Below are 144179 nucleotides of genomic sequence, written 5' to 3'. Positions count from 1 at the left end.
GATTCAGGTTGCTTATCCTCTCCCGGCAGAGGACAGGAAAAGATGGGAGTCACCTCTCGTATTAGACAGTGCCCTGTCAAGGTTAACTGAAAAGTTGATTCTCCCTGCACCTAGGACGGCTTCACTGAAGGAGCCGGCAGACCGCAAGTTGGAGACTACGTTAAAATCTATTTATGTGGCCAATGGTACGCTGCTCAGGCCCACCATCGCTTGCGCGTGGGTGAGTAGGGCTATCGAAAAATGGTCAGATAACTTGTCTTTAGAAATTGACTCGATAGATAGAGACGAGATACTCCTAACGTTAGGTCATATCAAAGACGCTATTGCATACATGCTAGAAGCCAAGAAAGATATTGGACTCTTGGGTTCAAAAGCCGCTACCATGGCAGTATCAGCTCGGAGGGTGTTGTGGATTCTCCAGTGGAATGCTGATGCAGATTCCAAAAGAAATATGGAGGCTCTCCCATATAAAGGTGAGGCCTTGTTTGGAGATGGGCTGGATGCGTTAGTCTCTGCGGCTACCGCAGGTAAGTCGACATTCTTGCCTTATGCTCCTGCACCGGCAAAAAAGACACAGCACTCTCACATGCAGTCCTTTCGGCCCAACAAATACAAAAAGGTCAAAGGTTCCCCCTTCTTAGCAGGTAGAGGAAGGGGAAGAAGAAAGAAATCCGCAGCGTCTCCAGGATCGCAGGAGCAGAAATCAACCCCTGCTGGGGCTCCACTGCGGGAGTCCGCTCGGGTGGGAGCACGTCTGAAACTTTTCAGTCAGATCTGGCTTCAATCTGGCCTGGACCCATGGGTCTTACAAATAGTGTCCCATGGATACAAACTGGAGTTTCAAGACTCCCACCATGCTGATTTTTCAAATCGACCTTGCCAGCTTCTCTTCCAGAGAAGTCGTAACAGCTGCAATTCAAAAATTGTGTCAGGATCAAGTCATTGTCCTGGTACCCTTGTCACAGCAAGGAGAAGGTTTTTATTCAAGCCTTTTCGTAGTTCCGAAGCCGGAAGGCTCGGTCAGACCAAATTTAAACCTGAAAAATCTGAATCTCTACCTCAAAAGGTTCAAGTTCAAGATGGTATCTCTGAGGGCAGTGATTTCCAGTCTGGAGGAAGGGGAATTCATGGTGTCAGTAGACATAAAAGATGCTTACTTGCATGTTCCCATTTATCCTCCTCACCAAGCTTATCTGAGATTCGCAGTACAGGATTGCCATTACCAGTTCCAGACGTTGCCGTTCGGGCTCTCCACGGCACCGAGGGTATTCACCAAGGTGATGGCAGAGATGATGGTCCTCCTTCGACAACATGTATGGCCTCATAGGCCGCCACCATTTTCCCCAACAGCCGAATGCATTGATGTATTGACACTCTTGTTTGTTTCAAAATTTGTTTGACCATTCTCTGGATTTCCAGAGCCTTTTCTACTGGAAGAAATACTTTCTGTACTTCTGTGTCCAGTATCATCCCCAGAAAGGTCAATATAATGCCTTACCTGGACGATCTCCTGATAAAAGCGAGATACAGGGAACGGTTGGTGCAGAACATTGCACTCTCCCTGTCAGTACTCCAATAACACGGTTGGATCATGAATTTTCCGAAGTCACAATTGGAACCGACGACATGATTGTCCTTTCTGGGGATGATACTGGACACAGAAGTACAGAGAGTATTTCTTCCAGTAGAAAAGGCTCTGGAAATCCAGAGAATGGTCAAACAAATTTTGAAACCAACAAGAGTGTCAATACATCAATGCATTCGGTTGTTGGGGAAAATGGTGTCGGCCTACGAGGCCATACAGTTTGGCAGATTCCATGCCAGAGTATTCCAGTGGGACCTGTTGGACAAGTGGTCCGGATCCCACCTACACATGCACCGGAAGATAATCCTGTCTTCCAAAGCCAGGATTTCGCTCCTGTGGTAGCTACACAGTTCTCACCTACTAGAGGGACGCAGGTTCGGGATTCAAGACTGGGTCCTAGTAACCACGGATGCAAGTCTCCGAGGCTGGGGAGCAGTCACACAGGGGGAAAGCTTCCAAGGAAAATGGTCAAGTCAAGAAACCTGCCTTCACATAAACGTTCTGGAATTGAGAGCCATTTACAACGGCCTTCTACAAGCGGTACATCTTCTTCAAGATCAACCTGTGCAGATCCAGTCGGACAATGTAACAGCAGTCGCGTACAGAAACCATCAAGGCGGAACGAAAAGCAGAGCGGCAATGGCAGAGGTGACAAAGATCTTCCTCTGGGCAGAAAGGCATGCAAGAGCTCTGTCAGCAATTTTCATTCCGGGAGTGGACAACTGGGAAGCAGACATCCTAAGCAGACACGATCTCCATCCAGGAGAATGGGGCCTCCACCAAGAAGTCTTCACAGAGGTGACAAGTCTTTGGGGAGTTCCTCAAGTAGACATGATGGCATCTCGTCTCAACAAGAAGCTTCAGAGATATTGTTCCAGGTCGAGAGACCCTCAAGCAATAGCAGTGGATGCACTGGTGACCCAGTGGGTGTTTCGGTCGGTATATGTCTTCCCTCCACTTCCACTGATACCGAAAGTTCTAAAAATCATAAGAAGAACAAGGGTTCGAGCAATCCTCATTGCCCCAGACTAGCCAAGGAGGGCTTGGTATCCAGATCTTCAGGAGTTGCTTATAGAAGATCCTCGGCCTCTTCCTCCTCGCGAGGACCTGCTGCAGCAGGGGCCGTGTGTGTATCAGGACTTACCGCGGCTACGTTTGACGGCATGGCTGTTGAGCGCTGGATCCTAGCCCGAAAGGGTATTTCCAAAGAAGTCATCCCCACTCTTATTCAGGCCAGGAAAGGCGTAACGTCTAAACATTACCACCGTATTTGGAGACAATATGTGTCTTGGTGTGAATCCAAGAAGGCTCCTATGGAGGAGTTTCAGTTGGGATGTTTTCTCTATTTTCTGCAGGCTGGTGTGGATGCGGGCCTAAGATTGGGTTCAATCAAGGTCCAGATTTCGGCCTTGTCAGTTTTCTTTCAAAAACAATTGGCTGCCCTTCCAGAAGTTCAGACGTTCGTGAAAGGGGTGCTGCACATCCAGCCTCCATTTGTGCCTCCGGTGGCACCATGGGACCTTAATGTGGTGTTGCAGTTCCTTCAATTAGATTGGTTTGAACCTCTACAGGAGATAGAATTGAAGTTTCTCACTTGGAAAGTGGTGATGTTTTTGGCCTTGGCATCCGCAAGGCGGGTGTCTAAGTTGGGGGCCTTGTCTCACAAGAGCCCGTACCTGATCTTCCATGAAGATAGGGCAGAGTTGAGAACTCGCCAACAATTTCTTCCAAAGGTGGTTTCGTCTTTCCATATGAACCAACCTATTGTGGTGCCAGTGGCTACTGACACTTTCACTGAGTCAAAGTCTCTTGATGTGGTCAGAGCTTTGAAAATGTATGTCGCAAGAACAGCTCGGATAAGGAAAACAGAGGCTCTGTTTGTCCTGTATGCTCCCAATAAGATTGGGTGTCCTGCTTCTAAGCAGACTATTGCGCGCTGGATCAGAGGGACGATTCAGCATGCTCATTCCACGGCGGGATTGCTGATACCGAAGTCGGTAAATGCCCATTCTACTAGAAAGGTGGGCTCATCCTGGGCGGCTTCCCGGGGGGTCTCGGCATTACAACTTTGTCGAGCAGCTACTTGGTCAGGGTCAAACACGTTTGCAAAGTTCTACAAGTTTGACACCTTGGCCGATGAGGACCTCAAGTTTGGTCAATCGGTGCTGCAGGGTCATCCGCACTCTCCCGCCCGTACTATAGCTTTGGTATAACCCCATGGTACTGAAGTGGACCCCAGCGTCCTCTAGGACGTATGAGAAAATAGGATTTTAATACCTACCGGTAAATCCTTTTCTCCTAGTCCGTAGAGGATGCTGGGCACCCGACCCAGTGCGTACTTTACCTGCAGTAGTTACTTTTTTGCAGTTACACAAGTGTTGTGTTACAATTATTTTCAGCATGTTGCTGCAAATGGTTCATGCCTGTTGGCGTGTGTTATGTTGAATGCCATGTTGTGCGGCATGGTTGAGGTGTGAGCTGGTATGAATCTCACCGTTAAATTAAAAGTAAATCCTTTCCTCAAAATGTCCGTCTCCCTGGTTCCTATACTGAGGTCTGGATGAGGGGCATAGAGGGAGGAGCCAGTTCACACCCTTGAAAAGTCTTAAAGTGCCCATGGCTCCTGCAGAACCATCTATACCCCTGGGGTGATTGTGTTATGTTACCTAGAAGGCTAATGTTGTTTTTACATTACTTTTCAATAAATGTGTGATTATAAGGCACCTTCTCCTTATCTGTGTGAATGCTGTGTTTAAGGGGGTTTGAGAATAAATGCGGGGGTTTTGTCCCAAACCCAGTACCTTCACAGTATTAATTACAGCACTGTGTATCAACTAACGTTTTTACTATTTGTACTGGTTAAATACAAAGTACCAGCTCACATTACAGGTATACCTGCAAGACATTTTATACATTTTGTGCTATTATTGCTTGGAACGTAATTTATATTGATGCACTACTGATGCTATTTGATATTTCATTGGTCACTTTATGGGTTCTGCACTATACGTATAGTTTATGGGGTATATTCAATTGAAGTCGGATCCATTCCGACATTCATTTGTCGGAATGAATCCGATAAGGGCTATTCAATGCCATTTCAATCCGACTTTAAAAAAAGTCGAATTGAGATGCGGGAGTCGAGATGGGGGAGAGCCGTGGGCAGACGGGAGAGAGCAGCGTTACAGCCGCAGCTATAGCAGCGTAGCTGGAGGATGTGTCATAGCTGCCGCTCATGGCAGTGTCCACCCGGCTCCAGCAAGCGAGGTCTCGCTAGCTGGAGCCGGGTGGACGCTGTTGTGAGCGGTGGCTGTGACACATCCTCTGGCTACGCTGCTGTAGCGCTGCTCTTCCCTGTCTCCTCGTGGCTCTCCCCCATCTCCCCGCTGGTCTCCCCCCTCTCCTCCTCTCGGCTCCCTCATCTCAATCCGACTGTTTTTATAGTCGGATTGAGATGGTCGGAAAGGGGGCCAAAACTTGTCGGATTTGGCCCCGTTTCCGTCAGAGGCATGCGGATCTGCAGCTATTCCGCCGATCCACGTGCTTTCCGACAAGTCGAATTCCGCGACTTGTCGGATAATTTTGGGTTATATTGAATAGGTCGGAAACCCTTCTGACCCAAAAAAGTCGAAAACTGCCATCTTTTCGACAGATGGCAGCTTTCAACTTCCATTGAATATACCCCCAAGTCATTCTATAAGGACACCATTCTATTGTGTTCTGATACAAACTATTTTTATTTAGTATGATATATGCAAACACATATTACATGAGCATATATCAATCTATATAATTTTAATGTATCCAAACTCTAGGTCGACCACACTTAGGTCGACAGTCATTAAGTCAACCATTATTGGTCGACATGCATTCAGTCGACATGGTCTATAGGTTGACTTGGTAAAAGGTCAACAAGAGTTTTTCACATTTTTTTTTTCATTTTTTTAACTTTTTCATACTTTACGATCCACGTGGACTACGATTGGAAATAGTAATAGCGAAGCGAGCCATGTGAGGGTGCACTAATTGGGGTTCCCGGTTGCTTTACGAAGAAAGCTACACCAAATTTTTTTTTTAAAAACTCATGTCAACCTTTTCCATGTTGACCTGGTTCATGTCTACCTAATGACTGTGTCGACCTATTTCAGGTGTCGACCTAGTCACTGTTGACCAATAGGGTCGATCTAATGACTGTCGACCTAAGTGTTGTTGACCCTACGATGCACACCCATTTTAGTATATATAACAAATTACATTTTAGTTTGTTTCTTTTTTTTGTCCATTTAGGAGTAGGCACAGCCATTTCTTTTTTCTAAGCTCAGGACCAAACAGAAATTTCCCTTTAAAATGTACGGCTTCCAAAGTACACTTAGACTCTGGATCAGCATCCCAAGATCTGAGCCAAATCACCCTTCTAGAAGAAACTGCTAAAGCTGAGATACGTGATTGTAGGAGAGCCACATCAAGCTCTGAATCTCCAACGTAAGATAGTGGCATCTTGCATCTGATCCACTAAGCAAGAAGTTCGGAAACCTCTCATTCTGCCTGTAGACCAGACACAAGCTGTTCTGTATAGAATTTAAATTGCCTGGTTGACCCAGGCAATAGCCAAACTGGGATGAAGTGCTGTGCCTGCAAAAGAAAATATGGGCCTAAAAAGGCTCAAAATTTTTTCTGTCTGATCCTTCAATGTGACTGACTGCACTGTAGGAATGACCATAGCCTTTGTTAACTCTGCTATTGGAGCACCAGGATATAGTTAATATCCCAGCTGTCGGGATCCTGGCATTCAGGATCCTGACGCCGCAATCCTGACAGCTGAGAATGCAGAGCCTCGTCAGAGCTATTCCCACTTGCGGGTGTCCACGACACCCATAAAGTGGGAACAGAACCTGTGGCGAGCGTAGCGAGCCACCATACCCGCAGCATGGTGAGCTCACAAGAGGCCTCAATGCGCTTACCCTGCTGCCGGCATTCTGGTGGGCAGGATGCTGCTGTCGGGATAATGACAGCCAGCATCCCGTCCACTGGCATTTCATATCCAAGCCGAAGCATCCATTCTAGGCAGGATCAGGGCCGGATCCAGGGGGGGCGAACGGTGCGAACGCCACCCTAACAGTCATAGCCACACCCACTTACATGATGGTGATGGCGGCCACATTGCCAGCCACAGCCACCAGGTCCAGCAGCGGCATGAGGAAGATCCCAAGGTAGTGGGGCAAGCTGTTTTCTGCGCACAGTGGAGCTGGATGAGCAGTTCCCGCCGCTGCTGGTGCTGTTCAGACAGGGGCTGTGCGCTGGCAGCTCCTCCATTATGGGCCCGGTCACTGCGGGAGATGGAGGTAAGCCGCTCTGGGTGGCAGCGGTCCAGTGCAGTAGCGATCTCCCTCTGCTGGCATCGCTTATCTTCCTCCCCTGAGTCCCCCGCCGTCAGCGCCTGCAGCAGCCAGCACAGCCTGAGATCTCTCACCTGAAGGTGGATCCTTCATAGCAGCAGCATCCCCCTCCCCAGCATCTGGCTACCCATACCAATACATGGTGCGCTGCAGCAACGCCAGCCCCACAGGCATGGACGGGGTTTGTGCTGGCTCCCTGTGCTGCTGGGGCCGCCAGAGGTGGGGGCTGCTGCCAGGTGATGGTATGTGGCTGCACTGACATCCCTCCTCATCCTCCATGTCCCCGGGACCCCTAGACCCATATGCCATCATCACATGCTGTCACCCCTGTGATGTTAGTGTATTAGAATGCTTAATGTTTGTAGACACTCCCTTACTAATCTGTGTAAGCCTGAATCTTCAGTGATGGTCCCTGGGACCAGGGGGATGCTGGGAAGTGGGTGGTCCAGTGTGCAGTGTGCCTGGAGTTGGTGATGGAATAAATAGCACAGCAGTGAACTCACATGTCTCTGTGTCCTGATGACTGGATTTACAAACATATGAACAAAACATGGGTGTATATTTACAAAGATTCGTGTTTTTGCCATTTTTAAGGGTGTTTGATCTCGAATGGTATCGGGTGCATTTTACTGCAACTTTTTAAATCCTGATACGGTCATTCACTAAGCTGCCGACTTTTCCAAATTCGTATTTTCCGATGTCGATGTGATTCGTAATGTCAGGCAGTGTTTTACGGGAGTGATGAGTAAAACACTGTCTGACAAAACACAAGGAATCCCAGCCGGATCTGTGAGATCCGTGCAGGGCTTCATTGTGTACCTTAAAAAGGTGTTTAAATTGTTTTAAAATCTGAAAAAAATTGCGTGGGGTCCCCCCTCCTAAGCATAACCAGCCTCGGGCTCTTTGAGCCGGTCCTGGTTGAAAAAATATGGGGGGGGAAATGACAGGGGTTCCCCCATATTTGATCAACCAGCACCGGGCTCTGCGCCTGGTCCTGGTGCCAAAAATATGGGGGACAAAAAGCATATTTTGTCCCCGTATTTTTGGAACCAGCACCGGGCTCCACTAGTCAGAGAGATAATGCCACAGCCGGGGGACACTTTTATCTTGGTCTCTGCGGCCCTGGCATTAAATCACTAACTAGTCCCCCCTGGCCGGGGTACCCTGGAGGAGTGGGAACCCCTTAAATCAAGGCCACCCAAGGGCCAGGCATCCATTTTCCTCCATGTGATAGGAGAGGATGTGCTGGACATTTATAATAGTTTTCAGTTTGATGAGGGGCAGAATATGGTGTTATCTTCTATAATGCAAAAGTTTGAAGATTACTTTGTGCCAAGGAAAAATGTGACATATGAAAGATATGTTTTTCACATGTGATCAGAAGTCTGTAGATGGATTTGATCACTATGTTACAGAGCTGAATTCACTCAGTAAAACCTGTGAGTTTGGTGATTTAAATGATTCACTGATTAGAGATCGTATTGTATGTGGAATACCTGATAATGGACTCAGAGAGAGATTGCTGAGAGAGCAAGACCTAACATTAGAAAAGGCAGTGACTATGTGCAGATCTGCAGAAATAACTAGATTTCAAGCCAAACAGTTACACAAGGAAGTTGATGCTGCTGTCCATGTAGCCACAGTCTAATAAGGAAATGTGTAGTAGATGTGGAAATGCTCAAATCCTAAAATGTGCCCGGCTTATGGTAAAACCTGCATGAAATGTGGTAGACTTAATCACTTTGCCAAATGCTGTAAAATGAAAGGTAAAGCAACCAATGTGCATGCTGTTAAACAAACAGAGGAATTCTTTGTGGATTGCATTGAACTTTGCAGTGCAGATAAGAAAGAATGGATTGTCCCTTTAACTGTGAACGAGATTGTCATTCCCTTTAAGCTTGATACTGGCGCGCAGGTGAATTTAATATCGTTTCAAGACTATAAGACTTTTAGAGTAAAACCTAAAATTCATCTAGCCAAAGTGAAAGTTACAGGGTACACTGGGGAGGAAAATCCTGTGAAAGGTACATGCTTAGTGACACTGAAATATAAGGGACAACAGTTTAAAACATCTCTACTGATTGTGGATAAAAATGTGCAACCGATTCTAGGATTAAGTTCCTGTGAGAAACTAAGCTTGCTAAAGAAAGTTTTTATGGTGACATCACAAGTAAAAGATGACTGCAAATCGATGTTTACAGAATACAGAGACTTGTTTGAAGGTCTAGGTTGTTTGTCTGGAGAGCATACAATAAATATAGACACACAAGTTTCTTCAGTGATACACCCCTGTAGAAAAGTGCAGTTTGCGCTGAGAGAAAAACTGAAACAAGAGTTAAATCGCATGGAAGCCTTGGGTGTGATACAGAAAGTTGATGAGCCTACTGAATGGGTAAGCTCCTTAGAAATTGTTGAAAAGAAAAATGTACAACTCAGAATATGTCTAGACCCCAGAGATTTAAACAAAGCTATTAAACGAGAACATTTCAAACTACCAACCAGAGATGAAATCATGTCGCAATTTGTGGGAGCAAAATGGTTCAGTAAATTGGACGCATCTTCAGGACTCTGGCAAATGAAGCTAGATGAGGCCAGCTCAAAGCTTTGTACATTTAATACACCAGAAGGTCGATACAGATTTCTTCGACTACCATATGGAATATTGTCTGCTCCAGAAGTATATCACAAAAAGATACACATGATTTTTGAACATATTCCAGGTGTTGAAACAATGATGGATGACATTATTGTCTGGGGATCTACAAAGGATGAACATGATTCTAGATTGAGACAAGTAATGGAACTTGTCAAGAAAGTGAATCTAAAGCTAAACAAGAACAAATGTGAATTTGGCGTGAATACACTTACCTTTATGGGCGACGTGGTCTCGGATCAAGGTGAAAAACCAGACCCAAGGAAAATATCAGCCATAGTGAACATGGAACGTCCTAACAACAAAGACGACGTCAGAAGATTCCTAGGAATGATTACTTACTTAGGAAAGTTTATTTCTCAACTCTCTGAACGAACAGCCTCTCTTAGATGGTTGTTGGACAAAGATAACGAGTGGATGTGGTCACATGAACAAGAAGAAAGTTGGCAAAACTTGAAACAGATCATTACAGAGCACCCAGTACTAAAATTCTTTGATCCTGCGAAAAGAATAAGAATTTCAGCAGATGCTTCACAATTGGGCCTAGGCTCAGTGCTGTTACAAGAACATGAGGATACATGGCAACCAGTAATCTATGCATCAAGAGCACTGACAAGTGCTGAAACAAGGTATGCTCAGATAGAAAAAGAACTTCTAGCGATCACATATGCATGTGAGCGATTTCATCAGATTGTGTATGGTCAAACATTTACAGTGGAAACTGACCACAAGCCATTGGTAGCTATCATGACTAAATCATTACATGACTGTCCCATGAGAATTCAGCGAATGCTTATCAGACTACAGAAATATGATGTACACTTGCTGTACTGTCCCAGCAAATACATGTACATTGCTGATACACTTTCTCGTGCTGTGGACAAAAGTGAAGGTTCCAAAAGTCTGATGGATGAAGAGATAGAAGCCTATGTTAATTTGATCGTAGCTTCTCTACCAGTGTCTCTTGCAAGACAAGAACAGATTAGGAAAGAAACTGAGACAGATGACACAATGAAAGTGTTGAAAGATATCATTCTGAAAGGTTGGCCAGCAGAAAAACATGCGTGCCCGCTGTCTATCCATGATTATTGGATATACTGCAGTGACCTTACAGTTGTCGATGGTATTATTTACAAAGGCAATAGGTTTGTAATACCTGCACGACTAAGAAACACTATGCTGTGCAAGATACATGAAGGCCACTTAGTAGAAGAAAAATGTAAGCGGAGAGCGCGTGAAGTTATGTATTGGCCAAGAATGAACCAAGACATAGCACAGACAAACAGCTACATGTGAATTATGTCTTACGTATAGATCGAACAAGTCGAGCCACTGAGTCCACACGCAGTGCCAGAGAGACCGTACCAGAAAGTTGGCGCAGATTTGTTTGATTGTAATGGGAAAACGTACATTGTCGTGACTGATTATTACTCTAACTACCCTGAGGTGAAGACACTACATACAACTACTAGTAAAGCCGTGATCAATTGCATGAAGTCAATCTTTGCAAGGCATAGTATTCCTATGGAAGTGTTCACTGACAATGGTCCTCAGTTTTCCAATGCTGAATTTAGACAATTTGCTGATGAGTGGGAATTTGTCCATACTACGTCAAGTCCCCACTATCCATGCTCAAATGGGTTGGTGGAAAGTTCAGTAAAAACTGTAAAGAGTCTCATGAAAAAAGCTCAAGAAGGTAAAGAAGATTTCTACAAAAGTCTTTTAATCTGCCGCAGTACACCTTTACAGAATGGACTTTCTCCTGCACAAATGCTGATGGGAAGGAGGATTAGAGCAAATCTCCCGATACATGATGAACTGCTTAATACACATAACTCAGCGTTGATCAGACTGAGTAAAGAACGTCAACAGGCGAAACAGAAACTGTTCCATGACAGGCGAGCAAAAAGCTTATCTTATCTAAAATCGGGTGACCAAGTCCGTCTCAGAGATCACGAGAAAGGTATTTGGGTGCAGAAAGGTATTGTGCAAGCACAAGTAGCACCAAGATCTTATACTATACGTACAGAGCATGGAACGGAAGCAAGAAGAAATCGGGTGGATTTAAGATCTCAACCTAACCATAATGAAGACGACATGACTGAAGAATACCCTTCATCTGACATGTATGATGATCCTTATAATGGTGAACAAACCACAATTCTAGAAAGGTCTAACATGGTAGATGAAACATAGACTGTGTATGAAAGACCCAAAAGGGAAATATGCAGACCTGAGAGACTCATTGAAACGTGTTAGATGATGTTCTTAATATGATGTTGTTAATTGTTGCATTGAAGCGTACAGGGCTTATCTTTAAAGAAAAGAGGATGTGATGTTAGTGTATTAGAATGCTTAATATTTGTAGACACTCCCTCTGTGTAAGCCTGAATCTTCAGTGATGGTCCCTGGGACCAGGGGGATGCTGGGAAGTGGGTGGTCCAGTGTGCAGTGTGCCTGGAGTTGGTGATGGAATAAAAAGCACAGCAGTGAACTCACATGTCTCTGTGTCCTGATGACTGGATTTACAAACATATGAACAAAACAACCCCCACCTTGGGCAGTGTGTGCCGCCCATTTGTGTGTAAGTAGTTAACTGTGCCCAGTGTGTGTGTGCTACATAAGAAGTACATGTGCAGCCTGGCAATGCTTTATATGCTCTTTAGAGCATTAATGAACAGTTGGGTAGGGAAGTGGGAGGAGTAATGAGTGTAGGGGAGGAGTCAGGAATAAATAAACTGCCCCCCCACCCCTCAAAGAAAAGTCTAAATCCGTCCCTGGGCAGGATATAGGAGTAAGACACTAGTTAGCTCTATAGATTGTAAGCTTGCGAGCAGGGCCTTCCTACCTCTGTCTGTCTGTCTTTGCCCAGTTTTGTTCTATAACTGTTGTTCTAATTGTAAAGCGCAACGGAATATGCTGAGCTATATAAGAAACTGCTAATAAATAAATAAATAAATAAATAGCTCTAGATTATGTTTGGAAGTAGACGTTATATGGGCTGGAGGGGGCAGAGTTAGTTTTTTAACACTTCAGTGCCTATACTACAATGCCACCCACTAACCCATAGTCAAGACTATAGTATGGATGTAAGAGGAAAGGGCTTTTAACAATTTCTTAAATGGACACCACAATAAGTGTTAACACATGTAGATGTTTCGAACATAGCGATTGTATTCATATTTGGAAACAGGTGAGCACATTAATTTCACTCACTTATTTCCACCTCCCACAAAAATAAATGCACTAGTGGGCACTCTGCTCCTTTCAAATCTTTACATTTCAGCAACGTCGCCCACTGAGCTGCACTGCACTGAAACAGATCACAATAGGAACACGGCCACAAAAGAAAACAACAAAATATTAGACAACACAGTTTCAAAAATATATATTATATTCCGTTACATTTTCATCAGTGCAGTTTCCTTGTTGTAACAAGACAGATGTACCTAGCGCTATTTTTTTACAAAACTTGTCTTCAAAAACACTTCTGACCTTTATGCCATGATATGAGGAAAAAGCGTGTTAAGTGATTTTTCTTCCCCTTTTGGGGATGAAGGGTTAAAAAATAAAAATCCATTAGTGAGTGATGTCTGCAGCAAAATGACTCCCATTTGCCTTTCTATTCAGCCTCCTCTGACTAAAGGGTTAGATGAGCAGTGACCTCAATGGCTGCAGTCACTTAATGTGACAGCAGCAGATAACAGCCTCCTGCCCCTCCCAGTCTGCCCTTATCCTGCCCTCTATAAACCCACCAATTCATATGAGCTCCAGCTGTCTGTTCAAGCAGCATAATTTTCTGTGCACTGGGAACTTGTACAGCAGAAGTACTATAGGCAACCCATAGCACTTCAACTACTATAGAACTACAAATCTGAATATGCCCTGCTTGCTAAAGGGCGGTACACACGGAGAGATCTAATTTCTAAGCAATTTTACTAAATTGCTTAGAAATTAAGCACAGCTCTCCCGTCTGTATGCCCCCCAGCGATGCACGGCCCCGTGCGCCGCTATCGCTGGTACTAGATTGGCCTAGTTAGATCGCTCATTTCACCGCTGGGTGAAATGAGCGTTGTCCCCCTCGCTCAGCGCACATTGCGCTGTGTGCTGAGTGGGGAAGAGATGTGTGCTGAGCGTTCTGTGCTAGATCGCTCAGCACACATCTCTAGGAGATACAACCAGTGTGTACAGCCCTTAAATGCCAGTATTGACGGGAGAGATGTGTGCTGAGCGATCTTAACACAGACCGCTCAGCACACATCTCTCCCCCGGTCAGCACAGCGCGATGTGCTTAGCGAGGGGGGACGACAACGGGGGGGCTGCTCACTTCACACAGTGCTGAAGTGAGCGACCCGCTAAATTGAGTCGGCATGCAGGCTCAATCTAGCACCGGCGATAGCGACGCGTGGCTATCGCTGGGGGCATACGCACAACAGATCCGTGCTTAAAATCTAAGCAATTTAGTCAGATTGCTTAGATTTTAAACACGGATCTCTCCGTGTGTAACCCCCTTAAGAGTTATAGGGGTCTATTTACTAAGACTTGAATAGAGATAAAGTACCAGCCAATGAGCTTCTAGCTGTCATTTTTCAAACACAGCCTGTAACATGGCAGTTAGGAGCTGATTGGCTGGTACTTTTATCTCCATGCACTTTATCTCCATCCAAGGCTTAGTAAATAGACTCCATAGTTCCACAACATCTAGGTATGATAGATCTGTTGTTCAGTAACATTTCCGCTATTTGCTGCTCTATGGACACATAGGGGTATATTCAACTGAAGTCGAAAGCTGCAGTCTGTCGAAAAGCACGTGGATCGGTGGAATAGCTGCCGATCCACGTGCTTGTGTCGAAAACAGTTTTGGCCCCCTTTTCGACCATCTCAGCCCAACATAAAAAAATGTCAGACTGAGATGTGGGACCCAGAGCAGGAGAGGGGGGAGAGCCGCAGGGAGATGGGGGACAGCCGCGAGCATATAGGGGAGATCAGCGCTACAGCACAGCGCTGCAGCAGGATGTCACACAGCCGCGCCGCTCACGGCAGCTTCCACCCGGCTCCAGCAAGTGAGATCACGCTTGCTGGAGATGGGTGGACACTGCTGTGAGGTCGGGCGGCTGTGTGACATCCTCCTGCAGCGCTACTGTAGCGCTGATCTCCTCCGTCTGCCGGCGGCTGTCCCCGCTGGTCTCCCCGCGGCTTCCTACCCCTCTCCTCCTATAGGTCCCTCATCTCGATTCGACTTGAAAAAGTCGAATTGAGATGAGATTTGAATAGGGGTTGTCAGATCCATTCCGACAAATGCATGTCGGAATGGATCTGACGCTAATTGAATATACCCCATATGGTGTTAGTACTACATGAACAATAAATCTTTTTCTGGATAATATGTATTTTACAGATTGACTAAAGTCTGTCACATGACCATATCATCCTGCTTTGAACAAGATCCCCCCACCTAATTCCCACAATTTCTTGAATCCAGCTTTGTGTTCAACCGCACAGACAGCTTGCAAAGAATAGTGTGACTGGCAGGAGATACAGTAGGCCATAAATGAGCAGGCTTCGGGTTGCACTGTATAGTTGCATCTATCTATGAGACACTGGAGCCAATGTTACAGTTTGCAGGATTGCAGACGCAGGGTTGTTGTGACGCCTGCTTTTGTGCTGCCTCTCCCCTGTTACCTCTTAAACGGTCCATATCAATCACTTTCCTCTCTGCAACCTCCATCTCAAGACCATTGCGGCACATGTGCAGTGCAACTAGAGCAATAATTGCTCAACTGCAAAACCATAGATCCCTAGGCCCCCAATCCCCTTCTCAAGCAAAGACAGCAGTTTTCTCAGGACTCAAGGTGCATACACACGGAGAGATTTTGACTATGAGACATTTTGACTGAGCGATTTCCCTTGAACTGGCAGTAGGAGATTTTGACTAACTTTACCAGAGATTTTGACTAACTTTTCCAGCGATTTTGGCTATGGGCGATTTTGGCTAACTCATTCAAGCAAAGGGATGCTTTGTATTTTCCAGCGACATAGCCAAAATTGACTTGCCTTCACAGTCTATTTTTAGCAGCGATAGCGACCTGGCGGGGACGCGCATCGCTATCGCTGGCTGTGTACACATGGAGAGATATGCACTAACTTTCTGAGCGATTTTGACTATATAGTCAAAATCTCTCAGTTATATCTCTCCGTGTGTATGCACCTTTAGGGCTTCTCTTTATTTAAAAAGCCACCCAGTATAGCAAGTATTGCTGATGCCCTATCACTATTGCCATCTTAGTAAGGTGTTGATATAGGATTGTTGCTGGTAAATAAAGCTTTATTATTAATAGAAAAGAAAAAAATCCAAATTGAAATACACTATCATTATTATTATTATTAAATCTGGTTATATGTCCACAGAGAGAACCAGTACTAGCCAGCGAAGCAGTAAGACTCCCCTCACTGCAGCAAGGCAGTATTGCCCGAGTGCTGAGCATCAATCAGCTACCCCACTAATATTTTAATGGTAACTTGGATGAAAAATGATTTTCTATCGCTACAATAATAAGCAATAGAAAATCATTCTTATCACCCAGTCTTGATAAATAGGCCTGATATTATAGATTGCACAATTAGGATTAGCATTGAGGAGGGAAGCAAGGATAAAGGCTTTAAATTCAGGCCTCCTGCTGGGAAGCGGTCATCACGCCAGAATTCCGACTAGTGGTGAAATACTTGTTGCATACAGTATATTACGCATCTTTACACAACTACTGTACTTGGACAGGTTGAGTCCACCACAACTAATTGCACAGGAAGCCAAAAGCAGGTGCCTGAGGTCAGGACCCTCAGCAAAAGAATAAGTGGGGAGGGTGGGAATTATGTGAACAGCAGAGGGTTTTTAAAGGTGCACTTATGTATTGTCACCTATTGATTCTGTACATAATTCCATTATGCTACTAGAATATAAGTAAGCGGTATGTTTTCTGGAATAAAACTGACCACTTGTAAGATATGACCCTATTCTGCCTGTCACTATATAACAAGCTACTGTACATACTTAATATTACCATAAAAGGAATTTTTGCTTCCATAATGTTGTTTCTGCGGGTATGGGACTCAGGGTCGACACCCATTAGGTCTACACTAGAAATAGGTCGACACGGTCATTAGATCGACTTGAACAAGGATGACATGTAAAAAGGTCGACATGAGTTTTTCGTGTTTTTTTGTGTCGTTTTCTTCATAAAGTGACCGGGAACCCCAATTAGTGCACGTATACCCTCGCATGGCTTGCTGTGCTACCGTTCCCAATCGTAGTCCACATGGATCGTAAAGTATGAAAAAATAGGATTTTAATTACCTACCGGTAAATCCTTTTCTCGTAGTCCGTAGAGGATGCTGGGGTCAACATTAGTAACATGGGGTATAGACGGGTCCACTAGCAGCCACTGGCACTTTAAGAGTTTGAGAGTGTAGGCTGGCTCCTCCCTCTATGCCCCTCCTACCAGACTCAGTCTAGAAACTGTGCCCGAGGAGACGGACAACTTCGAGAGAAGGATATTACACAGATAGTGGCGAGATTCATACCAGCTCACACATAAGGCAAACCAAGCTAACAAGCTTGAAACATCAGCAACGGCTGAGCAATATTACTTACCAACTAACAAAAACAGTACTTAACAAAGAACTAAGCAGTACTGAACTAAGTAACCACTGCAGGATCACGAATAGCTGGGCAGGCGCCCAGCATCCACTACGGACTACGAGAAAAGGATTTACCGGTAGGTAATTAAAATCCTATTTTCTCTTATGTCCTAGAGGATGCTGGGGCCCACATTAGTACCATGTGGATGTACCAAAGCTCCCAGAATGGGAAGGAGACCGCGGAGGCTCCTGCTGAACTGACTGACCAAACAGAAGGTTCTCAGAGGCCAAAGTATCGAACTTGTAGAACTTAGCGAACGTGTTCGACCCTGACCAAGTAGCCGCTCGGCAAAGCTGTAAAGCCGAGACACCCCGAGCAGCCGCCCATGAAGAACCCACCTTACGAGTAGGATGGGCCTTAACAGACGTAGGACACAGCAATCCTGCCGTAGAATACGCATGCTGGATAGTGAACCTGATCCAGCGAGAGATTGTCTGCTTAGAAGCAGGACACCCAAGTTTCTTGGGATCATACAGGACAAACAGAGAGTCCGATTTTCTGTGACGAGCAGTCCTCTTCACATAGATTTTCAGAGCCCTTACAACATCCAAGGACTTTGAGGAAATTGAGGAGTCAATAGCCACTGGCACCACAATAGGTTGGTTGATATGAAATGCCGACACAACCTTCGGAAGGAACTGCTGATGTGTCCGGAGCTCAGCTCTATCTTCATGGAAGATCAAGTAGGGGCTCTTACAAGATAAAGCCCCCAACTCCGACACATGTTTAACAGAAGCTAAGGCCAACAAAGAGACAGCCTTCCACATGAGAAACTTGACCTCAACCTCCGGTAGAGGCTCGAACCAATCCGATTAACACCACTTTAAGATCCCAGGGCGCCGTAGGTGGCAGAAAGGGAGGCTGGATGTGCAGAACCCTTTTCAGAAAAGTCTGAACCTCAGGGAGGGAAGCCAACTGTTTCTGGAAGAAAATGGATAGTGCCGAAATCTGGACCATTACGGATCCCAACCTCAGGCCCATATCCACACCTGCTTGCAGGAAGAGGAGAAACTCCATCGTAGGAAACTTCTTGGATTCACAACAAGAGACATATTTTTTCCAAATACGATGGTAATGTTTAGAGTAGACGTTACTCCTTTCCTAGTCTGTATCAGAGTAGGAATAACCTTGTTCGGAATGCCCTTCCGAGCTAATATCTGGCGTTCAGCCTCCATGTCGTCAAACGTAGCCACGGTAAGTCTTGATAAGCGAATGGCCCCTGCTGTAGCAGGCCCTCCCGAAGAGGGAGAGGCCTTGGCTCTTCCAGCAGTAGATCCAGAAGATCCGCGTATCAAGCCATTCTTGGCCAGTCTGGAGCAATGAGGATTGCCTGAACTTTTGTACTCCTTATGACTTTTTAGAATTCTTGGAATGAGTGGAAGTGGAGGAAACACATATACACCGACTGGAACACCCACGGAGTTACTAGGGCATCCACCGCCACGGCTTGCGGGTCCCTCGACCTGGAACAATACCGCCAAAGCTTCTTGTTGAGACGAGAGGCCATCATGTCTATTTGAGATACTCCCCAAAGGCCTGTTACCTCCGTGAACACCTCCGGAAGGAGTCCCCACTCCCCTGGATGGAGATTGTGTCTGCTGAGGAAGTCCGCTTCTTAGCTGTCTACTCCCGAAATGAAGATTGCTGACGCCAACGCGTGTTTTTCTGCCCAGAGGATAATTCTTGCTACCTCTGACATTGCCGTTCTGCTCTTTGTTCCGCCCTGTCGGTTTATGTAAGCTACTGTCGTTACATTGTCCGACTGCACTTGAATGACCGATCTAGCAGAAGATGGGCCGCTTGGAGAAGACCGTTGTAGACGGCTCTTAGTTCCAGAATGTTTATTGGTAGGCCGGCTTCCGGACTTGAACACCTTCCTTGGAAGGACTCCCCTTGAGTTACTGCACCCCAGCCCCGGAGACTTGCTTCCGTGGTTAGAAGGATCCAGTCCTGAATCCCGAACCTGCGGCCCTCCAGAAGGTGAGATAATTGTAGCCACCAGAGGAGTGAAACTCTGGACTTTGGCGACAGACGTATTCTCTGGTGCATGTGTAGATGAGATCCCGACCACTTGTCCAGGAGATCCAGTTGGAAGGGTCGAGCATGAAACCTCCCATACTGCAGAGCCTCGTAAGAGGCCACCATCTTCCCCAGAAGGCGAATGCACTGATGAATCGACACCTGGGCTGGCTTCAGGACATCCCGGACCATTGTTTGTATCACCAATGCTTTCTCCTCCGGAAGAAACACCCTCTGCACTTCCGTGTCAAGGATCATTCCCAAAAAGGACAACCTCCTGGTCGGCTCCAAATGTGATTTTGGAAGATTCAGGATCCAACCTTGTTCCCTGAGTAGATGGGTTGTGAGAACAATGGACTGTAACAGCTTCTCCTTGGACGATGCCTTTATCAGCAGATCGTCCAGATACGGAATCATGTTCACCCCCTGTCTGCAGAGAACCATAATTTCCGCCATCACCTTGGTGAATACCCTCGGTGCTGTGGAGAGGCCGAATGGCAGGGCCTGGAACTGAAAATGACTAGCTTGATGCGGCGGCCAAATTTGGAATGTGGAGGTACGCATCCTTGATATCCAGGATTACCAGGAATTCCCCCTACTCCACACCTGATATCACCGTCCTCAGAGACTCCATTTTGAACTTGAACTCCCTCAGAAAGGGGTTTTGCGATTTTAAGTTCAAAATGGGCCTGACCGAACCATCCGGTTTCGGTACCATGACAAGGTTCGAATAGTAACCTTTGTTTTGCAAATGGGGTGGAACTGGCACAATGACCTGTGACTCCACCAACTTCTGGATGGCTTCCTGTAGGATAGCGCTGTCTGCCAGCGAAGCTGGCAAGCCTGATTTGAAGAATCGGTGAGGAGGGAGATCTTGAAACTCCAGCCTGTACCCCTGGGACACAATATCTTGCACCCAGGGATCCAGGCCGGACGACACCCAGACGTGGCTGAAATGCCTGAGTCTCGCCCCCACGGGCCCCACCTCCAGGCCGCGCGGTCCACCGTCATGCTGAGGACTTTGGCGTACCTGAAGCAGGCTTCTGTTCCTGGGAACCCACAGCAGCAGGTTTCTTGGATTTTGGCTGACCTCCTCTAAAGAAGGTGTTGGACGGCTTGGTCTTTCTTGTTTTAGCAGCCCGAAAGGACTGTGATGCAGCTGAAGAAAAGTTTCTTCGTAGCAGGTGCAGTTGAGGGTAGAAAAGGTGACTTACCCACTGTAGCCGTAGAAATCCACGCATCCAACGCTTCCCCAAAGAGAGCATGACCTGTGTAGGGTAGGGTCTCCACACCTCTCCTGGATTCCGTGTCGGCAGACGACTGGCGCAGCTTTACGAGCCGAGACAGACATGGAAGATATCCCTGCAGCCATCGAACCCAGGTCTTTCATGGATTCCACCATAAATACTGCAAAATCCTGAATGTTATGTAAAAACAATTCAATGTCACTTTTATCCATTGTATCCAAATCCTCAAGTAACGTGCCTAACCACTTTACTATAGCTTTGGAAATCCATGCACAGGCAATAGTAGGACATAGTATCGCCCCTGAAGCCGTGTATATGGATTTGAGCGTAGTGTCAATTTTGCGATCAGCCGGTTCTTTTAACGCTGTAGATCTGGGGACAGGTAAAACCACCTTTTTTGAGAGTCTGGATACAGATGCGTCAACTATTGGTGGGTTTTCCCATTTTTTCCTATCCTCCTCAGGGAAAGGGAAAGCAACCAGAACCTTTCTAGGGATCTGAAATTTTTTCTCCGGGTTTTCCCAGGCTTTCTCAAATATAGCATTTAATTCCTTAGATGCAGGGAAGATTAGCGAGGGTTTCTTATTGTCAGTGAAGCATAGTTGCCAACCCTCCCTCATTCTGCAGGAGACTCCCTGAAATAGCAGCAATCTCCCTGACTCCCTGAATAGACCAGCAATCTCCCTGATTACACCTTATCCCTATTATGTAGCTTTTACATTCTTGGGGAAAAAATAAGATTTTACTTACCGGTAAATCTATTTCTCGTAGTCCGTAGTGGATGCTGGGGACTCCGTAAGGACCATGGGGATAGACGGGCTCCGCAGGAGACATGGGCACTTTAAGAAAGAAATTAGTTCCTGGTGTGCACTGGCTCCTCCCTCTATGCCCCTCCTCCAGACCTCAGTTAGAGAAACTGTGCCCAGAGGAGATGGACAGTACAAGGAAAGGATTTTGTTAATCCAAGGGCAAGATTCATACCAGCCACACCAATCACACCGTATAACTTGTGATAACTACCCAGTTAACAGTATGAAAACAACATATCATCAGTGCAAGACCGATGCAACTATAGCGTAACCCTTATTGAAGCAATAACTATATACAAGTATTGCAGAAGAAGTCCGCACTTGGGACGGGCACCCAGCATCCTCTACGGACTACGAGAAAATAGGATTTTGGTACTTACCAGGTAAATCCTTTTCTTTGAATCCATAGGGGGCACTGGAGTACTCTTGGGATATGGACGGCTTCCGCAGGAACAGGGCACTGAATATTCAAATTCAGTAACACTCCTCCCCTCCATACTCCCAGAGTACCTCAGTGTTTTTTACTGAGCCGAACAGGAGCGATAGAGAGGTTGACAATGGAGAATTACCTATAACATCACGGACAACCATAAAGTTGACACATAACGTAACTGACAACGAAACAGTTGACACCATAACCGATAGAACTAGAAAATTTGAACCAGTCGGTGAAAATGTGTTACCATAAGATCCCCTGAGCTTACCACAAACCAGGTAAAACTGCTCTGGGTGGGCGTCCAGTGCCCCCTATGGATTCAAAGAAAAGGATTTACCTGGTAAGTACCAAAATCCTATTTTCTTTTTCATCCACTAGGGGTCACTGGAGTACTCTTGAGATGTACCAAAGCTTCCCCCGTGGGCGGGAGAGCTGTTTGACACCTGTAACACTAGGCGGCCAAAGCTAGATGCTGATGCCGCAAAACGTATCAAACTTGTAAAAGCGCACAAACGTGTGCACTGAAGACCATGTAGCCGCACGGCAAAGCTGCGTCGTATAAGCTCCACGACCAGCTGCCCATGAAGTTCCCACAGAACGTGTGGAATGAGCTGTTACTGATGTATGCGGCTGTAACCTAGCATTAAGGTAAGCCTGACGTATAGTCAGTTTTATCCATCTGGATAAGGTCTGCTTAGAAACTGGCCAACCCATCTTGGCAGCATCATAGAAAACAAACAACGTATCCGTCTTACGAACTGTAGACGTTCGGGATACATAAACGCGTAATGCGCGTACCACATCCAGAGTTCCAGAATGTGCTGTTAGCACAGGAACTACTATTGGTTGATTGATGTGAAAAGATGACACTACCTTTGGTAAGAAAGCGAGATTTGTCCGAAGTTCCGCTCTGTCATCATGAAACACCAAATACGGTGGCTTGCATGACAAGGAACCCAAATCTGAAACACGCCTTGCCGAAACTAAGGCTAGAAGAAAAATTGTTTTCCAAGTGAGAAACTTAATATCCACTTGCTGTAAGGGTTCAAAATATGAAGACTGTAAGAAATCTAAAACCAGATTCAAGTCCCATGGCGCTGTAGGTGGAATGAATGGAGGCTGTACTCTGAGGACACCTTGTAGAAAAGTGTGTACCGACGGCAATAGAGCCAATCGTCTTTGAAAATAAATTGATAACGCAGATACCTGCACCTTTAGTGTAGATAAACGCAGTCCTCCATCTAACCCCGTCTGTAGAAATAACAAAAGACGGGATAACTTGAAAGATGATGTCGGAAACTTCCGAGCTTCACCCCAACCTATATAGGCACGCCAAATTCTGTAATAATGAGCTGCCGTAACCGGCTTCCTAGCTTGCAACATGGTTGGTATAACTGATACTGTAATGCCCTCTCTTCTTAAGAGGGCGGTCTCAACAGCCACCCCGTCAAACGTAGCCGCGCTAAATCGGGGTAAAAGAACGGACCCTGTTGTAACAGATCTGGACGTAGTAGGAGCGGCCAAGGATCGTCTGCGAGTAGTCCGCGGAGATCCGAGAACCAAGCTCTCCGAGACCAATGAGGCACCACTAGTATGACTGTGACGGACTCTCTTTTGATCCGTTTTAGCAACCGAGAGAGCAGCCGAAACGGTAAAAACAGATACACGAGGCTGTACGGCCACGCGATTGTGAGAGCATCCACCGCCACTGCCCTTGGATCTCTCGTTCTGGACACATACTGGGGCGTTTGGTAATTGTGGCGAGATGCCATCAGGTCCACCTGAGGGTAACCCCACCTGTGGACCAACATTTGAAACGCCTCTGGATTTAATGCCCATTCTCCTGGATGAAAATCCCGACGGCTGAGATAATCCGCCTCCCAGTTGTCCACTCCCGGAATGAACCCTGCCGACAATATCACCTGGTGGTATTCTGGCCAATTGAGGATTCGAGCTACTTCCCGCATTGCCATGCGGCTTCTCGTACCTCCTTGGTTGTTGATGTATGCGACTGCCGTCGCGTTGTCTGACTGCAGTTGGACAGTCAGAGAGGGAAGCATGTGTACTGCTTGTCGTAGTGCATTGTAAATTGCGCGGAGTTCCAGGACATTTATAAACAGCAATCTGTCGTGATCTGCCCAGAGACCCTGTCGCTGACAATTTTGAACTACAGCTCCCCAACCTCTGAGACTCACGTTCGCCGTTAGAATTATTCAATTCCAGCCGCCGCCTGCGGTTAAATTGTGTACCTTGAGCCCCAGAGTAGAGACACCCTCGCCCTTGCCGACAACCTCACCCTGTGGGGAATCTGCAGATGCGAGGCCGACCACTGTGCGAGCACATGCTGTTGAAATGGACGCGAGTGAAATATTCCGAACTGAAGCGCTTCGAAAGCCACCACCATTGTTCCTAATAGGCGAATACACAAATGTACCGAGAGTGTGCGTGGCTTGAGCACTAATTGTACCAGATGGCGAATAATCTGTACTTTCTGTTGTAGTAGGTAAATTCTTTGATTTACCGTATCGAGAATCATACCTAGGAATTGAAGTCGTTGAGACGGAATTAGATGCGATTTCTTGAAGTTGACACTCCAACCGTGGTGTACGTTAGCAGCGCAAGTTGGAGGAGCATCTGTTGAGATGGAGCTTTTATGAGCAGATCGTCTAAGTACGGAACGATTGTCACTGCCAGGGATCTGAGATGAGCTATCATCACAGACATCACTTTGGTGAATACCCGAGGCGCTGACGAGAGGCCAAACGGTAGAGCCTGTTAATGGTTGTGGCGTATTGCAAAACGCAAGAACCTCTGATGAGGTGACCAAATCGGAATGTGTAAGTATGCATCCTTGAGATCAAGCGCAATCATGCAATCTTGTGGCTCCAAATCTGCAATTACTGACCGCAGAAATTCCATCTGCAATCTGTAGTAAGTGACTTACTGATTGAGACTGTGACGGAGCCCTCCGGCTTCGGTACCACAAACAGACGGGAATAATAACCCTGACCTTGTTGGTGTACCAGGGCTGGAATTAAAAACTGCTGAATTCAGCAGAGACTGAATGGCAATCTGCCAAAACACCTTCTTGTCGTCCGACAGAGGCAGTCCTGTCTTGAAAAAGCGCAGTGGCGGGAGACAGCTTTCTTTTAACACTAAATAGCGGATACATCCATCAGTGGATGTCTGGAATCCCGGCAAATGTAACGTCTGAAGGCGCGCTCCCACAATTGGAAATCCGAGATGGCCTGGGAGCCCGTCAAGCCACTGGCTTGTTGGTGACTTTAGCGCCCTGGCGTTACAAGGCGTGGCTGTTTGTCTACCACAGCCTTGAAAGGATTGAAGCCTAAAGGCTTTGAACGCCGGACCAGAGTATTTCCGTCTTGGTACCGGTGGAGGCAATGGCAGGAAACGAGACTTTCCCCCTCCCGCCTTGGCCTGAGAAATGCATTTGTCCAATTTAGGACCAAACAACTTCTGGCCACCGTTCTTTTGACCTCTGACTCCGCTTGCCAAGAACGCAGCCAGAGTACTTGTCGTGCTGTAACTAGCGACGATGAAAAGCGAGAAGCGAGCTAACAGCCGGCAGCAGATGCTGTACATAGATACCCAGCAGCTTCTCAGATTTGATTAACGATAAGTATAACGTGATCGTCATTGTTCCCATACAAAGAGCGCCTTAGTGACCCAAATCTATCTTACGTCTGAAGGGTCTTTATAAGGTTTGACACAGACGAATCCACCAATGGGGGATTCTCCAATGTAGATGTCACTGTGTGGAAACGGGTAAGTAGAAGGTATAGAACCGGTTATTCGGTTATTTTGTGTTTCTACTAACATCTTATTAAGAACCCCATTGGAGATCTCTGTCGTTTTGTTAGAGGTTCCTTAGTCTCTGTAAACTTCAGAGACTGACGCACTGGTCATTATCAATGTCTGCCAAAGTGAAGTTGGACCTTTGCAACGGCTGAGACTCCTCCGTTAGATTTGGCGGTCTCATCCGAGACTCCGATCTTGCCGCTCGTGTCGAGCGGCGGCCAATTCTAATTGCAAACCAGCTAATACATTTGCGTAACATAGGAATGAAACCGGGTTCCGGAGTGGAAACCTACAAAACATACTGAACTTGTGGTAGTTTCATGTACAGACATTGCAGTAAAACTTATTTTTTAGTCTTTGCTGGTGCCGTACTCATTATGCAGACAGACAACACAATAGACAAAGACAGACACATGCACGACTCAGTAAAATTGTTACTAAGGTGTGTAATATATATATATATATATATATATATATATATATATGGCCGCAGTGCAGTGCACGTGGCCAGTACTATATGAAACCTGATAGGAAATTCCCCCTTGCGCCTCCGGTGGAGTAGAGATGTAGTACAGGAACGTTCTGGAATCATAGGAAGACACAGGAAACATGTTAAAAAAGGCCCACATTGCATGCTTACAGTTAGAATCACAGGGCAGGTTACAATACATGACTCTATATCCTGTACCTGACATTGCCTTTAATATAGGCTTAACAGCCTATTAATATAACCCATGCAGCATATTATAACCCATGCAGCATATTATAACCCATGCAGCATAATATACCCCATGCAGCATAATATACCCCATGCAGCATATTATACCCCATGCAGCACACTATACCCCATGCAGCATAGTATTATGTAATATGCCAGGCAGCAATGCAGCCTATGCTTTTCCCTCCTTGAAGCTGCGCTGCCTGTGTGCAGACCTCTCCCCCCTCCCCCTGTGCTCCGTGTAGCGCTGTGTCTCAGCAGGGAGCGGTAGCCGGACCTGTCCGGAGTAAGTGCAGGGAGGCGGGGAGCGCGCTATAAGGAGAGCGGCCGTGATGGAAGTGTGGCCGGCGGGTGTGCATGGAGTGCGGCGGGCCGGAGCGGCGTGGAGCGGCTCTTGGCGGCGGGCGCTGAGCCCCGGACAGCGCGCACGGAGCGGCTGGGGCGGGCGGCCGGGATTAGCGGCGGGTGCGGGCGGCGGTTACCACACGGACCCCACACAGCGGAGCGGCAGCGTGCACTGACCGCCCCTTCCCCCCAGCATACCTTGTCTCCTGTAGGGAGGGCTGTGACGGGGCCTCTATCTGTAAGCTCCGTCCAGCTCTTGCAGCAGTCAGTGAGTGAGCTGTGTGTGGCTGTGAGGGTGCTCTTTGTGAGGACCGACACGCTATGCGCTGCTCCATGCAGCGGCACCATCCCGGACCCATGTTTTTAGTAGAAACTGGGAAGGGATGTGTCTGAAGTTGTAAAAATAAAATATTCACTAAGTGTGGGAGCCTCCACACCAGCCCTGTTGCTCCGACGAGCACAAAAAAAACACTGAGGTACTCTGGGAGTATGGAGGGGAGGAGTGTTACTGAATTTGAATACTCAGTGCCCTGTTCCTGCGGAAGCCGTCCATATCCCAAGAGTACTCCAGTGACCCCTAGTGGATGAAAAAGAAATAGATTTACCGGTAAGTAAAATCTTATTTTCTCTAACGCAAACATGAGGTCCTCCTCAGCCAGGGTATCAAACCTATATAATTTTGCAAAAGTGTTTGAACCCGACCAAGTAGCAGCTCGACACAGCTGTAGTGCCGAGACCCTCCAGGCAGCCGCCCAAGAAGAGCCCACCTTCCTAGTGGAATGGGCCTTGACCGATTTTGGTAACGGCAATCCAGCCATAGAATGCGCTTGCTGAATCGTGTTACAAATCCAGCGAGCAATAGTTTGCTTTGAAGCAGGGGCACCAATCTTGTTGGATGCATACAGGACAAACAGCGCTTCAGTTTTCCTGACTCTAGTCATTCTGGCCACGTAAATTTTCAAAGCCCTGACCACATCAAGTAACTCGGAATCCTCCAAGTCACGTGTAGCCACAGGCACCACAATAGGTTGGTTCATATGAAAAGATGATACCCCTTTCGGCAGAAAATGTGAACGGGTCCGCAATTCTGCTCTATCCATATGGAAAACCAGATAGGGGCTTTTATGTGACAAAGCCGCTAATTCTGACACACGTCTAGCCGAAGCCAAGGCTAATAACATGACCACCTTCCACGTGAGATATTTTAACTCCGCCGTTTTAAGTGGTTCAAACCAGTGTGACTTTAGGAAACTTAACACCACGTTAAGATCCCAAGGTGCCACCGGAGGCACAAAAGGAGGCTGAATACGCAGCACTCCTTATACAAACGTCTGAACTTCTGGTAGAGAAGCCAACTCCTTTTTGAAAGAAAATGGATAGGGCCGAAATCTGAACCTTAAGTTTTAGGCCCAAATTCACTCCAGTTTGTAGGAAGTGAAGGAAACGGCCCAGATGGAATTCTTCCGTAGGAGCATTCCTGGCCTCACACCCAGAAACATATTTTCGCCATATACGGTGATAATGTTAAGATGTCACGTCCTTCCTAGCCTTTATCAGCCTAGGAATGACCTCATCCGGAATGCCTTTTTCCGCTAGGATCCTGTGTTCAACCGCCATGCCGTCAAACGCAGCCGCGGTAAGTCTTGGAACAGACATGGGCCCTGTTGCAACAGGTCCTGCCTTAGAGGAAGAGGCCACGGATTTTCTGTAAGCATTTCCTGCAGATCCGGATACCAGATCCTTCGTGGCCAATCTGGAACAATGAGGATTGTTCTCACTCCTCCTTTTTCTTATTATTCTCAACCCTTGGGTATGAGAGGAAGAGGAGGAAATACATAGATTGACTGGAACACCCACGGTGTCACTAGGGCGTCTACCGCTACTGCCTGAGGGTCTCTTGACCAGGCGCAATAACTCTGCAGCTTTTTGTTGAGGCGGGACGCTATCCTGTCTATCTGTGGCAGTCCCCACCAAACTGCAATCTGTGCGAAGACTTCCTGATGAAGTCTCCACTCTCCAGGACGTACGTCTGGTGAGGAAGTCTGCTTCCCAGTTGTTCACTTCCGGAATGAACACTGTTGACAGTGCTCTTACATGATTCTCCGCCCAGCGAAGAATTCTGGTGGCTTTCGCCATCGCTACTCTGCTCCTTGTGCCGCCTTGGCGGTTTACATGAGCTACTGCGGTGACGTTGTCTGACTGGATCAGAACCGGTTGGTCGCGAAGAAAGGTCTCCGCTGGACGTAGGGCATTGTATATGGCCCTTAGTTCCAATATGTTGATGTGAAGACAAGTCTCTTGACTTGACCAAAGACCTTGGAAATTTCTTCCCTGTGTGACTGCTCGCCAGCCTCGGAGGCTCGCGTCTGTGGTCACCAGGATCTAGTCCTGAATGCTGAATCTGCGGCCCTCTAGAAGGTGAGCACTCTGCAGCCACCACAGGAGAGATACCCTGGCCCAGGGGGATAGGGTGATCAACTGATGAATCTGTAGATGTGACCCGGACCACTTGTCCAGTAGGTCCCATTGGAAAGTCCTCGCATGGAGCCTGCTGAAGGGAATGTTTTTCCCAGGACTCGAGTGCAGTGATGCACTGACACCTGTCTTGGTTTCAATAGGTCCCTGACTAGAGTCATGAGTTCCTGGGCCTTCTCTATCTGAAGGTAAACCCATTTCTGGTCTGTAGGGCAGACGAGTTATAGGAACCAACTGTGACCTCGGGAAATTGAGAATCCAGCCGTGTTGCTGTGACACCTTCAGCGAAAGTGACACGCTGTTCAACAACTGCTCTTTTGATCTCGCCCTTATTAGGAGATCGTCCAAGTATGGGACAACTGTGACTCCTTGCTTGCGTAGGAGCACCATTATTTCCGCCAATTACCCTGAAATTGGTCATGACAATCCTGTACCGCAATTGTCAGGTACGCCTGATGGGGTGGATAAATGGGAACATGAAGGTATGCAGCCTTTATGTTTAGATACACCATCAAATCCCCCCCTTCCAGGCTGGCGATGATCGCTCTGGGCGATTCCACTTTAAATTTGAACCTTTTCCCGTATATGTTCAGAGATTTTAATTTTAAAAATAGGTCTGACCGAACCGTACGGTTTCGGGACTACAGCCAAGGTTGAGTCATATCGCCTTCCTTGTTGCAGGAGGGGAACCTTGAGCACCACCTGTTGGAGATACAATGTGTGAATTGTATTTAATATTATCTCCCTTCCTGGGGGAGAAGCCGGTAGGTCCGATAAGGAAAAACCGGCGAGGAGGCACCTTTCGAATTCCAGCTTGTAACCCTGAGAAACAATTTTTTATTGCCCCGGGAACCACCTGTGAGTGAACTCAGATGTGGCTGAAGAGTCGAAGACATGCTCCCACTGGGGCGGACTCCCTTAGCGGAGCTCCAGCGTCATGCGTTGGATGTAGTAGAGGCCGGGAGGACTTCTGTTCCTGGGAACTAGCTGTGCCCTGTACCCTTACCTCTGGTAAGAAAGGACGCTCCTCGTACTTTCTTGTTATTCTGCGACCGAAAGGACTGCATTTGATAATGTCGTGCTTTCTTAGGCTGTGAGGGAATATAAGGCAAAAGATCAGAATTACCAGCTATAGCTGTGGAGACCAGGTCCGAGAGCCCTTCTCCACACAATTCCTCAGCCTTGTAAGGTAAACCTTCCATATGCCTCTTTTAGTCGGCATCACCTGTCCATTGCATGTTCCACAGGACACTTCTAGTAGAAATCGACATAGCGTTGACTCTAGAACCCAGTAGACTAATGTCTCTTTGGGCATGTTTTATATATATATATATATATATATATATATTCACAAACGTGGAGCGGCACTCGAAGGACTTCAGTCAGATAACAAAGGACACAGCGGTCACTAGTTTGTTAGAATCGACGTTTCGATAATTTAATATCGTCTTCAGGATACATACAGTGCATACAAGACAACATTTATATACCTACTCACCAACCCTGTAGTCACCACGCCACTGCTGCGGGCGCCGGGTCCTCGGACGACAGTGTGAATCCGTCGCGCACTTCCTGTGCGCCCGGCCGCTCGAGCGGTTGCCTGGAGACCAAACAATAACATGTGATGTCAACAAAAAACGAGTGTCACTGGGCAATGCTGGATTACATGTATCTAACATAGATGTACATACAGGGACAAAAACTAATGATTATACAAGTGCATGCTAACAACACATCATCTGAGTACCATCTAAAAACGTATATTATATACGACTTTATATGCTAGCATCCATAGACTAAATGCATCAAGAGAACATTGCTAATCCATAAAGAAAAACAAACAGTGGTAACTCAAGCTCCAGTACAAGACAGGCAAAAGTAATCTTAATTGGTAATGGTACAAAGTGTGTTATAAGTCATGCACATAGGATTTCCAGGGTCCAGAACCATCATGGAGCTAAATTGGATACCTAAAACGTGATGCTGACCGAAACAAAAATGAAAGAAACCGATAATTTTTTGAGAGAGAACATGTAAACTCTACACAATCTAAGAAAAACCATTATATACTTCACAGAAAACAATTCAGGGGAAGGTTTTCATTAAGACCTTTCGGTGCAATAGTATTCAGGCGGTATATCCACCTGGCTTCTCTCTGAAGTAGGGCCTTGCCCCTATCACCCCCCCTAAGTCGTTTAGGTTCGGTATCAATGATTTTGTAGCGTAATGTGGTAAGGCCATGTCCCATTAATCTAAAGTGACGGGCCACAGGTTGATTTGATGCACTGCTGGCCCCCTCTAGTGCATGTCTGATGGCCGACCTGTGTAGAGCCATGCGCTCCTTGAACATCCTGGTGGTTTTCCCCACATATATGAGACCACAAGGGCATCTAATAATGTACACCACGTAAGTACTGGTACATGTTAGTACATGGCGTATGGCGATCCGTTCCCCTGAATGTGGATGGGAGAAGGAATCACCATACTCCATGAAACTACACGTGGTGCAACCGGTACATCTGTAACAACCCGCCTTTCTAGTGAGGAAGGTAGTCAGCCCAACTTTTTTGGTATTAGAAACATCGTTCTTAACAAGCCAATCTCTGAGATTCCTATTTCTGGTATAACTGGCTAATACTTTAGTATTTTTGAGCATACTCAGTTCGGGATCTGTTGTCACCACAGGCCATAAGTTCTTTACGGTCTTCGCTATATGTGGACTAGCTGGACAGTATTGTTGAACAAATGGGATACAGTCACCAAGTCGTTTGTGACGGTCACCGGATGGGATTAAGGTTCTGGAGCGTGGGATAGCCAACGCTCTCTCTTTGGCTTTCACCAAGTCCCCATACTTGTATCCTCTGAGCATGAATTGCTTCATCAGGTCATTAATCTCTCGTTCAGCATTGACTATATCATCAGATATACGGTGTATCCGCAAGAATTGAGAGAACGGTAGACCTCTCTTTGTGGAATTAGGATGTTGGCTATTAGCATGCAAAATTGTATTGCGGTCCGTGGCCTTCTTGTACAATGAAGTACAGATTCTGCCATTTGCCACAGAGATTTGGACATCTAGGTAATTCACGGATTGTGTGCTCATCTGATACGTGAATTTGATGGTACTTTCCATGGTATTGATGGCTGTCATTAAAGTATTGAAGTCCTGTTCTGTCCCTGACCATATGAGGAACAGGTCATCAATATACCGTGTAAAGAACAGAATCTTCGATGCAGTGTTGGTATCACTGAAGAAGGCATGGTGTTCCACCTCAAACATGTACGTATTCGCAAAGGCAGGGGCCACACAGGACCCCATCGCACAGCCTTGTTGTTGGACGTACCACCGAGAGTCAAATAGAAAATAATTTCTTTTTAGTGTTAGTTCCAATAATTTGATGAAAAATGAGATATCTGGGCCCAAGTACAGTGTGCTAGATGCCAGCAATCTGAAGACTGCATCTAGTCCCCCCGAATGGGGGATATTGGTATAAAGGCTAACAATATCTAATGTGCAGAGGAACACATTCTCTGGGAGTGTTTGTAACCTTTGTAGTTGGATTATTAAGGAAGTGGTGTCTTTTAAGTAAGTTTTCTGAGCTTGGACCACTGGCTGGAGGTAGATGTCTAAGTATTGGGAAATACGGTAATAGACAGAATGCCTCGCTGATATGATGGGGCGGCCTGGAGGGGAAATGGGGTTTTTGTGGATTTTAGGCAGTGTATATAGTACTGGGGCTACCGGATTCTCCTGGATGAGAGTGTCCCTGGTATTCTTGTTGATAAAGCCCTGTACCACTGCCTCATCCAAAACTCCTTTAAGCTCAAGATTAAATCTACTGGTAGGGTCCGTTGAAATCTCCAAATAAACGGAACTATCCTCCAGTTGTCTGTAGATCTCTTCTTTATATTTGTGTAAGTCTTGTAGAACAATCCCACCCCCCTTATCGGCGGGGCGGATGACAATACTATTGTCCTTACTTAATTTGTGGAGAATGTCCCAGTCTTTTTTAGACATATTGGATCTGCCTGGTTTAAAGGATTTAACAACGCTTTTAACCTCCTGGTCAAGTGAGCGGTTAAAACATCTAAGTGATGGATTCATGCTAAGGGGGTCGAAATTGGAGGCACCTTTAATTTTTTGGAGAGGGTTCGGAGTCATCTGGGACGTAGTTTCAGTAGGACCAAAATGTTCGCGTAGTCTAAGTTTCCTGTTGAAGCGATAGGAATCAATTTTCCATTGAAATTCATTAAATGGAGAGGAAGGTATAAATGACAAACCTTTGTTCAGTAGTTGCTCTTCCTCTTTTGAAAGGTCTCTGCAGGACAGGTTAAAGATTATTTTTTCTTTGGCTTCGTGGTCTTGTTTTTCTGCTTTGAAGATCCTACGCCATTGTCCTCCTCGTCTGGAAGGAGATCCCCTGTGGCCTCTCTTTGTGCCCGTGTGCTTACCCCTAAAGGGGGCTTACCAGTGGTAGATCTCCCTGTTGTATCCGGCTCACTTTGAGAGGACTGGCCTCCACTTGAGGTGTCCGTGTCGCCCGCAAATTTTCTAAATCGCCTCTGTCGGGGTTTGAACTCCCTTCTTTGGCCCGGATTGAACGCCCAGGTATACACCCTACCTTCGGCGTAGTCCTTTTGGACCAGGGTCAGCTTGTTTCGCTTGAATTTCACAAGCTCTCTACGGTAGGAGTCCACTTGTGTGGTCAATTTCGCAAGCCAGTCAGTGTTGGTGTCCTGTGTCAGTGTGGATAGGTGTAGGGCTTCAAATTCAGCTTTTTTCTGCTTAACTGCCTTCAATTCTCTGGCTGATTCCTCCACTACCAGTAGAATAAGGTCTAAGCTGCACTTATTAAGAATTGCTGCCCATTTTCGGCAGAATTCGGTGTTAAACTTCCCTATTGTTGGGGAATTTCTTACCCGAAAGCCCCTGGGTATTTGGCCACTCCGATGATAGTCGGACAAAGTCACTCCATGTAAGAAAAAATCGATCTCTTTCTTTGATAATCTTAATAGCTGGGCATACAATTGTTCCACAGATTGGGCACTTTCAGTCTGCTCAAAGTGCTCTTTGAAGCGTATGTTGTCTGCGTCGGCATCCGAGAAGCTCCAGGTTTCTCCTGTCTGGAGAGTAACTGACCTAGGTTGGGGGTGTTGTGAACTCGGGGGTTCTCCCGGTGGTAGGGGAGAGGAACCACAGTTGGGTCGGAACAGGGATGGCTTGATATAGGTCTTCCTCATACAGGACTCTGACAGAAAAGCTTGGTGAAAATATTAAAGGACTTTATTGCAGGAAGAGAGCAACACAATGTCACATAACAGAGAAGGAGTGTATGGAGAAATGTCCATGAAGTACTTGTGAGTGACGGTAAAAGATACTGGTGACTGAAGAACTTGAGAGCGATGGTTAAAAGAAACTGATGAGTTGAAGAACTTGAGAGCGGTGGTTAAGACTCTGATAATTTGAAGAACTTGAGAGCGGTGGTTAAAGACACTGATAATTTGAAGAACTTGAGAGCGGTGGTTAAGACTGATAATTTGAAGAACTTGAGAGCGGTGGTTAAAGACACTGATGATTTGAAGAACTTGAGAGCGGTGGTTAAAGACACTGATGATTTGAAGAACTTGAGAGCGGTGGTGAAAGACACTGATGATTTGAAGAACTTGAGAGCGGTGGTGAAAGACACTGATGATTTGAAGAACTTGAGAGCGGTGGTTAAAGACACTGATGATTTGAAGAACTTGAGAGCGAGGGTTAAAGACACTGATGATTTGAAGAACTTGAGAGCGGTGGTTAAAGACACTGATGATTTGAAGAACTTGAGAGCGGTGGTTAAAGACACTGATGATTTGAAGAACTTGAGAGCGGTGGTTAAAGACACTGATGATTTGAAGAACTTGAGAGCGGTGGTGAAAGACACTGATGATTTGAAGAACTTGAGAGCGGTGGTGAAAGACACTGATGATTTGAAGAACTTGAGATCGGTGGTTAAAGACACTGATGATTTGAAGAACTTGAGAGCGAGGGTTAAAGACACTGATGATTTGAAGAACTTGAGAGCGGTGGTGAAAGACACTGATGATTTGAAGAACTTGAGAGCGGTGGTTAAAGACACTGATGATTTGAAGAACTTGAGAGCGAGGGTTAAAGACACTGATGATTTGAAGAACTTGAAAGCGGTGGTTAAAGACACTGATGATTTGAAGAACTTGAGAGCGAGGGTTAAAGACACTGAGGACTTGTATAACTTGAGAGCACGGGTTAAAGACACTGAGGACTTGTATAACTTGTGAGCGACGATTAACCTGCAGCCCACGCTGACTCCAAGAAGCACTGGTGACTAGAGCGCAGTGGAACCCATCAGCGGCTAGGAACGCTGGAAGCTGTGCAACAACTGACACCTGGAAATGCCGGAGACACTGGGGTTTGCTGCAGAGAGATCCGCCGAGAACAGAAGCACTGGCATCCACTTCAGGAGAAAAGACGATACTCAGGCGCCGAGGCGCTGCCCGGCGTCTACCTTTGAATCTCGCGCCTCTGCTGGATTGGCGGAACAGTCTGATGACGTCACCTGCTCCCCGCCCACGTGATGCCGGGTGTCATGGTGGCGCCCCTTCCCCAGGGAACCGCCGGGAGCCGCGCCAGCCAGGCGCCGGAGCCCGTGGACCAACGAAGGCGGAGGCCGCAACACAGACCAGCAGGCACGCAGGGGTAAGCGCGGTGAATGCCGCCTATGGCGTGTGACAGTACCCCCTCCTCCAGGAGTGGCCCCCGGACACTTTCCAGGTTTTGTTAGATGTCTGGAATGAAAAATCCGCACCAGTCGGGGAGCCATAACTTCAGTAGCCTTTACCCAGCTCCTCTCCTCGGGGCCAAAACCTTTCAACTCCACCAAATACTGTAGATTCTTGTGAAGATAACGAGAGTCAAGAATAGCTTTGATTTCAAAGTCCGTTCCAGCTTCAGACTCTGCAGAGGTTGGCCTTGGGGACTTTAAATGGAGCTGGTTTAAAATAAGGGGGTGAAGGAGAGAAACATGAAAGGAGTTTGGTATCCGGAGGTGGGAAGGCAATCCCAATTTGCAGACAACCGGATGCAGGACTTGTAACACGGGGTAAGGACCAATAAACTTTGGGGCGAACTTCATAGTGGGCACCCTTAACCGGAGGTTGCGGGTGGAAAGCCATACTCTGTCACCAACTTTGTATTGGGGAGCTGCTCGTCGCTTCCTATCCGCAAAGAACTTATAGCGGCCGGAAACTCTCTTGAGATTAGCATGAACTCGACTCCAAATTTGGCTGAAGTGCCGAAGAGTAGAGGCTGCAGCAGGAACCTCCTCCGGAGGACAAATGGGTAATTCAGGAACTTGAGGATGGAACCCATAATTAATGAAAAATGGGGACTCACCAGTCGAAGAGTGGTACAGATGATTATGGGCAAACTCGGCCCATGGCAACAGTTCCACCCAATCATCTTGCGAAGGAGAAAGATAAACACAGAGAAAAGTCTCTAAATCTTGATTGACGCGTTCAATTTGCCCATTGATTTGTGGATGGTAAGCGGATGAAAACTTGAGTTTTATTTGTAAGGCCGTACAGAGAGCTCTCCAGAATCTTGCAGTGAATTGTACCCCCCGGTCAGAAACAATTTACTGAGGTAAGCCGTGCAGGCGGAAATGTTCTCAGATAAATAACAAAGCCAACTTGGGAGCTGATGGTAACCCAGTCAAAGGTACAAAATGTGCCATCTTAGAGAAACGGTCGATAATTACCCAGACAGTGTTGTGACCCTTGGAGAGGGGCAATTCGGTGACAAAGTCCATAGAGATATGGGTCCAAGGCCTCTGGGGAATGGACAGTGGATGCATTAACCCCGCAGGAGGCAAACAAGGAATTTTGTGCTGAGCACACTGAGGACATGAGTTGACATAATCTTGAATATCCTTCTTCATAGTGTCCCACCAGTAAGACCTTCGTAGAAACTCCCACATCTTTTGAACTCCAGGATGACCGGAAAACTTGGAAACATGAGCTCACTACAAAAACCTTGGTTGAAATTTAGCTGGCACAGACATTCTCCCAGGAGGAGGACCCAAAGCGGTGGGAGCCGCTGACATAGAAACTGGACTGAGAATCAAAGCCTTCTCAACGGAATTCTCCTCATCCGAAGCTGTTAAGGAACGGGATAAAGCATCAGCCTTGGGGTAAAAAGTCCCAGCCTGGTACTTAATAACAAACGAAAACCGGGTAAAGAAGAGCGCCCATCTAGCTTGACGGGGATTCAAGCACTGGGCCGTCTTGAGGTACAGCAAATTCTTATGATCAGTGAAAATTGTAATTAGGTGTTTAGCACCTTCCAAAAGATATCTCCATTCCTCCAAGGCAGATTTTATTGCCAAAAGCTCTTTGTCTCCAATGGTATAATTCTGTTCCGCAGGAGAGAATTTGCGAGAATGGAAACCACATGGATGTAACTTCCCATCTGGAGCGTACTGCGAAAGCATGGCACCTATGCCTACAGAGGAAGCATCAACCTCCAAGAAGAATGGTTTTGAAAAATTTGGTTGTTGAAGGACTGGAGCAGACATAAAGGCTGCCTTTAACTGAGCGAACGCTGCTACAGCTTCGGAGGACCAATAACTTGGGTCAGAACCCTTCTTGGTTAGGAAAGTAATGGGTGCCACGATGGTAGAAAATCCCTTTATGAATTTCCGGTAGTAATTTGCAAAGCCCAGAAATCGGTGTACCGCTTTCAAGGAAAGAGGCTGAGTCCAGTCCCGGATGGCAGTGAGTTTCTCGGGATCCATACGAAGCTCCGTACCCGAAATGATGTAACCAAGAAATGGAATAGAAGGAACCTCAAAAGTACACTTGGAAATCTTGCCATAAAGATGATTCTCTCGTAATCGAAGAAGTACCTCTTTGACCTGTATTCTGTGCTCAGTGAGATTTTTAGAAAATATCAGAATATCATCCAAATATACCACTACACTTAGGTATAGCATATCCCAAAAGACTTCATTAATGAATCCCTGGAAGACGGCGGGGGTGTTGCTGAGGCCAAACGGCATTACCAGATACTCGTAATGCCCGTCCCTGGTATTGAAGGCCATCTTCCATTCGTCCCCTTGTCGGATACGTATCAAATTATAAGCTCCCCTTAAATCAAGCTTGGTGAAAACTCGGGATCCGCGAACTCTATCAAAAAGCTCCCTAATGAGCGGCAAAGGATACTTGTTCTTAATGGTGACATAATTTAGACCACGATAGTCAATACATGGTCTCAGCCCTCCGTCCTTCTTCTTCACAAAAAAGAAACCCGCCCCCGACGGAGAAGTAGAGGGGCGGATGAATCCTTTCTGTAGATTAGACTTGATATAGTCCGACATAGCTTGGGTCTCGGGCAATGAGAAGGGATAAGTGCGACCCCGAGGTGGCATTTTCCCCGGAATGAGCTCAATGGGGCAGTCCCAGGGTCTATGCGGTGGTAGCTGATCGGCCGCTTTCTCCGAGAACACGTCAGAAAACTCCCGATAGGCCTCCGGAATGAGCCCTTCATCTGACTTGGAAGACACACGGAGCGGATAGACTGGGGTGAGACAGTTTGAATGACAGAAAGAACTCCAAGATGTTATCTGTGTCGAACTCCAGTCGACGTGAGGGTTGTGAAGTTTAAGCCAAGGAAGGCCAAGAACCAGATCGTGGGGCATCTCCCGAATCACTAGGAACTCTAGGTGTTCTTGATGCAGAGCTCCCACTTGCAGTTTGATTGGTACTGTACAACTTGAAATCAGACCGTTAGAAATTTGGGTACCATTGATAGCAGTCAACGTAATAGGTCGTTCGACCGACCGTAGCTGACAACCCAGATCCTGGCACAGGAAAGGGAAATAAAATTCCCTGCAGCCCCTGAGTCCAGCAGAGCCTTAACGGGTTTGGTTATTGACTCGGAGAACAGAGACACGGAGAGTAAACAGTCCACTGGCGGAGAAGGTTTAGAAGAAACTCCTAGCTCGACTCCTCCAGAACAAGCTAGGACTGCCCGTTTCCCGGGCGAGACTTGCAAAATTTGAGAAAATGATCTGCGGCTTCACAGTAGAGGCAGAGTCTACCCTCACGACAACGCTGACGTTCTTCTGGGGACAGCCGGGATCGATTAATCTGCATGGGTTCATCAGGACTTGGAATAATCGTTTGCTTAGACGGAAGAGATCGGACCCTTGAATGATCTGACCGACTACGTTCGCCACCTCGTTCCTGCATGCGAAGATCTACCTTTACACAGAGCGAGATCAACTGTCCTTTAGACGATCGGAGAGCCCGTTCCAAAAGGCAGCCCGAAGAGCATCATTATTCCAGCGCAGTTCTGAGGCTATGGTCTGAAAATTAATCACATACTGTCCCACTGAACGAGAGCCTTGTCGGACACGAAGCAAGTCTGCAGAGGTAGCGGTCGTCCTGCCAGGCTCATCAGAGATCCTCCGGAATGACGTAATGAAATTGGTGTAACTAGAAACCAATGGATCAGATCGCTCCCATAACGGAGACACCCAATCCAACGCTGAACCCTCGAGCAAAGAAATAATGTATGCCACCTTGGACCGATCAGTAGGGAAGTTATGTGAAAGCAGTTCAAAATGTACCTCGCACTGATTGAGAAAACCACAGCAATTCTTTGGATTCCCATTATAGCGAGAAGGAGTAGGGAGCTGAAGGCGTGACCTGGTTCCAGAGGAGGATGGAATGTTACTAGAGACAACCACTGGAGCGGGTACTGGAGCTGGGGCCGGTACTACTGAGGCCAGAGAAGTCTGAATTTGATCCAGCCGGCCAGATAATTCCTGGAGATAATGCATCACCTGACCCTGTGCTGCTTCCTGACTTTGTACTCGAGAAATCAAGTCCTGGATGGTACTTGCCTCTGGGCTCCGATCCCCCGGGTCCATGAGGCCTGAGTATACTGTCACTGACCTAGGTTGGGGGTGTTGTGAACTCGGGGGTTCTCCCGATGGTAGGGGAGAGGAACCACAGTTGGGTCGGAACAGGGATGGCTTGATATAGGTCTTCCTCATACAGGACTCTGACAGAAAAGCTTGGTGAAAATATTAAAGGACTTTATTGCAGGAAGAGAGCAACACAATGTCACATAACAGAGAAGAAGTGTATGGAGAAATGTCCAGGAAGTACTTGTGAGTGACGGTAAAAGATACTGGTGACTGAAGAACTTGAGAGCGATGGTTAAAAGACACTGATGAGTTGAAGAACTTGAGAGCGGTGGTGAAGACTCTGATAATTTGAAGAACTTGAGAGCGGTGGTTAAAGACACTGATGATTTGAAGAACTTGAGAGCGGTGGTTAAAGACACTGATGATTTGAAGAACTTGAGAGCGGTGGTGAAAGACACTGATGATTTGAAGAACTTGAGAGCGGTGGTGAAAGACACTGATGATTTGAAGAACTTGAGAGCGGTGGTTAAAGACACTGATGATTTGAAGAACTTGAGAGCGAGGGTTAAAGACACTGATGATTTGAAGAACTTGAGAGCAGTGGTTAAAGATACTGATGATTTGAAGAACTTGAGAGCGAGGGTTAAAGACACTGAGGACTTGTATAACTTGAGAGCGCGGGTTAAAGACACTGAGGACTTGTATAACTTGTGAGCGACGTTTAACCTGCAGCCCACGCTGACTCCAAGAAGCACTGGTGACTAGAGCGCAGTGGAACCCAGCAGCGGCTGGGAACGCTGGAAGCTGTGCAACAACTGACACCTGGAAATGCCGGAGACACTGGGGTATGCTGCAGAGAGATCCGCCGAGAACAGAAGCACTGGTATCCACTTCAGGGGAAAAGACGATACTCAGGCGCCAAGGCGCTGCCCGGCGTCTGCCTTTGAATCTCCCGCCTCCGCTGGATTGGCGGAACAGTCTGATGACGTCACCTGCTCCCCGCCCACGTGATGCCGGGTGTCATGGCGGCGCCCCTTCCCCGGAGAACCGCCGGGAGCCACGCCAGCCAGGTGCCGGAGCCCGTGGACCAATGAAGGCGGAGGCCGCAACACAGACCAGCAGGCACGCAGGGGTAAGCGCGGTGAACGTGACACAGACGTACCGACACACCACACACTCAGGGAATGCTCATCTGAAGATAATTCCCCCACAAGGCCCTTTGGAGAGACAGAGAGAGAGTATGCCAGCACACACCCCAGCGCTATATGACCCAGGAAAAAACACAGCAATTTAATGTTTACCCAGTAGCACTGTTATTATCTGCGCCGAATTATTTTCCCCCCCCCCCTCTTCTTTAAAACCCTCTCTTCTACCGTGGTATAAGCAGGGGAGAGTCCGGGGAGCTTCCTCTCAGCGGTGCTGTGGAGAAAAACATGGCGCTGGTGAGTGCTGAGGGAGAAGCCCCGCCCCCTCGGCGGCGGGCTTCTGTCCCGCTTAAACTGTAATTTTGGCGGGGGCTCATACATATATACAGTGCCCAGCTGTATATATGTGTTCTTTTTGCCAATATGAGGTCCAAAATGCTGCCCAGGGTGCCCCCCCCTGCGCCCTGCACCCTTACAGTGACCGGAGTATGTGAGGTGTGTGGAGCAATGGCGCACAGCTGCAGTGCTGTGCGTTACCTCTAGTGAAGATCATGAAGTCTTCTGCCGCCTGTGAAGTCTTCTTTTCTTCTCATACTCACCCGGCTTCTATCTTCCGGCTCTGCGAGGGGGACGGCGGCGCGGCTCTGGGACGGACGGCGAGGGTGAGATCCTGCGTACCAATCCCTCTAGAGCTAATGGTGTCCCGTAGCCTAAGAAGCAGGACCTAGCTTCAGAGAGTAGGGCTGCTTCTCTCCCCTCAGTCCCTCGAAGCAGGGAGTCTAATGCCAACAGAGCTCCCTGAAAATAAAAAACCTAACAAAATACTTTCTATCAGTAAACTCAGGAGAGCTCACTGAAAAGCACCCAGCTCGTCTGGGCACAATATCAAATTGAGGTCTGGAGGAGGGGCATAGAGGGAGGAGCCAGTGCACACCGGGAACTAAATTCTTTCTTAAAGTGCCCATGTCTCCTGCGGAGCCCGTCTATCCCCATGGTCCTTACGGAGTCCCCAGCACCCTTTAGGACGTTAGAGAAAAAAATGTGAAAAGCTCATGTCGATCTTTTTTTGCATGTCGACCTTGTTCATGTCAACCTAATGGTCATGTTGACCTATTTCTAGTGTTGACCTAGTCACTGTCGACCAATGGGTGCCAACCTAAGTGGTGTCGACCCAGAGTCCGGATACCGTTTCTACAGCACTTTGCGAGCATCACCATTAATTGGGCATCACAGGGGTTACTATTACTGTCTCAAGCACTGAGGTCATGTGTTTGATTCCTGACTAGAAGCTAGAACCCTATTTGTGTGGAGTTTATATGTTCTCCTACTGTTATGGGTTTCTTCTGGGGATTCCTGTTTCCTCCCACAATCCAGAAATATACTGGTTGGTTAAATGAATTCTTATCCCTAGTGTATATGTGTGTGCATGTGGTATAGAAATGGAATATAGACTGTAAGTTTAGTTCCATTGGGGCTAAATGGCTAAAAAAAAAGTCTCTAAAGCACTGGATAAAACATAACGGGGTAATTCCAAGTTGATCGCAGCAGGAATTCTGTTAGCAACTGGGCAAAACCATGTGCACTGCAGGGGAGGCAGATATAACATGTGCAGAGAGAGTTAGATTTGGGTGTGGTGTGTTCAATCTGCAATCTAATTTGCAGTGTAAAAAATAAAGCAGCCAGTATTTACCCTGCACAGAAATAAAATAACCCACCCAAATCTAACTCTCTCTGCAAATGTTATATCTGCCCCCCCCCCTCCCTCCCTGCAGTGCACATGGTTTTGCCCAACTGCTAAAAAATTTCCTGCTGCGATCAACATGGAATTACCCCCAATATGCGTGTGCGCTCCATAAAAAAATGTTAGTAGATAGTACTATATATCAGCATTCCATATTCCACCCATGACATGCTGGGGCTTGTCATTCTACAACAGCCGGTCAGCCTTTGCACAGAATACATAGAAAGCAAAGACTAATACATAAAACCCTAAAGATTCGTTTTTTTCATCGATATGTTGTTCCCGTGTAAACCTACACGCTATCCTCCTACAGCCTGACAGACAGTCCAATTAGAGTGGAGGCAGCAGTAAGGCGCGGTAAGGGTTACACCGCTGAGTGACAGACAGGGGTGCAGGCACAGACTAGTGAGTGACAGCAGGCGGTGTGGGCAGCAGAAGGGTCACTTCGGGGTCACTCCGCTTTGTAATAAACCACGACCTGCCCTCCCCAGCCAACCACGTGTATTTATCTCCGCATGTGTCCTTTAGCCACGCCCGCCGCTATGTGATTGGCAGCTGCGACTGTGTCATCCCGCCCCGATACCGGTTTTACTTTTCATTGGTCTGGCATCCTGTCCGTCTCTTTCCAGACGGGCCTGTGACGTCACTGTCTGGAAACGCCTCTCCGTGTCCTAAGGGAACATTTAAAGAGCCAGAAACCTTTTAATTATTGCGCCCCCCGCCTTCCCTGCCTGCCCGGGCTATTAGTAGTGTACAGGCTGCTGCGCTCCTGACGTGCTCCCATAGACAGGCAGCTGACAGTGTATGAGACTCATCCCAGCCAGTCCCGCCGTGGAAATGTCAGTGCATACACTGCTAGGACATGTATTATATCCTGACTCCCCGGCCGACCAGCTAAGAGGATGGTGATATCGGAGCAGATATTTAGGGGGTAATGCAATATTAATACTGTGTTTATATTGCGTGCATGTAGGTAGGTGGCGACGCTCGGCTATACCTTACTGTAGTAGCGCTAGCAGCAGAGCACTTATTACAGTGTGGCGCTAGGGGAGGACTTATTACACGACAGGTCGGGTAGGTAGTACTGCAGTGTTAGCCCAGGGCTTATTACACTACAGGTCGGGTAGGTAGTACTGCAGTGTTAGCCCAGGGCTTATTACACTACAGGTCGGGTAGGTAGTACTGCAGTGTTAGCCCAGGGCTTATTACACTACAGGTCGGGTAGGTAGTACTGCAGTGTTAGCCCAGGGCTTATTACACTAGCAGGGACTGTAACTAGGTGACATGGCAATTGGCAATGCTAGCACATAAGGCACTGACAGGTCGGGTAGGTAATATTGCAGTGCTATGGCGCACATACTGCACCAACAGGTAACTTCTAGCTCATGCTACTACATTACACTGACAAGGAGGACAAGTGGTAATGCAGTGCTAATACAGTCCTTATTGTATCGCCAGGTAGGTAGTGTTGTAGTACATATTACACTAAATGGTAATGCAGTGTGACTAGGTAGGTGCTAAAGCAGTGCTAGATAAAACTTCTTACACTAACAGAACAGAACAGGTAGATGCTACTGCAGTGCTTAGTAATTATTACATTGACAGGTCTGGGAGTACTAGTACTTATTCCACCTGCAAGTCGGGTAGTAGGTGTTGATGGCAGACAGGTTGGTACTTGGTAGGCAGTAATGCTTTGTGTGCAGCCCTGTAACCAGTATATGCGCAGTCTAGCTGCCTATTTCCAGAAGATGTAATAAGAAAACAGGATAAAGTAGTTAAAAGATAATCCAGTGTTTTTAGGTCTGGTAGGTAGCTTAGGACAGATAGTTTTTAATGTAGTGCTGTAATACTGTGTATATGAAACTCAGCATACAGCAGATAGGCAGTCAGTACAGCCTGGAAGACAGGTAGCCTGAGGGGTAATGCAGTGTGACAGTGTAACAAGGTAAAGGTGTAACCCATTCTGCACCCCAATAGTTTACACTCATGAGACCATGGCATGAACAATCTAGGACTGGACAGATTGAACCCCTGCATTGCCCATAATACAGCTGGTTACATAGTGCCCAGGTGACTGAGATGTGAGTGTTAATATATTAATACTCACAGACGTCCTACAGCTGCCAAGACAATGCAATTTATTGTCGGATAAGCGCAACATTGTATCCAATGACAATTCTGCTTCTCTGCAATGCTTTCAGCCTCCCCGTTTTTTGTGTTCATCTCCCATTATTTGCTTTTTCTTCCTGAATGACTATTATTTGTAAAGAAGTTTCAGATATAAAAGACTAACAGAAAACATTCCGTTTCTATCAGGCATGAGCTCATTTCTAACAAATAAAAGTTCGGGGGTTGTCTAGCAGAAGCAATGTGGAGCCAACAGTACCAGCAAGTCCTGCCAGCTGTACAGCGAATGTTGCACAAAATCTTCATCCTAAAAATACAACGCAAATACCTTATTTACTATTTATTTACTTCAGACACCCCCTTCCCCCTCAACGTCACATGCATAACTACAGCCTGCAATAAACATAGTAAACATTGCTTATATACATGTGTGCATTTGCTGAATGTAACTCGCCACGGTTACCCTATTCAGCTATACATATACAATGAAGTGATCTCTCTGACTGCTGTACCGTTTTGGCTCTGTGTAAATGCAGAATTGGGAGAGAATTAATACTGCAGCAGTGTACTCGGCATTTCTATAGCCCCTGTTACCTGCTGCGCTGTTGCAGATATTTTTTCAGCCTGTATTTTGGGAAGGATGTGACTTTTTATGAACACTAGTAGAATAATAAAAATAACTGTGATAGGAGTTGATTTATAGCAGCGTTGTTATCCCAATGGATAGAGGTGATATACAAACACTAGGCTGCAGCAGAAACAAGCAATTCTGAAGTACTGAAAAATATATTTTTCTCTCTCAAAAATAACATTTCTTAATTGCCTGGAGACTGAATCGAAGGGGGGGGGGGGGGGGGGGAGAGAATGGGCGACACAACACTCTATAGCTGTGATCTGTTGGATGAATATAAATTGGGACACTAAATAAAAGTCCAAATGCTCAACATATATCCTGCCATAACTTGGGAGTTGAACAGATGAGATTTATAAACACATGTGAGATCTTTAGATAAGACTGATAAATAGATAAGTGTAGATGTGTAGTTGATTTATCAAAGCTTGAAGAGAGATCAAATTGTGAGGGATAAAGCACCAACCAATCAGCTCCTGTCATTTTACAAATGCAGCCTGTAAAATGTAAGTCAGGAGCTGATTGGCTGGTACTTTATATATATATTTGGTAGATGGATAGAGAGATACATTCAAAAGGAAAGTTATGAGATATATGGATAATAAATCATTATAAGATAGATGGTAGGTAAATATAAGATATGCATGCAAGATATGTATGAAATAGATACATATATAGTCATCACTGATCAATACATAAGTAAGATGGATATATATATGAAATAAATGTGATATAGATGAGAGATATGTGATAAATAGTTATGCAATAGATATGCAATAGATGAGAGGTGTGATAGGTACACATAGATATGAAATAGACGTGCTAATTAGATACGTATGAGAGCAATCTGATTTTATATATATACATATACACACACACGCACGCACGAGAGAGAGAGAGACAGGATATGAGGACAGTGGATTATATATATATATATATATATATATATATATATTAGAGATATTAGAGAGCTGTGATAGGTATTAGATAGAGAGGTATTACACAGATATTAAAGAGAGAACGATGTGAGATAGATACAGTATATAGACAGAAACATATGATATAGATGGATTGATATGAAACTGATATGAGGTAGGGAAATGGATATATCAATATGATAGATGAGATAAATATTTATAAAATATATATGTAATAAATAGATGTGAGTTATGCATGACCGGTATGAGAAAGATATATGAGCTACACATATAGATGCCATGCAGTGGCATACATATAGATGCCATACAGTGAGTTCAGTAGACTTTCTAAAGTATAAATATAATGATTCAGCCTGAAATGCTTCCTTTAAGCACAACCCTGGCATGTGCATATTTCATAATCCCAGTATAAAAGGGGACTTATGCTCTGGTTTGAAATTGAAACCAGCATGACCTGGTTCTTGCAGTCTTCTTGCTGCATTTGGAAAGAGCTCTAAAAGCGTCTGAAAGAAGATGAAAAAAAAAAGTTGAGAAATGAGGAAGTCACATTTTTTGTAATAAGAAATCTGCATTTAATCCTTTGTCTCCCTAAAGTGAATATGGTTGACTGGTCTGTTTGAAGAGTCTTTTCATAAGCTTGCAGGCATTGAAGGTGTTAACTGATGTAAGGGGGGATGTCTAGTATGGAAATCTTAATAGATATGTCTAGACAGGCTTTTGGAAATTCCTGTGACTGCAGAATAGGAACAGATGTACCAAAATAGACATTTTACCTAGGCACCGAATTCTTTATTCACTAATGCAATCATTTGTTAACAAGGAACAGTTACACTGTTTGCCATCATTTCAGATTCAAATTAGTTGCAATTTTCACTAATTTTTCTACATATGAAATTATTTCTTTGCAAATAAAACATAACATGGTTCACAAGTACAGCTCGAAGCATGATGCTAACAGGAGCCCATGTGCTTTATGGGTTTATGCAGGGTTACACCAGATATATAGGTACTGTATACATCTATCACATTGCTAAATACTGGGACACTGCACATCAGAACAGCAAATTCAAGTCAGTTGTTTCTCGCTCCCGTCTAAAGTGGCCAGGAGATATTCAATTGTTTATGGGTACTCACTTATAGTGGATTTCTGCTCACATCCTCCTGAGGTATGAGCAGAAATCTGTCCAAAGTAGAGCTTTGGGCCACCTTAACGGCAGCACACCCAGGAGTTTACACATGAAAAGCTGCTTTATGCAGCTAACCCAGGTGCATTTTGGCGGAAGAGTGCCCACTCACGACCAGCACTGGGCACCCAAACAATTGTGTAGCTCCAGTCACTTTAGATGGGCGCTACGAGCGCATTAAAACAATACAATTTTCCCCAAATGATCTGGGAAATCCTATCACTATCCACAATACAGGGAATATAGCTAAGTGATTTGAGAAATGTAGATAATATTAAGATTATTCACATTAGACTAGTTTATTCAAACATGCTTAGGTAATGTCAAATAAAACACTTTCTTGGGCATTTGCAGGAATATTGTCACCCATGTGAGAGCTGCTGTAGACAGAAGCAGTATGATAGCAGCAGGGGGCAGCGTGGGCTTTGCATTTTAGCCCCTTGTGTCCTAATTAGTCTGTTTTGTAGTTGTGATTTTATAGAAATCCAAAGTAAAATAAGGCTAAGTAAAGTACTCATCACAGCACAAGAACCTTTACATTTTGACAATTATCTAAGAATGCCAAGATAATATGGTTAGTAACTGGATAATGTCAGGACTAACCATTAATGATTTTGTCTGTGTCTTATATAAATGGAGTTATGGATATGAGCTGTAAACATTGCACCCATTTAGTGTTATTTTACTAGTATTTAAAGTGTCAGTGAGATGATTTAATAAAAATATGTATGCTCAGTACCAAACACCATTTTGTGCAATATTCTTTTACATCCAAGCTTTCTGGAAATCACAAATCACACCGTTAACAACCCCCCCCCCCCCCCCCCCCCATTCCACACCCCAAAATGTATTGCTCTGAGTTGTAATGTGTATTGATATTGCAACCCTTGAGCAAAAATTGTTTAATTTACATTTTTCTATTTCCAGACTGCACAGATCACTAACACTTTGCCATTTATTGAAGGGATTCTTTGTATATGTGGGGATGGAAGGACTGCTATAACTTTGAGAGGAATCAATAGATTAAATAGATCAACAGTCTGATATAATACATATTTTTCCTAAACCAGCCAATCAACTCAAGCATGCTAAAAGTAAAAAAGTGACAGCCATGCCTTAAACCAGTGGTTCTTAAACTGTGTGCCATGGCACCCTGAGGTGCCTCAGGACAGATTGGTGGTCCAGGACAAATTAAAATTGTATATGGACAATTTAAATAGGCAAAACCAGTGCTGGGGCCTGCCAATCATAAAATATGTGGACAAACAGAAGCAAATTGTGTCCCTCAGCATGCAATTAAACCTAAGGATGACATATAAACACAATTTTCTTAATTTATTATTTCTCTCTAAATTTCTCAATAAGAAACTTTTGGCCTAGGGGTGCCATGAAAAACAATAATTCTGGTACTCAAAGGCACCGTGAATCAATACAGTTTGGGAACCACTGCCTTAAACATAAAAGATGAATGGAACCTATCATTATTATTATCCCTTATCTATGTGGAGCTGTACAAAGTACATTAGAAACATAACAGGACAAAAGCAATATTATACATGGCAGTCAATAATGAAACATACACATATATAGTCACTATGAAGTACATGTAATAGCCTGTGAGTTGCAGGCACCCACAAGATTACAGTGTTTTGCCTCTAGAGTTAAAGCAGCAATAATTTAAAAGGCAAAACCATAATAAACATTTACTCCCATAACTATTTAACCCAGTGCTAGATTAATATGTACTTAATTTGATGGGTGCAGAATACAGGTTCAGAGCCACGGATAACAAAAATCACTACGTTAAGGGCCCTGCACACTAATACATTTTAATAAACGATATGAAGGTTCTCGTTCATTAATGAACGAGAACTCATTTATATCGTTTAGTGTGTAGGAACCAACGATGAACGATGCGCGGCCCCGTGCTCGTTCAATGTTGGTGCCCAGTCGCTTATGCATGCAGGCCAATATGGACGAGATTGTCCACATTAGCATGCACTGCTATGGAGCCGGGTGACGGGGGGAGTGAAGAAACTTCACTCCCCCTGTCACTGCTCCCCCACCGCCACGGGGTCGCCCGTTTGCCGTTTCAGCGGTCGGGCAGCTCGGCGGTGGGTCGCCGAGTCTGTAGGGCCCATTACTATGCTGAAAAAACATATGCTGAGGTAAATTAAAAAAAGAATCTTGTATTCCACTACAAACTCTTCTTTTCAGTTTCGGAAATATGAACACAAACCAGTTCTCCGTCACCATTAGAGCGCTGGTAAAGATAGGCTAATACCACTTTCAGACATGTGACCTGGGAATTTGACAGTTCTAGCAAGCCGGCAAATTCCTGGGTCTCAGCTCTGCGACCCTGGTGGGAAACAGGGTTGCGGACCTAGGGCTTAAGGAGGGTATACACAGGAGATTTCTCCCGGAGATGTGTGCTGACCAATCTATTACAGACCGCTCAGCACACATCTCCCCCCCCCCCCCGCTCAACACAGCGCAATGTGTGCTGACTGAGCGAGGGGGGGGGTGACAGTGGGACTGCTCATTTCACCCTGTGTTGCCAGCACCCCTACACACAGGACGGAATCTAGTCAGATTGCTTAGAAATTAAGTGAACATCGCTCGGTGTGTACGCCCCTTTAGTCCTGGGTCGTTTGTATTCACACATACAGAAATCCCAGGTTGATGCACGTTCACGTGCAAAAATCCAGAATTTCCATGTACGTTTGAAAGGGGTAGTAGCGTGGGAAAATAAGGTTTCTCCAGTGCTGAAGGTGTATAGATAGGAGTTATGTATATGGGGTATATGTATTAATAATCATGGCAGTAACAGAATTATTAACAGTCCCTATAAGGACAAACTTTTTCCTTTTTAACAAAATTTTCCCTTCTACTGTATGTACTAGACTCACAGGGACACACTTAATAATTAGGCTGCTATGACATGTTAATTGCAGAGCAGATCCTCTCCTCTCCTTGTTTTCCCATATAAAAATTTTAGGTGTCTGGTGGGAAGGGTATCCGGTCTCTAGGTTGACAAGACTTGGGTCGACAGGGTTTCTAGGTCGAAATATTCTATGTCGTCGTTAGTTCTTCACATTTTTTTTTCTATGTTTGAACTTTTTTATACTTTACGATCTACGTGGATGATTGGGAATGGTAACCTGTGCCGAGCGCAGCGGTAGTGGAGCGAGGCACCTTGCCCGAAGCATGGCGGGCGAAGCGGTGCACTCATTGGGGTTCCCGGTCACTGCATGGTGAAAACTACACCAAAAAAGATTAGAAAAACTCATGTCGACCTTTTGGCCTGTCAACCTAGAGACCCTGTCGACCTAGAATCCCTGTCGATTTAGTTACTGTCGAACAACAGTGGTCGACCTAGACACTGTCGACCTAAGTGTGGTTGACCTTCAATACCACACCAGGTGGGAAGACACCTACTCTCCTTAGGGCACAGATTTTGGTTATCCCTTAGCGCCATCCATATTTTCATTATTCATAAACAGAAATGTAGATATTTTATTTTATGAAAGCCCCTACCCCACCCCCCCCCCAAAAAAGGAAGAACAATGGGCCTAATTCTGAGTTGATCGCAGCAGCAATTTTGTTAGCAGTTGGGCAAAACCATGTGCACTGCAGGAGGGGCAGATATAACATGTGCAGAGAGAGTTAGATTTGGGTGGGGTGTGTTCAAACTGAAATCTAAATTGCAGTGTAAAAATAAAGCAGCCAGTACTATTTACCCTGCACAGAAACAAAATAACCCACCCAAATCTAACTCTCTCTGCAAATGCTATATCTGCCCCCCCTGCAGTGCACATGGACCCTCATTCCGAGTTGTTCGCTCGCTAGCCGCTTTTCGCAGCAGTACACACGCTAAGCCGCCGCCCTCTGGGAGTGTATCTTAGCTTAGCAGAATTGCGAATGAAGTATTCGCAATATTGCGAAAAGATTTTTCTGTGCAGTTTCTGAGTAGCTCGAGACTTACTCTTCCAGTGCGATCAGTTCAGTGCTTGTCGTTCCTGGTTTGACGTCACAAACACACCCAGCGTTCGCCCAGACACTCCCCCGTTTCTTCAGCCACTCCCGCGTTTTTCCCAGAAACGGCAGCGTTTTTTTACACACTCCCATAAAACGGCCAGTTTCCGCCCAGAAACACCCACTTCCTGTCAATCACACTCCGATCACCAGAACGAAGAAAAATCCTCGTAATGCCATGAGTAAAATACCAAACTTCTTAGCAAATTTACTTGGCGCAGTCGCAGTGCGAACATTGCGCATGCGCAATTAGCGGAAAATCGCTGCGATGCGAAGAAAATTACCGAGCGAACAACTTGGAATGAGGGCCATGGTTTTGCCCAATTGCTAACAAACTTGCTGCTGCGATCAACTCAGAATTACCCCCACTGAAAGCTTCTGCAAAGACAAGCATTAAGCTACCCAGAGCCCACACAGAAAGCTGTAGTCGCACAGAGGTACCAGGGATCTGTATCTCAGCTGTCACTGTATCTGATATATTACTAGTGTGTCTGAATGAAGTAAGATTATATGGATATTACATACCTGCCACAGTGTGACCACATGTGATCTTTTGTTTTTCCCCTCATATTCAAACTGCAGTAACCCTCAGCTAAATGAGTTTACTAGAAATGAAAGCACTAACCTACACTGACAGAGATTAGATCATGTCAGCTAGAAAATAAGTGGGGAAGTAGACACAGAAGGTTGGCAAGTAAAACGTAAGTTAGCACCCATGGTTTGGGATCACTACAAATGCATAGAATGGAGCTCTGGTACAGTATATGCCCAAACCAACTCTTCCTTACCCACCTAAAAACTGATCATAAGCTTTGTAATAATAAAAAAAAAAAAAAAAAATAAGTTGCAGCATACGTGTGATGCTTTTAATTTAACAAGCATACTTTTCATAGCACTTGAAATGCAAGTCACCGGCGTCACCTGCAAACCTCCCTCTGTCGGGCAATCTTGGCTATACCCAGACAGCCTGTCCCTTTAACAGCAGCGCCCGCCCACCAGCTGCTCACGAATGGCCCGTACTCCTGCCTGTCACTGTGCCCTCTGCCCCGCCTCCGTGCAGTGTTAGGGCAGTCCCAGTCTGGCGCTGACGTCACGGCCCGTCTGGCTGCCTGGGGTTGGATCCAGCTGTAAGGCAATCTCCTTGGACTTGAGGAGGGGGAAGGAAGGACTGGGACTTAACAGACTACTGCTCCTCACACACAAGCCCAGCAGCCTGGGACTGGGGCATAGGGACCTGCCCAGAGCCTGGGAGTCAGAAACTGTTCCACAAGCAGAAGGACTTAGTGGCTGCCCCATCAGCTAGCCCAAATTGGGACTGAAACAAAGTAACTAGCTCCCATTGTAGTTCTGTTTGCCATGTTCCAGCAGCCGGAGTCAGAGCCCTGTGTGAGTGAGTGACCGCAGCTCTTTCTAGAGGAGTCTCCTGTTCAATGTTTAACTTGATGGGTCTGAACAGTACCAGCGCTGCTATCCAGTCCAATGTCTCCTGTTCCTGTAACTGCAAGAGGTCCTTACTGCAAAGCATGGAGATCAGTGAGTATTCCTCTCCCCTCTGTGCATCTGTGTGTGTGTGGAATCTAATATATATCAGTGTGTGGATAGGAGAGGAGCCGCTTCCCTGCCTCTCATCACTTCAGCAGGCTGTGCTGAAACTTTCCCAGAGTTTTCTGTACATTGTATAGTATAGGGGGAGGCTCCCTCTCACTGCAGTGCTCTCAGGCACATCCTCTGCACGCTCTGCTTCTACTTTCTTCTAGTGCTGGCTGTGCATTTACTCGTACTGATCTTTTCTGCAGCCATAGCTGCTTATAGAAAGCTTTGGTGCTTCTTAGGGGTTGTTTTATTTGTAACATCTGAACATACTATATGTGAGTAAATATGTTGCCTGGGAGCTTGTGTGGCAGGGGACAACTTTTGGTGGTAGGAAGTTTAGGTGCTTGTTCCTGTCATCAAGATCCAATTTCATCTTCATTGAATAGGCTGGTATAGCCTCCCCCACACTAAGCTGCCACGTCTCCAATGCGCTATGGGTTAATATAGGTGAATCTATAGTGTGCCAGTGATGTGCTCAGTGCTTTACTGACAAAGTTAGTTTTTATGAGCTACCTTCATGAATCTCAGCTCCCTTTGGCATTCAGTTGCCTGCATGTTTGGGTGCTGATTCCGCCCCCCCCCTGGGGCAAATGTTTACACTTCTGGTTTTGGTTCCCCCATCCTGTCTCAGGACAGGTATATTTGTCATAATTTTCTTTCCAATTTACACACTATACAATTATCTGGCAGATTATCTGCCAGATTTAGTTGGTTGGGATGAAAATTTGGTAATGAATAAGAGCAAATGGCAATAGACCATTTGCTCCCCAAAACGGCAAAATAGACAAAAACAGTCGTTCATCCAAGTTGGTTAAGTTTGTGTTTAACCAATTTTTATGAATGACAGGTTTTGTTAGTTTTCCAGTATTTGGGAACAAATGGTAGATTGTCATTTGCTCTCATTCATTACCAGATTTTCATACCAACCAGCTAGATCTGCCAGATAATTGTATAGTATGTACCTAGCTTTAATCTGATCATGTATAGTTAGACTTTAGAGACCCACAGTATGGTTTTATTAGCTTTTCCAGTGACCAGAAATCTATTAAGTATATAAAATGGTCTTTATATTTTTGCCTGTTTTATTTATATTGTTACCCCCTTGCCACCCTTCAGAATTTTCCAGACCGCCTCTGAGACCATAGCTTGAAAGTGAAAATGACCTCAGCCAGTCTGCGACACTGACACAATGTCTACAAAACTTTTTGTTCAGAAACTATTGCATAAACTCAGATTATTCATCTTTTCCACTGACCTTAGAATGCTATCAAGGATTGCACCCCAGGGCTGGCTACGCACACCTATTAAACATGAAAACTTCAAATAAAAGGGTTGCTCAATGGTTTTATTAGGTCTCCTAGGAAGCACAGAATTTACGGTGTCTTGCATAAGTTTTAATAGTGAGAAGTTGAGACATTTTCTAAAGCTGCAGCCTGGATTTAATGTCACTGCACTGAGGTGGTACGGTGACTGCACCAAAAATTTGGGAGATAGGAGGCGGAGTGGCAGCCCGTGAGGTGACCAGACAGTTTTATATGGCTCACAATCAATGCTCTGTGGTCCCCAGTCTACAAGCAGTACAGTGTATTTAAAGAGCCCAGACCATAAAACACAATATACAGACTGGTAGACCCAGGAGCTGTTTATTGATCACCATTATTACAGCCACAAATAGTTCCTCAAAAGACTATTTTATTTTGCTGCTGAGAGCTGTTTATTACAACCCAGAAGCATTTTATTGCTTTTCAACTTATCAGTTGCAGACTGTACATGTTCAAATAAGTACATTTAAATTACATACTCATTTATAGACTAAAGCTGATTATGGACAACTTGCAGATGTAAAATTGTAGCAATCATACAGTGGGATGAATAAAAATCGTATAGTTGCCTTAAAGAAATTGAGATTATCAAATTGGCATAATATAGGAAAACACGTTCTGTTCCCCTTTATATTTAATATAGAGATGGGTGAAGGCACAATTAGACATGTCATCATCTTCATCAAGGTGTTTTGTGTGTTCATTTCAAACCCTTTTTCATCAGCTTTATCAGGGCAATAAGCTTACCGTATCATGAGCTCTGTCTGGGTTCACGGAGTTTGGCAGTGAGTGTGCTGAGCGTCTCTTTAACAGAACAATATGTAATTGTTTCAGCTTACAAGACACCAAGTTTTAGTACAAAATGGATGACACAGTTAGTGGCAGTAAGTCGGGGACACTGGGTTCCTAAAAACCGGTTGCATGAATTGACCTCTGGTGCTTTATTGACTGTAGATGACATTCCTGCCAAATACACATTATTTTGCAGTAGGCTCTTTAACCCATGATATGACATTTTATGGTCTGAAAACGATCAAATGTATTATTTTGTATCTTATTTGCTTTCCGCTGCAATTTGTTTCATTGGGGACCCCTGAGATGAATATACCCAAAGTTCCTTGTCTGCTTGTTAGGGCTATCCGTTAATTCAGTGATGACTATAGGACAGTGCCTGCACTGTGTGCAAAAGAAGATGTGAGTTGGTAAACTCATCTAGGAGGCTGGTAATTACTTGCGACAGACACTTTGTAAGTAAAGGACACGTCATTGCCCATAAATGAGATCTTAAGGTCTGTAGGCTGCAAACTTGAAAACCTTTGCTAAAAAAAAGTTTAGTAAAAGCTTTTCCTGTTTTGACAATTCAACGCTTCCAGACTTTGCTCGGTGTTATAGTGCACACAAGTGTTCATGATAAAAATCAGCTAGAACATTTCTTTTAAATCTTTTTCACAGTGTCCATGTTATGACTTACTTATACATTCTGCAGTTCAGATACTGGTTGTATTTCAAAAGTGGCCATTTACCAAAATCAGGCATTCCACTATATCATGTGTATTACAGAAACCCTGTTGAGATATCATTAAAGACCATTTTTATGTTTGGTGTCGTTTCCCGCAAGAGATATTGGTTCAGTAAAGAAATATAGTGAAACAGAATATGCAAGATTAGGGCTACCCTCTCTGTTATCTCTCAGACTGTGAAATGTCAAAACTTTGGAATACTGGTACGTGAGACTGCAGTATACAGGTGTTGAAAAAGATCTGCTAAGTCTCAAATATGTTCTGTCTAAAGGGTTAACAAACCTCTGACAATTGCAACCTACATTTGTTCTTGACTTCTTATTTTTAGTCTCAATATTGCATCTAGGATGTTATAGAAAACACTGTGGGGTCGCTGGTTTTGGAAACAGCAAGCAGTATCCTCTTTCACCCAGCTTCCATCAAGGTCATTAGGTGACTGTTTTTTTTTTTTTTTTTGTTGTTGTTTTTTTTTTTACCAGCAAGTAAATTGTCACAAGTCGTCAGTCGAAAAATGAGTCTGAGCTTATTTCTGTAAAAGAACTGTGGAATTTTCAGGGGGTGTTTTATGCATGCATGATTACAGTGTGGACATACCAGTGTAATCAGATAAGCAGTATCTGTCTGTATGTTATGCGAATTGAGTCAAGTTACATGCACTTTTTACTGTGTTCCAAAGGATTTCAAAGTAAAGCATGCATCCTAGGATGTAAAATTCAGTGTCACAGAATACCCCCCGCCCCCCCACCAGGGCAATTATGGGATAATGTCTGCATCTCTCCAGAAGCATCTTTAGGAAAATTGCTTCCTTGTTAAAAGAGCCTGATAACCCCTGTTTTAAAATCAAGTGTGAATTAAGTGAAATCACTATTTTCTGTGAATTTGTTTTTGTACCTGTGTACATATACACAGTATATGGGTTGGTTCTGTGCGGCGCCACTTCGGATTATACGCCATTTTCTGCATTGTATTTATAGTAAAAATAAGTAGCTATGTTCTGTATGTAGCAGTCTATGAGGGGAAATGACTACCAGCTGAAGTGGTAGGGCTGATTATGTAAGTGAATTGTGATTGTAATAGGATTATATAGTGTCCTATTGTAAAGGGCATTAGAATATGTTAGTGGTTCATAGCAGTCTAATATCTGAACATGTTGGATAGGATATATGACTGGCATTATCAGTTGCCTAAAGTGCAGTGTTTTTCTGTGTATTGTTTTGTTTGTTTATTAAATTGGAAAAATGGTAGAACACATGGGGCTCGAGTAACGTCTCCTGATCACTATTTATGTAGCTAATTGTACATCTGTCCATGGTAAGAGTCCGTTCTGCATCAAAGTGATGTAGCAACTGTCTATTGTTGTCACATTGCATATAGGTTTCAGTGTTAAATCATTGCTTGTGATCCCAACATCCCAATTTAACAAGACAGCAGCAGTTTTGCAGACGTCTGTCTGGTTTTTTTTTTTCTTTCTACCTCAGGGGCAAATAAGCAGACATTGGGCTGCCTCCTTGTTAAATAGGTTGGATGACCTGCTACTACAGCTGTCAGGGTTGGCTAGCAAGAATAAATAGTCTGCAACTGCTGCAGAACATCTTGGATCCCCCCCCCCCAAAAAAAAAAAAATGACGACTTCTTCAGAGTATATATAGTAGAACAATGGCTGGTTTAAAACACTAGCCCTGTAAACAAGAGCTGTTGAAAAGTCATGTGAATTAATGTCAGTACTTGTTGGGGATTTTCCCCACTGCACCAGTCTCTGAAGCACCCTGTCGGTTGATATGTTTAAGATCCCTTTCAGACATGCATCCAAATCCTGGGTTTGTGCACATGAATGCGCATCAACCCGGGATTTTGGTATGTCTGAATACAAACGACCAGACTCTAAGTCCCGGGTTCCGCGACCCTGCTCTTGACCAGGGTCACAGAGCTGAAATCCGGGAATTTGCCAGTGTGCTAGATTCTGCAATCTGCCTGGTCTGATGTCTGAAAGGGGTCTAAGAGACTTCTGCAGAAGCAAGTGACCTTCACTAGGTTTTCTCTATTAGGGGTCTACTTACTAAGCGTTGGAGAGAGAAAAAAGTGTCAGCCAATCGGCTCCTAACTTCCATGTCACAGGCTGTGTTTGCAAAACAGACAGGAGCTGGTTGGTTGGTACTTTATCTCTCCCTGCTTTATCTCTCCAATGCTTAGTAAATAGATCCCTTAGTCCAGTAAAAGGCACTCTAACCTGCAGGGTGTTTCTGATCTTTCTATGATCACTCCAGCATTACTCATACTTGAATTCATTTTTCTCTTGTAAATTACTTTGTGCATTTGTGTATAGCTTTGCTTTGCTGTTATTTAAACAATCCCTCCAAGCATAGAATACAAGTTATTAGTTTGCCTGGGCCCTAGATTTATTTGTGCTTTGTATACTGTACTTTCTGCAGAAAACCCAACCCAGCAGAAGTTGGGATTCTCACAAACACAGCGAGTCCTGGCAAGCCTCAGATATTTTCATCACATTGTCCTCTGAATGCTGTGCTCTGGTGTCTGTTCTGCAATCTAATTTTAACAGGGATGGAACAAAATTTGGAACATCACGAGAAAGAGGATACAAAACAAAGAAGCACAGATCTGATGAGAAATGTGCACATATGCCCACACATACATAGCAGCTTGTTGCGTTATGTCACCTGTAGTTACCACATCCTGCTGCTTGCTGAGCGGTGGGCAGCCTGGGAGGAAACAGACTTGCTATACACTCACCTTCTATGACCCCACTCGTTGCAGCAGCAAACATATTCCATTTAATGTAAAGCTAGCTTCAAACTGAAATAAAATGTATATTTTCAAGAACATAGATACAGTGCTCTTTTTCTGTGGGTAAAATGTTTAACTTTTTTAGTCTTAATTTTCATAATTTCCCTCTTCAGTCAAAAGGGGCAGATGTACAAAGCCTTTGAGAGTGATAAAGTGGAGAGAGCTAAAGTACCAGCCAGTTAGCTCCAGTCATTTTTCAAACACAGCCCGTAACATGGCTGTTAAAGTACCAGCCAGTCGGCTCCTAACTGCCATGTTACGGGCTGTGTTTGAAAAATGTCAGGAGCTAACTGGCTGGTACTTTATCACTCTCTAAGACTTAGTACGGGAGGCAGTCAATTTGCCGGTTGTCTGGATACCTGCTGTCAGGAGACTGACGCCGAAAATCCGACACCCGGTGAAATATCGGTGGTCGGAATCCCCATTCAGACAGCCGGGATATCATACTGATCCCCTTAGTACATCTGCCTCTTAGGGGTCAATAGAATTATTATTATTATTACATTTTATTTATAGGGCGCCACAAGTGTTTTGCGGCGCCGTACAAAGGACAATACAGGGAGACCAAACTGAGCATTACAGTAAATAAATAACAAAAATAGACTACAGGTAACAAAGAGCACCACAATTCTCAAAACATAATACAGCTTAGATATAAGGAGCGAGGGAGTAATCATCGTACTACTTGGGGCTGACGGCTATAGATAGAGATGAGCCTTTACCAGTAGGAGAGAAAGCGGATAAGGATGGTCGCTGAGTAGGAGAGAGCTGCGAGTGAAATGTGTCGAGAAGAGGGCTTTGACAACAAGAGGAAAGAGGGCCCTGCTCTGAAGAGCTAACAATCTAGTGGGGAGGGGCGACAGACAGATGACATGAGGTGCAAGCAAGCGGAAGGAAGCCTGAAGGCAGTATGCAAGCAAATCAGAGATGTTCAAGGCATGGGGCAGGGGGATGGAGGAGCAGCCTAAGGACTAGGTTATGCATCGGAGGGATACGCTTTAATAAATAGGTGGGTATTCAGTCCCCGTTTGAAGCTTTGCAAAGTCGGGGAGAGTCTAATGGAGCGGGGGAGCGCGTTCCACTGGAGGGGTGCGGGAGCACGGGCAAAATCTTGAACTCGTGCATGGGAAGCAGTGACCAGGGCAGAGGAGAGGCGACGGTCATCGGCCAACCGTAGTGGGCTGGAGGGAGTATGAAGGTAGAGGAGGTTGGTTATGTAGGGAGCAGTGGAATTAGAGATGGCCTTGTATGTGAGGTGAGGAGTTTGAAGAGGATTCAGTAGGGGAATGGGAGCCAGTGTAGGATAGCTCTGGGAGTTCCCTCCTGGTGCTATTCAATCCGCTGTGAATTGAATTGATCCCTTAATGACTTGTCATGTTTTACTGTGCTGTATGATGGTGGTTGGATCACCAGTAGCCAACTGATAAGTGTTTGCTGCTGACTCTTGGAATGGCTGCAATGAGGGACCTGGTTACATTTGAAATAAAAAAAAATTATGATTAGAAGCTGCTGTGTCCTTTGGTCCAATGCATCTTCAACAAAGCAAGACAGTAACAGGGCTCACTTCTGTCTAAAATGTGGGACCCCTCTGTGTGGAAATGAGGAGCAAAAGCTTAGACCTTTTCAAAAGTATTTTGACTTGTGTTATACTATATGCCACTGCTGATAGGAGACTAAACCAGATTCCACAAGGTTAGGAAAGTACACATACAATTGTTAAGCAACCAGCTGCTACAAAGTCATGCTACACTAAAGCTTAAGTAAAACTCATAATGACCGATTATGCTGGTATTTGTAGTTCATTGTTGCTTTATACATACTCTGATCTAGTCTAATTTGCTTTGCATACAGAATGGAAAATTGACTTTGGATGGTGAATCCGTGCTTTGGTTATCATGCAATGTAATAATTCTGAGATTGGTCAACATAAAACTAACTTTCTTTACAGGGATTAATCCCATGGCTCTAGTTAATGTAGCCGGCTATAGAGATCTGGCTGCTCACTTGAATTAAAAAATATATATATTTTAATGTGCTGTAGACTGTCAAGTTAAAATGGGTCCTGTAGTTCTATAACCACTTAATAACCGCAGGCTGTCCATGTTGGTCTTCTTTTAAAAAGCCCCCTCCATTACGATTTGTTAAATTAGCCTTTCTAGTTATTCCTAAACCTAATGTAGAGAAGTGGGTCAGTTTTATAAAGTATAGCTAAAGTTTGTGTCAAGGCTAACCCATCCTCTCAGGACTATATGAATATCATGCCTCATGATTCCTGGATGAAAGGCATAACTATAGACTGATCAAAGCTTCCAGAGATTTTCAAGGTTTAAGTCACTATTAAAGTTTTAAAAGTATGATAGTATGATAATATTCTTGGTCATGTTCTTGTGGGGTTTCTTTCACTGAAAATGTACTGGTAGGATTATTGCCCTGAGTGAGAGTGAGTGAGCTAATGTGAATGTACAAACCTTCCCTGTATGTGGCTATGCAGTATGTTGGCACTGTATCAAGAGTCTTTTAAAGGATCCAGGGCAAAGCTGAATGTATAGCTATATTACAGGTGCATAAGTGGTGGTACATAATACTATAAGCACCGAGGTTTTCTCCAACCTGTCTTACTGTACATTATGCAGAATTACCGTTTAATTCCATGTATTTTTTTGGCAGAGTTTGGCCACTGACTGGTAAATGACTGCAAACCTTGAGGTGTTTTTTTTTTTTTTTTTTTTTTTTTTTTTTTATATGAGTGTTGCATTTAAGTGTTAACTAAATGCTGTTTGTATAACTTCACACATCTAATTTCTGATGTATTCTGTAATGCATGCAGTGTGGGTGAGATAATGTTATTTATAGGGAATTTACTCTTGTGCCCGCACATTGTAAACATTCCTTGCCCGCCGGGGCCTTGTTGCCCTTCCACTCCACACTTGATCTTTGAGGATATAATTTGTATAGCTTTTCCCATCGATTACTTGCTTCACGAGAAGTTGATTTAACTGCTGCCGACTCAGGAGCGGAGAAAAAATATACCCAGGAGACTGTACTGCATTAGCATAAATAGCCGGGGAACTTGTAAACACTGAGGGCTGCCGGACAATTAGCACTATTCTGTGTATGTCAGAAATGTAGCATAATAAATTAAAGTTTAAAAAAAAGAAAACTAGGGGCTTTTTGAACAATTAATAAACCTGTTAACTGTTTTTTTTTTTTTGTTTTTTTTTTTAAATGGCTTGGGAGAAATAAGGCATTTTTATATAATAAAAGAATGGGTTAAGTTTTTATTTCATAGTTCAGTTCCTGTCACTCTGACCCCACAATTTACTGGCTGAGAGAGATAGGGAATTGGTGTTTGTTAGCAATGACACACATGTCAAGGTTTACGAAACACAATGGAATATTAGTTATCAAAAACAATCTTTTAACTTTGTTAGTGATTTCACGTTTTTGTTTTTACAATTAAGAATCACTTTTAAAACATTTTAAAAAATATCCCTTGATTGCAAGAATGACCTGTATATTGGGCAGCACAATGTACCAAGACACCAGTCTGGTGATCAAAGGGTTTAACTCCGTTCACACGTGAAGGTCAGGGGCAAGCTGTAGTCTTTATGTAACTAATCAGTCACCAAGACCCAAACAAAGTATCTGCTACTCTCCATTCTCTGGCTCAATAGAACCCACTACGGAGGAGTTCCCCTGTCAGGATTCGCTGGAGTCCGGGGGGGGGGGGGGGGGGGGGCGCGCGCTTCTTAAACTTGGCTTGACCCTCAGAGAAAGTGGACACTGTTCCCAAGGGAAGTATTACCCAACAGCTCCCACCAGGGAATTTGTATTGGAATGGCAGAAAAGAAAACATGGATTTAAAGAAGAGTCACAGATTAAACTATGTCTCTTTCTATCATCAGAAGGGACATATGGCTCTTGAATTGTCACTATATGGCAATAATCTTTAAAAGTAATCTGAATAAATCTTAACATTTGCGTTGGTTGTGAAGTCCTCTTAAAACAGTCGTGGTCTTTGTGAAGTCCAGTTTTAAATAGGGATGAAATCCTCCTTTTCATTTCTTCTATAAAAAAAGAAAATCTGTTTTAAGACGACCCCTACAACAGGGAGCCTTACATCTGGCCTTTATGGAGGCCTGCTAGGCTAGTAAAATATCTACAACAGTTCCAGCTGTTAGCTTTCTTGTCAGCCCCACATGTCCTGATTGTGTTGGGAAAGAGATCACATCTGTTGGAAAGGTCTTTGTGAAGGTTATAAGTGAAGTTTAAAGGTCACTTGTCGTATAACCATCACAAAGTCATGTCTTGTCTTCATTTGTAAATGGGAAAATGCTGTGGCAATTGCTGGGCGACCTCAAACCCAATGTGACCCTGAGTCCTTCTTCTTTGAATTCAGTCGCCATTTTATGGTCTGTTATGTTATGTTTGCTGAATTCCTGTCCCAGGTACTCCACTAACACTGAGCTTTATATTGGTATCTCTTTTCTACAGTCTGTTTCTCTGTGATTTCATTGTCACTGTTGATTGGGTGCATTTTGATAAATGTTACTGGAGGACACAAAATGGCTTCCTCTACTGTGTTCACTTTAAGAAACTTTTTTATTCTGTCACTTTGCCCTAGTGTCAGGATTACTGTACAATTTGACCACAAACTAGTAGCTGTAATGGACGTGACCTTGCTGCTTGGCCTTTTAGGCAAATGGCCAAGTAATATCTCGATTTTTGGTGTAGTGGACAGATGACTGAAACCTCAGCTAGGAGCATTTCTGAAAATGATCTAGTTTCAATTGAATCATTGTTTTGGGGCCCAGTGGTGCATGCAACTAGTTTTTTGCTTTTATGTTTGCTAGTAAAGTATGCTTCTTACTTCTAAGAGATGCATTGTGCAGTGTTATTTGTAATGAAGTATTAAAGTGTCTGCCCTTCCTTCCATTTTTTTTTTTTATGACATGCCAGCAATGTCTGAAAGGATAATTTTATGGTTTACAAGCTGTGTTTAGGCCCGCTTTCCACACAGCTCTCTGTGTTGTAACTGCTACTCATTGTAACAAGGCTTATGTGAGCCCTTTCTTTCTGGGGGTGTTTGGCACTTGAAATCACTCTCCAGCCTAAGTATTACGACTGATCAAGGCCTCCAAACTATTTCCTTTACAAGAAACTGAGGATCTGTATTAGATTCCTAACGCACTAAAAGGCTCTTGGATGACCCATCTTGGAGCCATGCCAGGGCCAGTGTACTTTTGCCAACTAGCGCTCACAAGTAGTTGACCTTTACAAAATCTTCCCTTCACATACTATGTTACTATTTATTGTATTTTTTTTTTACTAACTGATAGAGAGCATTATTCTATACTGTGTATTACTTTTTTAGGCTATACAGTATGTGTGGCTATATTAATTGATTAGAAAGTAGGCACGCATACACATAGGATAAATCTTTTCATTTCGTTTTATTCAAAATTAGTGTTTGACAAAAAGGAGGAGCAATTATGTTCTGCTGCTTTTTGGCTTCTCTATAAGGGGCTTATTTCATTTTATAGAACAAACTGTAACGCATCAGATATCAGTATAGTTAAGGCAGACTAATTAAATGTAATTGTCTGGTGGGTATAGGTTGTTTGCCAGCATTCCTAATCTTAAATAATGGAAATGTCCACAAGAAAATGACTGAATCGTTGCCCCCTTCTCTTTGCTCCCTTCCTGTCACTTGTGCTGGAATTCTCCACTCCTCTTTAATCACAACCCAGAAAAGTCTTGGTTTGTTTATGTAACTCTGTTTCCTGTGAATTGATCAGTGTTTCCTCTTTCACAGTGTTTTGCAGTGGCTGAGTCTCTTCCTGTTCTTTGCATTTTGTATGGTACACACGGGGTAGTATTTTGCAGATGGGAAGTTATTACATTTATGGTCTATGTTCTCTAATTTAAATTCTGCCAAATGTGCATAGTTGCTGTCAAACCATCTCCTAAATCATATTGGCATGGACCGTGAGGGTTTGATTTAGCAAGGCTATTGCCCTCTACTGGATATGTATGGAGACCTACGATTGGATCACTGTACAGTTTTCTCCCACGTTTTGGGTTTCGTGATCAGCTGCAATTCCAAACCGGATAATAAAAATGAAGTACCATCAGAGGTCCTAGTATTATTTTTTTGAACGTTACATAGCACAAACAAAACACATCACTGATAATGGTGTCTCCGAGATAAACCTTCCACATAACACACATTTGAGTCATCGTCATGTTTTTGGGCAGAGGAAGGAAACCCACAAAACACAGCCAGAACAGAAAAACTGTACATAGATAGTTCTGACTATGGTCCCAGCTAATACTAGTGAGTGGGAAATTAACTATAAATACTATAACTGGACCTGTTTTTTAACGTTATTGCTTTTCTCACATACTGCAGGATGGAACAGGTCCAGACTATGCAATGTCACTTTTAAAGTAGATGTGGTCTGTTTCTTGGGTTTAAATAATAGAATGATGAATTGGGTAAGTACAATGGGCTTTTTATTTCTTGTTCCCCCTGAGATTTTGACAATATGGCTTAGCATCTCTGGCTGTATCCTGGATGGTAGTAATTAGTGATTTGTGTGTACCCACAATTCCCTAGGAAGTTGAATCTTTCATTCTTTGGTTCTGTGGGCTATCTGCATGAACTATCTGTGAGCATATGACTACCATCCGTTATGAGAATCCTTTTACTGAATTACTTGTGCGCTACATGGATTGTAGGCTTCTTCTAGCTAACCTTATGATACTCCTAGTAAGTGTAGTAGGGCAATACAATAATACATGTTTTCTTATATTATGAATATATTGTGGATCTTTTTTTCCTATGCACAGCAGATATCCTGTATTTAAGCCTGTGCAAGAACGATGACAGTGGAGTTTTTTTCAGTCTGAATTGGCCCATCCTCGCTGCCTTAGGGTTGCAAGATGATATTGTTGCAGCTGTATTCTGTATTAATTTTGCATCCCTATGAATTCACTTTTACATGACTTTGTACAAACACGTCTGACTCTCTTTGTTCCTTCAGCTTTGCTCTCTAATTGATGTCTGTAAAAGCCCAAAGGTTTATTCTTGCGGAAAGCATGATTCATTTATCTGTGTCTACAGCAGCCGCAGCGATATTACTGTAATTCCAGAGCAGTGATACCAGCCAAAAGTGGTGCACAGTCAGCCAGGGTCGAAGCTCTCTGCAGCCACCTCCCTGCAATCTATTTTTGGTATGGGAATAAGATGTAGCCGTATTAATGATAAACAGCCCCCTTGCCTCGGATTGTGTTTATTAGTGTGGCTGGGTATTGGAGAGAGGATCAGACATGCACGCATCTCGTTGCGCAGTCAGTGGACTTGGTCTGCCAGCACAAAAGTCTGCTGAGTAGTTTCATATTACGACTTCCTCGTGGGAGCTTTTCAGGTTCCTTCAAAGCAGAAGCATTACCTTTTTTCTTCCAATTACATCAACTTATAGTACAGTACTACACACAATGTACCAACATTTTCCAGTTATCTACCAAGCTTCTTTATATACTGTATAGAAATTGCTCTAGTCTGACTGGGCTGCTGTCACTTTAGTTTAGCAAATCTCATGCTACTGTGGATAGTGATGATGGTGACGTCTTGATATGGTGCTTCCTGTTGAGGTAGCTACATGTGCTCATAGTGCACATGTAGCTACTTCCTGAAATACATTTTCATTTGTCATAAAAATGTTTGCATTTGTTGGACTTGTATATCTAAATGTGTGCACTGTCTTTTTTCAGAATTTTTTTTTTTTTTTTATAGACAGAGCAAAAGGTTTACAAATAAAAACATACTTAGCTGACCCCTGGCGGTATTCTCTGCACTGGGATGCCAGTGTCTGTCATATGACTGTCGGCGTATCATATCTATCCCCAGTCACTATGTGGGTTTAATAAAAGCTGAACATTTATACTATGGCTATTGACCCGCTAACTGAGCTAATACACCTGTTAAAGTAATATTGCAGCAAATAGCCCTATTTATATGACCTGAAAAACTTCCCAGACACATACCTCCCAACATTTTATACTTGCTGATTGGGACCCTTCTGTGAGCCCTAAAAAATGACATGGCTTTGGTTAAGTTATGCCCACCCTCTGAATGATGACATATTGGGTGCATGGCCACATGTTACACCCACTTTTTCATGTCATGCTGGGGTCGATCCCACTACTCTGGTAGCTGCTGGGCTGCCCCTAGCCTCCTCTGTGCACTAAATGGATTGTCCATCCACCTTCTACGGCACCACTGCATAGCAAGGCAGAGTAAAGCAGCCGTGTTGACACCATGTCTCCTGGCCTTCCGCAGGACGCTGCATCCCGCAGGTGGGACAGCAGAACAGTTCTCGAATAGCGGGACTGTCCCACTAAAATTGGGACAGTTGGGAGTTAGTCTAATGACGTCCCCCTACTCATCGGTATACTTCTGGCTGTTGCTGGCAGCTCATTCAACAGGCTGCTCTGTCCTGCACAAAGGCCAGTCTGACCGGCGGTCTCAATACAACCACTACATCCCGCCGGCTCAAAATCCCAGCAGTCGGCATGCCGACCAACAGGGACTATTCCCACTCCTGAGTGTCCACGACACCCATAGAGTGGGAAAAGAACCTGTGGCGAGCCTCCAAGCCCACTGAATGGCGAGCGCAGTGAGCCTGCAAGTGGCTTTGTTGTGCTCGCCCACCGCCGGTTATCTCACAGGCTGTCCACCGGTCACACATACCCAACCCAGTCTGCACATAACATGAAATCTTCACCCGGCAGGGTCTTAGCAATGCCTGGAAGGCTTTACTGAGGCCGGGAAGGTTGCTGCTGGATCCCTATAGCTGGCAATGGAGACTGTATCGCTGTCGCCATTAATAGATGGTTTAAGAGGTACAGTGACAAACAGTGTTAATCTTAGGTTACTGCTATTTGTTACATTCTGAAAGGAGGACATCAGCAAGTACTAAAGGGATTGTCTCGTTAAATTGGGCCTTTGGTCTGATGTGTGACCAGTCCTGGAGAAATATGGGAAAAAAATATTTGCATATATTGCAAGTCCATAATTTGCTTTTGTTAACTATCTTGAATAATATGTTTTTAAGCACAGTTTTAGCTCTTGGGATGTTTATTAATCAGCATTTTTATAACAAAAGATGGTCTGAGAAGGGTGCAGAGGTTGATTCGAAGAAGTCAGTAAATAGGTGAAACAAAACAGCATTTTTTTAACTGAAAAACAGGCTCTGATTTCAAACCACTGATTATGTTTGTTTACAGCGTGTACCTGTGCTACACAAGTCATCTAACTGTACAGTAATATAAAATGTACAACAGTAAGCTTGTAATAGACAGTATAAATAATAGCTACATTTGGGTCCAGGCAGGGCCGGACTGGCCATCAGTCACTTCTGGCAAATGCCAGAAGGGCCAATGGCCACGTGGGCCGGTCCAGCCGAGCAGCAGTTTGCTTCCGAGCCGACTGCAGAGGCGGATTTAAACAATTGCCCTCTCCGCTTGTGTCACTGAGACACGCTGCCGCTCAGTCCGGCGGCAGCGCGTGTCAGCTGTCAGGAGAGGAGAGCGCGGCTATGTCTGGCGGCATGTAGCGGACTTCAAACCAGTCGCCGGTTCGTGAGCCAATCAGGAGCCGCCGCTGCCGGTCCGCGAGCTCTGATTGGCTCATGAACCGGCGGCTAGTTTGTAGTCCTACACGCCGGTGCCAGACATAGCCGCGTGCCCGCGATCTGAGCTCTCCTCCTGACACCCTCACATCACAGCCGGAGGAGCAGCAGCAGCGGTAAGCTGCTGCAGCACTGCTGTGGGGGCATTTGTATACCTGGCACTGTGGGGGCAATTGTTTACCTGGCACTGTGGGGGCATTTGTATACCTGTCAGGTATACAATTGCCCCCACAGTGTCAGGTATTACCTGACACTGTGGGGGCAATTGTGGATCTGGCACTGTGGGGGCATTTGTGGATCTGGCACTGTGGGGGCATTTTTATACCTGGCACTGTGGGGGCATTTGTGGATCTGGCACTGTGGGGGCATTTGTATACATGGCACTGTGGGGGCATTTGTATACCTGGCACTGTGGGGGCAATTGTGGATCTGGCACTGCACTATTGGGGGCATATGCCTGTGTATCACGTCCCATTTTAATTGGACACACCCATTTTTTGGGCGCGCGCACACAGTACCTCTATGGGACACTCTGTCTGATTGGTAGCCGCTTAGCCCCGCCGGGAGTGCACACAGACGCTCTCATTCTAGTGAATGGGGCGCGTGCGTGTCCACGCCCCTTTTCTGGAGCGCACGCGCTTAGTTACAACCTTTATTTTTCCATATCCCCACTTCAACATTTCCACTTCAACCAATGGTTGTGTGTATTTTAATACAGAATGATGTACACTTGTATGTTGTTATAATATTAATTATATTTGTGAGAGCATAGACTAAGAAGTAGGAGGAGTTGAATAGTAAGGGGAGGAGTCAGATGCTGACACCGAGGTGGGCCTGTGTGCTTCAAAAATGCCAGGGCCTATTTTTGGTCCCAGTCCGGCCCTGGGTCCAGGTAAAAGAATGGCAGCGGAAACTACATAATAATGGAGTAGAAAGTCATTATTGTTTGTACCCGAACCAATATTAATTAGGAACTAGTGATGTGACTGAGGCATGAGACCTTGTTCCAAAGTCGTGTCTCCAGTTGTTGTTTTTTTATAAAGCAGAGTTACACACTGGTCTTCTTGTGCATTAGGTGTTAGGGTGCAAATGAAGTCTAACTTTACATGTGCTCCCCGGGAAACAGGACAGTGTGGCTGACTTTATTTCGCGTACCTTTTTTATTTTATAGATAAAAACTATGCTATTATCATTGCCCTGATTAAGCATATTAAATTATAAGTATGATAGTTTATTGTATGCGTATATATACATATATATTTGAGGTGAAAAATACAAAAAGATATATGCGTTGGGATATAAAGAAATTTTCTCTAACATCCTAGTGGATGCTGGGGACTCCGTAAGGACCATGGGGATAGACGGGCTCCGCAGGAGACATGGGCACTTTAAGAAAGAATTTATGTTCTGGTGTGCACTGGCTCCTCCCTCTATGCCCCTCCTCCAGACCTCAGTTTGATACTGTGCCCAGACGAGCTGGGTGCTTTTCAGTGAGCTCTCCTGAGTTTGCTGAGAGAAAGTATTTTGTTAGGTTTTTTTATTTTCAGGGAGCTCTGCTGGCAACAGACTCCCTGCATCGTGGGACTGAGGGGAGAGAAGCCCGCCCTACTCTCTGAAGCTAGGTCCTGCTTCTTAGGCTACTGGACACCATTAGCTCCAGAGGGATCGTACGCAGGATCTCACCCTCGCCGTCCGATCCCAGAGCCGCGCCGCCATCCCCCTCGCAGAGCCGGAAGACAGAAGCCGGGTGAGTATGAGAAGCAAAGAAGACTTCACAGGCGGCAGAAGACTCCGTTCTTCACTGAGGTAACGCACAGCACTGCAGCTGTGCGCCATTGCTCCCACACACCTCACATACTCCGGTCACTGTAAGGGTGCAGGGCGCAGGGGGGGGCGCCCTGGGCAGCATTTGGGACCTCTTTTGGCAAAAGTTAAACATATATACAGCTGGGCACTGTATATATGTATGAGCCCCTGCCAAAAATTGCATATTTAAGTGGGACAGAAGCCCGCCGCCGAGGGGGCGAAGCTTCTTCCTCAGCACTCACCAGCGCCATTTTTTCTCCACAGCTTCGCTGAGAGGAAGCTCCCCAGGCTCTCCCCTGCAGATACACGGTAGAAGAGGGTAAAAAGAGAGGGGGGGGCACATAATTAGGCTCAAAAAATAAATAAATATATATATAAACAGAAGCTACTGGGTTAACATTAAGTTACTGTGTTATTCCTGGGTTTATAGAGCTGGGGTGTGTGCTGGCATACTCTCTCTCTGTCTCTCCTAAGGGCCTTGTGGGGGAACTGTCTTCAAAAAGGGCATTTCCTGTGTGTGCGGTGTGTCAGTGCGCTTGTTTCGACATGTCTGATGAGGAAGGCTATGTGGAAGCAGAGCGGGAGCAAATGAATGTGGTGTCTCCGCCGACGGCGCCGACACCTGATTGGATGGATATGTGGAAGGTTTTAAATGATAATGTTAATTCCTTGCATAAAAGGTTATAAAAAGCTGAAGCCTCAGGACAGTCAGGGTCCCAACCCGTGCCTGATCCTATGTCGCAGAGGCCGTCAGGGTCTCAGAAGCGCCCACTATCCCAAATTGTTGACACAGATACCGACATGGATTCTGACTCCAGTGTCGATTACGATGATGCAAAGTTACAGCCAAAATTGGCTAAATCCATCCGTTATATGATTATAGCAATTAAGGATGTGTTGCACATCACAGAGGAAATCCCAGTCCCTGACAAGAGGGTACATATGTATGGGGAAAAGAAGCCGGAGGTAATCTTTCCCCCCTCACACGAGCTAAATGAGTTATGTGAAAAGGCTTGGGAATCTCCAGATAAAAAACTGCAGATTTCCAAAAGGATTCTTATTGCGTATCCTTTCCCGCCAACGGACAGGTTACGCTGGGAATCCTCCCCTAAGGTGGACAAAGCTTTAACACGCTTATCCAAGAAGGTAGCCCTGCCGTCACAGGATACGGCTACCCTCAAAGATGCTGCGGATCGCAAACAGGAGGTTACCCTGAAGTCCATTTATACACATTCACACTTACTGAGGCCGGCGATCGCGTCGGCCTGGGTGTGTAGTGCGGTAGCAGCATGTACTGATACCGTGTCTGAGGAAATTGATACCTTAGACAAGGATACTATATTGTTGACCTTGGGGCATATTAAAGACGCTGTCCTATATATGAGAGATGTTCAAAGAGACATTAGTCTACTGGGTTCTAGAATAAATGCTATGTCAATTTCTGCCAGAAGGGTCCTGTGGACTCTGCAATGGACAGGTGATGCCGACTCAAAAAGGCATATGGAGGTTTTACCTTACAAGGGTGAGGAATTGTTTGGGGAGGGTCTCTCGGACCTGGTCTCCACAGCTACTGCTGGAAAGTCAAATTTTTTGCCATATGTTTCCTCACAGCCTAAGAGAGCACCGTATTATCAAATGCAGTCCTTTCGATCACAGAAAAACTAGAAAGTCCGAGGTGCGTCCTTTCTTGCCAGAGGCAGGGGCAGAGGAAAGAAGCTGCACAACGCAGCTAGTTCCCAGGAACAGAAGTCCTCCCCGGCCTCTACAAAATCCCACCGCATGACGCTGGGGCTCCACAGGCGGAGCTAGGCCCGGTGGGGGCACGTCTTCGAAATTTCAGCCACAAGTGGGTTCACTCCCAGTTGGATCCCTGGGCAATAGATATTGTGTCTCAGGGATACAAGCTGGAATTCGAGGATATGCCCCCTCACCGATACCTCAAATCGGCCCTGCCAGCTTCCCCCCCACGAGAGGGAAATAGTGTTAACTGCAATTCACAAATTGTATCTTCAACAGGTGGTGGTCAAGGTTCCCCTCCTTCAACAAGGAAGGGGTTATTATTCAACCATGTTTGTAGTCCCGAAACCGGACGGTTCGGTCAGACCTATATTGAATTTAAAATCCCTGAACCATATACCTGAAAAGGTTCAAGTTCAAGATGGAATCGCTGAGAGCGGTTATTGCAAGCCTGGAAGGGGGGGATTTTATGGTGTCTTTGGACATAAAGGATGCATACCTTCATGTCCCCATTTATCCACCTCATCAGGCGTACCTCAGATTTGTGGTACAGGATTGTCATTACCAATTTCAGACGTTGCCGTTTGGTCTCTCCACGGCACTGAGAATATTTACCAAGGTAATGGCGGAAATGATGGTACTCCTGCGGAAGCAAGGAGTCACAATTATCCCATACTTGGGCGATCTCCTCATAAAAGCGAGATCAAGAGAGCAGTTGCTGATCAGCGTAGCACTTTCTCTGGAAGTGTTACGGCAACACGGCTGGATTCTAAATATTCCAAAGTCGCAGTTGGTTCCTACGACTCGTCTGCCTTTCCTGGGCATGATTCTAGACACAGACCAGAAAAGGGTTTATCTCCTGATGGAGAAAGCTCAGGAACTCATGACACTGGTCAGGAACCTATTAAAACCAAAACAGGTGTCAGTGCATCACTGCACTCATGTCCTGGGAAAGATGGTGGCATCATACGAGGCATTCCCTTCGGCAGGTTCCATGCGAGGACTTTTCAATGGGACTTACTGGACAAGTGGTCCGGATCACATCTTCGGATGCATCGGTTAATCACCCTATCCCCCAGGGCCAGGGTGTCACTCCTGTGGTGGCTGCAGAGCGCTCACCTTCTCGAGGGCCACAGATTCGGCATTCAGGACTGTGTCCTGGTGACCACGGACGCAAGCCTCCGAGGTTGGGGTGCAGTCACACAGGGAAGAAATTTCCAAGGTCTGTGGTCAAGTCAAGAGACTTGCCTTCACATCAACATCCTGGAACTAAGGGCCATATACAACGCCCTACGTCAAGTGGAGACCCTGCTTCGCGACCAACCGGTTCTGATTCAGTCAGACAATATCACCGCAGTGGCTCATGTAAACCGCCAAGGCGGCACAAGGAGCAGAGTGGCGATGGCGGAAGCCACCAGAATTCTTCGCTGGGCGGAGAATCACGTAAGCGCACTGTCAGCAGTGTTCATCCCGGGAGTGGACAACTGGGAAGCAGACTTCCTCAGCAGACACGACCTCCACCCGGGAGAGTGCGGACTTCATCAGGAAGTCTTCGCACAGATTACAAGTCGGAGGGAACTGCCACAGGTGGACATGATGGCATCCCGCCTCAACAAAAAGCGACAGAGGTATTGCGCCAGGTCAAGAGACCCTCAGGCGATAGCTGTAGACGCCCTGGTGACACCGTGGGTGTTTCAGTCGGTCTATGTATTTACTCCTCTTCCTCTCATACCCAAGGTGCTGAGGATAATAAGAAAAAAAGGAGTGAGAACAATACTCATTGTTCCAGATTGGCCACGAAGGACTTGGTATCCAGATCTGCAAGAAATGCTCATAGAGGACCCGTGGCCTCTTCCTCTAAGACAGGACTTGTTGCAACAGGGGCCCTGTCTGTTCCAAGACTTACCGCGGCTGCGTTTGACGGCATGGCGGTTGAACGCCGGATCCTAGCAGAGAAAGGCATTCCGGATGAGATCATTCCTACGCTGATAAAGGCTAGGAAGGACGTGACAGCTCAACATTATCACCTTATATGGCGAAAATATGTTGCTTGGTGTGAGGCCAGGAATGCTCCTACGGAGGAATTCCAGCTGGGCCGTTTCCTTCACTTCCTACGGTCCGGAGTGAATTTGGGCCTAAAATTGGGTTCCATTAAGGTCCAGATTTCGGCCCTATCCATTTTCTTTCAAAAGGAGTTGGCTTCTCTACCTGAAGTTCAGACGTTGTAAAGGGAGTGCTGCATATTCAGCCCCCTTTTGTGCCTCCAGTGGCACCTTGGGATCTTAACGTGGTGTTGAGTTTCCTGAAATCCCACTGGTTTGAACCACTCAAAACGGTGGAGTTGAAATATCTCACGTGGAAGGTGGTCAGGCTATTGGCCTTGGCTTCGGCTAGGCGTGTGTCAGAGTTGGCGGCTTTGTCACATAAAAGCCCCTATCTGGTTTTCCATGCGGATAGAGCAGAATTACGGACCCGTCCACAATTTCTGCCGAAAGTGGTTTCATCCTTTCATATAAACCAACCTATTGTGGTACCTGTGGCTACTACTGACTTGGAGGATTCCGAGTTACTTGATGTGGTCAGGGCTTTGAAGGTTTATGTAGCCAGAACGGCTAGGGTCAGGAAAACAGAGTCTTTGTTTATACTGTATGCTTCCAACAAGCTTGGTGCTCCTGCTTCAAAGCAAACTATTGCTCGCTGGATCTGTAACACGATTCAGCAGGCTCATTCTGCGGCTGGATTGTCGCTGCCAAAATCAGTTAAGGCCCATTCCACTAGGAAGGTGGGCTCTTCTTGGGCGGCTGCCCGAGGGGTCTCTGCATTACAGCTTTGCCGAGCGGCTACTTGGTCAGGTTCAAACACTTTTTTGCAAAGTTCTACAAGTTTGATACCCTGGCTGAGGAGGACCTTGTGTTTGCTCAATCGGTGCTGCAGAGTCATCCGCACTCTCCCGCCCGTTTGGGAGCTTTGGTATAATCCCCATGGTCCTTACGGAGTCCCCAGCATCCACTAGGACGTTAGAGAAAATAAGATTTTACTTACCGGTAAATCTATTTCTCGTAGTCCGTAGTGGATGCTGGGCGCCTGTCCCAAGTGCGGACTTATTCTGCAATACTTGTATATAGTTATTGCTTCAATAAGGGTTAAGTAATGGTTGCATCAGGGTTTGACCCGATGCTCTGTTATTTGTCATACTGTTAACTGGTTGTTATCACATGTTATACGGTGTGATTGGTGTGGCTGGTATGAATCTTGCCCTGGATTACCAAAATCCTTTCCTTGTACTGTCAGCTCTTCTGGGCACAGTTTCTCTAACTGAGGTCTGGAGGAGGGGCATAGAGGGAGGAGCCAGTGCACACCAGAACCTAAATTCTTTCTTAAAGTGCCCATGTCTCCTGCGGAGCCCGTCTATCCCCATGGTCCTTACGGAGTCCCCAGCATCCACTACGGACTACGAGAAATAGATTTACTGGTAAGTAAAATCTTATTTTAGCTGATATAGATATATATAGATACACACACACACACACACACACACACACACACACACATATAGATTTATATATAGATCTATATATACACACACACATACACACATAGATATATATATATATATATCTATCTGTGTGTGTGTGTGTGTGTATATATATATATATATATATATCTATCTATATATATCTGTGTGTGTGTGTATATGTGTATATATATATATATATATATATATGTATATATATATATATATAGATATATAGAGATAGAGATAGAGATAGAGATAGAGATAGAGAGATAGATATGTGTATATATTTTTTAGCTTGAGAACTAGAATTTTAACTATACTGTGCTTTGTTTGCTAAACAATTAATGCCGGTGCCTGGTATATGAGATCATACTGTCTAAACATGTAGCTTAGCATGGTGATTGTAGAGAATAAAGTGTTATAAGTATTAATGCTCATTAGTAATAACAGTAAAAATAAACAAGATGTGGATATCAGCAGAGTCTATAAGCAGCTGGTGAATGGCTGCTATAACAACGGAATCTGGAGCGCAAGCAGGTGCATATTGACAGCTATGGTAATTGTAACAGCTGATATGCACAAAAGGAGGCTTGGAGCGCTAATGATATGCACATGCGCATTGGGGCAACACCGTGGATAAAAGTGAACAAGGCGGCAGTGTTTAAAATATCTGACTGATGAAGCCGCTGACATCCATAGGCGGAGAAACGCGTCTCATTTAACCCTACTTACCCGCTAATCAGCACGCCACGAGTCCGCTCCACCACGCTGGGATACAACGCTGAAGATCTCCTGATAAGGCTTATTCAAAAGGTTTCTGAGCACCAGAGCCGGGAGTATAAAAGCGACGGAACCCTTGAGGACTGTGGTAATATTTACATTGAACATGGCCATGTTTAAATTAAATTGCTGAGACTCATGAATGATTGTGCTATCGTGAGAAAAGCATTATATAACTATATACCGGTATCAGCTGAATAACAACTAAATGATTGCTGATGTGCACTGAAAATGATTGCTGATGTGCACTGATTCTCTCTCCCGACAGAATCAGCCTCGCGCCGGCCGCGCGGCAGCACTTTTGTCGGTTTTCTTCTCTCACCCCCCTGGGATGAGAGAAGAATTCCCGACAATTGCGGGTAACTAGCAGCTGAACTGAATAGCGTCGGGAGCTAATTCCCGGCGCTATTCTTAAGTTGCCGAATTGAATCGACCCCATTGAAGCATTAAAGTGTGAGCTAATTGTATCCAGTTAACTGCTGTGGGTGTTTGTGGAAAGGAGATACTCCACACAATAGAGCATATAGTTGTGTGTGCCATTATTGTTATTTTATATAACATTGCTATGTTTTTTAGATATTAATATCTTTATCCAGGGTAAGAAAAGGAGATTGTTTATATTTTACAAAACTTTCTGAAAATAAAAATGGAAATATTTTAATAAGAAATCTGCTAGCGCGGTCTATATATATTTTTTTTTCTTTTTTAGATATATTCGAGGGGCAGAGAAGGTCCCTTTTTTATAGTGAGCTGCAGACGGATTTCTTTTTTTTAAGATCTTTTTGAAAATTTACGTTACATATACACTAATTGAATTATTTAAGCAGCGCCAGGGAGTTATTGTGTTGTTTGTGTGTGCTTTTTTATTTTAGCTTGTACTATTTAATCCTTCTCAATGAGGGGAATTCAGTTGGTTTTAGGGCATCTGGTGCCCAACTGAGTGATTTCATTTGTTCTGCAAATTGGACTTGAATGTTTTTGGTGCCCTTGATTTCTGCTCGTACCCTGCTGAGGTGGCTTTTGGCCGCCCAAATGCAGTGCACCCAGTACTTTAGATGGGGTTAGCCTCTTTTACATGGTTAAAGCTTGTGCATTTGGGCGCAAAAAGTAATGGGCGCCCAGTTACTCACGCCCACCAGAATGATCAATTGAATATTGCCTTGTCTAAAGTGACTGGAGAGCGGGTGTGAGGGTTTGCAAAAAAACAGTTGACTCCCCAATATTTGCACCAAACTGTAGGCCACACACATCTTGTGTGTCATGTATATACAGATGGAACCCAATTAAACAGAGTTATGACCATTTCTACATTGTCATTAAATATAGCATACTTGTTTTGATATGTATAAGCTTTATGAAAGCATGACAACTAATGAGTTTTAAGTAAGCCCAGTCTCTACCAATTGTATGCATCTATTATTGCAAAAGAACAACCCTGGATTTAGACTTTTGTACTGTCCGTAAATCAGTATTCATATCATATGCTTTAATCCTTCCATCTTCAAGAGCAATCTTCATGTGTGCTCTGCCTTCTATATTTTCCTATAACACATCAATAAATGTTTTTTTTTCCATAATTCTAAAATGATATTTTCAGTTTGTGTTTCAGTTCTGCCTGGATTAAAGCTTTACAGATAATTCCTTGTTTCCCAGGCCTTCACTTTCTGTGGCTTGGAAAATATTCTAGTGCTTTGTAATATGTGAACATTTTAGAGGAGCACAGAGCCATCTGTTTAATGCATCATCTCTCCAGAATCTTAAATTATAACTGGGTCAAGAGCCAACAATTTTGACATCCCCGACACCTCAGGTTTGCCGCACAAGCCAGCCTACAGTCTGGATTCACATCCATGTCTCCTGGGGGTATCCAAATTATACATATTTGTCTGCCAATATCTTGTTTTTTGTTTGTTTTGCCCTTTCTTTGTAAGAGATTAATGCTGGTAGCATATTCCCATAGTTCAGGTAGATAATGCTATAGACATTGTAAATACTGTCTGTCTGGTTTCAGTTTAAAGAGTGTGAAATTGCTTCCGATATCAGACAAAAGACTGGGTATTGCATCACATGGGGCACAAGATCAACTGTGTGACCTGATAATGATCAGATTTAACCCATTTAGATTGTTAGTGACATACTGGTGTAGTTGTGGTCAGAAAGTGACCGCCATCAGTCTGTGTACATTCCAACACACAGGGTATGTATGTATGTATGTATATGTGTATATATAATATACTTCACAAAGAGAGCTGTGTGCAGGGGCAGATTGGCCATAGGGCTCACCAGGAAGAATCCTGGTAAGCCGATGTGTCTGTGGGGCCTGTTTTGTCATGTGGCTCCATTCCAGCCTACACATGACAGGCAGCCCATCGCACTCAGTACACTGCATTGTCCCCATTCATTCTGTTATTCAATCTCTGCAGTACAGCAACTCTGCCATCCAGTGATGCTGCCATGGCTACATGGTATGTTATACCTCTTGTGCTGCCCATGCCGGGCCACTTCTACAAAGTTTTACAGGGACACTTTTAGGGGGACATTTACTAAGCAGTGATCAGAACAGATAAGTGAGCCAGTGGAGAAGTTGCCAATGGAAAAAACTTAGTATGCCTCTTGCGTAAATGACAGGTATGACTAACTCCTTGGCAGTTAGTCTGGAGAATACCTCACACTCGTGATTTGTCTCCTAATGATGCCACTATCTCACCATGACCAACAGCGAGTAGTGTGGTATGAGTGACTGACCCTTTCCTGCAATGGTCGTCATCACATTAAAATTATGTTTTCATCCAGTATGCCCAGTTTACGTATGTCTGACTCATGCAGTGTGGCGATCATGAGATCTGGAAGTGTTTTCTCATTGTCTGCAGGCTTTACTCTGGAGAGTGTTTTACAGTGTATCTGGAGTCATGCAATACACACAGGACAAAATCTTATTTTGCATTGTGTATATTTTTCCTCTATAAGGCGTCTTTGTTTTTCATGTTATATTAGATCCTATCACCCCTTGAAGCTTTCCCAATATACAGTAATATATTATAGAGTGAAATAGGACTATATACCTATTGGTTTACAATCCCACCAGCAGGTAGATGCTCATAAGGGTTTGGTTCTACTACCTGCAGCATTATTTCATATCATTGTCTCAAAGTGATGTAGAGTAAGTAGGACTGACATTGCAGAGATATCTGTGTCTACAATGGAAATAGAAGGGCAGCAACCATTGAGGTGCACAGAACTTGCAACAAAAAAATAACAACCAACAGTATATATGTTGATGTTGATTATAGCGTGTCAACATGCTACAAGTCCACGGTTCCGGTATGAATGGTCGACCATGTTATGGTCGACAGTCATTAGGTCGACCACTATTGGTCGACACATGAAAATGGTCGACACATGAAAGGTCGACATATGAAAAGGTCGACATGAGTTTTTTAACTTTTTTTTTGTCGTTTTTTGCGTAAAGTGACTGGGAACCCCAATTACTGCACCGCGTTCGCTCGCCATGCTTCGGGCATGGTGCCTTCGCTCCGCTACCGCTTCGCTCGGCACACTTTACCGTTCCAATCGTAGTCCATGTGGATCGTAAAGTATGGAAAAGTTCCCCAAAAGAAAAAAAAGTTAAACTCATGTCGACCTTTTCATGTGTCCATGTCGACCATGTCAATGTTGACCAATAGTGGTTGACCTAATGACTGTCGACCATAGCATGGTCAACCATGTGAACGGATACCCAAGTCCACACCTGCACCGTGTTGTCTTGGTTGAAATGTAAACCTAAGTAGTCGAAATGTCGACAAGCGTTAGGGTGAGGTTTCGACATGTCATTTGTGTGATAGTGTTTATTTGTTCCAAGTCAACATAATGCTTGTTGACATTGAGTACCTATAGCCATGCTGTAGCCTAGATTATGATTGTAGACGAATCATACCAAACATGTTGTGGCCAGAAAACTTCTGTCTAATCACAAACCTTTTATGCAACAGGTCAGACTGATGAATTACTGAGTTCTAACCCTCCGATTTCAGTATTCCATGGGTTTTATTCAATTCTAGGAGAGTTGAATAGCGCTGTGAATTAGCTCCTGGGGCTATTTAATACAGCACCCTGTGACACCCGACTATGGGATTTCTTCTTCCACCATCCAGAGGGGTGCAAGCAGAAAATTGACAAAAGTACCAGCACGATGCTAATTTCTGCCCTTAGTACGGAGGAAACAGCATCGCGCCGGGCACTTAAGTTGTAAAGTGCCGGTTCTCCCGACAAAATACTGTGTTTAGTCCGGGAGAACAGACATTCTCCGACTTACCATTGCGCTGTATTGAATAGCCCCGGGAGCAAATTTCTGTCGCTATTCAACTCTCTTAGGGGTCAATTCAATTTGCAGACAGTTGAATAGAGCCGAGAATTAGCTCCCGTCGCTATTCAATTCTGCTCATGTTAAATCGGTGAATGCCCGTTCTCCCGGACTTAACAGGTTAATTTGTCAGGAGAACGGGTATTCTCCGAGTTAACTGCCCAGCGTGGTGCTTATTCCCGACAGAATCTGCCTCGCGTGCGCACTTTTGTCGGATTTCTGCACTCACCCCCCAGGGGTGCGAGAGGAATTCCCGACAATTAAGTGTCATATGGCGCTGTATTAAATAGCGCCGGGAGCTAATTCCCGGCGCTGTTCAACTGTCAGCAAATTGAATTGACCCCATAGAATTGAATTAAGCCCTATAAGGTAATTTTACTTTGAAAGAAAAGGGTATCCAGGCTATAGATCTACACTAAGGGGTATATGCAATTGCGGTCGAATTCCCGAAATTGTCGAATTTCAGGAATTTTTCGCCCAAAAAAAAAATTCGACAATGCAATTCAGTACTTTCCGACAAAAAAACGGACTTTCAAAATTCGACTTTTTGAAATTCGACTTTTGACAAATTCGACTTTTTTGCAATGATACACATGCTGCAATTCGACCAAAGTCTATTCAATGGAAGTTTGGAAATTCGACAACAGTGTTTTTAGACAGTAAATTCGTCATTTTCAATCCGCAACACTTTGGAGGGTGAAACTAATAAAAAAAAATTAAAACATGTTTTTTTTTCTTGGTAATATCATATCTATTTACATTAGAAGGGATTAGGTACTTGGTTTGTCTTTTTTGGAGGCACAAGTATTATTTATATATTTTTAAAAATAATTTTAATTTTTTTTGGATGGAATGGTAAAATCCCTGAAAAAAATGGCGTGGGGTCCCCCCTCCAAAGCATAACCAGCCTCGGGCTCTTCGAGCTGGTCCTGGTTCTAAAAATGCGGGTAAAAAATTGACAGGGGTTCCCCCGTATTTTTAAAACCAGCACCGGGCTCTGCGCCTGATGCTGGTGCAAAAAATACGGGGGACAAAAAGAGTAGGGGTCCCCCGTATTTTATACACCAGCATCGGGCTCCACTAGCTGGACAGATAATGCCACAGCCGGGGGTCACCTTTTATACAGCGCCCTGCGGCCGTGGCATTAAATATCCAACTAGTCACCCCTGGCCGGGGTACCCTGGGGGAGTGGGGACCCCTTCAATCAAGGGGTCCCCCCCCCCAGCCACCCAAGGGCCAGGGGTGAAGCCCAAGGCTGTCTTCCCCCCCATCCAAGGGCTGCGGATGGGAGGCTGATAGCCTTGAGAAAAATGTCAGAATATTGTTTTTTCCAGTAGTACTACAAGTCCCAGCAAGCCTCCCCCGCAAGCTGGTACTTGGAGAACCACAAGTACCAGCATGCGGGAGAAAAACGGGCCCGCTGGTACCTGTAGTTCTACTGGAAAAAAAATACCCAAATAAAAACAGGAGACCGACACCGTGAAAGTAAAACTTTATTTCATACGTCGACACACACATACTTACCTATGTTCACACGCCGACATCGGTCCTCTTCTCCAAGTAGAATCCAGGGGTACCTGAAAAGAAAAGATAAATACACTCACCTCATCCATGGTCCAGAGGTAAATCCACGAACTTGTCAAAAAAACAAACCGGACACCCGTACCACACGGACTGAAAGGGGTCCCATGTTGACACATGGGACCCCTTTCCACGAATGCAGAGAAACCCCCCCCGTGACAGCTGTCACTGAAAGGTCTCGTAAGCCAATCAGCGAGCGCAACGTCCTTGCACTCTGCTGATTGGCTCTGTGCGCGTCTGAGCTGACAGCGCATCGCAAAGCCTCTCCATTATATTCAATGGTGGGAACTTTGCGGCTAGCGATGGGGTCACCCGCCGGTCAGCGGCTGACCGCGGGTAACCCCACCACTGACAGCAAAGTTCCCACCATTGAAAGTAATGGGAGAGGCTTTGCGATGCGCTGTCTGAGGTCACACGCGCACAGCCAATCAGGTGAGCGCCACGGAAGTAGCGCTTCCTGATTGGCTGAAGGGACCTCAGTGACAGGAGTCACGTGGTGTCCCGGCATTCGTGGAAAGGGGTCTCATGTGTCAATATGGGACCCCTTTCAGTCCGTTGGTACGGGTGTGCGTGTTTTTATTTTGCCAAGTACGAGGATTTGATCTCTGGACGTGGATTTATCTCTGGACACTGGCAGGTGAGTGTAATTTTTTTCTCAGGTACCCTCGGATCGTCGGAGACTGTGCCAGTCGGCGTGTCAACATAGGTAAGTATGTGTGTGTCGGCGGTGTGTAATAAAGTTGTACTTGTCACGGTGTGTGTCTCCTGTTTTTATTTGGGTATTTTTTTTTCAGTAGTACTACAGGTACCAGCGGGCCCGTTTTTCTCCCGCATGCTGGTACTTGTGGTTCTCCAAGTACCAGCTTGCGGGGGAGGCTTGCTGGGACTTGTAGTACTACTGGAAAAAAACAATATTCTGTCATTTTACTCAAGGCTATCAGCCTCCCATCCGCAGCCTTTGGATGGGGGGGACAGCCTCGGGCTTCACCCCTGGCCCTTGGGTGGCTGGGGGGGGGACCCCTTGATTGAAGGGGTCCCCACTCCCCCAGGGTACCCCGGCCAGGGGTGACTAGTTGGATATTTAATGCCACGGCCGCAGGGCGCTGTATAAAAGTGACCCCCGGCTGTGGCATTATCTGTCCAGCTAGTGGAGCCCGATGCTGGTGTATAAAATACGGGGGGACCCCTACTCTTTTTGTCCCCTGTATTTTTTGCACCAGCATCAGGCGCAGAGCCCGGTGCTGGTTTTAAAAATACGGGGGATCCCATGTCAATTTTGTTCCCGCATTTTTAGAACCAGGACCAGCTCGAAGAGCCCGAGGCTGGTTATGCTTTGGAGGGGGGACCCCACGCCATTTTTTTCCGGGTTTTTCCCGTTTTTTTAATTCGCTGCAAAATCCGGCAAATCGGCCGTTTTTCGCCCGCGGGACTGTCGAATCCGTTTTTCATTGAATATGGTGAATTCCGGCAGCCACCTGCCGGAATTCACCTGTTGAATTGTGTCGAATTAAAAAACGGCGATAATTTGCCGCGATTCGCCGTGAATTGCATATACCCCTAAATATGGTTGACACAAGTTTTATTTCTTTAAAAAAATAAAAAAAAGTTTTCATATTTTACCTTCCAAGTGGACTACGATTGGGAATAGTAACCTGTGCCCAGTGCAGCGAGGCACCTTGTCCGAAGCATGGCGAGTGAAGTGAGCCATGTGTGTGGACACAGTTCACTAATTGGGCTTGTTTGTGGCAGAAAAGGGACCAAAATACACAAAATAAATTCTACTTTTTTTGTGTCAACCATTTCCATGTCGACCTTTTGACCCTGGCGATCTGATGCATGTCTACCAGTAGTGGTAGACCTATTGACTATAGACTTTTTTTTTTGTGTAGATCTTATAATCCACACCTGAAGGACAGACTTCTATTTTATGTCTGTCCATCTGTCTTGTATAACCATGTTGTCTTGCTGACTCCCGATGTCTTTGTATCCATTCTAGCTCATGATTATAATTGTAGGTGTCATTATGCACATTTATTTGTTATGCTTAATTGTTTTCATGTCCCTGGTATTATATATTTCTGTAGCCCTCACCCATTCTTCTCCCTCTTACATTTCTGACTTTATCTCCCTTTACAACAGGCATTCCCAACCACGGTCCTCAAGGCACACCAACAATGCAGGTTTTAGTGATATCCAGGCTGCAGCACAGATGGTTAAATCAAAATAACTGAGCTACTAATTATGTTACCTGTGCTGCAGCCTGGATATCGCTAAAACATGCACTGTTGGTGTGCCTTGAGGACCGTGGTTGGGAATGCCTGCTTTACACTCTCACCCGTCCTCTTCGCTCTGCTAATGCACGCCTCCTTTCCTGCCAACTGATTACCTCCTCCCACTCCTATCTACAAGATTTTACTTGTACTGCTCCCTATCTCTGGAATGCTCTACCTCTACACATCCAACTCTCCACCTCTCTACAAAACTTCAAATGGACTCTCAAGACCCACTTCTTCACCAAACCCAGCCAACTGTCCTCTTAACCCTCTTGTCCACGCTCAGTCTACCCCTTCTGTGTCACTCCAGTCTGTTAGAACTTCACCTTTTAGATTGTAAGCTCTCAAGAGCAGGGCCTTCTCCCCTCATGTGCCTTTCCTTCTCTTACTTCCACTATCTTGTACTCAATACTCCCTCTGATGGCACCTAACCCCTGGTTGCCTGTATATACCTTGTACTTGTCCTATAGTGTCTCAAACTGTAAGTGCTTTTTTCTTGTATTGGTCATTTGTTTATGTACTCTGTAATGAGTCTGAGGGAATTCAATTGTTTCTCCCTGCGGGCGCCACTATATGGCACCCAGTGGAGCAATTCAATTGTTGCTCCATATGTGCGCGCTGAGCTTCAGGGAGATACATTTCAGCTCGCAGCCCCCGTGCTGGTGAGCTAAAATGTGCGAAAAGTGACCCGTTTGGACCCCTAATTGGCACTTTTTGCGATCGCACTCTTTAGTTTAGTCTAGTTAAGCTGCTTGGATGCAGAGTGCTGTCTTATGCATCCAGCTAGCCAAAAGCAAGGCCTGTGGGACAGGAATGGTGCTGCCCCCAGAGACCTGCACTCTGTGTGACGGAATCCCTCTCGCACCCTTAGTTACGGACCTGCTGGTGCTTTATAAATATGTGAATAAATTCTGGTGAAGCAGGTGGCCAGATAATCACAGGCAGACTGTGCCCAGAAGGATCTTATGAAACTACTGGCAATAGACACATCATTGTAACTGCATTGATTAATGTTTCGACTTGCTCAACTTGTCACTATCAAACGCCTAAAAATGTATGTCTGATTTTTGAGGATCACATTTACAGCTTTCAATAAGTACACACATTCCTTTGCTTTTTAAGGATCCAGGCGATCTTAAAGGTTTATCTGATTAGCTTTAAGGGGTCTATTCATGGAGCAGTGAAAAGCCCTGTTTTGCTGCAGACAGGGCTTTTCTCTGCTTCATTCTATTCATAGGAGAGAATTTAATTGTTTTGGGCATCTAATTTTCCCATCTGAATGGGACTGTTTAGAAGCCCAGACAATTGTCACTATTCAATTGATGTTTGGGCGAACATGCATATCGCACATGTTGCACCCAAGCAGACAGGGTTTAGCCCCATACAAAAAAAAAATGGCTAAACCCATTTAAAGTCCTGCTTTGGGTATCCAAACTTCTGTTCTAACTCCAAAAGTGCCGACTTAGCACACATTTCTTCTCGAACCTCAAGAGGCTGCAAGAAGAAGTGTCATCCCTGCAGCTACCAGGCGTTTAACCGGAGCAACAATTTAACTGCTCCAGTTTGCGTCCCCTAGTGGTAGCTGCAGATAAAAACAATTGAATAGGCACCATAGAGTGGGTTATCTTGGAGAAATTCATGGCTTCTCCATTGGTGCCGCAGCTCTGTGTCTACATCCCATCACCATACTTTTGTATATGCTTGCGAGCAGGGCCCTCCTACCTCTGACTGTTTGTTTTTACCCAGTTTTGTCTTCTGATTGTGTGTAGTTGTAAAGCGCAATGGAATTTGCTGCGCTATATAAGAAACTGTTAATAAATAAATAGTGGTGACTTTGATTCATAAGGGCTCAGCTTTCCATTTCTCTGCTGTGTTCATATTTGCCATCTCAGGATGGCGCAACCTGAACTTCAAAGTGAAAAGAGCAGTTTCTTGTACAGCTGGTTTCTTGTGCCCTGCCAGTGTTTGCATGCACACACAATGCTGACACGTGTGCAGAAATATACTACTATGACCAGACTGCACATGCACAGATAGAACCTCTTTACCAAAATTATAGGAAATAAATAGACCCGTTTTCGGTTTGCATTGCAGGAAAGGCAAGTATACATAAATCTCCGTTTAACAAAGCTATATATTTCATCGGACTGATTATATAGTGAAATGCAATAATTCAGAACCACAGACCTACATGAATAGACCTCTGTCTTTAAACTTGTTCTTGTACTAGGAAGATGTTACTGAGTTAGTTTTAGTATGCCATCTCTCTGCTATATTATATCCTTTCTAATTTCTCTTCGCCATGCTTCACGTGCAATCACGTTCAGTAATTTTCCTATGCAGAAAGTGCTGTGGTATCATTGTTAGGTGGTGGTGACTTGGTGGGAATCATGCAGCTGGGAGGAGGTCATGGCTGTAACTTCTCTTATATAGTAAATGTAGGTTCAGAAGTTGATGCTGAAAAAATGGAACCCATATACTAAGAAGATTAACCCCCCCCCCCCTCCCTCCCTCCATCCTATGTCATCTTCTCCATGAAGGAAGCCATTTTGTGAGCTGACCCAGAATTCAAGTGAGGAGTTGACTGGCTGCATCTTGGTTCAGCCCTCGGAACAGCTGCTTACATACTGTTGAGTGTCTGTGTTGGGTACGCTTGCTCATAGTGGAAGGATTTCTGCCTGCACTCTCACAGTACCTGGGGGAGACTCCATATATTTTGGGTATTCCCTATAGATTGTAAGCTTGCGAGCAGGGCCTTCCTACCTCTATGACTGTTATCACCCAGTTTGTTATTGTTATTTCAAATTGTAAAGCGCAACGGAATTTGCTGCGCTATATAAGAAACTGTAAATAAAGAAATAATCCCCCGCACCCCCAGAAGAGTCACACCCATTTTCTAGAAAGGTGGACAGGATGGAGAAAATAATGCTGGTAATCGCAAGTTTGTATGGAGGGGTGGAGCCAATATGGAGTGTTTTATGATAATTCCCTCATATGGCCCTGCCCACTCTCCATAGTAGCACATTTCACAGCATTTTACCCATGAGGGGGTGGGGACTAATGATGCAAATAATATGACCCATCCCCCCCCATCTGCCACATATATCATTCTCCGGGATTCTCCCAGAAAGGACATAATAAAAGTAGGCAAATAATTTGGAAGCAAATCAAAAAAATCAAGTAACTTTATCTAGATAATGATGCAATGCATCATTATCATTTTTGTCTTTGCATGCAGTGTAATTACTACTGGTTGCATTTGCATGTAGATGACAAATACTGCACAACTTTATTAATGCACTGCAATTTAGATTTTAGGACACGCCTTCCCAAAGTATAAATCTTTCCGCACATTTTAAATATCCCCCACCAGCACTGCAACATGGTTTTGTCAACATGCACTGTAAAGGCCCATATAGACAGGCCGATGCAGGAGAGATGTGTGCTGAGCGAACCGCTCAGCACAGCGCGATCTGTGCTGAGCGTGCGGGGGGAGACAGGGGGGCCGCTCACTTCACCCAGTGGGTGAAGTGAGCAACCCGCAAGATTGGCCTGCATGCAGGCCAATCTAGCAGCAGCGATAGCGATGCGCGCGGGCTGTGCATCGCTATCGCTGTAGGGGGTACACACGGAGCGATAATGCTGAAATTCTAAGCAATCTAGTCAGATTGCTTAGAATATCGCTCGGTGAGTACCTCCCTTTACTGCTTTTTTTTTTTTCTTGATCCCATCTCAGCCCTAATATTCATAAACACTGCTTCATATAATAATTTCTGATGCACAAATATGTGAAGCGTTGCATAACAAGTAAAGGGTTAGAATGGGCAAAGATAGGTAATTTTCAAACATAATTTAGTGTATATCAGGAAAAATCCTATACATTTGCGTGTGTGTATGGTGGGGGGGGGGCATATCTGAATAGTTCCATGAATTCTGAATACATATTACACAAGTATGCAGTAACCTATAGCAACTGTGAATTCTCCAAGAGTCTCTCTGGTTATTTCTGAAATCTTTGGAGACCATCTTTTCACATTGGTGCTTCGACCTGGCTAGAAGATAATTATAGTGAGTAAATTGATCTCAATCACCACCTGGTCTTGATGTGATTGGTGTCCAGACATTGTTTGACTGCATTAGCTGTGCTTCACAGTTTTAGTTAGATGGGACATTGATCCAGCTGCTCAACACTTGGGTCAAGTGACCACATACTTGTGGACTCTACTGGAATGTACAGGAGGCTTTCAAAATAGAGGATGATCTCTTCGTCTCCCATGAGAGTCTGGCAATCTCCCTGAATCAGGGCCATACAGAAAAGCGTGGGATAGAATCCAGCCTTCTAACTATACTTGCACAGTAATGCTCTTTCCCACCACAGCTTTACCTGCTAAAAAGAGAGACCTATTATGACACAAGTCACGTCATTCATAGAGCCACACCCCAAATATCCCAGAGGGGAGTACTGAAAAGTCAAACACAAAGTGGCTAGATCTGCTGGTGCATAGGCATATTAATACATAGGGACATCCAACAAGCAGGCTATGTCTTTCAATAACAACTTATCATCAGGACTTTGATCATTGCTAGATTAACTCCCAACAATTCAATAAAACATTTTTTTACTAGCTTTCCTAGGAAGCCACCAAAAGTCACCCCATACAACAGGGACCACATTCCAGTAATGAATTCTTGTCCTAGCATGTCTATGGTACATGCTTTCTGCCGGAGCTTTAATGATTGTTCACCTGATTCTGCAATTTTGTTTTTTTCAGGGCTTGTTTATATTTTTACAGTATTTTTAAGGGATGGTGTCTTTCACCTTCCGTTTTTCCTTCTGTACATTTATTTTTACAACCTCCTATATTGGGGTCAATTCTATTCGGCAACTAAAGAATAGCGCCGGGAATTAGCTCCCGACGCTATTCAATTCAGCTAAAGTTAAGTCGGCGATGTCCCGTTCTCGCCGACTTAACAGGTAGTTTTGTCGGGAGAACGGGCATTCTCCGACTTAACTACCCGGCGCGAGGCTGATTCCCGACAGAATCAGCCTCGCGCCGGCCGCGAGGCAGCACTTTTGTCGGGTTTATTCTCTCATCCCCCGGGGATGAGAGAAGAATTCCCGACAATTGCGGGCAACTAGTAGCAGAATTGAATAGCGTCGGGAGCTAATTCCCGGCGCTATTCTTTAGTTGCCGAATAGAATTGACCCCATTGTTCCTAAAACATTCAGAAAGCATCTAGCTGGTAATCTCTTCCAATATGGTGACATTACAAAAAGCTGCAAGGAACCTTAGCCCCAGACCATTAGAGGGGAGAGATAAGACAGTTTATAGATCAGAGTCTTTGATGTCTGCTCTGTGCTACATGTTGGAATGGAGGAGGAGTGAGGACACAGCAAGTGTTATGTGATTACTCTAGCGCAGGCTTTGGGCCTTCATTTAAAATAGAATTTAAAGAAAAATGTTAACTGTAGCAGACTTGGATGATTGTATTGTTCCATTAAGTATTTCATGTGTTTCTAAGAGAACATCTATTTTTTTTTTCCCTACGTTTAGAGGGGAATCTTCCATAAAAACTGCTGCAATGTTCACATGACAAATTATTTGTTGCAGCAAGCCTGAAGTAATTTTCCTCCATTGACTCTCGTTTTGACGATTTGCTTTGTAAACCACCTAAGTAATAGCATATTTGTATTAATGACTGTTGCAGAAACAGCCTGTAACATGTAAATTACTGACTGAAATACTATATTTATTCAGGCTGTTTAGTGCTTCTTAAGGGGGGTACACACGGAGCGAGTGCTTAAATTCTAAGCAATCTGACTAGATCTCTTATAACTTAAGCACAGATCTCTCCGTGTGTATGCACCACAGCGATAGCGATGCGCGGCCCCGTGCGTTGCTATCGCAGGTGCTAGATTGGCCTGCATGCAGGCACAATCTAGCAGGTCGCTCATTTCACCGCTGGGTGAAATGAGCAGGCCCCCCTCACTCAGCACACACCGTGCTGTGCTGAGCGGGGGGAGAGATGTGTGCTGAGCGGTCACTGATAGATCGCTCAGTCAGCACACGTCTCTCTCCGTGTGTACAGGGTTTAAGAGTAGGCCTCTAACTTGTTTTCCACAGGACAGATATCATTTGTATGAGCACAAGACTATCTTTTTGTGGTACTCCGTAGGTAACACACTACTTAGACCAGACTCCCTTACTTGACTACAAACTGTTCATGAAAAGTGTAGGATGACCTGTTATAAAATGAGGTCATTATTTTCTTCCTTCATAATTCCTATTGTCTTCATATTTGCATTCTCAAAGTCAGTCTGGTTAATAATAGCGAAATCTTTGGCGACCATCTTTACTATTGGCCTATGGGGGCTACAGCCACAATAGTGTATAAATATAGTGAGTATATTGCGATAACCAATGTCAGGGCGCTGGACTTAAATTTTCTACGAACTTGCATTTATTAAGTGGGAGCTGCCATACAGTTGCGTAACAGTGCAGCGGTGTGCTCTCTGCTGGTCACACACAGAAGGCAGGGCACCACTGAGCCCAGAGCGCCACTGCATCAGCAATCCTGGCTGCAGAACGGCATTCCAGGCATCCTGCTAGCCAGAAGTAAGGGCCATGGTGCAGTGACACTGTCAGTAGCGCCTCGCTGCCTCACTGTCGGTAGCGCCTCGCTGCCCCACTGTCTGTAGTGCCTCGCAGGCTGAGTTTTATAATTTTACAATGGGATTACATGGCTTGCTGGCACTTGTAGTTCCATAGCAAGCTGGAGCCCCAGAAGCTGCCTACCATCTTTGAAGAGCTGGCACTTTTGGCAGCAAGACTAACTACAAAATCCTCTTTTTTTTAAATAAGGCATCCACTGAGATGTCTGTTGTTACTGAGAGTGTATGAGAAGTTGAAGTAATGGCCCTTGTATCTCTATAAAGGAGTTCATTTCCATCTGGGAAACTGAACAAGGCTTTTGTTCGGACACTAGGACATATTCATTGCACACTGCACAATTCCAAAAAATAAACCCCAGCCCAGCAGTGTTATTTAATGCATTCCACCCAATGTTCTTGGATACAAAAGAACACGTATTAAAAATAACTCTGGTATTACTCACCATTTCAAAGGCTTTGTAATAACCCGCGGAAAGCTGCTTCACTTACACACTCAACCCACCTCCGAATTTTGTTGTTCTTCTCCGGTAATGCGTCAGTGATTTTGAAAAGCCTCCTCTCTGTCTGTCTGCTCTTTCCCCTGCTCCCTGCTCAGCAGTGTCCTCCGCTATCCATAGAGTGCAACATACATGGCGAGCAGGCATTTCTGACAGAAAACTGCAAACACTTGAATTCATATGTTCTTAATCCTACTTTTCTAAAATAATCTTTTTTATTTTTAGAATGTATTTATTATGTGGGTTTTTTTTTTCAGTGTTATGCAATGTCAAATCTGTACATAGTCACACAGGAGTCTGACTGTTTGGGAGGATCCATTCTCTCTGATACATACAAGGGTGACAAGGATACTTCTATGGGGTCAGTTCAATTTGATGCGACTGTACAAAAGTCAGTGATAAGGGTACGAGATTAGTTGCCATTGCTGGCGTCGTAACTGTGTGGGAACAACACTTTGCCCAGCTCACCCCTAACTGAATTGACATCAGAGTGATAGAGATATGTATGTATGTATGTGTGTATGTATGTATGTATGTATATATATATATATATATATATATATATATATATATATATATATAATATTTTCATTCGTAATAAATCGGCTGCGCCTTCAGTGCATAGTAAAAAAGCTGTGCTGTCCTTTTGCATACAATGTATCTTGGGCGATCCCAGCCTTGCCTGCGGGAACAGACATATCACGAGTGCAGCACTGACGATCTAGGGGAGCTGAGCTGAGCTGACCCTCACGGGAACGCGGATCGGAAACACCTCCAAAATGCCTGATTTCATCCGATATATCTGGCCGAATGCCCGAAATCGGGCATTATTGTCCTAGTGTGTGGGGCCCTTTACTCCCTTTGATGGCACCTAACCCCCGGGCTTTCTATACCTATCCCATATTGTCTTGTACTGTAAGTGCTGTTTTCTTGTTTGCTCATTTGATTATGTACTGTGTAATGGGCACTGCGGACCCCTTGTGGCCCCATATAAATAAAGGATAATAATAATATAATTTTATTAATATATATATATATATATATATTTATTATTATTATTGTTAAAATATATATATATATATATATATATATATATATATATATATATATATATATATATATATTCTCCAAATAACAGAGTCACTCCCGGACTACCAACTCAGTGAATAATCAAGGTGCTTCAATCTTCAACGTTTCGGGGTACTGCCCCCCGTCATCAGGACACACATAACACTCAGTGCAAAACAAACAGTGCTTAAATACAAAAATACATACTTACAGGTCCCCAGGTCACGTTTACCGCCTCCCATCGTGTGTCTCGGCGTTTGTCGTCCCACTTCCGGTCTCGACTGTGACGTCACGCCGGAAGTGACGTTCGCCGGCCCACATCGACGGAGCTGTGTAGGTTTCCATAGCGATGCGGCTGCAAGCGTCACATCGCTATGTAACCTGAGAGATCAATAAACATAATTACTTTCCAAACTAACATACAAATTCATATACATTTTGTGAACACTAACATTAAAATAATAACATATATAGTGATATAAAGTAATGTGTGGCCAGGGGTGGGTGGGTGACAGACATTTTAATCCGGCCCATTGAATACCTGATGTATAGGGATAATGGAAAAACAAGACACCATTAATAAAACGCAGGGACGATGCATATTTAGATTTTAGCATCTTACAACGGTTTCTTGACCTAAAATGCCCATTGTGCCACTTCATTAGGAATTGATTTTGTCTGAGTTGATAAACTCGATTGAATACAAGTTTCTGTTTGGCCCCCAATTTTGTAATAAAATCTGCCCTGCATACTCTTTGTGTTCGTTTTGAATGGTCTGTGTTATGTAGGAAAAAAATATCATATTTTAAAACTACTTAATGGGCCCTACACACTTACCGATCTGCCGCCGAACTGCCCGATGGCGGATACGGCCGACGGGCGACCCGGCAGCGGGGAGGAGGTGGCGGGGGGAGTGAAGTTTCTTCACTCCCCCCGTCACCCGGCTCCATAGCACTGCGCGCTAATATGGACAATCCCGGCCATATAAGCCTGCATGCATAAGCAACGTGGCACCAATGATTAATGAGCGCAGGGCCGCACCTCATTAATCATTGGTGCCTACACACTGCATGATATGAACGAGTTCTCGTTCATTAATGAACGAGAACGTTCATATCGTGCATTTTATCTGCCAGTGTGTAGGGCCCTTAACTGTCTTTCAATAGACATTAAAGTTTAGTATGATTCGATACATGTTCCACAATGGTATGTTTTATTCACTGCAGTGTTGTAAACTCCAAGTTGTGACACATTGTACTGGATGGAAGTTGCAGTTCTCTTGTCACACAAAGTGCTGTGTCCTTTATTCAGTATAGGAGTTGGCCGTGTGTGTGTGTGTTTTTGCTGCACACACAAATAACTGCTTGCTGTAAATTCAAAAAGACACATTTCCTTGCATGAGAGCTCTGTTTCTGGCCTCTGGCTGTGAAATGTACATAAATAAAGCCAGCATTGAGGGCGAGTAGGATGTGAGGCAGTGGATGACTAGACAGTGCACATTGTGGTGAGGTAATGGCATCCGATGATGATGGCTCATCCAGCCACAGCCTGTGACAGGACACTAAACACATCTTTTGATGGTCCTTGAAAATGATTAATTAGAAATTGCCTCATATGTCTGGTCAGTCAGGAGCTGAAATATGAGTGTACACAGGCACAAAACACTGAGGGCCTCTATGTGAATGTGGTCTGTGCCATCAATGCATGGGACTTACACCTAGAAATAAACAAACTCTATCCCCTTCTTTATTTGCGCTACAGACTTTTGAATCTGAACCTTCCATTCTGTAAGGTCCTAGTTTGCACAAACTGTAGGTAACAATAAAAAGAAGACCTGAAAGTGTAAAGCCTGGTACACACGGACGATATGTTAAATTAGGCTGAAACACAACAATTTTGTAGTGTTGAATGACTTGTGTGTATCGTTTGGTTGTGTGACTGTGTACGCACAATATCGTTCGTCCAGGAGTTCCAGGGAGTTCAAGGTACACCGTGAGCGACATTATATAGTTTGCATGTTGTCTAGTGGGTTCAGCATAAGCCTCCCTGTCCCTTACAAGTTTAGTGTTCATTTACATGATGCAGTCTCAGGAATATTGATTCATTATCGTTCTGCATCCTAATAGTTCGACTAAATGCTTGCTAACCCACAGAATGACTGCCTCTACAGTGTGTAGTTGATGGATCTCATAAACATATACATATGTGACCTCATGCACTGTGGCTTCACGCCAAAGAGTCCCCCTTTACGTGCCAGGTCCCAGGGGACTCAGCCACACCAAGCATCCCTTTCATTTAAAATATGCGTCTTATTCTCACTAATAAAACAACTAGAAGCAACAATGCTACTTTTCTACATTGCAATGATCATTTCTCTATCGTCCTAAGTGGATGCTGGGGTTCCTGAAAGGACCATGGGGAATAGCGGCTCCGCAGGAGACAGGGCACAAAAGTAAAGCTTTTACAGGTCAGGTGGTGTGTACTGGCTCCTCCCCCTATGACCCTCCTCCAGACTCCAGTTAGATTTTTGTGCCCGGCCGAGAAGGGTGCAATTCTAGGTGGCTCTCATAAAGAGCTGCTTAGAGAGTTTAGCTTAGGTTTTTTATTTTACAGTGATTCCTGCTGGCAACAGGATCACTGCAACGAGGGACAGAGGGGAGAAGAAGTGAACTCACCTGCGTGCAGGATGGATTGGCTTCTTGGCTACTGGACATGAAGCTCCAGAGGGACGATCACAGGTACAGCCTGGATGGTCACCGGAGCCACGCCGCCGGCCCCCTCACAGATGCTGAAGCAAGAAGAGGTCCAGAATCGGCGGCTGAAGACTCCTGCAGTCTTCTTAAGGTAGCGCACAGCACTGCAGCTGTGCGCCATTTTCCTCTCAGCACACTTCACACGGCAGTCACTGAGGGTGCAGGGCGCTGGGGGGGGGGCGCCCTGGGAGGCAAATGAACACCTTTAAAAAGGCTAAAAATACCTCACATATAGCCCCAGAGGCTATATGGAGATATTTACCCCTGCCTAAATGTACTAAATAGCGGGAGACGAGCCCGCCGAAAAAGGGGCGGGGCCTATCTCCTCAGCACACGGCGCCATTTTCTGTCACAGCTCCGCTGGTCAGGAAGGCTCCCAGGTCTCTCCCCTGCACTGCACTACAGAAACAGGGTATAACAGAGAGGGGGGGCAAAATAAATGGCAATATATTAATATAAAAGCAGCTATAAGGGAGCACTTAATCATAAGGCTATCCCTGTCATATATAGCGCTTTTTGGTGTGTGCTGGCAGACTCTCCCTCTGTCTCCCCAAAGGGCTAGTGGGTCCTGTCTTCGTATAGAGCATTCCCTGTGTGTCTGCTGTGTGTCGGTACGTGTGTGTCGACATGTATGAGGACGTTATTGGTGTGGAGGCGGAGCAATTGCCAAATATGAGGATGTCACCTCCTAGGGGGTCGACACCAGAATGGATGCCTTTATTTGTGGAATTACGGGATAGCGTCAACTCGCTTAAGCAGTCGTTTGCCGACATGAGGCGGCCGGACACTCAATTAGTGCCTGTCCAGGCGCCTCAAACACCGTCAGGGGCTGTAAAACGCCCCTTGCCTCAGTCGGTCGACACAGACCCAGACACAGGCACTGATTCCGGTGGTGAAGGTGACGAATCAACCGTATTTTCCAGTAGGGCCACACGTTATATGATTTTGGCAATAAAGGAGATGTTACATTTAGCTGATACTACAGGTACCACTAAACAGGGTATTATGTGGGGTGTGAAAAAACTACCAGTAGTTTTTACCGAATCAGAAGAATTAAATGACGTGTGTGATGAAGCGTGGGGTGCCCCGATAAAAAACTGCTAATTTCAAAGAAGTTATTGGCTTTATACCCTTTCCCGCCAGAGGTTAGGGAGCGCTGGGAAACACCTCCTAGGGTGGACAAAGCGCTAACACGCTTATCAAAACAAGTGGCGTTACCCTCTCCTGAGACGGCCGCACTTAAAGATCCATCAGATAGGAGGATGGAAAATATCCAAAAAGGTATATACACACATGCAGGTGTTATACTACGACCAGCTATTGCGACTGCCTGGATGTGCAGTGCTGGGGTAGTTTGGTCAGAGTCCCTGATCGAAAATATTGATACCCTGGACAGGGACAATATTTTACTGTCGTTAGAACAAATAAAGGATGCATTTCTTTATATGCGTGATGCACAGAGAGATATCTGCACACTGGCATCACGGGTAAGTGCTATGTCCATTTCGGCCAGAAGAGCTTTATGGACACGACAGTGGACAGGCGATGCGTAGAGGAGTTATTTGGGGTCGGTCTATCGGATTTGGTGGCCACGGCTACGGCCGGGAAATCCACCTTTCTACCTCAAGTCACTCCCCAACAGAAAAAGGCACCGACCTTTCAACCGCAGCCCTTTCGTTCCTTTAAAAATAAGAGAGCAAAGGGCTATTCATATCTGCCACGAGGCAGAGGACGAGGGAAGAGACAGCAACAGGCAGCTCCTTCCCAGGAACAGAAGCCCTCCCCGGCTTCTACAAAAGCCTCAGCATGACGCTGGGGCTTCGCAAGCGGACTCGGGGGCGGTAGGCGGTCGTCTCAAGAATTACAGCGCGCAGTGGGCTCACTCGCAGGTAAATCCCTGGATCCTGCAGATAATATCTCAGGGGTACAGGTTGAAATTAGAGACAGAGCCACCTCGCCGTTTCCTGAAGTCTGCTTTACCAACGTCCCCCTCAGAAAGGGAGACGGTTTTGGAAGCCATTCACAAGCTGTATTCTCAGCAGGTGATAGTCAAGGTACCTCTTCTACAACAAGGGAAGGGGTATTATTCCACTCTTTTTGTGGTACCGAAGCCGGATGGCTCGGTAAGGCCTATTCTAAATCTGAAGTCCTTGAACCTGTACATAAAGAAGTTCAAGTTCAAGATGGAGTCACTCAGAGCAGTGATAGCGAACCTGGAAGAAGGGGACTTTATGGTATCCTTGGACATCAAGGATGCGTATCTCCACGTTCCAATTACCCCTCACACCAGGGGTACCTCAGGTTCGTTGTACAAAACTGTCACTATCAGTTTCAGACGCTGCCGTTTGGTTTGTCCACGGCACCTCGGGTCTTTACAAAGGTAATGGCCGAGATAATATTTCTTCTTCGAAGAAAAGGCGTATTAATTATCCCATACTTGGACGATCTCCTAATAAGGGCAAGGTCCAGAGAACAGCTAGAGATGGGTTTAGCACTATCTCAAGAGGTGCTAAAGCAGCACGGATGGATTCTGAATATTCCAAAATCCAAATTAATGCCGACAACTCGTCTGCTGTTCCTGGGGATGATTCTGGACACAGTTCAGAAAAAGGTTTTTCTTCCCGAAGAAAAAGCCAAGGAGTTATCTGACCTGGTCAGGAACCTCCTAAAACCAGGAAAGGTGTCTGTACATCAATGCACAAGAGTCCTGGGAAAAAATGGTAGCTTCTTACGAAGCAATCCCTTTCGGCAGATTCCATGCAAAGGGATCTGTTGGACAAATGGTCAGGGTCGCATCTTCAGATGCACCTGCGGATAACCCTGTCGCCGAGGACAAGGGTATCCCTTCTGTGGTGGTTGCAGGAGGCTCATCTATTGGAGGGCCGCAGATTCGGCATGCAGGATTGGATCCTGGTGACCACGGATGCCAGCCTGAGAGGCTGGGGAGCAGTCACACAGGGAAGAAATTTCCAGGGAGTGTGGTCGAGCCTGAAAAAGTCTCTTCACATAAGCATTCTGGAACTAAGAGCAATCTACAATGCTCTAAGCCAGGCGAAACCTCTGCTTCAAGGAAGACCGGTGTTGATCCAGTCGGACAACATCACGGCAGTCGCCCATGTAAACAGACAGGGCGGCACAAGAAGCAGGAGGGCAATGGCAGAAGCTGCCAGGATCCTTCGCTGGGCGGAGAATCACGTGATAGCACTGTCAGCAGTATTCATCCCGGGCGTGGACAACTGGGAAGCAGACTTCCTCAGCAGACACGACCTTCACCCGGGAGAGTGGGGACTTCATCCAGAAGTTTTCCACATGCTATTAAACCGTTGGGTAAAACCAATGGTGGACATGATGGCGTCTCGCCTCAACAAAACACTGGACAGGTATTGCGCCAGGTCAAGAGATCCGCAGGCAATAGCTGTGGACGCGCTGGTAACACATTGGGTGTACCAGTCGGTATATGTGTTTCCTCCTCTGCCTCTCATACCAAAGGTATTGAGGATTATACGGCAAAGAGGAGTAAGACTAGTGGCTCCGGATTGGCCAAGAAGGACTTGGTACCCGGAACTTCAAGAGATGGTCACGGACGATCCGTGGCCTCTACTTCTGAGAAGGGACCTGCTTCAGCAGGGTCCTTGTCTTTTTCAAGACTTACCGCGGCTGCGTTTGACGGCATGGCGTTTGAATGCCAGATCCTAAAAGGAAAAGGCATTCCAGAAGAAGTCATTCCTACCTTGATAAAGGCAAGGAAGGAAGTCACCGCGAAGCATTATCGCCGTATTTGGCGAAAATATGTTGCGTGGTGCGAGCAGCGGAGTGCTCCGATGGAGGAATTTCAACTGGGTCGTTTTCCTACATTTCCTGCAATCAGGATTGTCTATGGGTCTCAAATTGGGATCTATTAAGGTTCAAATTTCGGCCCTATCAATATTCTTCCAAAAAGAATTGGCCTCAGTCCCTGAGGTCCAGATTTTTATCAAAGGAGTACTGCATATACAGCCTCCTGTGGTGCCTAAGGTGGCACCGTGGGATCTAAATGTAGTTTTAGATTTCCTCAAATCCAATTGGTTTGAACCACTAAAGAATGTGGATTTGAAATATCTCACATGGAAAGTGACTATGTTACTGGCCCTGGCTTCGGCCGGGAGAGTATCTGAACTGGCGGCTTTGTCTTATAAAAGCCCTTATTTAATTTTCCATTCGACATAGGGCAGAGCTGCGGACGCGTCCGCATTTTCTCCCTAAGGTGGTATCAGCGTTTCACCTGAACCAGCCTATTGTAGTGCCTGCGGCTACAGACGACTTGAAGGACTCCAAGTTGTTGGACGTTGTCAGAGCCTTAAAAATATACATTTAAAGGACGGCTGGAGTCAGAAAATCTGACTCGCTGTTTATACTGTATGCACCCAACAAGTTGGGTGCACCTGCTTCTAAGCAGTCGATTGCTCGTTGGATTTGTAACAAAATTCAACTTGTACATTCTGTGGCAGGCCTGCCACAGCCTAAATCTGTTAAGGCCCATTCCGCAAGGAAGGTGGGCTCATCTTGGGCGGCTGCCCGAGGGGTCTCGGCATTACAACTCTGCCGAGCAGCTACGTGGTCAGGGGAGAACACGTTTGTAAATTTTTACAAATTTGATACCCTGGCAAAGGAGGACCTGGAGTTCTCTCATTCGGTGCTGCAGAGTCATCCGCACTCTCCCGCCCGTTTGGGAGCTTTGGTATAATCCCCATGGTCCTTTCAGGAACCCCAGCATCCACTTAGGACGATAGAGAAAATAAGAATTTACTTACCGATAATTCTATTTCTCGGAGTCCGTAGTGGATGCTGGGCGCCCATCCCAAGTGCGGATTATCTGCAATACTTGTACATAGTTATTGTTAACTAATTCGGGTTATTGTTTAGGAAGCCATCTTTCAGAGGCTCCTCTGTTATCATACTGTTAACTGGGTTTAGATCACAAGTTGTACGGTGTGATTGGTGTGGCTGGTATGAGTCTTACCCGGGATTCAAAATCCTCCCTTATTGTGTACGCTCGTCCGGGCACAGTACCTAACTGGAGTCTGGAGGAGGGTCATAGGGGGAGGAGCCAGTACACACCACCTGACCTGTAAAAGCTTTACTTTTGTGCCCTGTCTCCTGCGGAGCCGCTATTCCCCATGGTCCTTTCAGGAACCCCAGCATCCACTACGGACTCCGAGAAATAGAATTATCGGTAAGTAAATTCTTATTTTCGATGTACAGCATTTGTGCATCTGTGTGCGAATCTGTATACAAAGTGATATGATATGGAGGCTGCAGCTTTTTTCACAAATCTAGATGTGCTTGAAACTAGTAAGTTGAAGCCCAGCATCTCTAGTACACTGAGTTGTGTTTCACTGTGTCTGCAATGTGACTATGATGCAGGAACCGATTCAATTGTTTTGTGCACTCCCTGCTGGGCGTCTATAGGAGCTATTCAGTTATTGCTCCAGACGCCCAGTACCAGTTAAGGTGTCTGACTAGGGGGCTAATTCAGACTGGTTCGCTGCAGCGATTGCAGTCTGAATTTCTTTGTGGAGTGCTCACGCGCACCCCGGGCACCCAGTGAGATGCTCAAAGCATCTCTGGGCTGCGATCGCCTCTGCCTGATTGACAGGCAGAGGCGGTCACGGGGTGGGTGGGGGGCGTGCCAACGGCATTAGATTGCTATTGGTGGGGCGCAGTCCCGGACAACAGAGGCATGTCAGGACCGTGGTGGGTGCGTAACATCAGACGCAGACGCTGTGACTCGCGATACGGCGTGTAGTGGCCTGACGGCGCACAAGCACCCTTGTGGAGGGTAGGGCCAGACATGCTGGGCGGACTAGCCCTGTGCTTGGGCGTTCCCTCACATGTCTCAGAAACTGAATTTAGCACATCTACGATCAGATCTGAATTACCCCCTAAATCTAAAGCACTTAAATGGGCGTCCAAAATCCAGGTTTGGGAGCTTTGGACACCCAAACTACAGACTTTTTAACAAATTTTTCTTGCACTTCCTGAGACTGCAAGAAAAAATGTTACTGCTGCTGCTAATGTGGGTCTATTGGAGCAACAATTGAATAGCTCCAATAGATACCAATTCCTTTAGATGGCCAGCAGGTGGTGCGCACCACAATTAAATCAGCTCTAATATGTCAAGAACAATATGATGTGCTACTCCTCTTGGAGCTGCTCAGTTGCACGTGGTAGTCTAGCACCATAAGGCGTATTGAGGCAAGGTGTATGAGGACACATCTCTACAATGGGGTCAATTCTATTCGGCAACTTAAGAATAGCGCCGGGAATTAGCTCCCGACGCTATTCAATTCAGCTCCAGTTAAGTCGGCGATGTCCCGTTCTCGCCGACTAAACAGGTTGAATTGTCGGGAGAACGGGCATTCTCCGACTTAACTCCCCGGCGCGAGGCTGATTCCCGACAGAATCAGCCTTGCGCCGGCCGCGAGGCAGCACTTTTGTCGGGTTCTTCTCTCATCTCCCGGGGATGAGAGAAGAATTCCCGACAATTGCGGGTCACTAGCAGCTGAATTGAATAGCGTCGGGAGCTAATTCCCGGCGCTATTCTTAAGTTGCCGAATAGAATTGACCCCAATACTTCTATTTACATTAAGACCTGGGCAAAACCTTCTAAAGTATATTGGTCTTAGCTTACATTAATCCTATATGCATTTGTGTTAACATGCAAGTGCCAAAAATATTATGGCCATAATCTTTTGTAGTTTTTAATGCAGGAAGGATGATTTATATGATTTGGTTCACATTACATCGCTAGCACTTTTATACAAAATGTTAATTGATGTATAAAACAACCTTCATTGAGAACTTAAGCCAGTCAGTAATGCAACATAAATTCCAGCATTCAATGTACAATAGATGAGCCCGAAAGGGACAAGTGAGTACTTTATTCATGTTGGTTACTAATATAAAATTATCCCCATTATGAGGTCACTTAAATGGTATTGAGAGATTTGGTGTGGTTGTTTTTTTGTTTTTTGTTTTTTTTTGGGGGGGGGGATTTTTTTTTTTTTGGGGGGGGGATGAAAAACATAAAGCTTGGCTGTCCCTTCCAGACTGCTATACTGATTATTGTGTTTGCTTGCTCATAAAGATTGTGCTTTAGTAGAACTGATATTGTTGCAGCTTCTTGGAACTCTGCTTAGTGCAAACATGACAAATTTCCAGCATTTGAGTTGCTTGTGAAACCAAGGGGGCGATTTGGTGTGTCATATAAGGCAGATGTGGTTGCATCTGGCAAGAAGGTGCTTTCTGTCACTGTAGGTGGTACATTCTTGCCAGTGCTATGTGATAGAGTACGACACAGTACTGACAAAACTACCAAAAAAAGCCATTAAGTATAACCCCTCACACACACACACATACACTCATTTGAGGAAGGTAAAAAATAAATAAATTTTTTTTGCTTTTTCTGTGAAAAGATGAGCAAACTAATCTCTGCCAGAGAACAATTTACCAGTTTTCTTTTTCCCCCTTAAACTTTCTCACTAAATATTTTCTTTCCTCACACAGTGGTAGCTAATCATTTTTATTTTAACTCCATCTGACAAAGAGATCCGGAGAGACCAGGCACTAGCCTCATCCTTAAATGACTACTATCGCTCTGCGTCTCTCGCACTGCCTCAAATGGCCTTTGTTATCTGGTGTCTAGACATAGCGCAGCCAGAATATTTGGGCTGAGGGACAGAGAGGTTTTTGCATACTTCAATTATTCTCCAAGCCTATTAAAAATGGAATTTCATATTTCCTAATAAACAGATATATCTTTGTACATTTGTCTTTTAAGCTTCTTATACGAAGAAAAGGAAGGAGGAGGATTGTAGCGTTGCAGAGGGGCTGTGCATTTATTTGCTGTGATCGCTGTGTCTAGACAGCTTGCAGATGTGATTGTAGCAAGGGAATACAAGTACTTTGCCCCCCTGTTTGTTTCATGAACGAATATTCCTGCCTGTGATGTTTGACTGTGCTAGACATTTATCCAGACTGCGCGTACTACATGTGTTTATAGCAAACCTACTCTTCTCACATTAAGATCTAGAAAATGACTTTAGACTTGAAGAGCTGTTAGTGCATCAGAGACCTTTATTAAGAGATGTGAGTTTTGGTTCATATCCAATAATATTATCCATTTGTCACCTTTTATGTAGTTATTTCGTTTTACAGACATCAGACGAGTTTACCTCATGGGGGCTTATTGTCTTCACCATTATATACTTCGCAGAGTAACATTCTTTTAGAATACTCCTTCCGATATTGTTTGTTATGGCATATTATTCTAATAGCGTACATTTTTATCTTGCAAGGCAGACATTTGACTTACCTAAAAGTCTCCGCAGAATCTGAGTTTTCTTTTTTTAATAGTATTGATACACCTTCGTGAAATCAATGTTTGCTTTTGATATCGTATGGGAACTTTGTAGATGTTGTTTTGTAAAAATGCTTAGCTAGGCGCTAGGATCAAGAGTTCATTAGGCTAGATGCTCCATTACTGAACTGTAGTAGCCTTGGGTCATTATTATTATGTTATTTTAATGTTTCTTTTAATGAGTTCCAAATCTATTACATTATAGGCTAACGTGTTAATGCAGGGTTAACAAGGATATGTCCTGCTGCCCCCCCCCCCCCCCCCCCCCCCCCGTCCTTCTTAAAAGTGCAGACTGTCTGTGATAATATTCATATTAGTATCACGCATTATGAGATGTGACCTGAGTGGGATGATATGCATAAATGACCATAATATTAAAAGATTACACTGCTGCTTTATTTGGTTATGCAAATTATCTGCACCAATTACCATCTTAATGCTCGTTACTAAGCAGAGTCTGATGAAGGGCCTACTCTATTTCTCCTGTGACACCCACACCAGGGCACAGGACATCTGTCATGGGAACAATAAACATGGAGTCTTGCCCAGCTATCGTTAGCATGTTGTATTGACTACTAGTGGAGTGAACTAGTTAAGAAATGGGGGTGAAGGTGTTTTTTTTGTTTGTTTTTTTGTGGAGGGGGAAGGGGTTGCAGCTAAGGCACATTTACTAATATGGCTTAAATAAGATGTGCTGTAGCCAATATCAAGTAAACAAATATTGGCTTTCATAAGTTTAAATTGAGCTGTACCATTTTTGTGTAGGCCCTACAGATGTGTCCTCATATATCCAGCATTAATACGCCATGTAGCGGGAGATGTCTGTCGTGAGTGAGCCGCCAGCTCCCATGTAACTCTTTCTTGCGGAAAATGCATCTAATTTGCAACACAATGCGGCTAGGACACACCAGCAGACTGTGCTGATTTGATTTATGACATTTGTATATTGTGTGTGACTGTGTCTGTATACGGAGAACAGAACTTGTATTGGGGAAAAAGCTGCGGCTGCTACATTGTAGCACTTTGTATACAGATTCAGAGACTCAGTCGCACAGATATACAAGTGTCATATCAAATTAATCGGCACAGTCTCCCTGTGTGCCCTAGCTGCGTAGCATTCAAATAAGATGCGTTTGCGGCAAAAAAAGAAGCAAACTATACGCCCTATAGTAGAAGATTCTCACGTGACCTGGCGTGCCAAGGTGGGCTGTTTGGCGTGACTGCAGCAAAGATGTACGAAGACATATCTGTACCTAGGACATTTCTGCAGAAAGTGGAAAAGCTTGGGTACATCCAATGCAAATACTACTTAAATAGGTATATGTTTCAGAATGTTGCCATTTAATATGTCAACATGACGTAATGTTGACATTGTAAATGACACTAGAATGTCAACGGCTGATCTTTGGATGATTTTAGGGTTATGATCAAGCATATCCACTTCCAGAATAAAAATTGACACGGTCGGCATGCTGTCTAGAACAGTCACAATGTCTGCATTCAGAATGTCCCATCCATGTCGACATTCTGGATGTCAACAGATTCTACCACATTTCTATAACAGTGGTTAGCAGTGCTGCTGAGCAGGGCACAATGTAGAGTTCTTCTATTACAACATTGTTCGTTGTATGTTTCCTGCTGGTGCCTTAGTTTCACTAGTGGAACCAAGACATGTGTCTGACTAAACTGATATTTCTGTGTCTACGGGAGAGAAGTTGACTTTTAAGCTCTACAAATAAGGGGGTCGATTCAATTCTCTGACAGTTGAATAGCGCCGGGAATTAGCTCCTGGTGATATTCAATACAGTGCCAAGTGACACTCAATTGTCGGGAATTCTTCTCTCACTCCCGGGGGATGCGAGAGGAAATCCGACAAAAGTCTGGCCGGCACGAGGCTGATTCTGTCGGGAATCAGCATTGCTGCAGGGAGTTAAGTGGGAGAATGCCGTTCTCCCGACAAATCAACCTGTTAAGTCCAGGAGAACGGCCATTCGCAGACTTAACTTGAATTGAATAGCGACGGGAGCTAATTCCCGGCGCTATTCAAGTGTCGGAGAATTGAATCGACCCCAAGGACTGTGTTAATGAATTATGTTCTTCTATGCAATGCTTTATCGATATCATATAACAACTGAAGGATATAAAGGGCATTTTAAAATTAGGAATATTCTGGTGCAACAAACGTTATGGAAACAAGTCTAAAAGAAAATGGAAGCTGCAGAGGTCCACCTGTGAGTGATTTACATAAAGATGCTTTCAATGTCCAGGAGAATATTCCTTCAGTTGTTGTTGTTGCTTGATAATGCCTCAGCGAGTATTGTGCGGTTTTTCATAATCACTTGGTCACTGGGTGGCGCTGATGTTGTTTTATTTTGCACTCTGACTGTGTTTAGCAAATTTTCTCTATCGTCCTAAGTGGATGCTGGGGTTCCTGAAAGGACCATGGGGAATAGCGGCTCCGCAGGAGACAGGGCACAAAAGTAAAGCTTTTACAGGTCAGGTGGTGTGTACTGGCTCCTCCCCCTATGACCCTCCTCCAGACTCCAGTTAGATTTTTGTGCCCGGCCGAGAAGGGTGCAATTCTAGGTGGCTCTCATAAAGAGCTGCTTAGAGAAAGTTTAGCTAGGTTTTTTATTTTACAGTGATTCCTGCTGGCAACAGGATCACTGCAACGAGGGACAGAGGGGAGAAGAAGTGAACTCACCTGCGTGCAGGATGGATTGGCTTCTTGGCTACTGGACATGAAGCTCCAGAGGGACGATCACAGGTACAGCCTGGATGGTCACCGGAGCCACGCCGCCGGCCCCCTCACAGATGCTGAAGCAAGAAGAGGTCCAGAATCGGCGGCTGAAGACTCCTGCAGTCTTCTTAAGGTAGCGCACAGCACTGCAGCTGTGCGCCATTTTCCTCTCAGCACACTTCACACGGCAGTCACTGAGGGTGCAGGGCGCTGGGGGGGGGGCGCCCTGGGAGGCAAATGAAAACCTTTAAAAAGGCTAAAAATACCTCACATATAGCCCCAGAGGCTATATGGAGATATTTACCCCTGCCTAAATGTACTAAATAGCGGGAGACGAGCCCGCCGGAAAAGGGGCGGGGCCTATCTCCTCAGCACACGGCGCCATTTTCTGTCACAGCTCCGCTGGTCAGGAAGGCTCCCAGGTCTCTCCCCTGCACTGCACTACAGAAACAGGGTATAACAGAGAGGGGGGGCAAAATAAATGGCAAGATATCAATATAAAAGCAGCTATAAGGGAGCACTTAATCATAAGGCTATCCCTGTCATATATAGCGCTTTTTGGTGTGTGCTGGCAGACTCTCCCTCTGTCTCCCCAAAGGGCTAGTGGGTCCTGTCTTCGTATAGAGCATTCCCTGTGTGTCTGCTGTGTGTCGGTACGTGTGTGTCGACATGTATGAGGACGTTATTGGTGTGGAGGCGGAGCAATTGCCAAATATGAGGATGTCACCTCCTAGGGGGTCGACACCAGAATGGATGCCTTTATTTGTGGAATTACGGGATAGCGTCAACTCGCTTAAGCAGTCGTTTGCCGACATGAGGCGGCCGGACACTCAATTAGTGCCTGTCCAGGCGCCTCAAACACCGTCAGGGGGCTGTAAAACGCCCCTTGCCTCAGTCGGTCGACACAGACCCAGACACAGGCACTGATTCCGGTGGTAATGGTGACGAATCAACCGTATTTTCCAGTAGGGCCACACGTTATATGATTTTGGCAATAAAGGAGATGTTACATTTAGCTGATACTACAGGTACCACTAAACAGGGTATTATGTGGGGTGTGAAAAAACTACCAGTAGTTTTTACCGAATCAGAAGAATTAAATGACGTGTGTGATGAAGCGTGGGGTGCCCCGATAAAAAACTGCTAATTTCAAAGAAGTTATTGGCTTTATACCCTTTCCCGCCAGAGGTTAGGGAGCGCTGGGAAACACCTCCTAGGGTGGACAAAGCGCTAACACGCTTATCAAAACAAGTGGCGTTACCCTCTCCTGAGACGGCCGCACTTAAAGATCCATCAGATAGGAGGATGGAAAATATCCAAAAAGGTATATACACACATGCAGGTGTTATACTACGACCAACTATTGCGACTGCCTGGATGTGCAGTGCTGGGGTAGTTTGGTCAGAGTCCCTGATCGAAAATATTGATACCCTGGACGGGGACAATATTTTACTGTCGTTAGAACAAATAAAGGATGCATTTCTTTATATGCGTGATGCACAGAGAGATATCTGCACACTGGCATCACGGGTAAGTGCTATGTCCATTTCGGCCAGAAGAGCTTTATGGACACGACAGTGGACAGGCGATGCGTAGAGGAGTTATTTGGGGTCGGTCTATCGGCTTTGGTGGCCACGGCTACGGCCGGGAAATCCACCTTTCTACCTCAAGTCACTCCCCAACAGAAAAAGGCACCGACTTTTCAACAGCAGCCTTTTCGTTCCTTTAAAAATAAGAGAGCAAAGGGCTATTCATATCTGCCACGAGGCAGAGGACGAGGGAAGAGACAGCAACAGGCAGCTCCTTCCCAGGAACAGAAGCCCTCCCCGGCTTCTACAAAAGCCTCAGCATGACGCTGGGGCTTCGCAAGCGGACTTGGGGGCGGTAGGCGGTCGTCTCAAAAATTACAGCGCGCAGTGGGCTCACTCGCAGGTAAATCCCTGGATCCTGCAGATAATATCTCAGGGGTACAGGTTGAAATTAGAGACAGAGCCACCTCGCCGTTTCCTGAAGTCGGCTTTACCAACGTCCCCCTCAGAAAGGGAGACGGTTTTGGAAGCCATTCACAAGCTGTATTCTCAGCAGGTGATAGTCAAGGTACCTCTTCTACAACAAGGGAAGGGGTATTATTCCACTCTTTTTGTGGTACCGAAGCCGGATGGCTCGGTAAGGCCTATTCTAAATCTGAAGTCCTTGAACCTGTACATAAAGAAGTTCAAGTTCAAGATGGAGTCACTCAGAGCAGTGATAGCGAACCTGGAAGAAGGGGACTTTATGGTATCCTTGGACATCAAGGATGCGTATCTCCACGTTCCAATTACCCTTCACACCAGGGGTACCTCAGGTTCGTTGTACAAAACTGTCACTATCAGTTTCAGACGCTGCCGTTTGGTTTGTCCACGGCACCTCGGGTCTTTACAAAGGTAATGGCCGAGATAATATTTCTTCTTCGAAGAAAAGGCGTATTAATTATCCCATACTTGGACGATCTCCTAATAAGGACAAGGTCCAGAGAACAGCTAGAGATGGGTTTAGCACTATCTCAAGAGGTGCTAAAGCAGCACGGATGGATTCTGAATATTCCAAAATCCCAATTAATGCCGACAACTCGTCTGCTGTTCCTGGGGATGATTCTGAACACAGTTCAGAAAAAGGTTTTTCTTCCCGAAGAAAAAGCCAAGGAGTTATCTGACCTGGTCAGGAACCTCCTAAAACCAGGAAAGGTGTCTGTACATCAATGCACAAGAGTCCTGGGAAAAAATGGTAGCTTCTTACGAAGCAATCCCTTTCGGCAGATTCCATGCAAAGGGATCTGTTGGACAAATGGTCAGGGTCGCATCTTCAGATGCACCTGCGGATAACCCTGTCGCTGAGGACAAGGGTATCCCTTCTGTGGTGGTTGCAGGAGGCTCATCTATTGGAGGGCCGCAGATTCGGCATGCAGGATTGGATCCTGGTGACCACGGATGCCAGCCTGAGAGGCTGGGGAGCAGTCACACAGGGAAGAAATTTCCAGGGAGTGTGGTCGAGCCTGAAAAAGTCTCTTCACATAAGCATTCTGGAACTAAGAGCAATCTACAATGCTCTAAGCCAGGCGGAACCTCTGCTTCAAGGAAGACCGGTGTTGATCCAGTCGGACAACATCACGGCAGTCGCCCATGTAAACAGACAGGGCGGCACAAGAAACAGAATGGCAGAAGCTGACAGGATCCTTCGCTGGGCGGAGAATCACGTGATAGCACTGTCAGCAGTATTCATCCCGGGCGTGGACAACTGGGAAGCAGACTTCCTCAGCAGACACGACCTTCACCCGGGAGAGTGGGTACTTCATCCAGAAGTTTTCCACATGCTATTAAACCGTTGGGTAAAACCAATGGTGGACATGATGGCGTCTCGCCTCAACAAGACACTGGACAGTTATTGCGCCAGGTCAAGAGATCCGCAGGCAATAGCTGTGGACGCGTTGGTAACACCTTGGGTGTACCAGTCCGTATATGTGTTTCCTCCTCTGCCTCTCATACCAAAGGTATTGAGGATTATACGGCAAAGAGGAGTAAGACTAGTGGCTCCGGATTGGCCAAGAAGGACTTGGTACCCGGAACTTCAAGAGATGGTCACGGACGATCCGTGGCCTCTACTTCTGAGAAGGGACCTGCTTCAGCAGGGTCCTTGTCTTTTTCAAGACTTACCGCGGCTGCGTTTGACGGCATGGCGTTTGAATGCCAGATCCTAAAAGGAAAAGGCATTCCAGAAGAAGTCATTCCTACCTTGATAAAGGCAAGGAAGGAAGTCACCGCGAAGCATTATCGCCGTATTTGGCGAAAATATGTTGCGTGGTGCGAGCAACGGAGTGCTCCGATGGAGGAATTTCAACTGGGTCGTTTTCCTACATTTCCTGCAATCAGGATTGTCTATGGGTCTCAAATTGGGATCTATTAAGGTTCAAATTTCGGCCCTATCAATATTCTTCCAAAAAAAGAATTGGCCTCAGTCCCTGAGGTCCAGATTTTTATCAAAGGAGTACTGCATATACAGCCTCCTGTGGTGCCTAAGGTGGCACCGTGGGATCTAAATGTAGTTTTAGATTTCCTCAAATCCAATTGGTTTGAACCACTAAAGAATGTGGATTTGAAATATCTCACATGGAAAGTGACTATGTTACTGGCCCTGGCTTCGGCCGGGAGAGTATCTGAACTGGCGGCTTTGTTTTATAAAAGCCCTTATTTAATTTTCCATTCGACATAGGGCAGAGCTGCGGACGCGTCCGCATTTTCTCCCTAAGGTGGTATCAGGGTTTCACCTGAACCAGCCTATTGTAGTGCCTGCGGCTACAGACGACTTGAAGGACTCCAAGTTGTTGGACGTTGTCAGAGCCTTAAAAATATACATTTAAAGGACGGCTGGAGTCAGAAAATCTGACTCGCTGTTTATACTGTATGCACCCAACAAGTTGGGTGCACCTGCTTCTAAGCAGTCGATTGCTCGTTGGATTTGTAACAAAATTCAACTTGTACATTCTGTGGCAGGCCTGCCACAGCCTAAATCTGTTAAGGCCCATTCCGCAAGGAAGGTGGGCTCATCTTGGGCGGCTGCCCGAGGGGTCTCGGCATTACAACTCTGCCGAGCAGCTACGTGGTCAGGGGAGAACACGTTTGTAAATTTTTACAAATTTGATACCCTGGCAAAGGAGGACCTGGAGTTCTCTCATTCGGTGCTGCAGAGTCATCCGCACTCTCCCGCCCGTTTGGGAGCTTTGGTATAATCCCCATGGTCCTTTCAGGAACCCCAGCATCCACTTAGGACGATAGAGAAAATAAGAATTTACTTACCGATAATTCTATTTCTCGGAGTCCGTAGTGGATGCTGGGCGCCCATCCCAAGTGCGGATTATCTGCAATACTTGTACATAGTTATTGTTAACTAATTCGGGTTATTGTTTAGGAAGCCATCTTTCAGAGGCTCCTCTGTTATCATACTGTTAACTGGGTTTAGATCACAAGTTGTACGGTGTGATTGGTGTGGCTGGTATGAGTCTTACCCGGGATTCAAAATCCTCCCTTATTGTGTACGCTCGTCCGGGCACAGTACCTAACTGGAGTCTGGAGGAGGGTCATAGGGGGAGGAGCCAGTACACACCACCTGACCTGTAAAAGCTTTACTTTTGTGCCCTGTCTCCTGCGGAGCCGCTATTCCCCATGGTCCTTTCAGGAACCCCAGCATCCACTACGGACTCCGAGAAATAGAATTATCGGTAAGTAAATTCTTATTTTTTAAAACAGTATTGTAAACCATTTACAAATATGTGTTTCTGTTATTTTTTATGGCCTTTTTGACCGTTCAGTGAAGAGGTTAAGTCTCATCCAAGGGCATGGAATGGTCAAAGGGTGCAATGTGGTCAGATTGGGGGCTGGGGTCACCAGCAGTTAGCTTAGTTTGGGTGGTGGGCTGCTGTGTGAATGACTCTCTTCTTCAGTAACCTTTGTCTTGAGCTGACAGCTGTAAATTTTCAACTTGGAGAACAAGTCATCAATCCATCGTTATTTTATGTGCAGGGAAAAAGAGCGACAGATGTGCATCATCATCAAAACTGCTGAGGATTCTAGCAATGTATTTATCCAAGCACTGACAAATATCTGTCTTTGTTTTATTTTTTCTTTGCAATGAGGCACAGCATAAATATCACTAGACCTCATAAAAAGATGAGAATGCAACACCCACGCCATATTCCATGATTTGGTCAACCATAATGGTCCTGCTTTTTTAATAGGGTATGTGGTAGGTTCACATTTATGGTCTGCTCACGTGTGTCATAACATTTTGTAGTTGAAAACTATATATATGCCATATGTAGCTGAAGGGCATGCAAAAATGTTTATTTTGTTCTACCTGCAAAATGGCATGTGAGCATGCTTCCAAAATGTGTGTATATGTGTATGTGTGTGCATACGTATATGTGTGTGTATGTATATGTGTATATATATATATATACAGACAGACAGACAGACAGATATAATACACACACACACACACACACACTGTATATACATAGCAAGTTGGTTAATCGACATGTCCTGCTGAACATTACCTGAGCCATCAGCAGGATGTGGGGACCAATGCCAGGTACACACTACATCGATATCTGCCCAATTGTTCATTTTCGGACATATTGTACAGTGTGTATCCCCGATTTGTGTACTCCCACGGTCGCAATTGACGTCTTCTGGTCTTCCCTGCTGCAAGGACATGGACATGCTGCCAAATGTAACCCTGTCATCCCCTGCTTTGTGCAAGTGTTCAAGTACTTGCCAATGCAGTGTCCCGTCTGCCGCTGATCATCCAGCTACACATCATTTTGATGTGTAGCTGGCTTAAGGTGTCTATGCCCAGGTATCTGGCACAAAGAGGAACAAGCAGCAAGCGCCAAGGAAACCTATGTGAAATGCCGGCTAATAGCAAAGGTGGAAAAAGCACTCGGTCAGGAAACCACACTGAATACCTGTTGTTGACCTGCACTGTGGAGCACATGTGGAGTGATGGGATGTGGTCAGCATCCCGGTGGGCTGGATGCTGGCTGTCAGGTGACCAACGCTGAAATCCTGAACACCGACAGCCGACATCCCGAAGGTAAGTATTGGGGCTAGGTCCTGGGGGCTGTTAGGGTTAGCCAGAAATGATTGGCTTAGACGAGTTGAGGACTTATTTACTCACTGCATTTGTGACATTCCACCGACAAATCACCGGTCATAGTCACCAATCGTGAGATCAGATCGGAATCAGGAAAATGTCCCGTAGGGGTGTGACATGCTTTAACTGTGTACCTGGACAAACCATGTTGCAATGCAAGGATGCAAATACATTAAATTTTTTGCATGCAGGGTAAATACTGGCAGCTTTTCAATGTGGCTCACAAATACAGTGCAGCTTTATTTTTACACTGAAATTCAGGTTTGAGGTTGGACACACCATTCTCAAATATAATTATTTTGCACTTTATACTTGTAGTGCAGCATGGTTTTGCCAGAGTGCACACATACTTGCTATTTTTTTATTTACTCCCACCTCAGAATCAGACCCTTAGGGGTGATTCCGTTGTTTCCCCCATGGCTGCCACTAAACGGCATCCACATGTGCATACACACACTTGCCGCTGCGGTGGTGGGCATCATGCTGCATTCGGTAGCTTGGCCCTCGCTAGCGATGTGTGTCTTCCATCTGCCCTGCATGTAGAGGCAATGGAGGATGTGCACCGGCAGCGACATAGTGGGTACACATAAAATGATGTACCCGAGATATCGGCCTGATCTGCCACATCGGACGATATATCGTGTAGTGTGTACCCAGCTTAAGTTTCTTTGGACTTGTGTCCAAAATATATAGATTGCATAGCTCACAATCCCTTCCTCCTTTTCTATTTCTCTGATGTTTGTGTCATGAAGTCTCTCATTTTACAATTTCTAACAGCTGGTAGTTTTCTTACTTCAGTGTTTTTTTTTTTAATTCAAGTGAATTAATTTCCAATTTTATGACGCCATATGATTGCACGCGGTTGATTTCAATAGCGGTAGCTAAACTAACTGATGGTTTGCAAAAAAATCCTTTCAGTAACCGTGTCATATAGTTGTTAAAATGGACCTATATACAAATGGAGGAATCCATTTTGAGGGCATTGCTAATATGCAGTTTATCGGTTCAGTGACACACTTCATTCATTGGAGATAGTTTGAATATTTGTAGAGCCCACAAAATGTCTGCCCTTACTGTGCATAGGTCCATTTTAAAATTCTGTATATGTGACAACTTTATCTTGTTGGAGAGCATAGTTACCATGGTCATTGATGTTTGTTAGATAAGTTTACCCCCCAGTAAGTAGCTGCTTATGATATAAAAAACCATTGCGATAGCATTGTTGTCAGTTAACAGTTAGCTGTTAGGCCACACAGCCTCAGGTTATTAGCAGTAGTAAGGCATTGGACCTAGACAGCTGTGCAAACATCTGAGAAACATCTGAGAAACAGCAGATTTCATCAATGAAGCCTTAAGTGGGGTACACACGGAGACATCCTTTCTAAAGGGCCCCATACACTTACACGACATAACGGTCCGTCATGTCATATAAGATTTCCTCCAACCTCCCGGCAGCATCCCCGTTGGCAGGATAGTATTAGATATATCGTATGCAGTTTTTTTTTTTTTTTTGCATACAATGTATCTTTTACTTTCCCATACATTTACTGCGGGATCCGACATATGACGAGTGCAGCACTCGTGATATGTCGGATCTAGGGGGATCCGATCCGATGCACACGGGAACGCGCATCGGATCGGGGGGAAAGCACACCGAAAATGTCCGATTTCACCCAATATATTGGGCCGAATGCCTGAATTGGGCTGAAATCGGGCATTATCTGTCTAGTGTATGGGGCCTTAAAATCTAAGCAATCCGACTAGATTGCTTAGATTTTAAGCATGGATCTCTCGTGTGTATGCCTCCCAGCGATAGCGATGCACGGCCCCATGAGTCGCTATCGCCGGTGCTAGCTAGCCAGGCACAATCTAGCACATCGCTCATTTCACCCGTTCACCTGCTGGGTGAGATGAGCGCACCTACCCCATATCCCCCCACCCCCTCGCTCAGCACACATCACGCTGTGCTGAGCAGGGGGAGAGATGTGTGCCGAACGGTCTGTGACAGATCGCTCAGCACACATCTCTCCCTGTGTGTACTGCCCTTTACTTTGTAGTTTATATTCTAATTTATGGCTATACTATACTACACCTGATGTTCGGTTTTACATATATTTTTTTTACGCACGTTCAATAAAACACTTAAACAAGGTATATATTAATGTAAACTCTATGGCCAGTAAAGGTAACTATTTCAGAATAAGGGTCTGGTTTAAAAACTTGTTGCGTATGATAAATGGTGCTCCAGCCAATCAGTTCCCAACTGTTATTTTTCAAACACATGACAGATTGGAGCTGATTGTCTGGAGCACCATTTATCATACTCACCGAGTTTTAAAACTCGTTACTTCTGATCAAACTTGTTGATAAATCAGCCCCTAACTTGTATGATTTTTCCAAAATGTTCAGATGCGGGAGCACATTTTAATTTTCATTTTTTTTAAATAAATGTATATATTATCATTATCAGAATAATATATACTTGGTTTACATATCTATGTGTTTATTTTATTCCTTTTTATTCCTTATAGCACTAATTAGATCCTGGAGTTCCTTTATTCTTGTACCTTGTTTTTCCTGACCATTTATGTGCGTAATAATGTGTCCTCCTGAAACACTAGTAGTCTGTTCGATAAGAGTCAATGACATCACTGAGGCACCTTTGAGACCGCTTTTTTATTGGCTCATGAGGATCTGTGCCTCATTTATGGAACTAGTTCCTTCCTAGTGAAGGGATATACTGCTTTATACTGAATACTATTTCAGTTCATCAAAAGGCTGCCTGGTGATAGTGGAGTTGTAAGCTCTGAAAATTGTAGGTATTTTTCACAGTCTTTAACCCTTGTTATGCACTTGACAATGCAGGCTATGCAGCAACATGTTTCGGTTAAAAAAAAAAAAAAAAAACAGCTAAAAATAGGACCCATGTCCTAGATGAAATCCTGGCTGAGCAGGTCACAATAGTGTCTAGTTAACTCTGTCTGCTTGCAGTCACCCACTTGGTCTGGCTGGTGCTAAGGCCAATTTCACCTCATCTTCCTCTCCTCAGACTCTTAATAAACATCAGATGTCTAACAGGAGGGGGGAGGGAGCATACGACATGTCAGACTATTTCACAGCTCCCTCTCTTGGGGTGAGAAAGGATAACAAAGGGGCTGTTTGTGTCTCACCCTTCCCCTTCTTTTAAAAAAAATTAAAAATCACCCCCACCACCCCCCTTTCCTCCCCTTGAACTGTTTGAACTACTTGTGTCAGATCAGGAGTTCAAAATATAAATGTCTCAAAGCATACACTGGGAATGTTCAGTTGTATGACTAAACTCTGGGAGAAAACAATGCATTAGTATCTTTGTGGGCAAAACACAGGTGCCTTTTGGCAGCAAATAAAAGGAGAAGTACATTTTCAGAGAATTCTAGTGGACAGACAAATGTATGTATGCACTGGCCGTTCCGGCTTCTCAACTTGCAAGTGGCCAAATTGAATGAGATTGAGCCACTCAGACTGAGCAGGTGGCTCAATTAAAGCTCCCGTGCAGCCTGTTAGTGTGGTTGGAAGGTGACCACACTGTGGGGCAGACATACTCTAGACCACAGGTTCTCAAACTCGGTCCTCAGGACCCCACACAGTGCATGTTTTGCAGGTCTCCTCACAGAATCAGAAGTGAAATAATTAGCTCCACCTGTGGACCTTTTAAAATGTGTCAGTGAGTAATTAATACACCTGTGCGCTTGCTGGGTTATCTGCAAAACATGCACTGTGTGGGGTCCTGAGGACCGCGTTTGAGAACCCCTGCTCTAGAGGTATTAAGCCTTGGAGAGAGAGAAAGTGGACGGAGACAAAGGGGTAAATGTATGATACCAGCGCTATCACTCTTCCCTCTTCACCTCTTGAAGCGATATCAGCGCACGTTATGTATTAATGCGGCGGTATGTGCCCAGTGACCAGCGCGAGCCATCATTATCGGCGTTGCTATGTTTAAGATAGCAGGCTGATATGCAGGGCAATGTAAGAAAGGTCAGTGACATGACTGTTCCGACACCAGCTATCTATTTCGACAGCTGCAGGTATCGATGCCCTATCGCCACAGCAGGTGGCGAGAGCTGTTCCTGGCTGTGGCAGGTGCCGGCTCCAGGCTGCATGTAAGATCTTGCCATAGTAGCGATCTCGCACATGCGGACTGGAGCTGGCAGGGAGACACAGCACATCGGCACTATACTGATGCGATGTAGTCTTAGGCGGGGATTTGCAGGGGAGGGGAATTTTCCCTCCGCCACTTCAGCAGACGAGATGTCCTTACATCATGTCAGTTTAGCATCCTGCTTCGCATCGGTAATAAGGCGAATCAGGAATTGTTATAGCGGCATGATCCATGCCACTATAATACATATCCCCCTATGTACTAAGCCGAGAGAGATAAAGTACAAGCCAATCGGGTCCTGCCTGTCCTTTTTCAAACACAGCCTGTGACATGGCAATGAGGAGATAATTGGCTGGTACTTCATCTCTCTCCTCTTTATCACTTTCCAAGGCTTCGTACATCTCCCTAACGCAGATGTCAATAGGAGCTACTGACAATCTCTTCAATCTTCTCTATTGCACGAGGGTCATTATTCTTGATCTGGCTCAGTTGCCACCTATACATTGTTACAGTATCTGACCAGGTGTCTGATAGCTGCTAATGTCTACATTATGAACAGGTATACTTTAGTGAAATAAAAATATATACGTCTACCTGTACTATCTCAAGGTGAGATAATATAGGGGATATCGGAATAGTTAAAGCAGATGCCGAGACCTGCGCAGCCATAGTCCACTTGGGGTCCAGAGATTTGTCATCATAATTTAAATTGACTGAACTCCTGGCTTGTTGTCTGATTGCTGATTCCCAGGAGACCGTACCTGCTATATAGAGTCTAATTGAGGTCATAGAGCTTTCATGTGCTGCGTAAAGTCTGCAGCCACTTCAGATATCAAGGTTCATTACAAACAGATCTGCTTAAAAGGGGATCTTATTAATGGGTTAATTGTACATGTTGATGGTTTTTGAAGAAAATGATATGCTGAAAAATAACTTATTTCAAAAGCCATGTATGTTTTCTAAAATATTTAGAAATTCTAAGCAAAATAAAAGAAATGAGCTCTTATTTATCATTTAGCAGTTAGTCATCTTAAATACTAATGGTCTCATTAACGTCAAAAGACTATAGAATAGAACTGGTCAAATGCTATGGTGTCTTAGCCCGTATTGGGAATGTGACGTGCTATTTCAGCGTTTGTGCTCGGCAAACAACCCCAGTTATCAAAATCCACCTGTGTATGTTCATAAAAAACAGTTGCTGAGCACAGTCACTCTGTCTGGGTTCCATCTTTTCACTGCACGTATAGGCAAGAAGTGATCTAGCAGCTAGGATTGGGAATGGGGGGCGGCAAACAGCCAGATCTCAGCTGGTCTAGCCCCAGTCTGATTCAGAGTCGTACACAAAGCGATCGCATCTGCAACTTTTCGCACTGTACATGCCTTAGCTGAGGTGAACATACCCCTCTCTAGGGATCTGCAGGCTATTCAGTGTCGCATGGAAGTCATCCAGATCTCTATATCCCAGGTTTTTGTATGTGACTATGTATCAACCTGGGATTTCTGCAAGTGTGAAAGTAAACAATCCGGGCACACACCCTGCTCCCAACCAGGGTCATGGAGCTGAGACCCGTGAATTTGCCGACTTGCTAGACCCGCCAAATTCCTGAGTCACATGTCTGAAAGCACCATAATAGGATGGCCAGTAGGATAAGATTACTGTGAGCATGTTGAGGAATTGTGGGGTTAGTCAGTTAAGCATAGGCAAAGATCTGACGTTTTCAGACTATTTTACACCAAGGACATTCATGGTACAAATGTGTGCTAATACTGATGACATCTGGTTTCACGATCAGATCTTTAGGAGCAGTGCCAATCCAGCTGACATTATTATTATTATTATTATTATTATTATTATTATTACATTTTATTTAGAAGGCGCCAGAAGTGTTTTGCAGCATCGAACATACGACACACATTAGAACGATGCAGGGAACTTAACACTACAGAAAAACTAAAACCGAGCACAGGTAACAATTAGCACCGCAGTTCTCAGTACCCACCACAGCTGAGATGTAAGGAAGCTAAGGAGTAATCGGCACACTACTAGGGGTAGGCAGCTGTTGGAATAGATGAACAGTCACAAGCAAGAGTAAATACAGGTATAGACAGTCACTGAGTAGGAGAGAGCTGTAATTGAAGTGCAAGAGAAGAGGGCCCTGCTCCAAGGAGCTTACAATCTAAGCATAGGTGGAAATCCTCAGCTATTTTAGAGCTTGCAATGAGGCCGTGTTGCGTACGACTCTGAATAAGCCCCTGTTTGTGCAAAAAAAGGAACTGTGCTGAGTGCCAAAGAGCAGCGTGGGCTTGTGTGTGTCCAGTTTAAGAATAGGCATCAGAGGGATTGTACTGTGCAGTTGATCAGTAGTGAAAAAATAAGGACTTTTCTAGGGCCATATTTATAGAACATTGGATTGTCCCTAGAAATAAGAGACAGTTGGCAACTATTTTAATGCAGATAAACAGCTCCACATCCGGACTGTGCCTGTTAAAGATATCCTCTTTGTATTTCCTTCTTGTTGATCATTAATCTTATATTGTCTGGTTAAGGCGGAGAGCCAGACATAAAAGAATGTTGTGTAGCAGCATTTAACCTCTTACCTCCTGGATGGCTGGAACTGCCTTACAAGGACAGGTGAAGGGCAGTGCTCTGTTCCTCATGTCTGGCACTTCATCTGTGTAATCAGACTGTAGGAATCCTTGAGGTGAACACAGGTCAGTTGTGCAAAAAAGGAAAGACTGAGAGCACGGCCTCCTGGTTATACATGTATTGTCTGGGAGTGTGTAGTTATGGAAACCTGCAACTACATAAATATCTGACTCAGTCTGCCGTCTTACCTATGTATGCCATAGCAATCCTGTCCTGCTAACTGCTGCGACTGCTAGGATGATGTTTCTTGATAGATTTTCTTTGTACCGCATTAAAGAAACATGTACTTTTTTTCCCCATTATTTGTTATCTCTCTATGTGCTAATTCCCACACCCCTCACTTTACATAAATAAATGTTTTGAATGTAAAAGATGCAATGAACACTGTTTTCTTTATATTTTGTTATTTACTTCAGCGACTAATTGCTTTACATGTCAGGTGATTTTTCTCTACAAAGTCTGTTCAGTGGATTATATGCAGCCCTGTGTATATCTTCTTCAGCAAAGCAAACACCTGCTTAGGGTTTCACTGGCAATCCTGTATCTGTTTTCATTATTGTTACCCACGGAATAGACAGTTTAGTGTTCTAATGGGGAAGCTTAGTTAAATGTTAGCCCAAGATGCTTAATATCAGGTCAGCTTATATTTATTATATACTGTACTGTCACATATATTGCACTTTTGTAGAGGAAGGTAGTTATTTTTGGCTCTTAAAGATGTCATTAATAGAAGTGAGCAGATTCTGAGTTTTAACTCTGTAATACATGTTTTTTTCATATTTTGTTTTTTTCCTGAACTAGAAAGTGCTAATTTTTAGGTTTTCTAAATAATTTGTTTCTTCCCATGCTATTTCCCCCGTATGTGTGGTGTTGTGGTTTTTTTTTTTAAGTAGTAAGACCTAGTTAAAAAAAAAAAAAAAAGTAAATAAAATAAACATGCCTATTACCACCTTGGGTGTCACAGAGGCCGGTGACATTTGATTTTGGCAACAGAAAAAGTTGTATTTGGTATTTTGCTGTTTCTCACCTGGCAGGCATAGTCTACAGGTGCCTGTGTGCTGAGAGCTGGTATTTATTCTACAGGCAGCAGCTGTTACTACGGTCTAGACATTATGCAAATAAATCTCCTCTCCCGTTTGTCTGGATCTGACTTGGGCCTGCCCGTGCCTGGCTGGTGGAGTCACACTTCAACTTGGGTTACCGGTGAATAAAAATACATCTGTGTCTTGGAACACTCTGAACTCGCCTCTTCTAGTTGGGCTCGCACGTGAGTGACTCAGTAGTCACAATTCAATCCTGTGCTGAAACTAAAACACAGTAAATGAACCAAGTTTTTAACAATCATTTTATTCTGATTCATTCTAATTGTTTCCTTTGGACAATAAAATCCTGCTATGTACTTTGCAGAGGCAGTATATTCCTTCTCTAGCCTTTCATTTAGGCCTTGTCTGCGTTATTTCGGATTCAGTATAACATAGCATTGTACTTATTTTTTTGCCCAAACATTATTTTCCAAGAAGCTATTAGTGTTTAACCGGAATCATAAATATATTGAAAGTCTACAAATTATGGTAATGTAGAAATTTTATGTTTTACAAATTACAAATCTCTATAGCAAATGCAACATACATTATTATTGTTGTACATAACATTCTAATCTCTAATGAATGCCTTACATAAAAATAGATTGTTGAAAATTGTGTGCGTGTAGCATGGATTTCTACATCTTCTCTTTTGTACTTCCAAGTCCGCTTTTATTCTGGTGTGGGGTAGAAGTTAGGGACTGGAATACAGGAAAGTGCTAGCCTAAATCTTTTAGAGGCATAGATAAGTGTAATGACAGGAGCTGAAAGTCAGTGGAAGGAGCAGGCTGAGTAGAATCCCAATGAATTCCATGCGTCTCCCCACACAGACAGCCGCAACTAACAAGATTAGATTTTTATACATTTCAAACTCTGATCCCCATGCTTCAGTGAGTATCAAGATGCCAGTGTTTACACTATCCTGCCGCAGGGCTAAGGGCAGCATGAGATGGCATATTTTATTAAGCGGCTCTGTATTTGTCTGACCATCTATTTGTCTGCTTCACCATTAATGAATGGCTGTCTGTAATGCCGATAGCTTTAGGCAGCACCTGATTAGATGTGCAGTGTGGCATGGCCATTAGTGAGCCGGGGCAGACATAATCTGCTCAAAGGAGGATCAACAACTTCCAAGGTAGATCCCTAATACTCTTGAATTCTCGCAGCAACAGAGTATTTCAGAAATAGTTTACCCCCCACTGTCGCCGTAACGGTCCTCTTTAATATTTCCATAAAAACTTGTTCTTGAACAGCCTGAAAGTATTACCAGCTAGGGGCCACCATGCAAGGGAAGGCTGCTCTGTCTGATTATTTATATGGTGGTTCAAAGAGTGACCACTTCACAGGTGGCTCAATGCAAGGTGGTTAGTAGTCTGTGTCCAGTAGGGAAAACAATACCAAACAAATATACTGGCCACATACTGTATGTACTCCGAACTAGCAGATAGCCATAAGGATGCTTATTCAGCACAAAAGTGAACTGCTCCTCTAAAACCTAAAGAAGAGCGGGTCATCTCCCATGTCTCCTCCCCATAATTAGCAGCCCAGAAATCCCCCTTGCTTTAATATTGGTGGCAGGCCATGCTTCTGCTTTAGGTTAGCCACGGACGCTTTCCCCACCACTAGCTAGGTTTGTTATTCCGCTACCTTATGTATCAATTGGGCAAGGTCATTTTTATCTTTTGTTTTATGTTGTTGAATGTTACTTATTTATATTGCGTTCCTCTCAATGTACAGTGCGACATAATTTGTCCGTATTTAATACATAAATGATAATCGTGTAGTGACCACTGCAATCATTGGACTCATAATACAAGTGGATATTTTGGCTACTGTGATAATAGTGGTCAGTGGGAGTTATGACGGGCCTGTCTCCATCAGAAGGACTGTTTTGTGTGGCTAGTATCAGTATGTGCCCTATTTACACAAGACAGCCAGTGTGATTTTTGTCATGCACACTGTATAACATTAAGGAGTCCTATGAATAATTTGTGAATAGACTGTCTCACTCTGTGCATATTTCAAGAAGTGTGTTTCACAGTAATACAATGCCAGGATCAAAATAAGGGGAAGTTGCCAAATGCATCAATTAAATCAATATAGCAATATTATATTTTGCACCAGATAGCTAGCAATCTATCCATCAGTTCTTAAATATAGAACAGAGAAAAGATCAGATATTGCTAGAAAGGTGCAACTTTAGACTACTTGAAATGGATATTTCTCTTACGTCCTAGAGGATGCTGGGGACTCCAGAAGGACCATGGGGTATAGACGGGATCCGCAGGAGCTTGGGCACACTGAAAAGACTTAAGACTGGGTGTGAACTGGCTCCTCCCTCTATGCCCCTCCTCCAGACCTCAGTTAGACTTTGTGCCCAGGACTGACTGGACACTCACAGGGGAGCTCTACTGAGTTTCTCTGGAAAAGACTTTTGTTAGGTTTTTTATTTTCAGGGAGACCTGCTGGCTACAGGCTCCCTGCAGCGTGGGAGTGAGGGGAGAGAAGCAGACCTACTTCTTCTTAGTTTAAGGGCTCTGCTTCTCGGCTACTGGACACCATTAGCTCCAGAGGATTCGATCACTTGGTGCGCCTAGCTGCTTTGTTCCCGGAGCCACGCCGTCACCCCCTCACAGAAGCCAGGAGAAAGAAGTCTGTGAGTATGAGAAGATCAGAAGACTTCAGGATGGCAGAAGACTTCGGTGACCAGGTACAGTGCAGCGGTGACGCTGCGCTCCATGCTCCCACACACGTCACTGACGGCACTCACAGGGTGCAGGGCGCTGGGGAGGGGCGCCCTGGGCAGCAGGTCACTGGGGTCAGGGTAGCCGGCAGAAGCACTGTCTGTGCCTCGGCACCGTTCCTCGGCCCCCGCCGGCATTTTCAAATTGGACGCGCTGAAGCCCACGCAGCTGAAAGGAGACGCTGGGCCGGACCTCCATCACTCCCCGCAAGTAACGGGGAGATTTCTCAGGGGGGGGGGGGGGGCGCAGTGTGGTGCATTATTTAGTTGCTAAGCAGCGCTGGTCATATATTTCCCCTATAGGGATATATAGGCGCTGGGGTGTGAGCTGGCATACTCCCTCTGGGTCTATCTCTGGTGCTTCACTGTAGGCCTGTCCCCTAGCTGAGACATTGAGTGTGTGTCGATGTGTCGATCGAACGTGTCGACATGTCTGAGGCTGAATGTGATTCACCGGAGGAGGTTGTGGGGGGTGAAGTTGTGGGTCTGGATTTGTGTCTGTCGGCACAGCCGACACCTGATTTACTCACGTTGTTAACTACAATCAATACGAATGTAGCTTCGTTATCAAAGAGGTTAGATAAGTCTGAGTCACAGACGCAGGTGTGGAAGAAGTCCATAGAGGAGGCTTTATCTCAGGTACAGACCCCATCGGGCTCGCAGAAGCGGCCGTTTACTCAAGTGGCAGATACTGATACCGACTCGGACTCTGACTCTGAGGTCGATTTTTCTGAGGCGGCTTTGCATCCGCGTTTAGTGAAGAGTATTCAGTACATGATTGTGGCTATAAAGGATGTTTTACACATTTCTGATGAACCTGCGGTGCAGGAAACAAGGATTTGTTTATTCAAAGGGAAAAAACCTGAAGTGAAATTTCCCCTCTCTCATGAAATGAATACTCTTTGTGAAAAGGCTTTGGAGTCGCCGGATAAGAGGTGACAGATTCCCAAGAGGATTTACATAGCGTATCCTTTCCCCTCTGATGATAGGGAAAAATGGGAGTTGTCTCCAAATGTTGACAAAGCTCTATCTCGTTTGTCTAAGAAGGTAGTGCTTCCGTCTCCGGACACGGCAGCTCTCAAGGATCCGGCGGATCGCAAGCTGGAGACGTCTCTGAAGTCCATTTTCGCTAATACAGGCGCATTGCTCAGACCTGCAGTGGTGTCGGTGTGGGTGAGTAGTGCTATTGCTAAATGGGCCGAGAATTTAGCTACTGTCATGGATACCCTTGATAAAGATAATGTTCTTCTGACTCTTGGTTATATCAAGGACGCTGCAGATTACCTGAAGGATGCGGCGAGGGACGTTTGTCTCTTGGGATCAAGAGCCAATGCCATGTCAGTTTCGGCAAGGAGGGTGTTGTGGATACATCAATGAAATGCTGATGCCGACTCCAAGAGAGCTATGGAAGCTTTACCCTTCAAAGGTAATGTCTTGTTTGGGGACGGCTTGACGGACCTGGTCTCTACCGCAACGGCGGGTAAGTCCTCTTTTCTTCCCTATGTTCCCACACAGCACAAAAAGGCACCACATCAGCAGATGCAGTCCTTTCGGCCTAATAAATACAGGCGTGGAAAGGGTTCGTCCTTCCTCGCTTCAAAGGGTAAAGGAAGGGGTAGGAAGTCGCCTGCCGTGTCAGGCGCCCAGGACCAAAAGTCCTCCCCTGCCTCTACCAAGTCCACCGCATGACGTTGGGGCTTCCTTGGGGGAGTCCGGACCGGTGGGGGGCCGTCTCCGAGTCTTCAGTCAGGTCTGGGTTCATTCAGGCCTCGATCCTTGGGTCCTAGAGATTGTATCTTAGGGATACAAGCTGGAGTTTCGGGAGGTGCCCCCTCACCGGTTCTTCGTTTCCCCGTTACCAGCTGGTGTTGGCAGCGATACAAAAATTGTGCCAACAGAAGGTCATTGTTCCAGTTCCACTGTCACAACGGGGGAAGGGGTTCTACTCGAGCCTATTTGTGGTCCCGAAACCGGACGGTTCGGTCAGACCGATTCTGAATCTAAAATCCCTCAATCCATACTTAAAAGTTTTCAAGTTCAAGATGGAATCTCTTCGAGCTGTGATTTCCAGCCTAGAAGGGGGGGATTGTATGGCGTCAGTCGACATAAAGGATGCCTACTTACACGTCCCGATATTTCCTTCGCATCAGGCCTTCCTCAGGTTTGCGATAAAGGACTCTCATTACCAATTTCAAACGTTGCCATTTGGCCTTTCCACGGCCCCAAGAGTGTTCACCAAGGTCATGGCAGAAATGATGGTTCTCCTTCGCAAGCAGGGGGTTTCAATTTCAATTATCCCGTACTTGGACGATCTCCTGATAACGGTGAGGTCCAAGGAAAGGTTGCTAAGGAGTGTGGACTTGGTGCTGTCGGTGCTTCGACAGCACGGTTGGCTGCTAAACTTACCAAAATCTCAGTTGATTCCGACCACCCGGCTGTCCTTTTCTGGGCATGATTCTCGACACGGAGTTACAGAGAGTTTTTCTTCCACAAGAAAAGGCTCTAGAACTGCAGTTGTTGGTCAGGGAACTTCTGAAGCCGAAGACTGTGTCCATCCATCAATGTACGCGCGTTCTGGGGAAGATGGTGGTGACGTACGAAGCCATTCTGTTCGGCAGGTTTCATGCCCGGGTGTTTCAGTGGGACTTGCTGAGCAAATGGTCCGGGTCTCACCTGCACATACACCGGAAGATAAGTCTATCTCCCAGAGCCAGAATTTCCCTCCTGTGGTGGCTACAGGGGTCTCACCTCCTAGAGGGACGCCGGTTCGGTATCCTGGATTGGGTGCTTCTGACGACAGATGCGAGTCTCCGGGGCTGGGGTGCAGTCACTCAAGGCAGGAACTTCCAGGGGAGATGGTTGTTCTAGGAAGCTGGTCTCCACATAAATGTTCTCCAGTTAAAAGCCATTTACAATGGCCTGCTACAGGCAAGAAGCCTCCTTCAGGGTCGACCTGTGCTGGTACAGTCAGACAACATCACAGCGGTGGCACATATCAACCATCAAGGCAGCACAAGGAGCAGAGCGGCAATGGCGGAGGCCACAAGAATCCTTCGCTGGGCGGAACAACACCGGAGCGCCCTGTCAGCAGTCTTCCTTCCGGGAGTAGACAACTGGGAAGCAGACTTCCTCAGCAGACACGATCTCCATCTGGGAGAGTGGGCTCTTCATCAAGAGGTGTTTGCAGAAGTGACAAAAGCGTTGGGGACTCCCTCTGATAGACATGATGGCGTCTCGTCTCAACAAGAAGCTTCCGAGGTATTGTTCCAGGTCAAGGGACCCCCAAGCCAGTGCGGTGGATGCCTTCGTGTCTCCGTGGGTGTTCAAGTCGGTTTATGTGTTCCCTCCACTTCCTCCCATTCCAAAGGTACTGGGGATCATTCGGCGAGCAAGGGTTCAGGCGATTCTCGTAGTTCCAGATTGGCCAAGAAGGGCCTGGTATCCGGATCTTCAGGAATTACTAGTGGAAGATCCTTGCCCGCTTCCTCTAAGAGAGGACCTGTTGTTGCAGGGTCCATGCATGTTTCCAGACTTACCGCGGCTGCGTTTGACGGCATGGAAGTTGAGCGCCAGATCTTAGCTCGTAAAGGTATTCCAGGAGAGGTCATACCTGCTCTCCTCAGGGCTAGGAAGGAGGTTACGGCGAAGCATTATCACCGTATTTGGAAGAAGTATGTTTCCTGGTGTGAGTTTAAAAAGGCTCCTTCAGAAGAATTTAATTTGGGGCGTTTTCTCCACTTTTTGCAGGCTGGTGTGGATGCAGGCCTGAAGTTGGGCTCCATCAAGGTGCAGATTTCGGCATTGTCTATTTTCTTTCAAAGAGAACTGGCTGCCCTCCCAGAGGTTCAGACGTTCGTGATAGGAGTTTTGCATATCAATCCTCCGTTTGTGCCTCCTGTGGCCCCATGGGATCTGGACGTGGTCCTACAGTTTCTCATGTCTTCCTGGTTTGAGCCTTTGCGTAAGGTTGAGTTGAAGTTTCTCACCTGGAAGGTAGTCATGTTGTTGGCACTGGCTTCTGCCAGGCGGGTGTCTGAGTTGGCGGCCTTATCTCATAAAAGTCCGTACTTGGTCTTTCATTCGGATAGGGCAGAATTGAGGACTCGTCAACAATTTTTACCAAAGTTGGTCTCCTCGTTTCACATTAATCAACCTATTGTGGTACCGGTGGCCAGGGATGCTGGGACAGTTCCAAGGTCTCTGGATGTAGTGAGGGCGTTGAAGATCTACGTCGCCCGTACGGCGGTTGCCAGGAAAACTGAGGCACTGTTTGTCCTATACGCTTCCAACAAGATTGGTCATCCTGCTTCAAAACAGACTATTGCACGCTGGATTTGTAGTACGATTCAGCAGGCTCATTCTTCGGCCGGATTACCGGTGCCGAAGTCGGTTAAAGCCCATTCTACCAGGAAGGTGGGCTCGTCTTGGGCGGCTGCCCGGGGTGTCTCGGCTTTACAGCTCTGTCGAGCGGCTACTTGGTTGGGTTCAAACACTTTTGCCAAGTTCTATAAGTTTGATGCCCTGGCTGATGAGGACCTTGAGTTTGCTCAGTCGGTGCTGCAGAGTCGTCCGCACTCTCCCGCCCGGTCTGGAGCTTTGGTATAAACCCCATGGTCCTTTTGGATTCCCCAGCATCCTCTAGGACGTAAGAGAAAATAGGATTTTGGTACTTATCGGTAAATCCTTTTCTCCTAGTCCGTAGAGGATGCTGGGCGCCCATCCCAGTGCAGACTGTTTCTTGCGGTGTTCTCTTGTCGGTTCACTTAGTTTATACACGGGTTGTGTATTTCTGGTTTCAGCTTGTTGCTGTTGTTTTTTCATACTGTTATCTGGTTTACTGTTACTCTGGTTGTACGGTATGGTTGTGGTGAGGGCTGGGATGTTTGTAGCCCTTAGTTTACACAAAATTCCTTTCCTCGAAATGTCCGTTTCTCCTGGGCACAGTTCCTATAACTGAGGTCTGGAGGAGGGGCATAGAGGGAGGAGCCAGTTCACACCCAGTCTTCAGTCTTTTCAGTGTGCCCAAGCTCCTGCGGATCCCGTCTATACCCCATGGTCCTTTTGGAGTCCCCAGCATCCTCTACGGACTAGGAGAAAAGGATTTACCGGTAAGTACCAAAATCCTATTATTTCATTTAATTCCATTTTGAAACTGAACACCCTTTAATTTTACCATTAGTCGCTGAATTCCGGATCTGACAATGTATACACTTTCTCTTGAATTCCGAAGGATACGTATGTAACCTCTGATTTACGCAGGGAAATGCAAAACATTTGGCAGCTTACTGCTGCAGTACTTCATTAGAGGTGACATGGTGGGCCAGTGGTTAGCATGTTCTTCTGTGACCACTTGTGTTTTCTTTTCTGCTCATTGTCTAAAAACACACTAAAGTAGTTAGTTAGTTAGTTAGTTAGTTAGTTAGTTAGTTAGTTAGTTGATTGTGTTTTATGTGCCTGGTTTAGGAAATCAGATTGTAAGCTTCATTGGGGCAGAGTGAGACTGGCCCAAATTTGTCAAACACATGAATGGCCAAATTGGACAGGGATCTTGTCGGCTTTCGTGCAATTAGCTTTATTGTCAATACAGAATACAGGTATATCACCGATAATCCAGCATCCTTGATTCCAGCACGGTGCCAGATTATCCATTTTGCTGTATAATTGGTGGTATACACAGCAGCATCCCGACAGTTTACCCACCGCCTCCCCCTAATCCTAAAACTCCTCCAACTTGACTGCCTCTCACAGACTAACTCTCCCCCCCCCCCCCCCCCCCCCCCCTCTCCCAGCACCTAAACCTCCCACAGTTTAACCCTAACCCGCAGCCTAGTCATCCCCTGGGCCTGATGTGTCCAGATTAAAAGAGGTGCCAGACCATCAGGTGCCGGATAATCAATGTTGTACCTGTATTTGAAATTAGTTACAGGGCTGGGATGGTCTCATTACATTTGCTACTCTTAGTGCATTCACATAATGGCTACGCGCTTGGTGTATTAGTGGCCATCATTCAGACACTCCTTTCTGCTGTTCTGATAGACTTCAGAATATTCCTTGTGCAAGATCGGCAGTCATTTTGTGCCTGTGTGCGCTGTGATGTGAGACCATCAACATTACATTATATATGGGCACTTTAGACTTGCACAAAAATGTCCCTTAAGACATATCAGAACTCGTATAGACAAAATGCATTATTATGAACACGTCCTTAGTATTTTTTGTGCAGAACTGATCACCTCAATGAATAAGCAATCACTGGGTATGAAATGTAAAAAAGAAGAAATCTTCCCACAGCAGTGTGATTTCTCGTCCTCTCTGATGCTGCATTGTGAAGAGTGTTAACAGAGGAACAAACAGGAACAAGTTGGGTGTGAGGTCTACTAGTTTGAAATGCATTTATCTCGGGGAGAATTGTCTGCTAAGACCTCTGTGATCTACACAGCAGATGAGAGAACGTTTGTATACCAGGGATGATTGTTGCTTAAAGGGAGGAGAAATTATCATTTTACCCGGGTAGTAGTCCCTTTCATATGAGCCATTTTTTCACAAATATTTGTTTGGCTGAGTACATAATTACTATACAAATATATAAGCCTGTACTTTTTTTCTTGTTTAAACTAAACTAAGTTTTTCCGTGAATGTAATTTTTGTAAGGTTTCATTTTACCTTACCTGGTCAAGCAAGGAACTGTAGAGTGCTGAAAGCTTGATCATGATGTTTGTTTGTTTCAAGCCATTAGTGCAGTGGTTCTCAAACTGTGTGCCGTGGCTCCCTGGGGTGCCTCGGGACACTTGTGGGGTGTCTTGGATGGGTGGTCCAGGACCAATTCAAATTATTTATGGTCAATGTAATAGGCCAAACCAGTGCTGGTGGCTGTCAGTCATAAAACATGTGGATAAACAGAAGCAAATCCTGTCCCTCACCACACAACTGACCCTAAGGATGACCTATACCTTTTTTCTTAATTTAATAGTCCATTCTAAATTTCTCAATAAGAAACTTTTGGCTTAGGGGTACTGTGAAAAAAAAAGTCTGAAACTCAAGGGTGCTATGATTCAAAAAAGTTTGGGAACCACAGGGTTAGACTATTCCTTGTATGTTGCCTTTTTGTCATTAACGGAGAAAAAAGTACATTGTACTGTATAAAGTATTATTTTGCCTTCTGAATTGTTTGCATTACAGTACAATGTAGATTTGAGACAGAAGACTATTCTACATTGTAGCACATTGTTTTTGACTCTAAAACTCTATTTAGGGTCGAGTGCAAAAACCGTACATGTTTTGTCAATTTCTTAAGAGAGAAGAGGAAGGGTGATTCATTTAGCCTATTACTGAAGAAGTGGAGAGTAGCTATTACAGAGATTGTCAGAGTTGTAGGCAGACCACCTTTGCAAGCCACTTCCTCTTACCTAGAGCTAGCATGTTGCGTACCAGTGTTTATAACAGATGTTACAAGCCATAAAGTTGTGCCGAGATGGATTTTTTTCAGTGCATCTATGAAGAAACTTTACACTTCAGATATGCTTTAAAAAAAACATGTCTGTTTAAAGGTGTGTACACACGGTGAGATAACTCTGTAAGATTCTGACTATCTTAAGGAAAGTTAGTGCACATCTCAAGGTGTTAAGGGCCCCATACACTAGAACGATGTATCAGTTGGTGAAACCGTATACGATTTCCCTTGAACACTCCCGGGAGCTTCCCGGGAGTGTTTACATAAGATTCCAAACGATTTGGTACAATTTGACTTTTTTTGAGCATGCTATACATCGCATACAATATGTCAAGCGCCGACTTATCGCATGCGATGGATAGCATGCATTCACAGGTACCATCAGATACATCTGATGGGCTGGATTGAGGGCTACAGGGGCTGGGAGTGTCCTGGAGAATGTCAGTCAAACTTGTGTGATACATCGCAACCACAAAAAGCACACTTTTTTCCGTACGAATCCATACGATTCCATTTGATTACGACATATCACGAGTGCAGCACTAATGACCTGGAGGATCCGATCCCACGCTCACGGGGCCGTGCATCGGATCGGATCGTATACACACCAAAAATGCACAATTTCCCACGATGTTGGACAAAATCGGTCTAGTGTATGGGGCCCTTTAGGCAGCTTGCGATACCGATTTGATCCGGGGTCGGTATCGCAAGGCTAGAGGGACTGTGCAGGCAAGTCAGTCTTGACTAGTGTACTATCTAGTACAAAGTATAGTCAAAATTGGCACTTAGTCAAAATCACAAAATCTCCAGCACAGATAGTATAGATTTTGACTATCTGTGCTATCTGGGCTCTGGGGGAGTTCAAGGGAAATCGCATGGTCCTAATCGGGCAAGGATCTCACCGTGTGTATGCACCTAAACTTGAATTGCTTCTTCAGAAAATACTAAGAAATACCTATTTGGTTCTTTTTAGTTTTGTTTTGCAAAACAGCGGTACAGGTATTAGGACACTGTCATTATCCATGCACATAGAAAGGCCACTGGATTTGATTTTTTTCATAAGAATAAAATACCCATCTGGAAGTAGCCATATAGTGTAAATTATACAATCTATGTATAAACATTTGTTTGAGGTGCAGTTCTGCATTCATAAGCTTCACTGGGTTTTCTATTATGTTGCACTTGATACTGGGATGTATAATTATTCTGTGGAGGGGGGTAAGCTGTACTGAATTTGTCATGTCTGCTCTGGGTTCAGAGTCAGTGTCCCTCCCCGGGAGTCTGTACAAGGACTCCGTTATCTGCAAGGAGGGACTCGTACTCCAAAGTGCTAGATGTTTCTTTAAAGAGCTCTTTATGTTGTTGCCAGCTTGGAGTCTGTGAATCACTGGTCATCTTGACAAGGGATGGCCAATTACATCTGGAATGTACTCCCCAAGACTAGGAAAGTGGAGGTACTGCCAAGATGCAGCCACAGAGCCAACCCTTAATTATCCCATCATGCAGGGCCAGGAGCTGGGCTTTATAATACCAAGAATCTGTCTGGAAAGGAACCAGTTAATGAGGACAAGTGACCCTCTATCCCAAACGCAACTTTATACTGTATTTGCTAGGATTTAGCATCTGACCTCAAATGTGTTACAATAGTTTCTTTATGGTAAACAAAAACAAAAAAAAAGCCGCAAATCATCTATTTGTAGAGCTGTATAAAGCAGAACACAGGATGGTTTTCCTGTTTGCAGGTATTGTACATGTCTGTACTAATATACGTACCTATTTTTGGGAGAATACAGAGACCATTTATTGAACATTCCCTAAATATCTGTACTTAAAACTAATTGCAGGAACAGAATTTATCTGGAACTTGCTCTTGTCTGTTCCATTACTGTGGAATTCCTAACAGTCAGGTGAAATGTGCAAAGATCATCGTGTCCACACTAAATATAAAGCCCTTGTAGAGGCTTGTTCTTATCTTCTGAGTCCACTCCATGTTTTCACGGTTTATTGCAGCAAGTGAAGTCATTTTTGAAGGATACATTTTTATATATAGGTATGATAAGTGATAAGGCAACAGGACCCATCAAGCAACCAAACATTAACATTGGTGAATCCCTCTCCTAAGGTTTCTTATGTCATCTTTTTCCTTACCTTTTGGTTTTTCCATCGCCTTCTCCTGGTACAAACAGTAGCACTAAAGAGGGGAGGTGGGGGCATGGCTCATGGCTTTAAAGGCTACTATTGGCCAGGTCAGGCAACATAATTCGATAAAAGGTCTTCAGCTCTAATTAATAGATAGGAACATTTAAATGAGGCAGTGTTTTAGTTCGAGCATGTCCCATTATCCCTTGTCTGACTTGACACTGCACCCCTGTCAGACAGAGGCATCACAATTGGAAAAAGACGTCTGTCGATTAGGACTTAGAACCAGTTGCACTATTGCTGTCTCTGGTGTGTCATGAACAGAGTCACGAGGGAGCTGTTATGCCTCCAACCATAGATACCAGTATTAGGGTGTTATCCTCTGCATGCAAGCAGGCACATCACAACACTCTTGTTACATTCTGAAAGACTAAGCTACCTCAGAATAGTTATGTTTTAAAAGAGGATCTTTTAGGTGTACACTGTGGAGGCAGACAGTTTTTGTTCTGAACCAGAATACAACCTGGCAGTTCACTGGACACTAGTGATAGCGTGGAGCTGAGTGGCACTGTGCACTTCCTGGTGAAATAATATGTGCCAACATGCTGTCCCACCTCTACTGTGTGCATATGTCCCCTTTTATTAGTATCTAATGTGTATGCACAAGTGAGTCATGAACATGCTTGAATATAACATTTGTTACAACAACCGAGGGATTAAAGAATATATTTATTTGAAAGTACTAAATGTAAAGGCTTTACTAACCCTCTGGCAACTAACTCTTATTTCTCTTTATTGGTTAATGATTATTCAGGTTATCTCAGACTTAGACTAGTGTGGAGGTTGGCAGACTTTCAACCCAAAGTGATTAAAAGGTCACTCCAACCCTTTAGATGCAAGCGGCACTTTTGCCATCTGCAATATAATATAGTGTAAAAACCTATTCAGCACTTGGCAAGCTTTAACTTTTCTTGGCCGCAACAGGCCAGGAATGAAATCTCCACCACTGTATTAAATCTGAGAGTGTATTTATCCTAGTATTGTATGTTTGAGTCCCATTGCCATAAAGTCTGATTAAAAGTAGTGAAACATTTATTAAATAAGTTCCAAATTGCATTCCGGGTAATGAGCTTTTTTTCCCTGAATCACTAGTAACCCACCCCTTTCTCTCCCCTTACAGCGGAGCTGGAGTTCGTTCAGATAATCATCATCGTAGTGGTGATGATGGTCATGGTTGTGGTAATCACGTGTCTCTTAAACCACTACAAGCTTTCTGCACGATCCTTCATTCACCGACACAGCCATGGGAGGAGGCGGGAAGAAAACCTTTCTTCGGTAAGTACTCTGTAGGTGCGAGATCAGTTTGTATTTATGTATGCGGGATCAGTATGATTTACTGGCGGCTGGGATGCCGGCCGTCAGTATACAGATAGCGGCATCCCGGTCGCCAGTATGACGGCAGGGTGGCGAGTGCAAAGAGTCACCTTGCGGACTCGATGCTCTAGCCACGCTGCGGGCTCGGTGGCTCGCTGCTCTTGCCACATGTTTTATTCCCACTGTAAGGGTGTCGTGGACACCCACGAGTGGGAATAGCCCCTGTGAGCCGGGTTTCCGGCTGTCTCCATTGTCAGCTGTCTGGATTCCGGTGTCGGTATCCTGATCACCGGGATACCGACAGCCGGCAAATTAACTGCATCCCAGCCATGCTTCTATTAGGGTCTGTAACTAAGCAGGAGCTTACCTTGTCCAAGGAAAAAATCTAACATTTAACTGTATCTCATTGCGGTTACTTGGCGTGACTGTAACTTTTAAAATTGACGTGTATCAGATACACTTCAGTGGATAAAATATTGTTCAAAGAACCACATGCCGCGGCAGGTAAATGCAAGTAGCAATGCAAATATGTTTTTCATTTGTTTACAAGCATTTAACTTCTTGAAATACATCTTAAACGCTGAATGTTAAATGTCAAATGTGTAGCCTGTCACCAGAGCATCTATTTTTTCGCTTTACTGTATACAGGTTGAGTATCCCATATCCAAATATTCCGAAATACGGAATATTCCGAAATACGGACTTTTTTGCGTGAGACTGAGATAGTGAAACCTTTGTTTTTTGATGGCTCAATGTACACAAACTTTGTTTAATACACAAAGTTATTAAAAATATTGTATTAAATGTTCTTCAGGCTGTGTGTATAAGGTGTATATGAAACATAAATGAATTGTGTGAATGTAGACACACTTTGTTTAATGCACAAAGTTATAAAAAATATTGGCTAAAATTATCTTCAGGCTGTGTGTATAAATTGTATATGTAACATAAATGCATTCCGTGCTTAGATTTAGGTCCCATCACCATGATGTCTCATTATGGTATGCAATTATTCCAAAATACGGAAAAATCCCATATCCAAAATACCTCTGGTCCCAAGCATTTTGGATAAGGGAGACTCAACCTGTATTGCTTTGTCCGGGTGGTCTTCAGTATGCCGGCTGTCGGGATCCCGGCGCACAGTATACCGGCGCCAGAATCCCGACAGCCGGCATACTGACACTTATTCTCCCTTGTGGGGGTCCACGACCCCCCTGGAGGGAGAATAAAATAGCGTGGCGCGCGTCACCGTGCCTGCAGCGTGGTGAGCGCAGCGAGCCCGCAAGGGACTAATTTGCGCTCTCCACACTGTCGGTATGCCGGCTGTCAGGCTCCCGGCGCCGGTATGCTGGTCGCCGGGAGCCCGACCGCCGGCATACCATACTACACCCCTTTGTACACTATAGCATGCAAAACAAATAAAGAAGATGTGAGAGCATTTTACCCAGCATGCTATGATGTCTCCTGAACTCCACATAGTGGTGGCAGCCATTTTGCAAAGTGAACGTCTGAATATTGAATTGCAGCCTTTAACCACTTACTGTAACTGGCGTGGTCAGATCATATGCGACCACGCTGCCTTACTATGTCCCCCAGTTTTTGACAAGGAGATCCTTTCTACAGATGTGCAATAGTATAATATTGAAATGCTTAAAAAAAAATACTTTTTAAACTACTGTATATGAAATAAACAAATTATACAAAAACTATTTTATGAACTGTCTGTTAAGTGGTTAAGCTTCCTTGGAAGAAATTGCATGAGTAAAATGTACAGCTTCTCCCCTTCCCTAATCCTCCACATTCTTCAAAGCATTCACCTTGTCCCATGGCAGAAACTCTTGCGTTATTTATCAGCATACTTTACAGCATTCAGAATTTGCTCCTTCCACCTTTCTCATCCCATTCTAACAGGCTACCACCCATTGAAAATAAGGTCTGCTTTGGCTTTGTATAATATAATACGTATTCTAGACCTTTTACATAATTTGTCTGCTGAGGCTAGTATTCCATTGGATCCCATGGCTGATATTTATTTTGACTTTGCCTATGTAATTGTACCACTCTGGTCTCTGCAAGCATAATTGAAAGATCATTGGTTTCATTTTACTTGTCATGCATTTTAATCCACCAGGATTTTATTTTTGTATCAGACATTGCTGCCGTAAGCAGGATAATTAAAACAAGTCATTTTGTATCTCTTTTAAATGAAGTTCATTTTCAAAATATCAAGTGATTGGGATATAAGCCTTTAGAGGGATTACTTGGTTGGTAGATCTCTGTCCATGTGCTGGCTGGAGAAAACCATATCAAACTAAAAAAAATACACAGATCATGTGGCAGGCACATGTCTTTCAGACCAAACAAAAACATTGTCACAGTGAATCTATTTTTTTTTTTCACTGTATGGTTTAACATATGGCACTGGACCCTATTCAGGTTGAGTAGCAGATTCTGCTAAAAAGCAGAACCTGCTGATCAGTACGATCACATGCTGGGTGCCGACCAGCATGCAAAGTTCCGCCTAGCAATGCGACGGCAATTCAGTTGCAATCACATCGCAGGATGAGAAATTAAGGATGCCCCCTTTGTACGCATCTTTTTAATCGGAGCAGCTGTGTGCGATGTCACGCAATTGCCCCTAAATCTGTCCAGACACGACTCTGCTGTCCGGTCCACACAACCACAATGACCTGTTGACCCCCAACGGCCGCCGCTGTCGATCAATTTGCGATGGCATATCGCATCCTTCAGGGATGCAATCAAGTCTACGCACGCTGTAGATTTTGTACATGTGAAAGCGGCCATCTGTGTTTTTTGTAAAAAAGCGTAGGAAGTTTAATAAGGGCCTATGTTCATTATTGTTTTACATTAAGGAGCTAGAAAAAGATTCAGGAGACTTTTTTTGCTTTATAATACAGTATGTCACTTATCCAATGTTTAGTGGCCCTGCGGTACCTCCACAAAGAGTGTCAGACACTGACTTGAAGGAGAATAAGGCAGCAGCTTCTTACACGTGAAGCTGTTGCTTCCTGGCCCTCAACGTCCGTGTTGAGCCCAGAGATTGGCACTGGGCATTTAGCTAGAACCCCATACAGGCGCTAAAGATGTTACCCGCACTATTTCTTGGCTACCAATGTAAGAAGTGAGGGGTGGGCAGTATGTTTTGCCTGGTTCTGATTGCCCATGTGGGTTAATGCAAGATGCCAAATAAAATGTAGCAACAATAGGTTAGTTAATGGCTGCCCAATTTACCCTGTGTGCTTGCAAATGTGGAGGAGGTGTGATATGGGGTTGCTGGTAATTTAAATAATGTTTCAAGCATTCTGCCAGCATACAGATAATATTTCTACAATATTTTATCTGGTTTATCTGGTAAAAGCAGAACATTATTTGCAACAGTGCTATTAAATCTTGCATTCTTCCTGAATTACCATTGTCTGAGATTGTTTGTTTGTTTATTTGTGTTTTATCTTTTTATTATGGTTTATTTTCCATGCTGAAACACATGAGCTGCCTTTCGAAACCTCTCCCCTGTCAAATGTAAGCAATGCTGTGTTGATAGCGTGGAACTGGCCAAACCTAGGCAGAAATGGATCCGTCTGCTCCTGGATGTTTAGTGGACTCATTCTCCTTTTGAAGAGGCCTATTTGCATAGTCATCTTATCCTTATTAATTGTTCCCAGTGAGACTTAGTACAGTATATGTAGTAAGGCACAAGCATGCGTTATGTCTTGTGCTTCTTGACCATTTTGTGACACCCTCTACTCAGTTTACTGGCCAAGATCAAACTCTGGCTGCAGTGATGGGGCCTTACAGACACATAGGAGCATCCCCAGGGTAGGGGGACCTCCAAAGGCTTATAGAGCATGATGGGTTTTGAAGACCCTTCCACTCCATAAGGACTTTATGGTACCAGGGTTGGGATGCTAACGTGGCCTTTCTCTTTAGCAGAAGAATATACATACTCTTTTGTACATTTTAGATGACTCCACATCAAGTTTAAAAAAATAAATATATTTATTTTTTAATATAACTATTTATTTATTTTTGCCTGGCTGGTAATTGTTTTTACAGGATGTTTTTACATAAATGTAAAGGTTCATCCCACCAAAAATAAAATAATTGTTTTGGGTGAATTTAGTTAACCAAAATAAATAATAAAAATAGACATCCTGGTGCTTGGATAATCCATTGACATTCCTGAGCAGTCTAAGCAGTCAGAACAGGAGATTCTCTCAGGCTCTACTGAGGTTTGGCCAAACCCCTCTCCTGTAACTTTGTAATTTGCATGAATGGCTAGTTCAGAAGGGTGTGTTCTGGAGAATCCTCAACAAGACCCATTTAAGCATATGAGAAGAACTGCTCAGACATATAGCCATGTTGAGGGATCTGTTAATTTGCCAGTTCAATCCGGAATCCTTGAGTAACTGGAATTCAGTTAAGCGCAATCGCTGCAAAGTGCCTCCAAAACAGTCAGGTGTAGGTGGTGTAGTAAAATCACTAATGGTGCCTTACCCCCATAGAAATGCGCAGAAAACTTAACGATGTTTGACTACTTTGGTAATGTGCAATTTTAGGTTAATTCCACTCAAAACAACAATACTTTTAGCCCTTTTTAAATAAATATGTGCAAAATGAGTCCAAGTACCACCACTAAAAACTGTTTCTGTTCTGCATGTTTGTTTTAAATACATGGAAAACGTTTCCTTGTGTAACTTATTTGTGACATTTTAGAGCCTTTACTTACATAATGGATACAGGCAGATACTTTACATTGTTTCATTTTTTTGCCTGTCACAGGAAGGAAGTCTATGGCCTTCAGAGAGCACAGTTTCAGGAAATGGCGTGGCAGAGGTAAGATAGCAGGGCACAAACCACTGTGTTGTCTTAGAGAGAGAAACTAACATTGGCCTGTGTTTGTAGCTCACACGGAATTAACATCTTCTTTCATTTCCGTTGTAGAATTCTTATAGATTTCAGTTTGCATTTTTGTATAAAACTGGCCTAGTTATTTAACAGCAGTTTATCATTCACTGCACATTTTCCAGCAATGTAGTATGACCACATGACTTTTCTATAGGTGGGAACTTGTCTGTGTTGTCTAGTTGATAAGGTAGTCTTTTTATTAGTGATAATTGATTATTTTAAATAAAAATTTGACAGAGAATACAGTAGCTTGTGTGTGTAGTATATGAACAATGGTCTTATGGGGGGGGGGAAAGTGTAATTGGAAAGGGATCAGTACGGGATCCCGGTGGTCGGAATCCCAACCGGCACAATCCCGAAAGGGGGGCGAGCGCAACGCAGCCCCTTGCGGGCACGGTGCCTTGCTACGCTCGGCACACTAATTTATTCTCCCTCTATGGGTGTCGTGGACACCCACAGAGGCAGAATATGTCGGGATTGTGCCGGTCGGGATTCCGGTGTCGTTATTCCTTGACCTCATCCCATTGGAAATCTGAGTAACCGTCTACTCTCTTGACTGTTGATCTAGATTAAATCAATATTAATAAAACTTGAATTTCAAGCATACCAACTAACAGTGACTCTTTTCTTGCTCTGAACAGCACATTTACACACCAAGACCTTTGGACAGACTAGGCATCCCGCCCTTTCTCCAACGAGATCGCTTCAACCGTTTCCAGCCCACCTATCCCTACATACAACACGAGATTGACCTGCCTCCCACCATCTCTTTATCTGATGGTGAGGAACCGCCACCCTACCAGGGACCCTGCACGTTACAGCTCCGTGACCCAGAACAACAGATGGAACTGAATCGAGAGTCTGTGCGGGCACCTCCCAACCGAACAATCTTTGACAGTGACTTAATTGATAGTTCGGTCTACGGGGGGCCCTGCCCACCAAGCAGCAACTCTGGAGTGAGCGCAACTTCCTACAGCAGCAATGGGAGGATGGAAGGCCCACCTCCAACCTATAGCGAGGTCATAGGTCATTACCCCGGATCCTCTTTTTATCAGCACCAGCAGCAGAATATGGGCACGCCCTCTATATTAGAAAGCAGCAGACTTAATTTGCAAAGCAATGGTCTTGATAGCACAGTAGCACGGAGTAAAGATAAGGACAAACAAAAAAGACAGCCATTTTAGAATCAAGACCGAACGAAAGGAGAAATAAATCAATAAACACTGCACTTCTATTCAGTCCTTTTCGTTGTCAGCTCATCCCGCAATGCCAAAATGTTGCTTGCATTTCTGACCGCTAATTGGGCACCAGAGAAAGAACTTCACTGAAGAAGTCGGGGAGGAGAGTAAATGTAAAAGGAAAATGTATCCCTCCCCCATCTTCACTTCTTCCTGTATAAATATTTACTTGTTATGTCTGGTTGAATGCACAAGCAGAAGAAGCTTGCAATCCTGTTTATATGTTTAGCCATGTCTTGAAAACCTTACACAGTTGCTCTTACTTTGTTTTCCTTCCTTTTAAGAAGCGGAGTAGCCTGCGTGAGTGCTTGCATATATATACCCCATCCACCTTATAACTAATTTTTTTTCTTAATATCTCACTTAACGTTAAGGAAGAAAAAAAAATCCTGAAATATTTGCACAAAACTATTTGTTTTAAAAGACTTGCAATATATAAATATATATAAACAAATAAGAGAAGAGTATGAGTGAGGGGAAGTGTATTTTTTTATTAGAAAAGGGCCTATACATTTTGGGATGTTTGTCATCAGAAATGGACACAGAAAAAAGAAAAAAAAAAAAAGAAAAAAACAGGAGAAAAAAAAGAGCAAACTGATTTTTTTTGAGGGGGGGTGGGAGGGTTGTTTGAGTGCCAACTTGGAAAGCGTGTTGTAAAATGTTAAAAAGCAGGGGATAAGAGTTATTTATATAAATGTAAAAATTTTGCACTATTTTTTGATATGACTATACCAGTTCTTGTGTTAGCAACAATGTATCATGTCTACCACAACGGATCCACAACTGAAAATACAAAACAAAAAAAGGGATATGTGCAGCGTTGATCAACTATGTTATGAAATGTTTCATAAAAACAGGTGTTTGTTTTTTGTTTTTAGAGATTTTGATTGTCTTCGGTCATTACAATGCATTTCTAGATTTCAATCCAACTTTCTATTACAAGCTGTTTAATTTATCACTAAACCTTTTATTAATATGTTTCTATGTACTTTTGCTCATAATGCATAGCACATTTTGGGGTATACTGTATGTATCAGTGACTGGAGAGAAATAAAATACCAACCAATCAACTTCTGTCACTTTACTGTGTTTGAAAATTGAGTTATGAGCAGGGGTTGGTACTTTCTCTTTCCAATCTTGATACATATGCCCCTTAAACTGTACCCGTCTCCTACAAACTGTGCATGCAGCCATTTTGTGGGCAGATCCAACACGGAGAAGGGCACACTCAGCCAATTAGTTTACTAGCTCTTTATTACATCACTAAGGGGGAAATTTGGTGAGTGATAAAGTCGAGCGCAATAAAGTATTGACCAATCAGCTTTTGTCATTTTTCAGGTTGTTTTTGAAAAAATGACAGGAACTGATTGGTACTTTATCTCTCTCCAAGGCTTAATACGTCTTCCCTTCTGGCACAAAACTGATGCTATATGTTCAAACCATTCTAATCTTGAAAATGTACTTCTGATGTCACTGGTTTCAAGCAAATTATTAGGTGATGTCCACATAATGGCTGCGTGAAAATGCAGTTTAAGGGAACTACCATTGTGCAATTTCTTTATAAGGAAATGTCAGTGGCCTAGTAGATGCCATAATGTCAATTGTTACAATTTTTTGTTTTCTATTAGCTGAAGCGAGAAAGAGTATCAAATTACTTAAAAGCACCACTTTGAGAGTCAACCCTTACTGTACTGTTACTACATTCCCTAATAGACCAGAAACAGTATTTGGGCCAATTAAACCTTAATTGGGTACATCATTCTGTTTTAAGAGCTTATGTAATTGTGTTTTAATTTTGTTTTCTCTAAAGGTCTTAACAGATTGACAGGAAGCATGTCATTCCTGCAAGTTACACATTTTGAGGCTCAGCTTGCAAAAACGCACAGAGCTTCTCAGCAGTAATTAGTGTCTGCCATTCCATATATGACAGAAGAATCCAAAATAGTGCAGCAGGCTTGAGCAACCTATTGCTTTCTAGCAAAGCAGGCCAGGGCTTGTGTTTTACAGTGTGCCCGTCCCTGCTACATCGGTACCACAGAGCTAGTGAAACATTGTGCTCTTCAAAGCCTCTCTGCATATTAAACGTTTAAGTGCACAAGAGCCCTGTGTCTGTGACTTAGCACTGTAAAATGAGTCTAGGTCTCTTCGTTTTCAGACATAGAACCTACGCCTCAGATGCGACCTTCCCCAGCACTCCTACTGGGTCACCATTATTAGCACACAGTGCAGCCTAGGGCTGACTTAACTGAACTGGTGGGTGTATTGTTTAACGTGGTGGAGCTGTCATTTTGGGTTGACAATGGTTTTGCACATTACTGGTTCGCACTCGCCTGTTAAATTTAAGCAGCAAGACTTTCCGGAGCTGCAAGTGTAAATGGCCAAACTGAGTGTAATGTCTAATCTGGCAGATTGTGTTACAAATTATTGACGCGTTTCTTTTATGTGGCACCTGTGTACAGGTAGACTGCTTAATACAAGCTCTCATACCTGTTTGAGATGCCCGACCCTTGTGCCTTCAAAGAGCATATTTGATGTGTTGCTCTAGAACAGATATAGGCAACTTGTGGTTCTCCAGCTGGCATGACATGCCAGACATGTAATTCCATAGCAACTGGAGAAACACAGGCTACCTAAGCTTGCTGTAGACCTTTGTACTGTACAACTCTCATTGTACTCTGTGTCTCTGTTGTTGACCCTT

The 144179-nt window shown here is 44.7% G+C and overlaps 1 protein-coding gene across 2 annotated transcripts; it reads left to right on the top strand.

Moving 5' to 3' along the window:
* The first annotated feature begins 52993 nt into the window (after positions 1-52993).
* PMEPA1 (prostate transmembrane protein, androgen induced 1) lies at positions 52994-142090 on the top strand. 2 transcript variants are annotated; one of them, XM_063959054.1, is made up of 4 exons: positions 52994-53478; positions 135124-135278; positions 140118-140171; positions 140885-142090. In XM_063959054.1, the coding sequence occupies exons 1-4, from the start codon at positions 53376-53378 to the stop codon at positions 141425-141427; spliced, it is 855 nt and encodes a 284-aa protein (XP_063815124.1). In that variant the 5' UTR covers positions 52994-53375; the 3' UTR covers positions 141428-142090. The 2 variants fall into 2 exon arrangements, with proteins under 2 accessions (XP_063815124.1, XP_063815125.1); XM_063959055.1 differs by lacking the exon at positions 52994-53478 and adding an exon at positions 120501-120594.
* Positions 142091-144179: the final 2089 nt, after the last annotated feature.

This window comes from Pseudophryne corroboree, chromosome 3 (assembly GCF_028390025.1).
Source record: "Pseudophryne corroboree isolate aPseCor3 chromosome 3, aPseCor3.hap2, whole genome shotgun sequence".
Lineage (NCBI taxonomy): Eukaryota > Metazoa > Chordata > Amphibia > Anura > Myobatrachidae > Pseudophryne > Pseudophryne corroboree.
The sequence above is the reverse complement of the archived record's forward strand: the minus strand, read 5'-3'. Positions and strand labels throughout refer to the sequence as shown.

Coding starts and splice junctions, on each gene's coding strand:
- PMEPA1 (XM_063959054.1), top strand. CDS start 53,376: ATGTTTAACTTGATGGGTCTGAACAGTACCAGCGCTGCTATCCAGTCC. Junction 53,479..135,123: donor ACTGCAAAGCATGGAGATCA/GTGAGTATTCCT, acceptor CTCCCCTTACAG/CGGAGCTGGAGTTCGTTCAG. Junction 140,172..140,884: donor CAGGAAATGGCGTGGCAGAG/GTAAGATAGCAG, acceptor TGCTCTGAACAG/CACATTTACACACCAAGACC.